Below are 144,179 nucleotides of genomic sequence, written 5' to 3' on the forward strand. Positions count from 1 at the left end.
CTTTGAAAGTTTCCAAAAAGGTTTGGAATAAGGTTTAATTTGTTCGACATCTCTTGCGAACTTTTCATTTCGCAGGAGAGTGAATCTGTGGTCAATAACCTTTTGCAAATCTTTTTGAATTCGCTTCAGAGCAGGATCACGAGAACGTTGATACTGTCTTCGGCGAACATTTTTCAGACGAATCAAAAGCTGAAGATCGTCATCAATAATGGGAGAATCAAATTTGACTTGGACTTTAGGAATAGCAATATTCCTAGCATCCAAAATTGCATTAGTTAAAGATTCCAAGGCTGAATCAATATCAGCTTTGGTTTCTAAAACAAAATCATGATTTAAATTGTTCTCAATATGATGCTGATACCTGTCCCAATTAGCTTTGTGGTAATTAAACACAGAACTATTGGGTCTGGTAACTGCTTCATGAGAAAGTGAAAAAGTTACTGGAAGATGATCAGAATCAAAATCAGCATGAGTCACTAAAGGACCACAATACTGACTTTGATTTGTCAAAACCAAATCAATTGTTGATGGATTTCTAACAGAAGAAAAGCAAGTTGGCCCATTCGGGTATAAAACCGAATAAAGACCAGAAGTGCAATCTCTGAATAGAATTTTACCATTGGAATTTACTTTTGAATTATTCCAAGATTGGTGTTTGGCATTAAAATCGCCTATGATCAAAAATCGAGATCTATGCCGAGTAAGTTTATTCAAATCCCCTTTGAAATAATTTTTATTTTCCCCAGTGCATTGGAAAGGCAAATATGCAGCTGCAATCATAATTTTCCCAAAAGAAGTTTCAAGTTCAATGCCCAAACTTTCAATAACTTTTAACTTAAAGTCACGTAACGTACTATAAGTCATACTACGGTGGATAACTATTGCAACTCCACCGCCATTTCGATTCATTCTGTTATTGGTTATAACTTTATAATTTGGATCACTTTTCAAATAAGTGCCAGTTTTTAAAAATGTTTCGGTTATAACAGCAACATGCACGTTATGAACTCGTAAAAAGTTGAAAAATTCATTTTCTTTCGCTTTTAAAGAGCGAGCATTAAAATTCATAATATTGATGGAATTACTTAGATCCATGATTAAACTTCAGGGTAAGAACAACATCATTCGCAAATTTTAATCCAATCTGGATAGCTTCCATCATGGATGTAGCATTACTCATTGTTTGAATCAAACCAAACAGTGAGTTTTGCAAAAAGTCATTTTTCAAACGTAACATCGCCGAGATCAGAAGATCCCAAAGCGTTGCCAGCAGAAAAATTTTCAAATGAAATTTGAGGTACCTGCCCAATTTCAGGAAGATTGGTAGAGGATTTAAAATTCGTGGATGAACCCGAACCCGAAACGACGTTGGCATAAGAAATACCATTAGTGTTACCTAACTTTTCCATGGTAGGGGTATTGTTCGAGTGAGACAGCACGAACGTTTGATTTAAAGATGCAGGTACAACCTGACTTTGAGAAAATTTCGGTTTGGATTTCGGCTGATGCTTAGCACGAGAATCCAAAACCTTTTTTCTGATGGGGCAATCCCAGAAATTTGATTTGTGATTTCCACCACAATTTGCACATTTAAATTGGGTGACTTCTTTCACGGGACAATTGTCCTTGTCGTGAGAAGAATCCCCGCAAACCATGCATTTTGGAACCATGGAGCAATGATCAGTACCGTGACCGAATGCCTGGCAACGCCGGCACTGGGTCAGATTCTGGCCATTACCGCCATGTTTCTTAAAATGCTCCCACTTTACCCGTACATGGAACAAAAACTGAACTTTGTCCAAAAGTTTCAAATTGTTGATTTCATTACTGTTGAAATGAATCAGATAAAATTGTGAAGTCAAACCAAAGCGAGAAATATTCCCGTTTGATTTTTTCTTCATTGGTATTACTTGGGATGGGGCAAAGCCAAGCAACACCTTAAGTTCGTTTTTGATCTCATCCACCGACAAGTCGTTGGAGAGACCTTTCAGGACCGCCTTGAATGGACGAGCATTCTTGGTCTCATACGTGTAGAAATTGTGTTTGTGGTTTTTCAAATAACCAACAAAAGTTTGGTGATCTTGTAAAGATTCCGTCAACAAGCGACATTCTCCTCTTCGACCAAGCTGGAACGAAACCTTCAAATTGCAAGTTTCCTTGCAATTCTTCAGTTGCGTTCGAAAGCTGGCCAAATCGGAGACGGAAGTCACTACAATTGGCGGAGCCTTTACTCGTTTCTCGACGGCAGAAGGCTCAGTACGAGGAGAAGGATCCTTGTCAACAGTTTCGGATAAAACACCGAAACTGTTTGCCAATGGGATTGGAGGATTAACCTCACTTTCAGAATCAGAATCAGACCTCGGATGAGGCTGTTTTCTTTTTCTGTTTCCGTTAGCCGATTTAGCGTTCAAACGCTTCACCGACGTAACGACCAAATCTTCAGAAGATTTGCGTTTACCTTTGTTTTGACGCATTTTGCAAGCAAAGTTCTCTTAAAAAGATGGCTTCGTTTGTAAAATTAAACAAAATTTCAGGTGGGGTTAGTCTTGAAAAGACTGTTTAGAATTTTGGAAAGTAACTCAGGTAGTCTTTAAAAAGACTGTGAATTTTGTTTGAAATAACTCTGAGCTTAGGTAGTAAAAAATACCGCAGCTCTAGTGTCCGTTCACCACGAAGGTTCGCAAGACACTGATTACTTTGAACATTGGAAAATAGGTTCTGAGACTGCACTGCTTTAAATTGAAAATGAAATTATGAAAATTTCGGGGTATTTCACGATTGGTAGTGAACGATATTATTTCTTACGGAGCGAACTGTCAAACTACCATTCGATTCGGTTACTCCATTGACGGCATCTAGGCAACTATTAATCCAATTTCCAATGTTTAAAAATGATATTTATCTCTGTGAAATGTTCCCATCTTTCTAATACAAATATTTTTCAATCAAAAAACCAAGCCTGACAATTCTTAATTTAGCAAAATTGGTTTTATTAGCTTGATGAGATTGGTGGTGCTTTGTGGAGCTTTGCTATAAATTCTGAAATATTCTTCAGAAAAGACAAATCTCATACAAGAAAACAAAAAATTGGTAAGAAGAATTTTTAAACCAACACAAAGACAAAATATCATATAAAATAAATCTAATCTAAAATAGTGTATTTTCTCCAACACAATTGAATTGCCCCCTTCCCTAGTGACAAAATCTCCAAGTTCTTATGCACTCTTTCCAGATGATCTCGTTACATGATTCACACGTCACGGGAGCGCACAAAAAAGTTTTAATTGCTCCAATCCATCGGCACGTACGTGTCACGTAAGAAGCGATTAATTCAATCCGAAACTCGCCGAGATGTTCGTTCGTTCTCGCTGACGTCACGATCGTATAAGACGAATTTGCTTATGCAGTAACTCGTACTCATACGTGTGTATGTTAGCTAATCAAACACTCATCAACTGTCGGCAGCCGATCGACGATTTTCATCAACCCCCTTTCTCGGCCACAGCCACTTCAACTCTTGAAGGGGGTGGGAAAATAGCGGTGTGTTGAAATGAAGAGTTTTTTTATTCTAAGATTTTTAAATTTTGACTGATTCAAAAATGTTAAAAAATCAAAAAATGCAAAAAAGTTAGATTTTTTTAAATTTTAATTCTACATTTTGCCCAACGTCTCATTTTCAAGGGGTAGTGAAAAATTACCCCCAACCGGCTTTCCGAATGCAACCGATCCAAACTCGCGTTGCAAGTCCGCACGATCGTGCTGCACTTGGATTGCTCAGTAGCTCGAAGTACTCGATCGTGATCGCGCGCGCGCCGTTTTCGTTCTCCAAGGCAAAACTCTTTTAGTGACTTGTTCTACTCGGAGACTTGCCCCAAGGCGACGAACCTGTTTACCGCGATGTCGACGTTGGTTCAGCTAGAGCTGGACGAGTCCGGCGAGGATCGACGGAAACTGCTCGATCACCAGATGGCACTGGAGTTCACCAATATCTGCTTCAAGGGGGAAAGGAAGGATGGGGATGGGAGGAAGACGATCCTGGAGAATGTCTCCGGGAGGTTCGCCCCGGGACGATTGACGGCGATCTTGGGACCGTCCGGGGCGGGCAAGTCTTCGCTGCTGAATATACTGTCGGGGTTCAAGTGAGTGTGATTGGTGATCGGGGGTAGAAGTTGATCTTGTTACGAAATGTGGTTTTCTCCGTTCGCAGGAAGCATGGCGTGATCGGTTCGGTGATGGTCAACGGAGAACCGCTCAGCGAGGAGTCGTTCCGGAACAAGTGCGTCTACATTGCGCAGGACTTTGACCTGTGCGATCACCTGACCGTGCTTGAAACTCTAGATTACGCGGCAGAACTTAAAATGACCGGATCATCCTCACCAATGGTCCGCAAGAAGAAGGTCAACGACATTCTGGACGTTCTCGGACTTCGGCACGCCATGGCAACCCTGGTCAATAATCTCTCCGGAGGTGAAAAGAAACGACTCTCGATCGGGATCGAGCTGGTCACGAACCCCCCAATAATCCTGCTCGACGAACCCACCAGCGGTCTCGACAGCGTTTCCGCGATGCAACTCGTCACCTACATCAAAACCCTGGCGGCCGAAGGCCGCACCATCGTCTCCGTAATCCACCAACCAGCCTCCAGCCTCTTCCGACTGTTCGACGACCTGTTCCTGCTCTCCGCCGGCAAGTGCATCTACAGTGGTCCCCTGGACGGGATGGTAGCCAGCTTTGGCGAGGCCGGCTTTCACTGTCCAAAGTACTACAACCGGGCGGATTTCGCACTGGAGATTGCCTCGATGCCAAGCTGTCCGGGAATTGAGCTGCTAACCCTGCGGTACAACAATTCGGCGTTTGTGCGGACTTCGATTGGGGATGATTACTGTGCGGCGAAGGATCAGAAAATGGGAATGGTGGGGGTGGCGGATGGGACGCCGTACAGGAATACCTGCCTGGTGGCGGCGACGACCGGAAGTAGGAGGCGGTATGCGATACCACAGTGGAAGCAGTTTAGTGTTTTGCTGAGGAGGTCGCTGAGGTCGACGGCGAGGGATTTTGTAAGTAACATAGAAACATGTAGTAACATGAGCTTAGGAGTTAAGATGATTTTGCATTGGATTTAAATGATTTTTTAATTCAATGCAGGCGGCAGGGTTGCTGAAATATCAAAATATCAGCTCTCAGCAACTACAATTATCCCATCTGAATATTCATGCCTCAAATACAACTGCTCTTCTCTCCTCACTGATACACTCAGCGCCGAACATAGCCGAACACGTTTTCGTGTTTACCCATTCGCGATTGACATTTTCCTTTTCTCTCTCATTCTCGCTTCCACGATCATCCTAGCGCAACAGCGTTTAACCACAAAAGCCGCCACAAAACCAATTTTGCAAACGCAGTTTAACGGGACGTTATGCGTGGTCGGCTTCTAATCGCCATCTCGCGTTCTCTCATTGCAGTTCTCGGAGAGATTGAGAGACTCAGCGGTGAGAGCGCATAGTCGATGAAAAAGGGAGGAGTGATAGAGAGAGAGAATGACATCGCTGGGAATCACGAGACACAAGAATAGATCTCACAAGCTATAGTGCCGGCCGCTATACTCTCGGATATTTTTGGTGCAGAGATAATCTATTGATAGCTTTTCTATCACTATTTTGCAACACTGGCAGGCGGAAATTTCTGATGAATTTTTTTTTAACAATGTCTGAACTGAAATAATTAATAAACATATATAACTTTTAGATTATGACCTATTTAAATATTATTCTTGTAAATACACTCAAAAAATGAGTTCGCGTAAACGTGAACAGAGTTCATGCCAACGGGAACCAGGAAGAAAACTGTTCACTTTCATGGTGCAATGCAATATAAACGTTGAACAGTTTTCTTCCTGGTTCCCGGTGGTATGAACTCTGTTCACGTTTACGCGAACTCATTTTTTTGAGTGTAAGATAAACGCAAAATAATAGTGAAAAATAAGAAAGTATTTTGTTTTGTTTAACGCTCTACAACTGAACCCCGCCTTTAGACAGGTTTCGATTAAAAAAATCGCCAAAAATCAATTTTCAACCAATTTTTGATTTTGAAAAAGCATTGGTAAGAAGAACTCTACAAAACTTTAGAAAATTTATGGGTTGGAAGTTTTACTTGTTTTATGTGACTTTTCAAATGTTTTTAAAAATGTAATTTTTTTAGGAGTCAACTTTAAATGTGTTTTTTTACTAACATTGCCTATATCATGTAAAAAGAAGTATGCAGTAATTTTTCTAGTGTCGCAGATTATGCCTCTATGCATTTTGTTACAAGTTTAATGATAATGGTGCCATTTTAAAGCAGAAAATGTGAAAAACAAGCAAAAAATTGGAAAAGTGACTGTAAAAACATGAAAAAAATAGAATGCAAATGATAGGAGGTGGAAGAAAAATAAAAATTCTCGAAAAAAAATTTGGCAGTAGAGGAATAATTAAGTAAATTTTCTTGATCATAAGGAATGTAAAATTGAGATCTTTTGTTTGAAAAAAAGTAAATGTTGTCTTTTGGGCTACTCGAGTGGTAAAGATAAAATACATTAAAATTTAAGACAAAAATTAAAAACAATGGAAAGAAAAGCATTAAAAAAGGCTGTGTACGATAGAACTTTTATAATTGTGTCTAAAACATGTCACAATTCTTCTTCCTAAAATTTCACGACATTTTCAATTTGTGATCTTAAATCCAAAATTTGTTAAATTGGGGCTTTAAAAAAATATTAAATTACGATTTGATTCAATAAACGAAAGGTCTCCGGTTCAATTCCCGTAGTCACCACCTTTTGTTTTTTTTTTTGTTTTGACGGATGAACTTTTTTGCAAATGAACCTCAAGGGAATAATTCTCTCGCCTATCTCGAGCTGTGTTTTTCATGTCCCTAAGTGGTTCCACTATTCTCTCGGCTCAAGGTCATTATTCTCTTGGACGAGCGCTACCCAGTTTTGGGTGCAGATGGATAAAATTACAATGGATGAATCTTCAAATTTATTTTATGTTTATTATGTGTATTAATTTATATAACATAAAAAACCATATTTTTAACATATTTTTTCATGAAAAATGAAATTAAATGGCACAGGAAGAAAATTAATTTCATTCTCTGATAAAACATAACAAATTAATTTTTTGTATTATGCATTATTCAAAAACATAAAAAAGGTAATGTAAAAGTCTAAATTCTAAAGATTAAATGTAAAATTGTAGTATCGACATTATTTTATGCGGCTGTTATTTCTATACCGATTTTTTCAAAAGAACTAGATCCTGAAAAAATTTAAAATAATTTGTAAGAGCTATAATTTAATTTACAAGCCCAGCTTTCAAAAATTAAAACAAAAACGTATCACAAAATTATTCAACATTATTGCAGTTATGCTTCTACCAAAATTTAGAAAATATCATTGAATCCATGAAAAAATATAATAGTCTTATGTCTTATTTATATATTTTATTCAAAAAAAAAAATTGTTTCCTCTGATTTTTTAAAAAATTATTGAAGGCTTGCTCCCCTCTAAAATAGGGAATAAAATTCAAATTGGCTTATCAATAAATTCAAGCTGAGTTTTTGAATCATGAAAACCATTTTTGTACTTTATTTGATTACAAGTTCTGCATTTAATTCATCTGCGTGTTAACAACAATTGAAATTTATCTTCTTAATGAATTGAAAAAATAGGAAAATAATTTGACGAAATACTTGCAAAGAAAATTCAAATTGAATCAAAACAAATTTGTTTCTAATCGAATCTAGATTTTTTTCTGAACGATATCATTCCCAATCGGCCATATGGCAGCCATGTAAATTTTAAAAAAACATTCAAATCTTGTTTCAGAATGTATCAATCAAAAATGATTTTCTTTATGTTACTTGCAGAGCCTTCTAAATTTTTACATTTTTACATTTTACTTTTTCTGGACCTTGAAATAAGCACCATCATTTCCCCAAAAGTGAAAGACACCTTCTACGACCTTAATTTCCTGAAAAATCATCAATTCAACTTACCAGTATCTCTAATTTCACACCTCTTTCCAACAGTTCTTCGCCCAGCTCCGTGTAATCGCCCACATCCTGGTGGCATTCCTGCTCGGCATGGTCTTTTACAACTGCGGTAAGGACGCCTCAACCGCCATGACAAACGCTGCCGCCATGTTCTTCTTCCACATGTTTATCTTTTTCGGCAACGCTATGCCCTGCACTATCACCTGTGAGTTCCTTCCCGGTTACTTTGATTGCTCCCCTTAGACATTGTTTTTTTTCCCCTTTTCAGTCCCCCTGGAAGCCAAAGTGTTCGTTCGCGAGCACCTCAACAACTGGTACTCGCTCGAAGCCTACTACGTTTCCAAGATCTTCGCCGACCTGCCCCTTCAGCTGCTCTGCCCCTCCGTCTTCGTCATCATCACCTACTTCCTAACCGGACAACCCATGGAACCATCCCGCTTCTTCATGTTCTGGGCCATCACCCTGCTGCTCGGAATCTTCGCCCAAACCGTGGGCCTTCTTTCCGGCGCCGCTTTCGGCATCCAAATGGCCACTTTCTTCGTTCCCTGCCTCACAATCCCCTCCCTGCTGTTTTCCGGCTTCTTCATCAAATCCTACGAACTGCTGGACTTCCTGCAACCCCTCCCCTACACGTCCTTCTTCCGGTACAGCATGCAGGGTTCGCTCCAGGCCATCTACGGCTACAACCGGACGGACTATCCCTGCTCGGAGGTGCTCTGCTACTACAACCGTCCCGGGAAGTTGCTCAAGTTTATGGACACGCCGGAAACGGGTTTCGAGTGGAACGTGCTTGCAATGGTTGGATTTATTGCGCTGTTCCAGGCGTTGCTGTACTTTTCCCTGCGCCGGCGGTTGAAGGCATTCCAGTGATTGTGATATAATTTATGGAAATAAAAGTAATTATCGTTGAAAAGTTGTTGCTGACTTTTGAATTATTGAGTGCAGAGTGATTGAGCTGGACGTGATGTGAGTGCGAATTTCAGATGCTGTTGTTTTCTGAGAAAACTAGTAAAATTAAGTAAAAAGATAAAACGATAATATTTTCAAATGTATCATGAAATATTTCAAATTACAAGCCTGATTTTCGAAGTTTCGATACATCACAAAATGATTTTTCCATCATTATATTTACGTTTGGTACCGAGCTGCGGTTCAAAAATATTGTTTTATAAAGATTTATTTCTTATTTAACATGCATAAATGAAGGGATATTTAAATGTTATTGATATCATTTTTTTAATCCTCATTTTCTGGGAAAATGTTGAAGGGCAAAAAGATTAAATGAAATTACAATGGCCTTATGGAAAAAAGCTTTGTTCAAAAATTACGATAAAAATCTGTTATAACAAAATGTGAAGTTGGAGTATGTGAGTCGAGATTTCTCGAAAAAATAAAAATAAATAAAAACTAAATTAAATATTTGTTCGACTGATATGTTTTCTAAAACAGTGACTAAACTAAGCTAATTGGGGAAATATTTCAAACAATTGAATCATAAACAGGAATCAAATGTTGCGTGCATTCTAACGACTATAATTATTGCATTGTTCTTGAAGGATGATTAACCCTCTACTGCCCAATTTTTTTTTCGAAAATATTTATTTTTCCCGTGTTCAGGAGGTCATTTTGAACAACTTTTGTTCTACGAAAAACTTTACTTCTCTTGTTTTATATTTTTCTTGTTTTATTTTTAGTATTTAAATTTGCATTTATCTTGTTTAGTTTTTATTTGTTTTTGATTTTATTTGGCCTATTCTACCACCTAAAAAAATTACATTTTGCCTTACTATTTTTTTTTCACATTTTTACAGTCACTTTTTCAATTTTTGCATGTTTTTCACATTTTCTGCTATAGCATGGCGCCATCATCTTTCAAATTGCAAAAAAATGCGTAGAGGCATAGTCTGGGACACTACAAAAATTACTGCATACTTCTTTTTACTGAAAATATTGGAAATGTTAGTAAAAAACACAGCCAAAGTGGACCCCTAAAAAATTACATTTTTAAAAACATTGGCAAAGTCATATAAAACAAGTTAAACTTCCAACCCTGAAATTTTCTAAAATTTTAAGAGTTCTTCTTTCCAATGCTTTTTCAAGATCAAAAATCGGTTTGAAAATTGAATTTTGGCGATTTTTTAGATCGAAGTCCGTCTAAAGGCGGGGTTAGGTTGTAGAGGGTTAAAAAGAATATTTACTCTTAAACATTATAAAAAAAAACAAAAAAAAAAGCTTATTTAAAATTTACAGGTGAAAGTTACCTTAAATTGTTTTTTGTTTGATGGTTAATTTTAATTAAACAAACGTTTATTTTAGTTTAAAAAAAAAGTGTTAATTTCTAAAAATCTATTTTTTAACAGCTGAGAAAATTCTTTCCAATTTCTTATTATTAAGAATTTGAAGTTCCAACTATACAAACAACAGTGAGTTAGAGCAACTCAACTAACGACATCTCCGCAATGGCAACTATTAGTCCAATTTTTGAATTTTTGGAATGGAATCTTTTAAAAACTTTCCAATATATAAAAATATTTTCGAGTTTCCGAGATCATGCCTAATGCTCCAAATGATCATAATTTGTGTTTTTAATAGTTGCAATTTACTTGATGAATCATTCTGAGAACGATAAATGGTTTGAATGTCCCAAGAAATGTTATACTTTAAATCAAAAATTTCAACTATCTGAAAGTGCAGGTCAATTTAATTTTCCTAAATGTCTTCAATGTTGTCATTTCATCGCTTCAATGCTAACGATTTGAATATTTTTGACAAAGATTGAAAACATCAAATCTACACTAATAAAAATCAAACGATTCTTCAAATATCCAAAAATTAGAAAGATGCAGAGAGAACACAAACTTTTTCTCTGTTGCAAGATTCTTACTCGAGACTAAGGCAGTAGAAAAAAGACAAAAAGTAAAACAGTCTGAAATCGGAATTGGCATACTCGATCTAAATCAAATTAGTTGTGTCCGTTCAATGCCTGGACATTGATCTGAAAAATAAATTTCAAATAAAAACAAATAAAAAGCTTGCAATTTCAGGTTTCCAGAACGCTCTCGTGATTTGTGAAATGCGCCGATTTGAGCTTAATTTTAGTTTTAGTAAAATGTGATATTTAAAAAAAAACTCGTGCGCCCTTTTTTATTTTTACTATAGAACACATTTATTCGTCTTGTTTATCTCATTTGAATCCCAATATATCATAGCATTAACAACTAGTTACCGTACTTTATAATTGTTCTAAGAATCGAGTTTACTTCATTCGATCCAACAACTGTTTGACTCTTGCGTTATTTTGTTTCATTAGAAAATCACACATTTTACAAGTACTCTAATTTGTTCCCTTCGCAACGATTGACTTTATTTTTTCTCTATTTCGGAGTTACTAATCAAGTGACAAAAACCATTTCAATCACAATTCGCGGCTATCATTCCGATTACGATACGATTATACTCTGATACTTCAGACGACACTAGGTCACTAAGGCTAAACACAATCGACTATTCACATGCATAAAGGTGATAACGGTAAGGAGTGGGGCCTATCTAACAGCTGTTCTGAACAGCTCATACGATGCTGATTACGATTACAATGCGGAAAACCAGGAATGTCCGACTTCGACTTTGATATCAATTATGCGTTTAATTCTTGTTCCTCAACCGGTACTGCATCACGTAGAACGCGGCCACACGGAACACGAAGAAGATCACCAACAGCGCAATCACAGCCTCGACAAAATCCGCCCGCACCATGTCGATCTCCTGCAGGAACTTCTTCGGCAGCACAAAGTGGCAGTACGTCTCGTCGCAGTCCAGCTTGGGCCGATCGTACCCGAAAATGGCCACCGTAGCTCCCTGCAGGGCATACTTCAAGAAGGACACGTGAAACAGCCAATGCATCCACGGGTGGGCGTCGTTCAGGTGGATGAAGAACCCGGAGAAGATCAGGAACGGACAAATGAAGAACGGTCCAAAGATGGCGCCATTCTACAATAAAGACATAAAATAAACTTCAACTTCCCAAAATTGAAATGAGTCCTCACCTTAACATTAAACAGTGACGCCACCAACAGGCCAAGTCCTTGCGCAACCCATGCGACCATCAGGCAGATCAGCGTGAAGAGGCCCATTCGGTAGGGTTCCGGCGGTTGGGCCGTCATGTAGTACGTGATGACGATGTAGGTCACGGTGCACAGGGCCTGGATCGGGATGTCCGCGACGGTCATGGCGATGTAGTACGCCCGCAGTGAGTACCACCGGTTGAAGTGTTCTCGGGTTATGATCGGGAGCTCAAGGGGGACTGAATTTGGAATAAAAAATTATTTTAGTAATAATAATGTTTTCATGTTTCTCAGAAATTTTTAATGTGATTAATTTGCAATTTTCATAGAGATATTTTATAAAATAATCCCATACTCATTTAATTATATAAAAAACTTTTTAATTAATTAAACATAAGTGTATTTTATTTGTTATTTGTTACGTTTCCGCAAATCGACTTTTCTGTGCTTTTTGACGTAGACTTACATCTTTGTCGAAGGTACTGGGGTGCCATTCCAAAAAACCCGGGCCGAAGGCCCTGGATAACTGCGTCATCCGTCAAACGCTTATATCTTCCTTCCCTCTAATCGAATCGACACGATTTATGTTCCATTCGATTCGAAAATTATTCAGCAATTTGCTATAAAACATTCATTGTTGGCAAAATAGTTTAACTATTGAAACAATTGAATGTTTTAAAATGTTTTCAAAATGCAGAGATTTTTCAAGCAAAATGAGCGCTTCCCACTCACGGACGGGAATGTCAAGTACCTATTTTGAGGGGAAAATCATCCGAGCAACGCGACCGAGTGTCGGTCGCGAAAAAGGAGGGGAAGTAGCGGGCCGAAATCATATATAAGAAAGTGCGCCAGTTTTCATTCCAACATTCACGTCTCAGACGTCGGACCGGCAGCAGCAGCAGCAGCAGCAGGAAAGCTCAGCTCAGAGCAGCAGCAGCAGGAGAGAGGGACCAGAACTGGAAAAGAAGTGCGCATCGCCTTCTCGTCGTCACCTTCAGCCAGTTGCCTCTCGATGGCCGGACCGTTTGGATCTTTCGTGGTTGTTGTGGTTCGGAGGTGCCCACCCGGGACGAGGCATCAACAAATGAAACGCGCGCCTGCTGCCTTCCGCCGAAAAGCCTCTCGTGGGTCAAGCCTTGGTTGTGAAACAATCAGGACATCCAACTAGCTCGTCGCATTCGCGGCGAGCGCTTCTGAAAGATTTACTTCTCATCCAATTCTAAAGCGTTGAAAGAGTTGCCCTCGTCCCACCCGGGACGAGGCAGCGAACTAATTTGAATTTAAATTTCAGGAACAAATTTTGGTCTTCGGGGGCGACGGAATGCACAGCTTTCTGAGGCTGCTCTCGCCCCCAACCCCTCTGCTCTCCCCCCATTCTTCTCTTAGCATTCTTGCAAAAATTCATCCAATAAACGCATTCAATTCCCAATTGTTAGTGCTTGTGCCCTCAGGGCATCTGCAACGCTGGAGTGCAAATCAAATTTTGCATCCGGCTTAAGAATACCGAGATGAAATTTGCCACCTTGAAAAAACTCCGTCATCGCCACCGCTAGGGTAGCAAATTTGCCACTGAAACAAGCCCACCGCGGGGGGCAAATATGGGTTTTATCATCTTTTGCTCTCGTTTTCCTTCAAAATCAATAATAATGTATTGATTCATGCCAAGAAATGCTAAAAATTTATTAATCTTTTTAATCCTATTGAAAATTTCTAAGAATTTCATTTTTTCGAAAGTGTCGAAAGTTAAACATTTTGCTACCCGATTTGATTCTCATCAAACGCACACATCTAAACTTTACGTAGTCTACGCCATTCCGGTTATGTCTGTGACATAACTACTTTGACTTTTTTTCATTTAAATGAAACTTTTTTAACATGAGTTTTTTCCATACAAGTTTCCATACAATTTTGAGGGCTGGTCAAACGAAAATCTGTACCTCGAGAAGGTTTTTAAGATCGATTTAGTGTCTTCGGAAAAGTTGTAATGCAAAGTTCTAATTACAAACAAATATATATACGGAAAAAATAACTTTTTTTTATTTGTGCATTTGCTTCACTGAAACATGAATACCCAAAATAAATATTTAGGAAAGGTCGGAAAAAATTTATATATTTTTTTAGAGGGTTGAAAAAGGCATATTTGCACTAAAATTAAGGACAGTGCAAAATCTTTTTTGTTTGTTATTTTGACAGTATTTGTTATTGAAATGGCATGCATTATGTTATTGCCGTCTGCCCGGGTAACAACTAATTTCACGAAAATTTTATGGAACATGAAAAATGTTACAATAGCAATAAGAATCTCATGCTAAAGCACAGATTGTATTTTCTATTCTGAATAAAAAAAATCAATGTAATTTTTAATATTTAAATAAACTAAATTTTCAATTTTAAATTCTTTTTTTCAATTGTTTTGTTGCTTTTTTTAGTCACGTAAGAATTAAAATTGTTTAATTACATGATTTGAAAAAAGGTAAAAACAAGTAAAGATCTAGATTGAATAAGTAAAAATTAATTTAGGCATTGAAAATCTAGTTATAATTGAATAAATAGGAGAATATTTCAGTAAAAACTTGAAAATGAATGTGCTCATACTCATGCTAATTTTTATTATATACTTTTAAAATTTTGCCTTACAAAACTATAAGGCTTCATATAAAAATGATCCTTATTCGTCTTTGTTTTTGCATTTTAAAATTTATTAAATTTAACATCATAACAATATTTTACACTCATGTCAAGTCAAGTTTTTCATTCTTATGAAATAGTTTGAATCCTTCCTAAAAACATCTTTGACTATTTTTTTTTTCATCAATTCATTGTTCATATGATATCATTTCCAGAAAAATAGCAGTTATGATATTTAAGGCCGGGACCGTGGTGTAGGGGTAAGCGTGATTGCCTCTCACCCAGTCGGCCTGGGTTTGATCCCAGACGGTCCCGGTGGCAAATTTTGAGACGAGATTTGTCTGATCACGCCTTCCGTCGGACGGGAAGTAAATGTTGGCCCCGGACTAACCTAAAAAGGTTAGGTCGTTAGCTCAGTCCAGGTGTAGGAGTCGTCTCCCTGGGTCCTACCTCGGTGGAGTCACTGGTAGGCAGTTGGACTAACAATCCAAAGGTCGTCAGTTCGAATCCCGGGGTGGATGGAAGCTAAGGTGTAAAAAGAGGTTTGCAATTGCCTCAACAATCAAACCTTCGGACACCTAGTTTCGAGTAGGAATCTCGCAATCGAGAACGCCAAGGCAATGCTGTAGAGCGAATAATTTGATTTGATTTTTTTGATTTTTTGATATTTAAAGCATTTTTTGACACTCTATAATTTTAATTTGCTAACTTTTAGAATTTGTTTTTTTTATTTTAGTTGCTGAACATAACATAACATAATTTTGGATACTGTAAAATGTAAGATTTCACGGGTTTCCACGTAAAGTGCCAAATTTCATGGGTTTCGAGCATTCCGCGAAATCGTTAAAAATCACTAGAATACCTCCTTTAATGACTGTGACAAACAAATAAAAAAAAACTGTCAAATAAGAAAAAGTGCGAATTTATTGTCATAGTTTAATACCTCCTTAAGAGTATTTTCACGATTTCATGGAACGGATTTTACAGTGATTTTTATAAAACGATCAGATTTCATAACTGTTGCCCAACTAACCCTCGTTTTTTTTACCACCACGCGACGGTTCGATTTCCATGTAAAAATAAAAAATTGTTAATTGTTTTGTCTTTCCAATGAAAATTATTTTGAAATTTGATAATCAAGAATAACTTTTTGAAATGGCTAGAAGCACAAATTTTTACATTTTGAAATGTTGAGCTAGATTTTAAAATTTTAAAATAATTTTTAATTGAATAGAGCTGAATATTTCTAAAAAATTTCACTTTTTAACATAAAAATCAGACCATTAGTTCTCGCGATATCGGTGATGAAAATACTGATAAAATCATATTTTTATATAATGGTTTAATAATTTTTTAAAATTTTGTGTGGCTATCGAGGTGGCTATTATATCTTATCTCATCTAATTTTCTTAGCATTTCATATTAAAATATTTCTTTCTAAAAAATGGGAAAACAAGGGCAGTATTTTTTTTAATTGAAAAACAGTGACTTAAAAAAATTGCTATAACATGGAAACTGTGCACTTTCTTAAATTTAACATTTAAACAGGCTATACTCTCGTATGTTTGGCAGGATTCGATTCTATTTTCATCCAATAAGCATTTTTTCACTATTTGAACAAATTATTTTGCAAAACTTCCCGCTTTCTAGAAGCTGTAATCGAATGCCAAAATCTCCCCTATTTTGATTGCAAATTGAATCCATAATTAATTTATGAATAAATTATGTTACAAATTTTTTTGGACTTTTCTAAGATTTTTCCTAAATCACTTTTTCTTAAAAAAAACATATCTTGGTCAAATACTGTATACCCGAGCAGACGGAAATAACTTGTGAATAACATTTTTTGATATTTGAAAAAAAAAAAACTAGACCAATTTCATTATATGTTTTTTATAATGACATGAATATTGTTAATATCTTCTACCCGGGTTGGAATTTTATGAACAGATGGCATTTTATGTCCCCTAAAAGATACCAAAAAAAAGTTTTTTAAAATCAAATTTTACAGTCACAAAAAGAAATTTAGGTACAAAAAGGTAAAGATTTTTCAATCATCACTTATCATTTTTGCATGGATATGGACAAACTGACGATGCAAAAAAACTTCTTTGGGTGAACGGAAGGCACCCAACAAGTTTGAGCCAGTTTATAAAATACAAACTTGATATTTGTGGAGAGGCTCATAGAGAATTTGCTCATTAGAAAAATAATTTCTTCACAATCTATTGATGCATGTTTTAGTTCACCAAGTAGTGCCATCAAGTTATTGCAAAATATTTGCATAGTTATAAGAAGGTTGCTATTTGTCATAAAGTGAGATAGTCCATTGTTAATTTTGACTTGAAAAGATTTGTAATGCGTCTCTAATCAAAAATAATATGTAGAAAACATATACCTTCAAAAAAAAATGATTTTCATCCAAGGATTTAGGAGTTTTCATCAGAATGATAAAAAAATATGAACATTTATTTTAGATTCTTTTGGATTATTTCATTCCACAAACTGCAGAAAATGAATTAAGAACAGGTTGTCAAGCCATGAGCTACTATGGTAATGATTATTTTTAAATGGGTCATTGTAATTTAAAATGTTTCAAACATATTAAAATATTCAGAATTTTGAGAATATGAATTAAATATATGATTTATTTAAAATCTAAACTAGAACACCCATCTTCTACTCACATGCCATCGTCATCGAGCTGAACGCCGTAAACATCAGAAACATGATCGAAAAGAACACGTAGTTAAAGTTGTTGAAAATGTGCGCCGCCTGATTGCCAATCCCAAAGTACAACATCCCAATCAGCGGCGCGATCGTACAATGGATGATAAACCTCATCGTCATCAGCGACCGATCCCTGCTCAGAATCAGGAACGTCCTCAGCAGCAGCAGATAAAACTGCCGACAGAAACTGGTCGTGTAGATCTCGTCCCGGCCGCACCACTTTTCCGGATTAAAGGACAGCTTTTTGGCGAGCTTCTTTGGTTTGTCCAGCGGGGAGGAGGAGGTGGTCGTCAGCAGACCTCCTCCGTTGGCGTCCTTGGTTTGGGCGGGTGGTGGCGATGGGAGATCGGGTGAAATTGGGGACTCCATGATCGGGAGTAGGAACGGGGTGAACGCTTCCCGGTTCCGGTAGGACGTGCTGCGACCGTTTTCTGTTTTTGCTACTAGGTGTTCACTTTGGGGGCCGTAGTCGTGGGTGGCAATTTCCAGAACTAGAATTGAAGGGAGGATCGTTACGAAATGGTCTTCTAATGGAAGATTTTAACTATTCTTACGGAAATCCGACGGACTGTAGTGCTCCGGACAGATAATGTCCACCTCGCGCAGGAATGGCACAATGTTGGCGGCGGTTCCAGTGAAAATGCACTGACCCTCGGCCACCGTAAACAGATGGTCGAACATGTTCAGCAGCAACGCCGACGGCTGGTGGATCGTACAGATGATCGTCCGACCCTCGCGGGCCAGCTGCTTCAGCAGTTCGACGCACTTTTTCGACGTGGAGTTGTCCAGGCCGCTGGTCGGTTCGTCGAAGAACATCACCGGCGGGTTGTTGACGATCTCCAGGGCGATCGCGAGGCGCTTCTTCTGCCCACCGGACAGCTTGGAGGTCCGCGTCTTTTTGTGCTCCTGCAGCCCAATTGCGCACAGGATTTCGTTCATCTGAAATGAATGAATATCAATTGTTAGTCACGACTTATCAACGCCACACGCCCAACGACCGAAGTTCCGAAGGTTGTTCCCACTGTTATCTACCTCCGCATATCACTAAACACAATTCGAAGGTCGAACAACATCGGAACTAAACACCGCTTTACCGCATAACTCACCCTAATCTTCTTGCTGGCGGGGCTCAGCTCGGCGCCGATTTTGAGATTGGCCGAAAAGTGCATGGCCTCCAGGACGGTCAGGTGCGGCTGCAGGTCGTGGTCCTGCATGATGTACGCGGACTGGCGCCGGAACCGCTTCAGCTCGCGCTGCTGCTTGTTGATCAGAATCTCGCCGGTGAACTCGCTATCGCTGGGGAAGGCGGAGGGAGAGGAAATTGTTTGTTAGAATTGTAAAATGTTCTCAGCCGGTTTCCGGTGTGAGAGATTGTGCAACTAGTGCTACAAAGTATAATGAATACGATTTGCGAATGAGGAACGATAAGAGTTTTATTAAGTCAAGTTATGATAATTACTACTCTGGCATGCTAGAATATCGCTCAACTCAATTATGGCTTATCTTTCAAGCTGTGCGTATAACTTTGATTTGAACTTTTCATTATGAGCTTATTTAAACATAGAGTCATCATCTAATTCTTACTTGATCATGCATTATTTTTGTGTTTTTTTTTATTTTAGAATATCTCACTACTAAAATGTGGCATTTTGAAAACAAAAATTAGCAAATATGTGTACCTAATTGGTAAATTCAGTATTGAATAATAACTTTAAAAAAAGGGGAATAATGTTGACATAACTCAAGGTCCGTTTGGAATAGGATAAAACACGTTGGACACAACTGAGCAATTCTCTGAGAATTTGGACAACAAAAAAAAATTAAATAGCATCGAAAATCTTTCAACGTAGATTTGTTCTTAGATAGTTTACTAACATTTTCCCAAAATATGGTGGATTTTGATGAACACTACCTTAAATTCCAATAGTTTGAAAATAGAACCAATCTCACCCCTTAAAGGGGGTGACATTGGGTCAAATGAAACTAAAATGATGCTCAAATACAAACATATGGTAAAAACAAGTCATCCAACAGTGTTGTTGTTGTTGGGAATCTTGTTCGAGGGAATCGTATTGACACGCTACAAAGTTTGAAGTGGAGATAAAAAAAATCACTTTGACCCAATCTCACCCCCCAAACCCAATGTCACCCCCACTGACGGTATCTTGAGAACGGATTTTCTGATCGATTTGGTGTTTTGGGCAAAGTCATAGGTATTATTTAGATTGAAGAGTTCTAAGCAATAACCATTTTTGAAATTTCTCATTATTGGATATGTTTGAATTGATAAAACATGTCAGTTTTTGAGCTATGGCCTAAAGGAGCGTTCTTTTATTACGTAACGCAAAAAAATCGTATTTTCGACCCCCTTCCCTTTTGTAACAAAATTTTCTTACAAAATTTTAAGCAATTGTATGGAGCGAAACACTGCCTTCGACCACCTTCCCCCCAACTGTGTTACGTAATAAAAGAACGCTCCCTAAGTTAGTCACAAATCTTTCGACAGTGCTAATAATTTATTTAAAAAAATATTGTTTTTTTAACACTTTGAAAAATGTCAAAAATGTCGAAAAGTACTTCATATAAATTTCGAATATAAATGTGTTGGACTTTCTCAAATGTTTAGGTTGATTAGGTAATTTTCAAAATATTTTTAATGGAGAGATCGGATAGTTTTACGTTACTCTAATTTCTGGACATTGAAAATCGGACGCATTTTTGTTAGAGTTTGAAGTTTGTTTGATGACGTAGAGAAAACTTCATTCCTGTGGAGATGGTCAAAAGTAGGTAAAAAAGCCATGGTTTCAACGAAAAATCAACTAAATATTTATTCAGATAATATTTTTCAACTTTTTCCAACATATAAAAAAATTGAAGTGATTTTTTTCTTAAAAATTTTGTGCGGTATCTACAAATTAGCCAAAGACATCAAATCGATCAGAATATCTAATCCTATACAAAAAAAAAGATTTTTGATATATTAATAGCTTTTTTTGTATGAACGGTAGTCAAATTTGTATGGATACTTGTATCAACGAACCAATGATGTAAATCAAATTCTTTAGTCATAGAAAAAGTTGTGTAATTTCATCAAATAGAAAATACAATAAATATATTTTCAAAAAAAATTTCTCAATCTTAAGAGAATTGCCGAACTGAACAATTTAAATTCTGTTGATTTTTAATTGTTTACGTTTGCGACAAAAACATAATATAAAAAAAGTAGAGATGCATTTAAATGAAATGATTTCAAAAATCATACTGCAATTAAACAAGCTGTGTTGACTCCAGGGTTATTTTTTTCTTTTTCTACTTTAGACGATTTTCATACTCTTTTAATTTAAAGAAAACATTTATTGAAGAATTTAACTATAAGTTGATTAACTGAAAAAAAATATTTTAGAGTCAAAACATTTGTCCTCCTAGTTCTCCTCAATACATACAATTTGGCAAAAATAACAAATCCTTCGATAGAAATCGTTCTGAAAAAAGATTTTTAAAAATTGGAGTGCAATGTGAGCAAATTTTAAACAAAATAGTTTGAATTTTTTTGTCAAACTCGATTATTACAAGGTCTAAGAAAAAATTCATTTCAAATAATCGAATCATGGAAAAATAATTTCCCTTTCTTTTTCTATTGTCGAGTTTTAGTGTGTTCCCTTAACTAATTGAAAAAAAAAATCCAAAATGGCGGTGAAGAAATATTGAGAAAATGCATTTGGTAATTTATAAGGCAATACACCAATCAATGACGTAAAACACAAATTTGAAAAAAAAAAAAGAAAAACATATTGATCCTTGCACTCTAACTCGGATTTGGCCCGCACTTTTTTCTTGCACTTTTGACAACAAAATTTCCGAAAACTAGGCAACCAGCAGTTGTTTATTTACATTTCCAGTCGCAGTTTCCACCAAACCGGACATTCGCACTTCAAAATTGCGATTGACAGGTGAGCAACATCGGCTCGCTTTGATAATTTTTTGAGAAAATTAAAATTTTCCAAGCCAGTTTGACAAGTCGCAATAGTGCGATCGATAGCAATAATTTAGTGCGAAGTCCAAGTTAGTGAGAATTGCGCAATATAAAAAATATTATTCATGATTCGAATATCGGATAATCGAGTCTGGACTTTATTCTGTCTGAAAATCACCTCTCTTTCTAAGGTAGCTTTACAAAAGGACGTAAGCTTGAGCGTTTTCTTGAAACCTTTTGTAAAGTTACCTTAGATATTATGATATGTCATTCCTGTAATAACTTTGATTCAGAAATAATAATGATTAATTTTATTAAACAAAATTGGATGCTTTACACTCAGAATTTGTGTATGCTTTTTAAATCTTTATCATTAAAACTTCACAAATTCCTGGTAAACAACTAATTATCTGCCTTCCAGTAAAGAGTCCGTCATCCAATCGAGGCTAATCCAGCGTTTCCCTCTTCAGCTTGAGCTCGTTCAAATAGAATTTGTACCTAAACCAACCGCATCATAACTGGTTCCCAGCTGCTCCCGGCTACTGCGATTCCCCGTTCACGTACACCTCATGACTCATCAACCCTCTCTATCTAGCATAGCCTACCACGATCGACCGCACCGCGCTTTGTTTATGTTTGCTCCGACCTGCACCCCCTTCTTCCTCACAGCCCGCAAAGCAGTTTGTATCGCTCTTTCTTCTCAGGTGCAACTGAGTGTCTCGAGCACTCAGCCCACGGTCACTCAAATGTACCGAAACAGCTGACTTGCTGCGATTGAGGAAAACCAGCATGACGAAGCACTGCACAGCTCGATGGTGTAAGTTACGAGGTGTCCGGCGAGCTGTAACAGTCGACGTTGAGTAACAACAAACAAACGAACTCAATTTCGGTGCACGGCTGGAGCGCTGGGTACAGCTGTACCGAAGAACTCTCGGTTTGTGAGTGCTCTAGGGTGGTTCTTCGTCTAAAAACTGAACAAAGACCATGCAATTCATCTTCTCCAAGAAAGCTATGAGATGGTGACGTTGACGGTCCTTTGTTCCTTGCTATGGTCAAGCGGTTCAAGCCAGAACCAGAAGTCATCGTCGTCAAGACCCTGACTCATAGTTGTCTGCTGCTGGATATTCATTACTGCTGTCACTGGAGGAGACCTTTGCAATCGTTGCCAGTTCATGATACAAAAGAGCATTCATTTCCATTTGTTCAATAAAAGTGCAAGTACGGAGACAGTCGACACCAAGGTAATTAGCAAACTCGTTACTCAGACATTCAACGAATTCTCCTCGGATATCAACGCCAAGTGTGTTTGACCTTTTCGATCAACACTTGTTCTGAATCGGCTTAGCAGTCTCAACTCAGCTCAACGGAACAAAGATCGTTTGTTGAGTGAAACGCACATCGATCGAAGCATGCTGGGGGTGGGTGGTGAGGCGAATCAGTCAGCAGGGCGGGGAAGCTGCACCACTGTGTTTACATTTAGCTTTGCGGACGGAGAACCCAATGAACTGAGCTGTGGTAGCAGTAGCAGGCCATGATGCGCGTGGAGGAGGTCTTGCGATCAGTGGTTTGAGTTGGTGGGTGGGATTCGGAGGGGAGCGGGAAGGGTGGGGAAGTGCTTTGAAGTTAATAGGGGAGAAAATCGTGACGTCAGAAATGAACTCAAATCACTCAAAGTTCATTTTGTGAGTGACTTTAACATTTTGGCCTAGTTTGACAGCTACCTCGTTCCCAGGTTTTCTGTGGGAGAGAAAAGGAGGCGAATACTTTATGAAACTCATACCTGTCAAAATTCCTAGCCTCAAAATTTTGTCGCGAGTTGCTTTTCTCCTCTATTACTTTGGTCAGTCTACTACGATTGGAATCCCAGAGAAAAGTTTTAAGGCAGTGAGAAGAAATGGAAACAATTGATTCTATCTGAAAGATAAAAATTCCAGGAAGAAGGATAAAACATTTAACTTTCATAATTACAGTCAAACCAGTTCAACAAACACAAAAAATAATAATTTTATAACGTGTTTGTCCATATTCAAACACTTTTTAGCACCAACATAACCTCACGTCAGTCATTGCGAGGTTTTTTGCAACCTTAACGTTCCTTACTCGCAAATCAGCACGTTCCAGAATTAACATTTCCCCAGAGCTCAACCAAAGCTCCACTAAATACTCACGTGTACCCAGCTAATATGTCCAGCAGCGTACTCTTCCCGGCCCCAGAAGGTCCCATGATGGCCGTCAGCTCGCCAGCTCGGAACTCGCCGTTGATATTCCGCAAGATGTCACGGCCTAGAAATAAAAACGAGAGAAGAAACAAATAAATAAAATAAAATAATTTGCTCTCACTCTTGGAGATAAGAGCAGCTGACCGGGGCTGATAACCGACATTTGCCAGATGTTTCCATAGAAAAGACTGTGTTCTTCTTGTTGATGAATATGTTTAATGACAAAGAAGACGACGACCCATTTTGCGCGAGCTCAAGGTCTTGATAACGACGTTCTGGCTGGAACACCTGTTTCCGAGCAGGTCGGCTTATCGTACCAAATGAGTAAAATTCAAAACTGGGAGTGTCAATCAAAAAACATCGCTGTCTTTGAGGTTGGGTTAATGACCTTAAACTGAATCGAAAAATAAAAAAAAATATAGATTTTGTAATCAGTGTGAGTTAATTTTTTATCTAAATTTTTTAATCATTAAACATAAGTCTAGAGACCGAAAAGTAAAGTTTTAAAATGGAAATCCAGTTTTGCAAAAGAACCAGCTTAAGTTCAAAAACACGAACCGGGGATAACCCCACAAGTCAAGTCGGAGGCCACGTGGTGCAACAATTAAGCAGAAATATAGCTACCCCATCGTAAACATTGCGCTGAAAGCGGTTAAAAAACGGTTGGTCAGTTTTGTTTACTCTTCTCCAGCAATTAAAATGAGGAAGTGGGTGCACTCTGGGCTAATAAAAAGAGCAAAGTTGCACGATCAGCAGGTCAGCTCATTTTTGCAACGGGATTTGTACTGCAATGTGCAATGTTGTAATAATATGTAAGAGATCATCACAATTATAATTGGAATTTTTCTAGAGCACAATTTTGTTGCATAATAAAAAACAATCAAGCCTAATTTTTTCTCACATCGGTTCTAGAACTCGCGTCTTGTTAAGCTCAATTTACAAACCCATGTAAAATTAACAGCACAGGTTAGATCACGGACATTCGGAATCTGGGAAAAATATATTTTAACATGCGATCGGTTCACAAATATTTCCTCGATTTTCCATGTCGAGGTTAAATTGGAAATAAGTGGAATTTGTTAACAATTGCGGTCAAAAGTAGAATGCAAATTAAGGAAAATATTAGTATGTAATTGAAAATTTGATTTAATTGTGCTTAAATTACGTTTTATTACTCTTGAAGCCATTTTTGACTGTTTAAATGAAATGAAAGTTGTTAACTATGAAAAACAAAATCAAAATCATTAAGTTGCAACTTATTAAATCTGAAAATCATACGAAAAACTAAAAAGAAAACTAAACAATATTAACTTTGTTTCTCGCTGAACAAAGTGGCTCAAAAAGATTTTGTATCAAAAAAGGAAAAATTATTATAAAAAGATGACTTGAATTATACTGGGCATTTGAAAGTATAGAATCATAATTAACACAACTTTTCTGAAAAAAATTTGGGAATTGTTATTTTTATAAATAAGGCACAACCGAAGACATTTTAACAGTTACATTAAAAAGGGGAAGACAGAAATAGCAAAAGTTACAAAAAGAAAGATGAAATCCTACTAAGATCAATTTTTGTAACAAAAAGAATTCTTTTTATCAAAATTTACAAATTTAAATTCATTAATTTGCAGTGAACTCTATTGTTAAATAAAAGAATTCAGCACCAAGCGGTTTTTGTGATCAATTGAAAAAAAAAATCTAAAAATTCCATATTCCAAAATCCGTAATTTTTAATTTTTTGATGTTTCAGATGATAAAAACCCGCAACTTTTCGGCCGCCTGGTTATGATTTTTTTTAAATATATTTTTTTTTTGAAAAATAAAACTCTTACTTATTTTTTTAAAACTTTTTTAAAACCAAATTTGCAATCGAAATAGTAGTTTATGCAACAAGTGGCAAAAAGACGATTTTTTCAGCACGAGACGTACATTTATCCAACGAGGTTCACCGAGTTGGATAAAAACGACGAGTGATGAAAAAAAAAACAAGTTTTGCAACGAATTGCATACAACATTTTTTGCAATTCCAAAAACACCCTTTGAACAGAATTCAAATTTACTTATATTTAGTCAATGAATCGTTTTAATCAAAAAAATGTTGAAAAGTATTACTTTTCCAAACGAGTGCTAAAAAGTTCATTTTTTCAGCATCCGTTTCAGTGCTGAAAAGTAGAACTTTTCAGCATTTGTTTTGAAAAGGGTTACTATTCGATTCTGTTATTTTTGGTAGAGAAAAGTAGGCTGTTTCATAATTCGAGAATGACAGGAAAACTAATTAGTTTCACGATGGAATTGCAAAAAGTACTTTACAAAATAGTAGTTTATGCAACAAGTTACAGAAAGAAGATTTTTTTATCCGACGAGGTTTACCGAGTTCGATAAATACGACGAGTTCTGAAAAAATCATGTTTTGCAACGATTTGCGTACAACATTTTTTGTAATACCGAAAAATACTATAAGAATTGAATTAAAAGTCAGTATTGAAAAGTAGAACATTTCAGCATTTATTTTGAAAAGTGTTTCTATTCGATTCTGTTAGTTTTGGCACAGATAAGTAGGCTTTTTCGTTGTTCGAGAATGGCAGGAAAAACAGGTAATTTCACGATGAAATTACTAAAAAAAACTTTAAAATTTACACTCCAAAACATTTGTGAAATACTCTGTTCTCTTCGAAAACAATATTTTGAAAATTTAGGAATCAAGACTAACGTTTCGTAATGGCTTAATCATGCATATTTGGCTCTTTATATGGCTAAATTTATGACACAAAATGGCTTCTTTGAGCAAAGGGAAGGCTTGTACAATGTTTGAGCCAAATGTTTTTTTTAATAATGTCTAGTTCGGGGTTTTGTGGAGCTAAATAATATATTTTTCAGTCGGCAAATTTTGAATTGTGGAATGAAATCATTATTTAAAAAATTATTTGTGAAGGAGAAGTCGAATTTAAATATAGAAAAAAAGAATTAGTCAAAAAATAAAAATAAAATCAAGTTATTTAACTAAAAAAAGATTAATGCACACTAGGGTGCCCAGACAAAATTACCCCCTGCTCTTTGGGTTATTTTAAGCCTCTTTGCAAATTTTGAGCAAAATTGGTAAAGATTAACCCATTGATACCCGAGCCTAAAGTTGGTGAAAAAAAGTTTTTCATGCAAAAATAACTTTTTTAAATCATTAATATCTTTTGAGAATCGAGTTATACAGCTTTGGTATGTTCTGCAAAGTTGTAAAAAAATATTTTTTTAATGAAAATCTCACTTTTGGGAATATTTGGATGTTAGTAGCGCCCCCTGGCACAATATTCAGCTTGTAGAGCGAGATTTTGAAAAAAAAAGTCACATATTCTTGGCACTCTAATACACACCAGTGTAAAGTCTCCTTAGGCTGGTACAAATATTTTTAAAAGATTTTGTCACATTCTCCCCCAAAATCGGCCCAAAAATCAGGGAGCAATAAAAATTTCAAAAAACCTCAAAATTTCTATGGAAATTTAAGTGCAATCAGCTGAAATCAAATTACAATGTACAGTCAAACCTCGCATAAGAGCGCCTCGCATATGCAACTGTGCATATACGAGTCATTCCACCTGATTCGGTTTTGTCGCAAGAGTTGCATATGCGAGGTACAGAGCTTATGGGATTTTGGCTATATGGGAGACATGGCCTATGTTTTTGTAAAAAATCATCTTAACTATACAAATTTATAGTGTTTTGGAATCGTTATGAAGTCAGCTACACAGCTACACCAAATTTACAAGGTTTACGATGTTCTAGGTCATCCGAAACTTCCTCAAGTTAAGGCCTATGTGTTCACCGCCGTCCAAGTATGAGGTAGGCGATTGTGACTTTGGTTTTTGACCTCAGATCATATCCAGATAGTCTCAGGGAGGTTCAAAGGCTAGTCTACCGATGTGTGGTGATATTCTGGGTATTCTGTAGAGTCCCGGGAGTTAAGGCCGATGGATCTACTGCCGTAACAAGATAGAGGTCAGTGGTTTTTGACCCCAGATCATATCCAGATAGCCTCAGGGAGGTTCAGGGACTAGTCTACCGATATGTGGTGATGTTCTAGGTTTTCTGTAGAGTCCCGGGAGTTAAGGCCGATGGATCTACTGCCGTAACAAGATAGAGGTCGGAGGTTTTTGACCCCAGATCATATCCGGATAGCCTCAGTGAGGTCCGGGGACTAGTCTACCAATGTGGTGATGTTCTAGGTCTTCTGTAGAGTCCCGGGAGTTACGACCGTTGGGTCTACCGCCGTAACAAAATAAAGGTCAGTGATTGTTGACCTCAGATCATATCCAGATAGCCTCAGGGAGGTTCAGGGACTAGTCTACCGATATGTGGTGGTGTTCTAGGTCTTCTGGAGAGTCCCGGGAGTTACGGCCGGTGGTGGTGTTCTAGGTCTTCTGTAGAGTCCCGGGAGTTACGGCCGGTGGGTCTAACGCCGTAACAAGATAGAGGTCGATGGTTTTTGACCTCAGATCATATCCAGATAGTCTCAGGGAGGTTCAGGGGCTAGTCTACCGATGCGTGATGATGTTCTGGGTATTCTGTAGAGTCCAGGGAGTTAAGGCCGATGGATCTACCGCCGTAACAAGATAGAGGTCGGAGGTTTTTGACCCCAGATCATATCCGGATAGCCTCAGCGAGGTCCGGGGACTAGTCTACCAATGTAGTGATGTTCTAGGTCTTCTGTAGAGTCCCGGGAGTTACGACCGATGGGTCTACCGCCGTAACAAGATAGAGGTCGATGGTTTTTGACCTCAGATCATATCCAATTAGTCTCAGGGAGGTTCAGGGGCTAGTCTACCGATGCGTGATGATGTTCTGGGTATTCTGTAGAGTCCAGGGAGTTAAGGCCGATGGATCTACCGCCGTAACAAGTGAGGTCGGAGGTTTTTGACCTCAGATCATATCCGGATAGCCTCAGTGAGGTTCGGGGACTAGTCTACCTGTAGAGTCCCGAGAGTAGGGTCCCAGGATCTCCCTGAGGCTATCCGGATATAATCCGAGGTCAAAATCACCGACCTTATTCTTGTTACGGTGGTAGACCCATCGGACGTATCTCCCGGGATCTTACAGAAGACCCAGAACATCACCACATATCGGTAAACTAGCCCCTGAGTCTATCTGGATATGATCTGAGGTCAAAAACCTCCGACCTCTATCTTGTTACGGCGGTAGACCCATCGGCCGTAACTCCCAGGACTCTACAGGAGACCCAGAACATCACCACACATCGGTAGACTAGTCCCTGAACCTCCCTGAAACTATCTGGATATGATCTGAGGTCAAAAACCATCGACCTCTATCTTGTTACGGCGGTAGACCCATCGGCCTTAACTTCCGGGACTCTACAGAAGACCTAGAACATCACCACATATCGGTAGGCTAGTCCCGGACCTCCCTGAGGCTATCCGGATATGATCTGAGGTCAAAAACCACTGACCTCCATCTTGTTACGGCAGTAGATCTACCAGCCGTAACTCCCAGGACTCTACAGAGGACCTAGAACATCACCACATATCGGTAGACTAGTCCCCGGACCTCCCTGAGGCTATCTGGATATGATCTAAGGTCAAAAACCACTGACGTCTATCTTGTTACGGCGGTAGACCCACCGGCCGTAACTCCCGGGACTCTACAGAAGACCTAGAACATCACCACATATCGGTAGACTAGTCCCTGAACCTCCCTGAGGCTATCTGGATATGATCTGGGGTCAAAAACCACTGACCTCTATCTTGTTACGGCAGTAGATCCATCGGCCTTAACTCCCGGGACTCTACAGAATACCCAGAATATCACCACACATCGGTAGACTAGCCTTTGAACCTCCCTGAGACTATCTGGATATGATCTGAGGTCAAAAACCAAAGTCACAATCGCCTACCTCATACTTGGACGGCGGTGAACACATAGGCCTTAACTTGAGGAAGTTTCGGATGACCTAGAACATCGTAAACCTTGTAAATTTGGTGTAGCTGTATAGCTGACTTCATAACGATTCCAAAACACTATAAATTGGTATAGTTAAGATGATTTTTTACAAAAATATAGGCCATGTCTCCCATATAGCCAAAATCCCATAAGCTCTGTACCTCGCATATGCGTGCTTCGCATAAGAAACCCCCATATGAGTTGCATATGCGAGGTTTAACTGTATTCCCCTGCGTTTAGAATTTTTTTAGGATGTTTGGGTTTATTCAAAAGTCTAGTGATTTTTTTTTTTCAATTTTCGCTGTAGTTTTTTTTTTGCTAGAATTTTTTGTTTTCGTTAAATCTTACATTTATTGAAAACTCATGATTGCAAAACAACAGAACAAGTGTAAAATGCATTTTAAAACACTTTTTTAAGTCAAATGTCGAAAATATGGCTTGTTATTCCAATTATAATATTTTTTTATTTATTTTTTTGCGGCATCATCTCTATGGTTAAAAAAGCTTTCTTCATTTATAAGGAATCTTGAAAAGGCAGCCAATAAAATAACAACGTGATAACAAATTTATTTTTAATACATTTTTGAAATTATGTTTTTCAATTTTGTTTTAAACAAAATCTATTGCCAAACATGTAGTTAAAACTACTGTTGTTCGTAATTTTAAACTCTTCAGAATTAATAATCATCTAAAATAACAAAAAATAGGTCACGGCAACCTACACACACTCACTCATCCACACAGCATGAGTTCATCTGCTTGCGATTATAAAACATAACTCTCGTTCGTTTGCACGCGCTCGTCCCGCGAATCAAAGTGGGCTGCGAGCGGTAAAACCACGAAAATGGTAAAAAGACGCGTTGAAAAGGCCACATCTCTTTTTTGTTCTGCCTCTCTGCCTGCTGACCGAAAGGAAGAGAAATTTCCAAGGCCAACTTTGCGTGGCCAGTCTTTTAGTTTTTTGCTGTTTAATTTTCGTGCACATGTTTGGACTGTTTTTTTTTTGTTTTACTCAAATTTTTTAGCGATTTGGGTATTGCATTCGGGCACGTTTGTTTGCGTTCAAATCAGCTGACACCTTGAAATTTGTTGACGCAAATGATTTTAAATTGTCGCTTTTTGTTGTGAATTTTTCTAATTTGAATGGATTTGTGAAATTTGGCGCTTTCACGCTAATTAATAAAATCTATTTAAGTTTGATTAGCACTAAAACTGGTTCAAAAATATCACAGATCAATAAGAAAAGCAATTTAGTTTAATGTTTCGATTTCAATTTCAAATGCCCAAAAGTAGCAAAGCTCGCATAAAAAGGCCATTCACCCTGTTGCTAAGTTGGCAAACCCGGCTCATTCGCGTTCTTTTTTTTTCTCTCTGTTTATTTTTTTGTGGCCAAACGCATGATCGTCAGTCGTCGTCGCCGGTCGTCGTCGGCTGTTTCATTCTGTGTGTGTGTTGGCTGGTTTGACACGGCGAGAAAAAAAAAGAAACAACAAACCTCGGAAGATTAGGCGCAGACAAAGTAGGCTGTCGTCTACACAGACACACAGATAATGTTTAAACGCAGCGACAGTGGAGAAATCCTACGCAGCTGACATGTGCGAATTTATGAATTTGCAAATTTAACTCGACGACCAAATAAAACAAGAAAAAGAGTTGGAACAAAGAAGAAGACTTGCTTGCCAGTTTGGTGGAGCTGGTTTGAGTGTAATTAATACGCGGGGTCGTGATGAGACAATCAGACGGTTGTTTGACGTTTCTGGATTGAGACATTTGGGTTGATTTGGTCAGGCAAATCGTACGATTTTTTGAAATTTAAATTATAAATTTAGTTTTTTACCAAATGTTGAACACAAACAATTTTTTTTATTTTTCAAGCATGTTTATGTTTATGCTTAAAATTAACAAATTTATTTAAATTTCCTGAATTGTTTAAAAAAATTGCACGCATGTCACATCCATTTCCTTTAAGTCACGTAAAGTCTCCATCAAAGTTTGCGCACACAACTTCAATGCAAACATGTCTCTGTCTCGCACTCATAGCGTGGTACTGTTTGCTGAACAAAGATTAAAGCTGTCGCACACCCATCCAAGTGCAGTTCAAATTTGCACTAAGTCGCCCCGTCAGCTCAGTGATAATGACTTTAGTAATGACGATCGATGGCACCCGTCAATTCGATCCGGCTTGGAAATTGATCTCATTAACGCGCTGCTCTCCTCTCACCTTAAGTAGGTCACTGTCACTTTATGAAGGAACCAGTTTTTTGCTGCTTAAGTCGATTGCAAACTTGCAGCACCAATACCAAGAAAGCCCGAGTGCAATTTGCATAAAGCTAATCGCGCTGCCCAGGCTGAAATCGATCATCACTCGACTTAGACCAAGACCACCAGCTTGATCAGTTCATTTATTCAACGATTCAATGAAGTTGGCAGTCACACTTACATTGAACGGTGGATTGTAGAAACCGGTTCCCCCCGTCTAATACTACAAGTTCCATCCGGCGAATCAACCATGGCCGTTTAACTGGCTGTCTCCATTCGTTGTTTAGATTTTGACAGAGGGGTCATGCTTAAATGACGTAACTTTATTCTTTGTATTTCTATCTGAAATTTGGTATTTTTCAAAACTATTTCAAACATTTTTTTTGAAACGTAATGATAAAAATATCGTTACGTCATTTGAGGACAAACCTCCAAACAAAAATCTGCAAACAACCAAACAGCACAACAAAAAAAGTTCGTTATGATTTGGTGGTTTTGTAGCGAAAACAAAACAAATCACCTCCCCACGATCATCAGGGGTGAGGATACCTGACGCCAGTATTCGCAAAACTTGAATTTTGCAAAGCAGTTGTTGGGAGCGGTTCATTCTTGCCCGGCCTCATGTTTGGCTTCCGGGCTGAGCCAAAAATGGTGAATTTCGCCTTTGTATTGTGAATTCAACCCGCGTCGGGTCTCCCAACAATCATTTGGGAGGATTGTTGGGGGAAGAATCACAAAGAATACTTGAGAATAATATTTTTGAGGAAAAAAATGGCATGTAATTCCGTCAAGCATCTTATGTTGGCATATCAGAGCTTTGACGTTCAATTACAGCTTTAAAAACTGAAAAAAGCAAGTTTATATCAAAAGTTTAGCCTAATAATTGTTTTGAATTGTGAAAAACAACAATTTTGATGCAAACAGATATATGACTTAATCGTTTTCCTGCCAAATAGATGAGAGTTCCCGCAAACTTTTGTTAAACTGGTTATGCTGTTTGTTATTTTAATATAATTCTTACTGTTTTTTGCTACGAATTTATGCAGTAGGTCAAAATTTTAAATGATATATCAGGATGTCAGGAAAACTGTTTCGTTACAGTAAAAGAATCCCAAAAATGGATTCCAACTCAAGCGATAAACTTGAAAAAAAGCACTTTTGGAGATTTTTTTTAAATGTGCGTCATAATCATATCAAAACCATTTAAATTTGATTGTCAGGTTCATCTCGTTATGATTAAATATCCCCTAATCAAGTTCTTGTTCAAATCTTGTCCATAAAGCCTTGAATTTGTGCAGGGCTTTTAGGTTAAAAAAATGTATTCTTGAGTGATTTTTTTTAAAACTCCGCAAAATTAGCAAGGTCTTTCAAGGCAATGAGAATTAATCTAACACAAACTTTACAACTCACATCAAAAATTTCTCAAATTAAAATTTCGAACAAAAATCTTGTTGCTTTCTTGTAATCAAAGTTACTTGAAAAAAAAGTGTTGTAAAAACACCAATTATAAAAGTGCTGACTTTTTTTAAATAATTTTGAAGAGGGCTGGAGGATACACAAAATGTTAAACAAATTTGTGTAATGGAATAAAAAGATTAAAACTTATTACGAAAATAATGCTACGTGCATAAAAACTTCATTTGTAACAAATTTATTGTGTTTTGTATAAAATCTCATATAATGCTGGAATAAAATGATTGAAATAATTTCAACAGATTAAAAAAAACAATTCAACAAACGTCATCCTGCTAATACTAATCATTTTTTTACTGTTCAACTTTCCCAAGATTCATATTTTTTCAGCAAATTTAATTTTTGTATTTTTGTATACTTTTCTTTTAACAAACGAAGACTTTTTGGATTTGTTATTTCCGAGCTTTTTTAGTCATATTAAAACTAAATAAACAAAAGCAATTTTTTTATTAGAAACTTACTCAATGTTAAATACATTGGATAAAGAATTGTGGTTAGTTTAAAATGCAAAGCACAACAAATGCACATAAAAATATCAATTTAAAAATATTCAAGATTATCTAAAATTCTAAAATTTAAAATATCAGCTGTCTTTGTATGAACTGTAGTCTAAATTGTCGCTTAAAAAAATTAACGAGTAATATACTCGGTTTATTAAATATGGTTTTTAATACCATTTCAAAAACATCCTGGATTTCCGAGAACTCCAAGGATTTCAAAAAAAGTTTATTTAATCTAAATTGAACGCCCTAAAAAACAACCAGAAAAATCTTTCTTGGATCATTTTTGGATATGTTTTCGATGACAAAAATGGTATTATTATTTAAGCACTTTTCGAAAATTGGAATCACTGCAAAATGAATTTTGACCAACTTGTGCTACATTCATTAAAAACATCAAAAAATTACAATTTTCTAAAATGGTTCATTTTGTGCAATTTTTTTTGTGTGAAAATCCATAAAAAATTGTTTATTTTTTTAAAGGGTTATTATTTTTCCGAAAAATATTATTTTAAATGAATGGAAAAAATGAAAAAAAAAATGGAAAACAAATTAATTTCCTTTAAGTTGTTTAAACGCACTGTATTTTAATAAAAAATATTGTTTGAACCTTGTTTATTTAAATGACAAAGGCTGAAAGTATCCTGCTAAAAATATAAGGTAACTAAAAGTCGATTTTACTAAACTATTTTTTTAGAAACATTTTATTGTGTTGTTTGAACGAGTTGAAGCTACAAGAATAATTCTGAAACATTCTGATATTTTTTTGAATTGTTTGATGAAAAGTGCTATGGAATATAATACTGTTTTTTTTAAGTGCAGAGAAAGAGGAAATAATACAGAGGAATATAATACTGATTTTTTTTAAGTGCAGAGAAAGCGAATCCAATATTGACGATTTTGATAATTTGTGTTGTTTTTGCAATCGATGACATTTTTCTCCAAAATTAGACACAATTTTGCAGGTTTTATATACATTTTTTTCGAAACCGAAGAAAAAATACATTGGAAACAACTCAATGTATACAAATTCGATAACAAAGATTTTACGGATTTGATTACTTGATTTTTATCTGTGTAGTATTAAAAAAAACATTTAAAAATTACAGTTGAAATGTGAAATAATTCCTTCAAGCAGTAAGTTGCCTATTTTAATTCAAAGTATATCTACAAACCCACTACCATTGACCAAATATTGTCATTCACTGTTCCTCAGTCCCGTAACGAATTCAAATGTATTTTAATCGAAAACGGTTCACAAAATGCCGCATTGACACGCGCCTTTGATCGGCGTTGACCACGACGCGTCGACGCGCGCTCGTCAAAGGAATGAAACATTCATCAACGTAGCAAGCGTTGCTGGTGCACGGTTAAAACAATCTGACATTCAAAACCATTCAATTTATTTAGCAAGTTTGATAAGATTAAAGTTAAAAAAATTTCAAATATTTTTAATTTTGTTTTTTTTTTACAGTGCAGCTTAATCCAACAATTCAATCCATCAGATTAGCTGTCAAGTCTAGTATGCACTTGTTCTGTTCTTCTTATCTTCTTTCAGACATCTGAAGCAGCAAAAACGGCTGCATTTTTCATATTTTTTTTCAGTTTTGCTTTGCTTTGTTTACATTAATTGCATTTGTGGCACAATTTTCCTCCTTACGTCACCGTTTTGTTTTTATTGCTCACATTTTTCTGCACATTTTTTTTTTCGTTTCAATTTCTTTTCGCTTTGAAACTAACCTTACTCAATCGCTTTCAGAGTGTGTGAGAGCGTGAGTGAGTGTTTACATCAAAGTGGGCCGGACTGCAATTTGGTGGTTCGCCTGCTTGGATCGCACCTGTTGCATACCTCACCACATGTCGATGATGGATTGTGATTCGCAGTTATGACGGTGGTGTTTTCGAATTTTAAAAAGCTGTTTAAATTGATTTTTTTTATTGTAGCTTGCACAAGATTTGATTTCAGAAGAAACAGAACAAATTAAGACTCAGAATCACGTCATCTGCTTCCTTCACCAGAGCTCAAGCTTATCACCATCAATTCTACAGGGTTGTATAAATTTGTTTATGTAACGTCACTCGGTTCGTCTTCAAGTGCAAATGCGTCGTTCCGAAGGGGAGGAAAATGCAAATAAAATCCGCCACTTTGCGGTCGCGGACTTGTGATTTATACAACCTGATAGTACGCCATATCTGACGCTGATATTTGTTTTCATCACCTCGCAGATTGCCTTCATTATGTCATTCAATCAAAGTTTCGCAGTAAAAGTCCCTAAATCGACCCCTCGACGGTGCACACCAAAGCTCTTATCAACGCTTCTCCAAACCAAAACATTCGCGGTCTTCGTCGTCCACACGAAAGGGCGATAAGAAGAATCGAGTTCAAGTACTCGAGCGCTGCCCACCGAATCACACCCGAGAGTGAGTGATAAGCTCAAGTCGATCCTCGTGCTGACTGGCTTTAAACAGCGGCTACAGGAAAAGTGTCCGATTGCAATCAGACCTAGTTTGATTGAATGCCAGTGGGCAAAAAAAAAACCGAGGTTCAATCACACAAATATGTGCTGACTTTGAGGCTGAGCTTCGGGGTTTTTCGTTCGAATTAACCCCGTTTTAAGTGAATAATAAAAAAAAAGGGAAAAGAGGAGGGGAAACTGCTTGTTCGACATTCACATTTTTGTTTGCAAACAACACGACATGAGCAGTTGTTTTTTGTATACATGTGCAATGTGCGTTGTAATCGCTTTCGGGAGTGAAACTGGTGCTGAAAATGTTCTTTCTGAGCAGCAATTTTGGCTGAATTTAGCTTTAAATTGAAATTAAAAAAAAAATGAGAGCCTAAAATAGTAATATTTCTAAAGTATGTTAAAATTTAATAAGTACCATTTGTCACTTATTGTAGGTTTCTCTAGTTTTATTTTGATTGCTCGTTTTATATGTTCAGCTAATAATTTATTGTAAACTGAAGCAATTTGCAAAAGCTTAAACTTTATGGAGGCCTTTCCTAAGACCAAAGAAGCAATTTTGCGTCATTGGTTCACCCATACAAGTCTTCATATAATTTTGGAAGTAAAAAAAATATTCAAAGAAAATATGTTTAGAAGGAATCTTTTGATCAATTTGGTGTATTCGGTAAAATTCTTGGCTATGACGAGGACTATTCGAAAAAAAATGAAAATAAACTTATTGGTGATTTTTTTTGCGATAATTAAATTTTTCAAAATCAGTATTCTTTCTAATTTTTGAATTAAATGTTTCAGGGGACAAAAACCTGTACTTTTTGATCCATGCTTCTCGGTCATAATTGATTGCTTGTAATGATTTTTTTTAAATGTGTTTTTTTTAAGTAGACATCTTTCAACAAAAATAAAAACATTTTTAATGTCGAATTCTCCGTTTAAATGTTCTTAATAGAATCTTTTAATAAGTGGATTGTTTTCGAGAGATGTCTACTGAAAGTTTGATTTTTACTATAATTTGCAGTTATAAGACTTTTTAAAAAAGTGCCCATAAGAAAACAATTCTAAAATAAAATTAAAATGATTTCCAATAAATGGGCCTGAGGCACAGCGAATAGTTTCTTGTAGCATCCCCACATTTTCAAAAGCCAATATCTCAGCAACTTATTTCCAACTCTTTTGAACTAAGATGAACCGATTTTTTTTATCGAGACAATTAATTCAAAAGGTATTTGAAGGTGATTTGATGTGCTCTGTTAACAATATAATAAATAGAAGAAAATAGAAGAAAAACAATAAACAAGAAATTTCTCGTAGGTCAATGGAAATTTTATTTCAAGTTGTTGTCTCCATTCACAATTTCTCCTCCCCAGAATATCATGAAGAAAATCGTGATTGCTAAAATAAAAATTACCTTTGAACAATGTATTTAAATCGATTGTTAACTAATTAAAATACATCCTTTAACATTTATTTCTGTATTTGATGGCTTCGTTTTCGAAGTTTTAAATATTTGAAACCCAGATCTTAAGGAAGTTTAACTTTAGGAAAAAAAATAAAGTCATAAATTCATTGAAATTTTATGCCCAAAAATTGAAATTTTAAATTTATTTTAGTTAGTTTGACCAAGAACAGAGCTGAGTGGCAAAACGTTTGTTTTTATTTGAATCTGCCAAATTACTCAAAATACACTCGAAAAAATAAAATGAAGTGAAAAAGCTTGGGCTGTAGAGAGTTATTGATCTCTTCTATAACTTCTGGAACATTTTGCTGCATGGGTTGCTTTATATTTTCCAAAAACTAAAAATAAAAAAAAATTGAAATTAAAATTCTTGAAGTTATCGAATGAAGGTCCACATAAAGTTGCAAAAGTTTACAACAAATTAGTAAACCTCCAAACTTTTGAAAAAAAAAATAAATCTTTTAAAAGCTTTAGGTTTCGTTGAAATCTGTTTTCAAAAAATGTCGTAATGGATTTTAATAACCAAGGTTTTTTTTAGAAATCTTAATAATTTTATAGCCTAAGTAATTCTAAGCATAGTATTAAAAAACAGATAACTCTAATACTTACTTAAGTTGAGTTATTACTAGAATTTTTTCTGGAATTTTGCTAAAAAATTTCCACAAAACATAAATATTATATGTGTTTTTTTACTCGAAGGTTTCCATGCAAAATTAGTCAATGTCATTTAATCAAATAAAAAAAACTGGCTACAAACATAATTAAAAAAAAAAACAAAAAATAACACTAATTAAAAAAAAATATCAATTCTGTAGTATCTACCCTTTTTTTGTTTTTTTTTTTATTTAATTTGCATTTAATGTTATGAAATAAACTTTTTCAATGAGTTAAAAATAAGCTTTTTTGCATCATTAATTTCTCCACTCAAGTCAACGTGGAAATGGTCATCCTACAAAATATTTGAAAATCAGAATCTTTAGAATGGTTTTTCTGGTCGATTCGGTTTAATCAGAAAAGTTGAAGATTATGATTAAAAAATAGGTACACGGAAAAAATCCCGATTTTTTATTTGACTTTTTATCACTTTACAAGCTCTTCCCGGCAAACTTCGTCCTGCCCTTTTTTGGTTTCCTGACGTTTCTTGCTTGTTTGCTAATTCAGCCTCCTGTGATCAAAATTTGATTTTACGTAACTTTTCCCATACAAACGGCATGTGTTCCGGAATCGGTCTCAGAGTGGCCAAAGTGTCAACTTATTAGCGTAAAAACCTTTCTCGGGCTTATACGAACCCAATGCAGCAAAGATCGCTCCGATCCGACGCTCCGTATTGAATTGATTCGCGTTCGAACAAAACCGTAGAAATTTTTTATATATATAGATGTTGATTTCCCAAAAACCCAATTTTTAAATTTTCAATATTTTTAATAACATTTTATGCTGCAGAGTTAACGATGGTGAAAAATATGATAGCGAAATATTGTAAATAAATGCAGTTTTGCGGAAAAAAATCTAAAATATTGTCAATTAAAATTTCAAAAACCATGTTCGGCTCAATTTTTAATATTTAAAAAATGTTGAAATTTTCCGCTCTTTCCATTATTTGTTTTTTTTTTGGCAATTTACAATATTAACAGTCTCCAAGGGAAGCGAAAATTTCTCAATGTTTTAGTCCAGAATAACTTTTTTGAAGGACTCATAACAATTATTTTCGACATTTTGGATTTTTGAAAAAATTAAATTGAAAATCGAAGCATTAGTTTCCGAAAATCTTTTTCGATAACAATAATCACTTTTAAATTTTTGGAAATCCCCCTACCAACAATCGACTTTTATAATTTATGAGAAAGACTAAGAGACCGAGTCAGGTAGTTCAGGTTCAGGTAGAGCGTCCAATTTCCCGTCCCGGGAAAAAATTCCCGGGAATTCCCGGGATTTCCCGTAAAAAAATATTTCCCGTTTCCCGGGAAATTTATAAATTTCCCGGGAATTCCCGAAACTCAAGCGGAAGAATACATTTTCTTAATATTTTTGTAGCCATTTTTTGAAAAATGCTCTAGAAAAAATGGAGAAACTCAATTTAATATCAAGATTTTTACATTTCAGGTAAGCTTTTTAAAGAATAATTGGATACAGAATAAAGAATACGAATAGTTTACGTTTTTGTTTACCATGATTAAATTAGATGAAAATTGAATTGATTTCATTAAATATTTCAAGTAGGTTTTTGCAAGAAGAATTTCTTCAATTCGTTCAAGAAATTTCAATTTAAAGTAAAAGATTTATGGAGCACTGGTGCAACAATGGGTGTTAAAAGGTTAACATGAAAAAAAAAACAAAGAGTGGTAGTGGGATAATGACAATTTATCGTATAATTAAAATCATGTTTTCGTTCTATAAAAATACGTTCAACAGAAGTCAATTATAAACCTGAAAACCAAAAGGAAAAAAAACATTAAAAAATCATCGTAAAACAACTTTGTATTGTTTAAGAGGTGCCCGAAAAATGCAAACATGGTTTAAAAACTTGCTCTGAATATTTAAAAACATTGAGTTGTTCGAAGTAAAACAAACACGAGAAGTTAGATTTTTAAGGAAAATCATATCTTGGTTTAGAGAAGTTATTTGTTAAGAAAAAAATAATTTCTTAATGATTTTATTCGTTACAACTTAATGTGTCAAACCATACTTTCTCAAACTGGTAACAGAGGCAAGTTTTAAAGAAATTTAAGATTGCGGAGTACGGATTCATTTCACTTTGATTAAAAAATAGTTTTCAACAAAAATACAAGAGAGTATTTTTTGATTTATTGTACGATTTGAGCTTCAAAAATTAGAAAATATACATTTTCTTGTAGTTGTATGAATTTATACATGCAGTCAAGCTATTAGTTGATCTTTACACTTTTTTTTAACCATTAAAGTGTCTGTCCCATTAAATTTTGGTGCAAAATATGATTCAGAACTAAGATTAGAGCAATCTTCAATAATTTTAAAATTTCCCGGGAATTCCCGGGATTTCCCGGGAAATTGGTTGAAAATTTTCCGTTTCCCGGGAAATTGGCAACCCCGGGAAATTGGACGCTCTAGGTTCAGGTTCAAATCCCAGGTCGGACTCGGACTCTGGTAATCGTTTCCTGTGTGGATTCCATTACTTAATTTAGGAACTTGGATTGCTTTACTTTACTCACTAACGTTATTTTATTTGATTTTGAAGGCATCTGTTCTCATAACACTAACCAAAAACGAAGTTGACTTTATAGCTGTCGGCCACCATTAGTGTCTTCCTTTTTATCTACAAGGACTTCGCCGCCCTGGGCTCCTAAGTGTACGAGAGTATGGCACGGAGCGACGGCGCCGAATACCCATATTTACACAAAGAATTTTAGAGCGCCCGCCGCGGGATTCGAACCAGCGACCTCTGGATTGTGAGTCCAGTGCGCGGTCCGATTGATCCACACGGGCGGGGCATAACACTAACGTATATTTAATAATCTAAAAAAATGCTCCCCAACTCACCTTTCCTGAAAATCCCCGTCCGCACCGAATACGACAGATTCTTAAATCCGATCGTGACCGGCTTGATCAATCTGGCCGCCGCCAGCGACGACGCCGTCGACGCTCCTCCCAAACTCGGACTATGTTCATACCCTGGCGGATACACCGGCATCTTCAGCGGTTCCAACCCAAGCGTATGTGGCCGCTTCTGCACCAACTTCCCTACTCCTTGCTGCTTCTGCGAAGCAGGTTCTTCTTCAAGCTGTTCGTGCATTTCTAACATGACACTACCTCCTCCACCTCCACCTCCGTTACTCATCTCGTACGATTCTGCCATTTTCGTCGACCGTCGTCGGACTTCGGACGACGAACTTTCACTTCTTGAAACAGAGACTGCTCTGTTTGGTTAGAATCCTCCTCCTCTGCGGATGAGCAATTTCTCAGCACCACATGTCACGGCCGTCGCCGTCTTGGCTTGGCGTGGCCGATACGCCGGTACAGGTTCTAAAAATACATCCACCTAGCAGAGAGCGCGGATTCCCTCGACACTTTCTCCTCCTCCTCCGTACACCTCTTTTGCACAGTTGCGTTGGTTGCACGGGGTTCTTCAACCTCTGCAGTCGGTGAATATCTTATCGTTTCTTTGCGCGTCTCATGTGACGGACTGGAACTTGATCCAAACTTGGATAAAAACCACCCGAAAAAAAAAATTCGGGACTCACTGCACCGCTGCACAGTCGTCAACCTTGCGGAACGAACTTTGTGCCCCTTTGGGACGTTACACAAATCACACACTTTCCACACTTTGCTTGATAAGACTCCCGTAATCTGGCCCGCGACGACGAGGTCATCAAACAGGTCTTCTCCGTCGGACTCTTGGAAACAAAAGAAAGTCGCGCACTTCTCTCTCGTTTGTGCAGTACACTTATTAATTATACTTTTATTCAATTGCACCGCACGCTCTTCATGCACTTTTAGTGTACCCTATACCAACACAATCCAAGTAGGCGTTCGATGGTTCAAACTTCCGCGCTCGTTCGCGCGCGCGCCACTGACCAAGGAACGAACCGCGCGCGGCCGACTCACGATGAATACTGAATGAGTGGTTGCTGGTCGCAGCTGGCCGTGGTTGCGCTGTGCGCTGCGCGCTAGGGTTGATTGAAGTGAGTGCCGATGCGTCGCGACGCCCCGTCGCGTTTGGTTGTGGTGGTGTGAATGGAACTCGCGCGGGAGGAAACACAAAGAAAAGAAGATGGCAAGTAGTGAGCACATGTGCAGTGCGGTGAGTGTAATGTGGAACGAAGGGTTTTGCACTCAGATGGATGGAACCTGTTGGGATGGGTGGGGAAATCTTAATTTTAAAGAACTAATTGATTTCAAATTCCATAATATAAAAAATAATCATTTGTAAACTGTAAGTTAACAGTTTTTATCAGGTCAAGAAAAACACATTAGGAAATTATACCGAGTTTTTGAATAACATATTAAAATAAGTATGCTACACAGTCCAGACTAGAAATTAAATTTTAAATGCAAGATGGTGACCAAAATAGAATTGTATGGAAAAGGCATTTGACAATGTAACTGGTAATCTACCATTCAAATTTAAGCATAAGCATAGGTGCCCACCCGCAGTTGCTACTCCGTTATTGACCTCCAGAAGTTACATCCACGAGCCGTGGAAGATGAGTGGGTGCTATCTTTCCTCGCTTCGCAACTTCTCAAAGGCCCCTATCATGCTGATCAATACCGGCGCCGGCCACGACCAGTGGTAGGGTCACGGGGAAGTGGATGGGAATGTTAGTCCGATACTTGAGTGATAGAGACGACCGCCCAATCGACTGCTTCTCCGACAAAGTATCACATGAGTAGGGCTAGTGATTTTTCACGGCAAAAAAAATGAAATTACGCGGCATGCCAGTTACAAAACATTGAAATTTCACGGCAATTTCACGGTACTCAAAAAACTGCTCAAAATAAACGTAAAAATGCATTCTTTTAAGGTGAAGCCGTTGATCATTTTCGAAGAAAATTGATCATCACTCTAAAATACTCTGTACTGAATTCAAATTAACGAATTTCTGCACCAAAATGAATCAGCATGTGCCGATTGTTGCCTTCTTGAAGCCGCTGAAGGAATTTTTGATATAAATCAAATGCGTCTCAAAATTTATATAATTTAGTCGTACAATCATTGACGTCCTAGTTGGCAATCATTGATTAATGACGATTTCCATAACTTTACAAGAAATGGGATAATCGTTACCAAAAAGTATCAGCATGCGTAGGACACTATTCTAAACAACTTGTAGAAGAAATTTTGCCAAAATATTGAAAGCAACGCAAAATTTATATCTTTGAACGAAAAATCATGGCAATGATGGAAGTCTTCACGTTAACAAAATTATAAAGTGTGAAAGGGATGCACTCAGCGTTAACATTTGTTTATAGGACCTAATAAAAAAAGGTAAGAATTTATGGTTCAGCTGTTTTAATTTTATTGAGATTTTATAAAATTAATTTTCTCAAATACCCCCAAAACGTAGCACGTCACGTTAAAATAAGTGCAAGAAAGGTTTTTTTTTGCTTTCCTTTATTTCAATAGAAAAATTTCAGTATTTTAATAAAGTTCAAGCAAAACTTCATTAAAAGCTGTTTTTACATTTATTGATAAATTCAATTTTTTTTAATACATTGCAAAATGGTTAACAAATACATGTATTATTTTACTTATAATTTTTTTTTAAAACACATAATTTATATTTTAATTTTAAAACGCAATTTGTTCATCGTTGTTTAATATCGTTGATTAATTAAAAAAAATATTTAAAAAAAAACTATTTTTTGCGTTTTCTTTCAGAGAAGTGCTAATTAATGTTCTTTTAAAATCTGTTTAGAATTTGGTGGAATATAGAAACTTTTTGCATTTTTTTGAATATTCTAATGAACAATATTTTCAAAAAATAGTTGTAGATCTGATATGAAACACTTTTTTATTTGTAAACTGCTTTTAAAATGCTTGTTATAAATCTTGTAAAATGCTTGAATTAAAAAAATTAAGGTTAAATGCACTGAGTAGCGATTCATCAAATGAATATGTGAAATTTCGCGGCATATCACGGTATTTCCCAAATTTCACGGCCAGGGTAAAATTTCACGGATTACGCGGCTTCCGTGAAATCGCGAAAAATCACTAGCCCTACACATGAGTTTTGAGGGGGTTAGTAGATGGGTGTGAGGTCAGGATTCACGAGTGGCAGTGATGTGACCATGAGCATTTTGTTTATCGGTTGAAATTTTTTAAATCTTAGGCAGCCGGCTGCGGAAAGATAGATAATTGATTATTTAAAATGGTTTATTTTTATCGTACGCGTGCCAGCTGAGCAGTAGTGCTATGGGCTGGACTTAACAGTATATTTTTACTGTTTTTACAATTTAGATAACGCGAGCAAATTCAAAAAATAGTAAATAAATGACGCTTTACTCTTCATAAAATCTATAGATTGATGAATTAATACTGAACTGAAAGTTGGAATAAATTTTTACGATCATTTACGACGAAAATTATCGCGAAAAAACAGGACTGCGCGTCCCCAAAAGCACTGCACTTATGAAGGCATTATTCAATAATTATGACCCCATGCAGACAAAAACTGGTAATCTACCATTCAAATTTGTCTATAATGGAATAGCACAATTCGAATTTCATTTTTGAAGAAAGAACATAAAAAAGCATGGCAAAGATTTTTTTCCTTGTATTTCGATTTTTTAATTTATCCACATAAAATTTAAATTGAAAATCAAATTTCAGTATTTGATTGCCTGTTATATAACTAAATTTATTTTCTAAATATTTCATTGACGCCTAACGGCCACAAACATATTGGTTCATTGCAAATATTTAAAAAAGTTTTTGTCCCTCGGCCCTAGCCGAGGTCAAGGGGGCGCAAAAAAATAAAAAAATATAAAAATTTAAATAACAAGCCATAGTCTTCACATTTAAATGAAAAAAGTGTTTTAAAATGCATTTTACACTAGTTCAGTTGTTTTGCAATCATTAGTTTTCAAAAAATCTAAGATCTGACAAAAACAAAAATTGTATCGAAAAAAAAGATTTTGCATCGAAAATTTTCAAAAAATCTCAAGATTTTTTAATAAACCCAAACATGTTAAAAATGATTTTAAACGCAGGAGAATGTATTTTGATTTGATTTCAGCTGGTTGCACTTGAATTTTCATTGAAATTTTGAAGTTTATTGTAAAAATATTTTTTTTGCCCCCTGATTTTTCGGGCCAATTTTGAAGGGGGGGGCTGACAAAAACTTTTAAAAATATTTGTACCAGCCTTATAAACTCTCCATTAAAGCAATTTTTATTTAATTGTTTTTGCCTTAATCAGCTTACTGAGGAAAGGCTATAAAATCACTCGAAAAATGAACTTTTTAATTAGACATCCTAGACCTACCTTCATTTGTACATATCGGCTCAGAATCACCAGCTGAGCAAATGTCTGTGTGTTTGGCTGTATGTAGACATGTGTACCAAATCAATATCACTGGAATATCTCGTCACTGGTTTAACCGATTTTGACCGTATTGGCCTCATTCGATTCGTCTTGGGGTCGCATAAGTCCCTATTGAAATTCATGAGATTTAGTTAAGCACATCAAAAGTTATGCTTAGAAAACTGCTGCATATAAATTTAACAATTTGCAAAAAAGGTGGTTTTTGCATGAAAACCTACAATATTATATATTTTTAGAAAGGTTCTGAAATTACCTTTCTTGTGGATTAAGCATTTTCAAGATCTGACATACCTTTCAAAAGTTACAAGCAGTTTAAAAACTGGTCTTAATTTACATAACCTCAACCGTTTTACCATTAAAAATATGATAACAATCCACAATTTTAACATTTCAATGAAAAAACCATTGTAAAATGCATTGAACACCCGCAAAATTGATATGCAAGTTTTAAACGCAGGGGAAAGCAATTAAATTTCAATTGAAAAATTGAAATATTTTTTGCCCCTGATTTTTCGGGCCGTTTTGAATTTTACCAGCCTAATTTTTTTTTTTTTTTTGATTAACCACTTTTTCCAAGGACTTCTAATAATCGTGTGTAGGTTGTATTCCAAAATCTGTTTGTGGGAAATTTTATACTGAAAAAAAAACTGGAAATCACTTGAAAAATTGAAAAGTTTGAAGAATAATTTTGGAGATCAGAATCAATTTTGCAATCAGTAGGTATCCTAATTTTTAAAAATAAAATCCATCATTTACAAGAAATAGCCATGGGTAACAGAGTTGTTCTCTAGATTTTTGCTAATTATTTCACGATTTTGAAATTTGTATTTTTTGATTTTGTAAAACTTTGTTTGTTGTCCTTTGAAGCAAATTTTCATCATTAGTTTTTCCATAGAAGTCTCCATGCAATTTTGAGCACTGGCATATTTTCAGATTTTTTTTTGCACCGTTTTGAAGTTATAGTCACTTTCAGGTTGAATTTTTGGAATTGTTTACATCTTTCGTTTGTTTTTAATACTTCATGAAAAACTGACAATTAGTTTCTAAGAAACAATCTTACAAAGAATTCGGATCGATGGAAATTAGTTATTCTGATTGTCACCTAATTAGCCTGCAATTGCCAACTGACGATACCTGGGTGATAATTGATTCAATTTTCAATATTGAAAAATGAATCTATTGTGAAATTTTCAGATTTACAATAACAATAATTTAAAAAATTTATAATTTGGTCTTAAATATGAAATGAGGAAAATTAAACATTTTTATTCCTTTTACAAAGTTATGCTAAAAATGCGAAATTGCTTCTTTTGATGTAGGGAATGAACAAAAAAAGCTTCATCAAAATAAAAAAAATACAAAGAAATATCAAAACCTTATAGAACTACTCATTACATCAGTAGTTTTTTTTTTTGAAATAGTGTCCAGGTATGTCTGTTTCTGGCTAGGGGCCATCCATAAACCACGTGAACCCTTAGAGGAAGGGGGTGGGGGGAGGCTGACGATTGTCCACGCTTCTTTCATTTTTTTTTGTATGGACACCACCGTCCCTGAGAGAAGGGGAGGTGGTTGAGGGTACACAAATTGAAATGATAAACCACAATGGCACGGAAAATGCATTATACAACAGTACAATCGATTTGCAATCACTTGTTTTAAAGATTTTTTTTCTTTGCGGAAATAAATCTATAGCAAATAATCACAAAAACTCAAATTATGTTTGAATCAACTAAAACATGTTTATTATTACAAAACGCCGGGGAATGCATTTTATTTTTTTTTTGTTAGTCAATTGCACTTAAAATTAAATGGCAAAAAATTGCCCCCTTGATTTTTCGAACCGGTTTCGAGACAAAAACTTTGAAACATTTTCCAACAGCCTAAGGTGCATTAAAACTATTGAAGTTCTTATCAATTGCAATTTTGATTATGCTTTTTATAACTTTCAAATGGAGTTAACTTTCTATAAATTGAATATAAAGAAGTTTTTTGAAAATTATAAATTACAAATATTTTTTTAATGGCATGAACTTAGCTGCTGATCCCTAAATATTTTTTTAATGATTTTAATCAACCAAAATTTGCGTGACAAAACTATACTATTCGGTTCACTAAATGCTCCCAGATTTCTCTACTAGATTCCGTTCGTCACTAATTCACTAATAGCAAACGAACCCACGTCACGCAGGACCATTTAAGTCTCACCAAATAGAGAGCAGCAGACCATCGTTGTCTGGAAAACAAAAATCCGTTCCAAGGTTAACGAACGACCTTCTCGACGCCGCCAAAAGTCAAACATTGCCGGTTCCGATTGCATGCTGCTTATCAACCGCCACACGCTGATGAACGTCAAACCAGTAAACCAAAACCACAATATTTTTAGTTAATTTGTACCGGTTTTTAGGTCCTCCTGCCGGTCACGAGACGCGCATTTGCGTGCACAAAATGACGCCCAGTAATAAGAGGGTGATGCGATTTTTCGATAGGTTTCATAATTGAAGGGTATTTTTTGAAAGAATATCATAACCACGAGGTTCTAGTGTGGTGTGATCTTTCGTCGAAAATTCCGAGCAAATTACAGGGTTCATTGGTCGGTTCTTCTTGGTACAACAACAGTGCCTGAGGCTAATAAGGTAGACTTATGATGGAACACCTTAAAGGTTCGTTGCTTCCTTGATTCAGGTTTAGTTCGTGTAGACAATACCAGCGAATCGGAAGTGTAAACACGTGCCACCAAACTACCAATCACTGAAACGCAAATCTTCCCAGAAATGCCGTGTTGAACAAGTCCCAATATCATCATCGAAGGAGGCGCGCGTAATCACTTCCATGTTTACACTCCTCAATCGCGTCATCAAAACGACGATCATCGCAGCCACCACAGAGACTTCAGGAGAGGCCATTATCAACGCCTCGGTGGACCGCAGCCTGCTCCGTCTGTCGACCCAAACTGGAGCGCCGAAGTTGGACTTTGGATTCCCCCAAGTTTCCGTACCATTCCAGCGGTCAAGTCTGTTAAAGTCCATAACGGTCCGCGGCTAAAACCCCGACTAAAACTGTTCTTTTTTTTCTTGTTTCGTTTTGGATTTAAACAAGACGTCGAAAGGTGAACAAAGTGTCTCTCTGGGTTGGGGATGGTTGACTTATGATTAATATTTGTTTCGTTTCTTTGTCCGGCTCCGGCAGACACAGTCGGTTGGTTTAAGTGCAGCAGCGAGCTTTGTTGTGTGGAGGAGTGATTAAACTGGAATACGAGCGAGCTTAGTGAATCGAACTGGACACTTGAGCGGAAGGGGAGACAAACTGCCGAGTGCAGTATCAGCTGATGCATGCGATCATGGTTTCTGGTTTCTTATTGGTTCTGCGTGAAATCAGAGCTGTTCACAAGATTGGGTTAGAGTTGTGGAACTCACTGTCACATTAGTATATACCATGGATTTAAAAAATGTGTCTAAAGACGGCCAAAATTGACTCCAGAAATAAACATGTTTTTTTTTTTCGAAACATTGACTAAGTCGCAAGTGGAGTTTGATGACTCTACTAAAAGAGACCAAGATTACAAGAAAAAATAAGAGTTTTACTTTCTAATGTTTTCATGGAGATTTGGTTTAAAAAGAATCTTTAGAGCCCCTCTAAAACAAAAGGGAGATTTCTCGCTTGGTCCAGACCAAAATCCAGCATAAAGCTTTCAGACCAAAAGAGGTGTGGCTGCAAGTCCTCCTGTCAGACCAAAAAGTTAAAGATAAACAAACCCAAGATACTGATAAAAGTGAAAACTGAAAACTAATTAGGCAAAAAAAAATTTGCAGCAAATATAATTTTCAAAATAAAATACTGTTAAAAACGCTATTTAATCCACCATTAGGTGGTTGGTGCCTTCCTCGAATTCATAAAGTGAATACACTACACAGTCTCAAAAAAATGTATAAATAACACTTGAGCAATTCTCTATCAAAACCGGAAATGGATTTTATTTGTATTTTTTTATTTGGCTCAAACTTTGTGGGAGCCTTCCCTATGACCAAAGAAGCTGTTTTGTGTCATTGGTTCACCCATACAAGTCTCCATACAATTTTGGCTGCTGTCCATACAAAAATGGTACGTAAATATTCGAACAGCTGTAACTTTTGAGTGAATTTTCTGATCAATTTGGTGTCTTCAGCAAAGTTGTAATCTGCAATGTCTCTTAGACAATTTTTGAGCAAATTTTCAAAAAAAAATATTTTTAGAAATGGTCACTCATGGTCACTATTTTTAAAAATCAAAAAACTGCAAATATTTCGCTAAAATCAAACTTTCGGTGGCTATATCTTGAAAACAGAGCCCTTTATCAAAAAATCTGTACAGTACTTTTCTATTGGAAAATCAATTTTACATTAAAATTTTTTGTCAAATTTGTTTTTGCCTGAAGTTTTGATTTTTTCCAAAAATCACTATTTTTTCTAAAAATTATAAGTCGGCGGCAGATTTTTTGACCATGTTTCTCTATGGCTCAAAAGTGGCGGGGTTTTATCCCCATAAACATATAAAAAATCTCGAAAATCAAAAAATACGTATTTTGGGATATTAAATTTTTGTGAAAAAAAAGTTGATTAAAAAATCTGCATTTTTTTCCGTGTACCTATTTTTTTGTCAATAGTCCTCAACAATTCCTACAACTTTGCCGAAGACACAAAATTGATCAAAAAATTGAGCATGAGCATTAGCATGGTTGACTGCCAATGAGCTGCTACTCCGTTATTGACAGATCAGCTGAAGTTAAACAATGAATCAAAAATGATCAGTGGGAGCCAACCATCCGTTCACTGTTTAACCTCTGAAGATCTCTACTTTATTAGTCAATACCGGCGCCCTCCCAAGAAGCCTGCAGTTCAACAAAAGGGAGGAATGTTAGTCCGATAGTTGAAGTTGCAGACTCATCAAGCACATAGTATTAACTCGACGATCCAAATTGTCAGTGCGTCTTTCGATCATTATATAGAAATGGCTTTTTCACCGCAAACAAATAAATTTAAACACAATCCACCCGACGCCGTGCCTTCCGATCAACGAAATCACAAAACAATAAATTAAGACACACACACAATTCACGACAAAAGGCACACACAAAAAAATCACTTTTCACTCCGAATATTTTTTAGACCACCTTTACAAATTATGCACTCACCCCATACGAACAGCACACAAAAAAATTAACCTGAATAATCACGACTTCGCGTCCCCACTTCCAGCGCACCAATCAAACAAAATTGATCAGAAAATTCACTCAAAAGTTACAGATTTTAGAATTTTCATAAATCATTTTTGTATGGACAGCTGCCAAAATTGTATGGAGACTTGCATGGGTAAACCAATGACACAAACCAGCTTCTTTGGTCATAGGGAAGGCTCCCACAAAGTTTGAGCTAAATCAAAAAAATACAAAAAATAAAAATGGTCGAAATCGGCCGATTTCGTAGAGAGTTGCTCACTTATTTTTATCAAAATATCTGAGATCCGGCCTAAAAAAGTGTTTAAAGAACACTTAGGTGTTCATAACTTTTGATGGGGTTGTCAGATCTTCAATCTTTTGAACGCTTAGGATATATTTTTTTCAAATTCTGACCAAAGCAAGCCATCTGCCAATGTTTACTGATTTTATTCAGCATTGGAATGTGTTATATTTAATAGAAAATGGCAATTATTAAAATTTCATAATATATTACAAAGCAATATCAAAACTAGTTATTTCTTGTTGCAAAAACATATTTCACAAATACCAGATTGTGTTATCAGAAACTTTCTGTAATTGGATTTTCTTGTATTATTTTATTAATGTTCCAAAAACAAATCCTAACCTCCTGACAATAACAGAACATGAACTATGTATTTCTCGGGAAAAAATTCGCTTCGATTTTTTTTGTTTTCGTGTGCCAAAGCAGCCAAGTTATTTTTTTATTTGCGTGGCGGGGGTTTTTATTTCAGGCATGTTATCAATTTTAGAAAAATAATTATTTTTCAAAAGTTGTAATTCTAAAATTAAAATGAATTTGGAATTGCAACTCTCTAGAACTTCGCAATGCTTTCGAGTTTTTTTTTTTTTTATTTCGATGAAACTTTTTGTGCGTTTAAGGAATTTCAAAAGAAACCATTTTGCATAATACGGACACGTGAATATTCGAAAATCTGTATCTTGAGAAACCATTTCCTAATCGATTTGGTGTTTTCGGTAGAGTTGTAAGTTATGGTTAGGGCTCGCAGAAAAATTAGGAATACGAAAAAAATTACCTTATTTTTAATTGATCTTTAAGTATTAAAAGTTGGTTTCCTAAAACAAGTATTTTTTTTATATTCGAATTTTGTGGTATGTTTTAGGAGAAAAGAAAAAAGAAATCTAATGCGATAGTCACATAGTAGTTTTTTTTTTAAATAGAAGAATATATTGCCAAACTAAATTTTAAAAATCATTTCCATATGCACCCAACAGTTTGATCAATAATGTAAGAAGCAACGAAATATTGTAACAAAATCGGAAAAAAAAATATTTTTTCGAAAAAAAGTGCTCAAAATGCATATAGCTTGCAAATGGTGCACACTATCACAAATACTTAAAAGATTTGATTTTGCATCTGAAAATGATTTTTGAAGTTTTACTTGACAAAAAAATTTTTTTTTCCAAAATTCACTCAATTTCAAATTAACCTCTTCGGTTCCTGATTTTGCACCATCCGAAAAGATTCCTTTTTTAGTCTTTTTTAGTCCCCTTAAACATGTCATAAAATTCCGAAAATAAAAAATACATATTGCAGAAAATCTACTTTAAGTGATAAAAAGACCAATTAAAAAGTGCTACCTGATAAGCTCTCATTTTTCAATCGACGTTATCTTTGAAACCATTGACTCAATTTCCAATGTTAAAAGAGGAATATTTATGGATATTTTGATTATTTCAAAATCACGACAAAGATTTCAAAAGAGCAAAACAATGTAGAATCAACGATCCCAGATTTTCAAAAACTTCTAATTTTTATTTTTAAAGCAATTTTCCGCATTAAACAACAATACTATTGCTGTTTTGAAATTGACATAAGATTTAATTTGATTGTAGATTGAACAATATTTTCACATTTGTTCAACTACATTAAATTTAGCATTGAAATAGCTTTAAATTTTAATGATTTCTTCGAGAATAGAATTGTTAAAAAAATTGATTAGTGAATGCTTAGAATGATTGGAGATAAAAAAAATCATAAAACATACGATTTTTTTTACAAAAAGTGTTGAAATTATACAGAATAAATCGCGGAAATATACTACATTAAAAATTAATCGGCAATCATTAAGCAGTTACAATTTATTCTTTTTGTCGCAAGGCCAAATCTTATCACAAAATTTTAATGCCCATCCCACAAAAAAAATACATTTCAAACAGCTGGCACCGAACTTTGCTCCCGCACATTCTTTCGTCAAAAATCGCAAAATCACCAGTTCTTCCACACATTGTCACAATCCTTACCCTCGTGCTTCGGTTATTGTACTCGAAAGTGTCTCATTATTAAGCCTCGTCGACTTAGCACCAGCAGGAGCAGATAATCATAATCACTTTTGGCCGCGCGCACTCAATCACCCATTTTGATAGCCTCCGGACTCAACACTCTCAACCCGACCCGACTTAGTTGTTCAGGGGCTGCTGCTGCCAATCCAGGTGCAATCGGCCATAAAGCAAGTTTATTCTTGATGATTGCGGACACACACGCACACGCACAAAAAGTGATAACGCAGGGTCAAATTAAAGGACTTTTCTTTCGTGGAATTGAAAGTGATGATTAGAAGGGGAGTTTGGTTACGGAAAAACGTGATTTATGTAAATTTGGAAGGCTTGGCGCCTTCGTTTTGGTCTTGAACTACTATTGCTAGAAATATATTTTATAAAATATAAAAGTAGGGGTAAGAATCCTCCTCACACAGCTTGGTTGGTTGATTGGTAACTATTAATACGATTTCCTTTGTCTCATTCTTTTGATGAGAAGGACCACAGTTTAAGAGCTATTTTAACTTCCTTAATCACAGACATTGTACATGCGTTTTGTTGTCACTGATATGATATTTGCTTTTTATTTGTTCGATTTAGATTCCGAAAGAGATTTCCGTTGTGCAGTTTTCTCGTTTCCCACGTGAATTGATAATGAAAAAATAAGTAGTACGATTATTCCTCTTCTGGGTTCATTGCACTTTAAACTCTCTCTCCCTCTCTAATATCATGGCAAGATGAACGACCAAATAAGTTGGTGGCTTAGCCTTAAGTCGATTCGCCAACCTTCAGCTGATTAGATTAGTCAACTTGCCAACTTTGTCGTTCCAGACGACACCAAAAACTAAACTAACTTAGTTTGAGCAAAAGCCTAACCTTAACCTCCTATCCAAATCCACCCTTACCGCTTGTTCAGCTTGTACCACAGCACAAACACCGTCCCAATGTACATCGTAATGATAATCGACCCGATCAGCACCAGATTCTGCTCCATATCCACGTGCTCAATGTCCATGTCCTTCTGGAACAGCACCGGGTTCTTAAAGTGACAGTAAATGGTCGTCTCCGGACAGTTCAGATCCTCGCGGTTCATTCCGTACGCGGAGTTCAGGATGCCGTGGAACGCCGCCCGGAAGTAGCTGATGTGCCACATCCACTTGAAGATGGGCGTTATGTCCGAGTAGCGAGTGCAGAAGCCAAAAACGGAGAACAGTACCGCCAGGATGGGACCGACGAAGACGGCGAGCTGAAATGGGGGAAAATGCATTCGTTAAACAAATTTAAGTTACCAACAATTGACGATTTACCCTTCAAAACTTGAACCTAATCATGCAAACTTGCATGCAACAAACACATGTTGACAACTCAATACAAATTTTAATCCTTGATTAAACCTTTTAAATTTTAGCACAAATTGGTTTTTGGTCTTTGTCAACATTTAATATATAAAATTTGAGGACATTAAATGCCATCTTTTAAGAAAATTCCAGATAGGGCACAAAATCTTTTACTCAGTCATAATTTAAAAAAAATCGAATCTAAACGGATTCTAGAAAGAGCCTTGAACATCTTTGATTAAATTTTTATGTAAAATTTTATTTGCGTTCAACATTATTTCAGTGAAATTTTGATAATGCGTCCCGTTTTCAAGTTATAGCTCACATTTTTGAAAAAATACGAAGTTTTTCCAATTTTTTAAAATTGTATCCATGTTTTCCCATTTGGGTCCTAAAATGAAACCTAAATTTGTGATATTATTGTTCACAACGATAAAGCTTATTTGTCTGAGTACAATGACCCTTTGTACGACCGCAAAGAATTTAAAATTGATTTTTAAATCAATTTAAAAAAATCCTCGTTCCAAGCGGGCCATAGTTGATCCATCAAAAAAAAATATGTCTTCTAAATTTATTTTTTGCATTAAAATGAAAAAAAAAGTGATCAGAAAACGTGTTTTTTACCGTTGTACATAAAAATTCACCCTATTTAAAAAATAATAAATTCAAGAGTGTGAGAAAATTACTTCTTGCTATCCTAAACATTGTTAATAAGACCTTGGCATCCTGAGATATGGACATGCAAAGATTTAAAAAAAATAGGAAATATTAGATTATCAAAGTGTTGCTCAACTAGCCCTCATTTTTTACTCATCAATACCATGGTCCGATTTTCTATACTAAAAATAAAAATTTTACACGAAAAAGTCTTTTCATTTTTTTTTTCAATTACGTGAAACAGTTTAAAACAAAGATGTGATACCTAAAATAGAAAATATTTCAGTTGATTTCTAATCTCCAGTTTATCAACTTTTTTAAATTGTTGCTCACTTTTTCAGAAGCGAAGGACAAAGTTTTTGATATTTTTTTTAATATCAGATAATTATCTGTAAAAACATTTAATACTCTTAACAATAAATGTCGAACCAACACTCATAAAATCAGTTTAAAAAAAATAAAATGAATCTTTTCGAAGTCGGAAGAAAATCGTAATCTTCAAAAATAATTAACAGCAGTGCAATTTCAAGTTTAATGCAAAAAATATCACAAAAATGCTTCATATATAACCGTTAAAGTTTTCCATTAATGAATTTCCAAAAAAATATTCCATATAAATTCTAACTATCCATTGATGATAAAAATATATCTTCACTATTGAGGAATCATGTGTAACTTTTTTTCATTTATAAGAAAAAAAAGGCTTCATAGGCTAATAAAACAAGAATTTTGGGACTATGGTTTGGCAAAGACGATTTTTTTTAAAGGATAGAGAGTATTTTAAAAATCCTTCGATTTTTTGCCAATTGTTATCAGCAACTATTGAAATATATGAAGAATTTTGTGATAATTTTTGCTTCGAACTTTTGAAAATTAGACTTGATTTATTTTCTTCCTTGTCTAATAGCTTATAGTTTTTCAATTATATTTAATTGATTTTTTTTAACTAAAGCCGTTGCAAATATTTTTTGAAGTTTATGTACCTCGACTCTGACCAAAGTCGAGGGGGAGCAAAAAAATAAAAAAGTATAAAAATTTAAATTACGAGCCATGGCTTCAACATTTTAATGAAAAAAGTGTTTTAAAATGCATTATTCACCTGTCCAGTTGTTTTGACATCATTAGTTTCCAAAATATCAAAGTATTGACAAAAAATTTATTTTTTGCAAAAATATTTTTTTGCGGTGCTGTACTTTGGAATTTCATAAAAATTCAAAACATTTTTAAACAAGCCCAAACATGCTAAATATGATTATCAATGCAGAAAAATGCATTTTTGATTGTTTTCAGTTGATTAGACTTCTATTTTCATGGAAATTTTGAAGTTTTTTGGAAAAATATTTTTTTTGCCCCCTGATTTTTCAGACCAATTTTGAAGGGGGGGGGCGACATAAACTTTGAAAAATATTTGCAACGGCCTAACGATATAAAAATAAATTTAATTGTTCAATACCTTTTCTGATTATTTTTTGTCTCCTGATTTAAAAAAAAAAATAAGGATGAATCATTTTTTTTATTGGCCTGACAAACATTTATGAAAGCCAAATTAGAAGCTGGTTCTTATTTTTTACATTAAGCTAAGAAAAAATAAATAAATGAATAAAGTTATTCATTCTGTATTGAGGTCTGTCGGCCTTAAAAGGTTATTGCGAGTCAGTGAAACAATTTTAAGCACTTTTTTTTCGATAAAATCTGATTTACCTTTTTTTTTATCAATTTTGAGTTCCTCAAACATTTTTTCCCAGCCATCTATCATGGAAAGACAAACACTTCGTTAACAAGTTCGTTAGTAACTGAAGTTTAATTTCTACCAAGTTTGTTTTTTTTTCTTCAAATTTACATAACTATCATTTCTGTTCATCAAAAGAGAATCCAAAAAATGTTCGGGTGGATTTTACTTTTTGTTTAATGCTCTGGAAAAACTTTGCAATGTTAGTGTACGAAAAGTTATCAATTTCAAAAGGTTGTAATTCTTATCTTGAAAAGCTTGTTGGATTATTTCAAGTATTTTTTTTAACATTAAAGACAAAGTCTCGTATTTTTTACATATCTGGAGATTTTTTTAAGGTCCAATAAACAAAATTTTATGTTTTTTACTTGTTGGGTGTTCTTGAAACCGCCTTGTGTCAAGCATATTCAAAAGCACCAAAAGCACGTAGAGCGAAGTGTCGGTACCGTAAACTGGGGTGACATTGATAGCCCGGGCAAACATTGATTGAAATTTGATTTGGCCATTAATTTTAATACATCGAATATAACAGTCACATTTTTGCATATATGTTCGATAATAAGTTATTCCTCAATGCTTGCATACTCAAAATTCTCAAAAATGTTGAGATATTAGATTGACGGGCATTTTAGAAACCTATCAAAGTCATCCCAGTTTACGGTACATATCTCTTGATTTTAATTTTATAGAATTGAAAGTCGGAAGGTTTCTCCTCAATTTCTGTTGAATAAGTTTTCAGATTTTCAGAAGTACACATTTGTTCTCTTACATAATCTGTCAACATTTCTACAAGAAAAACTACCATGACTTTTTAACTGCAATTAGACTAATTAGACTGGTTAATTTTACGGATGAAAATGGCATTTACCAAAAAAATGTATTGCTATGTTGAAATTATTTTCTAATATTTGTATAGCTTTGAACAAAATAAAATGTTACAAACATAAAAAAGACTACTAAATGTTATTTTAACGATTTCAATTTGTCTGCTCTTGTAATGAAACAATTGGAATTTATTTCAGTTTATTAACTAAAAATTTATAAATTACAAGCTCTTCCCGGCAAACTTCGTCCTGCCCTTTTTTGATTTTCTGACGTATCTTGTTTGTTTGCTTATTCAGCCTCCTGTGATCAAAATTTGATTTTATGCAGCTATCCCCATACAATCTGCAGATTTTCCGGAATCGGTTCCAGAGTGGCCAAAGTTGTAACTTTTTGGCGTAAGAACCTTCCTTGGACTTATACGATCCCAACGCAACAAAGAGCACCTCGATCCGACGTTCCGTGTTGAATTGATTCGCGTTCGAACAAAACCGTCGAAATTTTTTATATATATAGAGATTCCGAAATAAAAAGAATGAACGATTTTCAGGTTTGCTGTAAATGATTCAAAACAAATAAATAGAATTCATACATTTATTTTTGTTAAGACAATCAGCCACCCTTTCCAATCGATACGATTTCCATCCAACGCCTACTAAACTCGCTTCCAAGCTCTCGCTCGCAATCAAAGCTTTCGCGTCTTGCACGCAAGTTCAAAGCTTCCATTCGTCTCCTAACAAAGGAGACGCACGATACTTTATCCAATCCCATACAGTACAACCCCTCTATTCCGTTTCGAGCTTTGTCTCACTCACCTTAACGGACAGCGTTGCCCCGACGAAGAAGCCCCACGCTTGGGCCGAAATCGAACCCGCAAGGCAGAACAGGGCAAACAGCAGGAACCGCTCCATCGTGTGGTAGTTCCCGGTCAGGTGGTAACTGATCACGACGTAGATCAGCGAGCAGGCAATCTGTGGACAAACAAGTTAATTATGCCGGGCTTTTATGGAATAATTTTCTCTTTTTTGAATGTTTGTTTTGTTGTTGTTGACACACCAGACAGATTTTATGCAAATTTTATGGTTTTGTTGATGCACGTTGCCATGGTTACTGACCTGGACGGGGATTTCGATGACCAGCACGGAAAGAAAGTAGGGGCCCAGCTTGTACCACCGGTTGAAGTGTTCCCGCGTTAGCGATTCCATTTCAAGTTGGACTAAAAGAAGAAAATTGTTCAATAAAAATCAATCAAATTTCATAAATTGAGGCTAACTCACATGACAGTACGACGGCCATTTTCCCGGTGTAGACCATCATCAGCATTGAACCGTACAGGTAAACGTAGTTGGCCAGGACCTGGTTCGCGTTGGGGCCAACCCCCTGGTAGATGTAACCGAACAGGGTTGCCACCGAAGCGTGGGCAAATAGGCGAACAAATAGCAGGAACTTGAGGGAGAAGAGAGAGAAAAAAACATTGGTTAAATTATTAGGTTAAGTTGCCAATTTGTGACGGTTGGTTGGTTAGGTGGGTAAGTTGCGAAAAGTACCTTAATTACGCTAATTTAAGACAATTTGAAGAAATTGCAATTCGTTTGCGATTTTTTTCAAATTGTAACAAAATACGATTGTATAATATAAGCTTTGCTTTCCTGAACCTGAATTTTTACAGCAAAAAAAAAAAACAAATCAAACTTAGACATCGTAAATTGTACTCTGACTCACGTTTCGCTCTTCAAAATCCATCAAACTACATCGTAAATTCATCCAAAGATGCAACAAAAAACAAACAAGTTTGAACAATCGCGCTCATTGCATCATGACCATTAATTTGCATGACGATGTCATTAACACCTGATATCAAATCAGTGCTGTGTTTTTCGAGAAGAGAACTCAAATGAGAAAATAAAATTATACCTTAAGACCACCAATTTTTTATTGAATTGTGATTAACTATTGGATTGTAATTCAAAGCAGAAATCATTACAAAACTCGACATTTTTTAAGGTGACGTCAATACAAAAAGTACATGTAAATAAAGTTAACATTTGAAATATTTGAAATTTGATGGTTGAATATTATTGGTTATAATTATAAGGTTTTATTATAAGTTTATTTGTGGAATGTTTTCTCTCAATTTATGTGAAACATCGTAAACCGGGGTGACATTGATAAGTTGAAGATTTAGTTTTGCAAAATGAAAATACGAATAAAATACAAACATAAAGGCATAGAATCAAACTGAGCTTAATAGAGAAATGTTCAAAATACCTTAAGAAGTAGCTTTGGAGTTTTGAAAATTTTCAATAGTTAGTTTGATTAATTGATAAATAGGATTATTAAAATACTCTCAAAGTGTCATGTTTTGCTTATTTGAAATGAATTCGAATCGGAGAACGGATTGAATTCTTTGATTCTTTGAACAAATTTACAGAACAGCTTACATTTGGTTACACTTTTTTGGTGTTGTTGCAACAGAAATCAAACATATTTTCAGATTCATTAGAATCATTTTCAAGGTAAATTGGGAAAAAATGTGAATCGTACTACAAAATTATTTGGTGGCAACAAAAGTTATACCTTCATAAAAAAAAACAATTTCTGATGAGTTTTGATCAATCTGGAATCTTTTTATCTATTTTTAAGCTCAAGTTTTTATAAATTTTATTAACTTGGCAAAACAAAAAAAAATGATTTTTTTTTTTCAAATAAAACAACAAATCAAACCTTACAAATGGTCAACGTTATAAAAAAAATTTACTCACTTTGAGGCTAAACATTGTAAGAATATTATCTCAAAATCACCCCGGTTTTACAAACAACAATTTTTAATAAAACTATTTTTAAAAACAAAATTGAAAAACTTTGTTTGAAAAAGCGTACATAGGAATTATGTGACCAAGCCCAGTACATCCCGAGCAGACAAAAAAACGTGGGAATAACATTTTTTGATGTTTTAAAATAACATTTTATGTTTTTTGTAATAAGTTTTGTTATTCGCCGTGAGTCTTACATAAAGGGTGACGATTCTCGAGATTTTCAATTTCCCGGGAATCGAAAGTTGAATTTGGTAATTTTTCGGGAATTCCCGGGACCCGGGAGTTTTTTTTTAACTCTGCCAATAGTGCCAATAATGTAAAAAGGAAAGTAATAAATGTGTTTCTATTCAATGAATTCAGTTACCATTAAATCATACTTATACAATGAAACATTAATTAGTAGCCTCATTATTTTTGGGAGCTATGATCTACCTTTTAATTTTTTTTGTCTGAATCTGCAAATACATGATCGTTTATTGAGCTTTTTAAGACGCAAAATGTTAATTTAAATTTTTTTACGAATCTTAATTCGCACTGAGTGTGATTTTTGTGAAGTAAAAAAATAGCTTTTATATAGTTTTTCAATATCGGGATTTTTGCAATATGATAAATAAAGACTCGAAACATCAATTTTAAGTGATTTTTTTTCCTTTTTAAAGTCCAATGTAAACATTCATTGTAGAAATAGTTATTAAAAAAAACTCAGGGTTTTTTTCTTCCAAAATATAAATTAATTTGAGGTTGATGCGAAACACAAAATGACTTATTGACATTAAAAAAGGAAATTACCTTGATACAGCGAAATTAACTTATTTAGAATTAAAAAAAAAAAGATTATGATGATTGCTATGCTTGAGAGAAGATATGGAAATTATACTTATCTTTAGAAATAATAAATAGAAATAACATTGAAAACATTAGATTTCCTATTTGTCGTGTAACTCCTAAGTATGCTTTTTGGAGTCCACATTATTTAGGGTTCTCACCATTATAGTTATTAGAATTTTTTATAAGATAAAATTCACATTTTCTGAATAAGAAGATTAAAGAAGCATTGGTTTATGCAAACTTGAACATCTTACATTGAACATCCAATGTTCTAAACAATTTCGATTTTTTTCATATGTTTTTTTTCTGATTAATTTATATAATTTATCTTCGACATTTATAAAATAAAATTTCCCAAGAGTCTCGACCAAATTTCCCGGGAATCGAGAGGTCCAAAAATGGTCAATTTCTCGGGAATTCCCGCTCGTCACTTTCTAGTCTTACTTGTTAAATAAATAAATTAGCTTGCTGACAGCCGGGGCCTCCTGCTGGAACCACCTTCCCTTAGACATTAAGCTAAAACCGACTTTCTCGATTTTCAAAAGTGCACTCAAAAGGCACATTCAAGAGTGAACTTTGTTCGACTTAGAGCTAGTGTTTTGAAATTTGTTAGTTTACTTTGGATCAAATGTAAATTTCCGGATAGTTGCTTCCTTGACTTGATATATAGTTCACACTGACAAGTTGCCGTATCCAATAAAACAACAAATTACAAATTAAAATCTGATGTCATCCTGTTTCAGTAAAATGTTTCACATTTTAAGCACACTAATTTTATCTATTTATCTTTTAATTTTTAAACTTTGACTACAACCTCAAAATAAATTTGAAATGAAAGCTAGGCCGTTGCAAATATTTTTTGAAGATTATGTCCTTCGGCCCTGACCAGAATCGAGGAGGCGGCAAAAAAAATTACAAGCCTAGGTTTCAACTTTTGGATGAAAAAAGTGTTTTAAAATGCATTTTACAAGCGTCCAGTTTCTTTTCAATCATTAGTTTTCAAAATATCAATGTATTGACGGACATTTTTTTTTCGCGAAAAAAAACTTATCGTGGAACTGTACACTGGTATTTCATGAAAATTTAAAATGTTTTCAAAGGAGTTCTATCATGCTATATATGATTACAAACGCAGGAAAATGCATTTTAACTTGTTTTTGGGTGATTAAACTTTAATTGTTAATAATTTTTTTGAGCTTTTAGATTTTTTTTGCTTCCTGATTATTCAGGCTGACTTTGAAGGGGGGCTGTTTTGACCATAAACTTTGATAAATATTTGCAACGGCTTTACTGATTAAGGAATTCGTCATTCTTAATTTTTGGATAACTTTTGGCAGAGTTGAGAAGTAAAAACTTTCTAAGCTGACAATTGTAATGCAATCATCTAATGTAATGCAATCATCTAAAAAAAATATATTATTTTTTACTAACAAAAATGAACATTGTTTCATAAATTACACTGTCTTTATCTGTCACGAAATCTCAAAAAAAAAAGATTGTTCCGCAACCGCACACCCCTCAATTACCGCATCTAATTACTCCGCTGTTGACACCGGATAATCTTTCGCTAAACAACAAGTTGACACTTCATCATCATCATCGCGCTTCGACGACGTTCCCACGATCGCGGGATTGTGATCTCAATTACGCACGCCCCTTTTTCCGTCCCTTGACCACTAATTTTCGCTAATCCCTATCATTTGATCATCATCATTGTCATACTTTGCGACAACAATGCGGCAAGAAATTCGAAGACAATTTAATTTCTCAATCACCTCCACTAATTCGCTTAATTAAAACCGTAAAAGGGTAGTGATTAAGTTAGTTCAGATTCCACCACGTGAAAGAAAAAACACACAATTGGAATGTCTTGAGTTATTAGTTAGTCACTTGCGTTTGCATTGCGAAAGGGGTTATCTCTCCTGCTGCCGGTAGCTGAGGCACGTGCACTCCACCACGACACGTTATGCAAACAATCGGAACTGACCAACCGGTGCCGCTCGACTCGAAATAAGTTTGTTCCATTTATTTGCAATTTATACAACTAATTAGAATTGGCTTCCCAACAGTCGTGCTTCGGTCGGGATTATTCTGATTTTTTTTTATTATTGTTAACAAAGTCTCAGCTAAACAATTCTAGCTTTGTTGAGGAAAAGAACGTTTTTTATTGGTTCAGAGAAACGGGTTTAAATGTTATTGCCCAAGTTGTTCTAATGAATAATTGCAACAATCAATAGTATTCACAGTACTGACGCAGTGACCAGTAACAAATGAGGAGGGCATTACAGTGTGACTTCTAGATCTATGTCCGACGAATCATTAATCTTTTTTTTTTTCTGCCAGTTGAGTGAATGCAGCAGCGATTATCTATCTGCTTAGAAGATTAATTTATTGTGCTAATGATCTCTCGCGGACCAGTCCAGTCCGGTTTGGAATATATTTTGCAGCTCAATTGAAGAGGAGGAAATGAATTATTCAAACCGAAATTGGGGGGGATTCCTAGGCGGTTATTATGGAATCTCCAATCACGTGTGTTTTATTTGTTTAAGGGGGAAATGTTATTCATATTAATGTTTTATTAAACTATCCATTAAAATAAACAAAATGTAAAAAAATGGATAGCTTCATTTTCAATAGCAACATCAACGTAATTATCTGATTCACGTTTGCCAATTTGTGAATATTTCAAATGTTCGAAAAAAACAAATGTTTGAAACCACTAATTTGGGACCACTAGAATGGAAGAGTTGGTTTTGAGCAAGTTTTGAGTTTAATTTTCAATCATAAGCCGTGTTTCTCAAAAAATCCGCAAATAATGTGAAAAATTACATTTGGTTCAGATCTGGCATCCAATTTTGTGTGTGTGTGTGTGTGTGTGCAACCAACCAAACGGGACCACGCGGTCGCTTCTTACAAATTGAGTTGTTTCCATGTATTTTTAGATCTTCATTCTATACATGCAAATAACTCGCATAGGCATTTGGAAGCAGACATGCATCGGCACTATGAGCTCTTTTTAACGGCACTCAGCTTTTTCTAGATGGCATTTTCGTTTAAAGCAATGTTATGCTTGTTGCCAGGTAAAAATCTCTTGTTTTTGGCTTGAATAATGTGTAGAAAACATTGGTTCATTGGAAAAACAGATTTTAGCTATATTTTCATGTAAATGTTCTCTTAAGCTCTCAAGAAGAACTTCTTAAAAGCTCTTTGAGTGCAATTAAGAGTTCTTAACCTATATCTCAGTTGGGTTTCAAAATAATCTCTCAGGGTCTTCGGGAGCCTTAAAGACAAGCGTAATTAGCGTATTCTAATCACTGGCACAACATGCTGGGTATCATCTACGTGAAATGCCAAACGAGTTCTTCTAAAAGAGGAGTTAGAGCGGATGCATGTCTGTTTGGAAGGTGTTAGCTCTGCCGAGCTTTGGTGACCCATTTCTACGCTGGCTAGCCGAGCGCGAGGTACTTCAGCTTTATCGACAAGCCCCGCCCTGAAGAACGTTTGCACCAATCGGGTTCAAACGTTATTCAGAACTTCCGAACCCTTGTCAAATGGACAAGGACCCAGCGCGTATATAGTTGATAGTAACAGTATTCCTGATTCCAGTCATCGCTCACCAAGCTGTGATGGCGTAGTGGTTAGCATTTTTGCTTGCCAATCCAAAGGACGGGGGATCGAACCCCGACTCGGGCGACTTTGATTTTTCGTTCATGTTCAGAGTTCCAAGATTAATATTTCCTATACTTTCTCGCAGTGGTCCCCGCACACCGCGTTCAAACGCGTTCTGTGTTTTCTGTACTCGATCAAACACCAGCACCGCGTGTGCACGCGTACAAGCAAACCTAAACTCGGTCGTGTACAGGCTGTACCCGCACACGAACCTTAAGTTTAAACCGAACCTTGCACCTCAGGTACAAACCCCGTGCAGGCCGACGACGCAGAAAAGAGACAAAAATAATTCCCTCACGCTCCCTCTGCTGTAAAGTGGTGTTTCATTCTCCGCTGCAGTCACACTACAGTGTTTGCCGCAGAGAGAGTGAGAAGCAGTCATTTTTTCGTCTCCTTATACGCTCTTCGCTTGCACGGCGTTGTACCCGAAGTGTGCACCCCGTGTTTACACCGCGTGTAAACTTGAGTGCGCCGTGCGGGGAGAACTCGAACATGGTAGCCTGGTGTGTTTGAGGTTCATCTGCACTGAAAACTTGTACGGCGTGTACGGCGTGCGTGCGTTTCGGGAAGACTGCTTTCTCGTTAGGAGCAGATGGGAATCGAACCCAGGACCATTCGCTTAGAAAGCGAACACCGTAACCAGTCAGACACGGCCGCTCCTTGGTTCAGATGTGGCATCCAATTATATCCTAAATTTTTATTTTATATGTGTAAAGCAAAGTACCATGATCCAATTCACTAAATATTCAATATGTCGAGGGCCAATATTTGAGCTAAATTTTTTACCAACTCATGAGTTGTATCTTTTTGATCTTGTTTGATATTTAATCAATAATATTTTTTCTGACTTTCAGTTTTCAATCAAAGGAGGCGTAAGTCCAAAGCCCTAAATTTCGGTGTAATTAGAGGAGAATTGACGATAACGTACAACAAAATGGCCTTTTTCAAATAAAATTATTAAATATTTTCTAGGGTTATTTTCAAAATTTGGCATTTTTGTCTAATTTTTTTTTCAGAAATGGTTATTTTTCACAGTATTTTAAGGAAAGTAAAATATAAATGAATACTTTTAACTGTAAATTTTTCCTCCATGATCCAAAACGGTTTTTTTCATCATATTTTAAACCAAAAAAATATCAAAATTTCTTTTTTTCAATATGATTAAAAAAACATATTTGAAAAAAATCAATCAATTATTGTTCAAATGTGCAACTAGGGGAGCTGGGGATAAGACGGCCAGGCGGGGTAAGACGGCTACCCCACTTTTTTACTAAGTATACTAATGAATATTACTAAAATGTTTATCAATACTGTTCCTCATGCTAAATAATGCTTTCTTTAAATATTTTTTCATTTTAAATTGAAGTTTTCCCAGGATTACGCCCCTCGAAAAAGTTTTAAAAATGCGAAGAGCTATTTACAAAAAATGTTTGTTTTATAAAATAAGTAATTTGGGGGCAAGACGGCCACCTCCCCGGGGGGTAAGACAGCCACCCGTAATTTGTAAATTTGATTTGATAAAGGTTACATTTTTGAAGGATTTTTGACTGTTAAGACATATTTGACATATTTTCGATAAAACTATCAATTTTTAATCAAAATGCTGTTAACTCCCGGTTCGTCAATATTCCTTACTGTGATACTTAAAATTCATTGAATAGTATGAAATCCCTTCAAACTTTTCATAAAAGTCGCTTATTTAATATTGTTTACATGCTTTTGATTTACTAATTCTAATCGAAATACTCAAACCAGTTAATTTGCATTAAATTGGGTATATTTTCGTGTAAAAAATCATAGCTTTTCATTAAATGTGGTCGCAATTATATGAAATTCACATAGCCAAAATATAAAACTAGTTGAACAGCATTTTTCTTCACATTTGAAACTTGTTTTTTCAATCAAAATTGTTATGATGTTAAGAGAAGTCTGTTCAACCAATCATGTAGGTATTTGGGTGAATTTAGCAAAGTTACCAAGTTAATTTATAGCACTGACCGTCTTACATGGGTGGCCGTCTTACCCCGCGTATTTCATATATATTTGATTTCAATTATTTTTTCAAATTGCTGAAAAGTATTGAAAATTGGTTTTTAAACCAACTTATTTATGTCATTTCTATAATGGACTATAAGTAGAACAATATGTACCTGTAGTGTTAATTTTATGAGACTTCTCCCTTAAGGTGGCCGTCTTACCCCATCTCCCCTAGTGCTTAAAAAAACTATTTTTTGCAACTTGTTTCCTAAACTAATATTACATCGCATTGCAAAGAATAAAATTTGAAAAAAAAAATTCCTAATGTTCTCCAATCAGGTAGTCTTTTTTTTCCAACTGACGATAATTCGACTACATTCGGTCCGATTTTCAATGTTAAGAAATAAACTTCTGTAAAATTATCCAACCTCGAAAAAAATTCGAGATTTCAAAATCTAGCCTAAAATTTTTAAAGATCAAACATTTATATTTTAGCTAATTATAATGTCAAGCTTGAAAATATATTTTTCGAAAGCTTGAAAAATTTCATTGAACATTCGGCCGTTAGTAAATTACCACAATTTTGATTCTTTGCAATGCTCTATCTCTCCAATTTTTTGCCGTTTTTCAAATCAAATTGGTCTAATTGGTTAAAGTCTCAAAAAAATGTAGAGAAATGTATTCTCAGCCTTCTGAAAAAATATTTTAAAAAAATGAACACACACACTAAGATGTATATCACCGAATATGGAAGTTGCAAAAATTTATTAAGTTTAGATCGGTAAACTATCTGTCAAAATGAACAACTTTATACGGGACCATCCACAAACCACGTGGACACTTTTTTTGAAATCCCAACCCCCATCGTGGACAATTTCCATACAAATAAAATCTTTTTGTATGGAGCGTGGACAATCGCTCAAACCCCCTATAGTGTCCACGTGGTTTTGGATGGTCCCTACCGAATATCGGTTGTGAGATGAACAATAAAAAAACTTTATTACCGCAATTCGGTAATATTTTACCAAATTCGATGGATTTCAGTTTACCGAACTTTTCATTAGTTGAAAATTCGGTAAAGTTTACCGGAATCGGTAAAAATCTAAGTGTGTACAAATTTAATAAATCAAAGAATATACTGTTTTATATCTAAAATTAAAACAAAACTGGTAATGTCATCAGTTGAAAACGATACGATTTGTCAAATAAGTTTAAATCTGGAGCAACACGAGAAAAGGGCGGATAAGCATTCTGACAGTTTGAACTATTTTGCTATTTCTCAAGCTTCAGGTAACTTTTTCTCAAAATTCAATGTTTGAAACAAGAGCTGGCCTTCCCAGCTACCGTTTAACAGAATAGGTTTTGTAAAATAGTTGCCTATTGCCTGAGAAATTGCAAAATAGTTGCAGCTGTCAAAATGCTTATGCGCCCTTTTCAAATGTTGCTCCAGAAATATCTTTTCAATTGCATATTTTATTTTGCTTTGAAACATATTTTTAGAAAATGTTCTTGAACGCATTCTTATTTAAAAAAAAAATCATTAATTTTCAATGAAAAATACATCTCAGTGAAAAAATAAGAGTTTTTTTAGAGTAATTTTTATTTCTAAATTGTCCACATCTTAAACCAAAATGTTGTTGAAGACACAAATTGATCTTAAAATCCGTTTCCAAGTCAATGATTTTTGAATATTTACGTACCATTTTTATATGAAAAGCTGTCAAGATTTTAAGAAGACGTGTAAGGACGAACCAGGAAGGTTTTTACCTTCTTGGTCAAAACAAAAACAAATAAAATGTCATTAAATCGGCCAGTTTTGTACATCATTGCTCAAAGCAAAACCAAATACGAATGAAACGCTCAACAAAATATACCAGGAATCCGAAAAAAACATCAAGGTTATGACTTTCAATATCAGCTATTCAAACTAGTTTGTCTTTCTTCTTTGATTGAAATTCCATAGCTCCGTAACAGAGCAATGATACAGTATAAATAATATGATACAAGTTGTTCTTGTTCGTTTTTTATTGATCTCCGTTGATATCCAAATCATAAAAAAATAGTTAATTAGTTAGTTTAGTTTTCAACCCTCTATCGAATTGCAAGAGATTTTAATGATAAATGCATAGAAAAATTATGATAAAAATATGAATCACAATCAAGATTGCAAAAAGCACCTGATGTATCAAAATTTCACTTATTATTTTTTCTCTAGAAAACTTCATTCAAACAAAAGAACTTACACAACTGCAAAATGTTAACCAATTCTAACTGTTATTCGCCCGCTTCCCGACAACTTTCGCACGCCGTCGATCTTAATCGCTCCAATTAGCCCCATTCCACCCAGAGCAGTTCAGTTGAGCGGAGACTTACATAATTCCTCCGCAGCTGCAGCAAGCTCCGGTACAGCAACAGCAGGAACTGCATCACGAGCGACGCCGGCCGGGTCGTGTCGTGGATCTCCGGACAGAGGGCATCGCCGGCCTTGCCTACGCCGTCTAGATCCAAGTTCAGCTTGTCTCCGCCGGGGGTGTCCTTGAGCTGGAGCAGTTCCAGCTCCTTGGCGGAGGCCTTTTCCGCGTTGTATTCCGTGATTTTCACTGATGAGAGAAGAGAAACAGGTTTTGGAATTAGATACATGGTTAGAATTGGATTTTATTTCGAAGCAACCTTGGTTCTAATTATGACCAATCTGCTAGAATGATTTGCGATTTCGAAGTTTCTAACGAGTTGAACACGATTACTGCAATGAGAAGCTTCTAGAAGTCTTCACCTTGAGAACCATGACCAACTTCAACCTAATAAGCCAATAACTTTCCTCGCATGCAAGGCAAAACGTAGCAGCAAAAAAAACTGCATAAAAATGCATGCAAAAGTGCAAAACCGAAACATGGCATGCGAAAAAAAAGAAGTCTAGATTCACACTGAACTTGAACTTGAATCGAGCTTCGGCGCAGACAGTCGTGAATGCACACGTGCCGGCATTTGCCACGTTCATTCGAATAAAAAGCAAATAAAGCAACAACAACAACACAAAAAAGAGAGAGGAAAAACTGGAGGCTGGTGGTTGAAAGAATTCACACCATTGAAAGTACCCGGCAAAAACTCGTTGCCTCCACGCACTACTACATGAATGGGAGACAATGAAAAAGTGCAAATTAAAAATTTGCCGGATGGTAAAAAAAAAACTGGCAAAACATTGTTCTTATTTTAGACCAATTTTGCATTAAGGCGAAAATAGGTACAAAAAGAATCAAAAATGAATCCAAACCAATCTACTCCACAAATCGCAGCAATCATCGCGACAACAAATTGAAATTTATTATTGTTTACCTCAAAGAGCGCGTGGCTGCAACAAGTCGAAAATCTCATAAAACCTACCGCGCCGATCGCAGGTTTAGGCGCGAAACGTGACCCAACTTTAGATTTCGACGCTGTCGTGCTAACTTGTCGTACGTTGCTTTTTGACGTTCCGAGAAAACGCGTTTTAATGTTTGTTATTCAAAAACCGAGAGCGCACAATGTAAACAATAACACACACGTTTTGTTTGGTTGACCATTCTGTGCATTGTCCTGAAGTTTGGTTGAATTTGGTTACTGGAGTCCCGAGTTATAATTACAAATGTTTGCGGTATCACTTACATCAATTTTCAGGGTGTGTCAAGATGGTACGACACAGCTTCCATATGAAAAGCGACAAAAATGAACGGAGTTTTGGGGTTCTGTGAAGGTCAAGAGGTGAGGCATTGTGAGCTGCACAAAATCGCGCTCTTAACTCAATTTGGCCCAAAATGCACGCGCGACAAGTTAGCACGACAGCGACGATGTAAACAAACCGAGCAAGCGGTTGTTTTTTTTTTTATTTGTGGAACAAATTTTTATGCATCACCGGTTACCCGCGCCGGTGGTCACAAAAAATAATAGTAGGCCATTATCATTTTTGACGACACCGGCGGCGAAGTTGAATGACATGACTGTCGTGAGCGCGAGTGCAGGTCGTTTGGCACGTGGATTGTGAAGGGTTGCTTGGATTGATTGGTTTGCATTTGAATTTTGTGATCTTTAAAAATCGACAGTTATTTTTTTCCGGACGAAAAAGATAGTTTACAAATTTAAAACTGATAAAAAAAATGACAAATAATCATGAATAATAGACATTGTTTCAAGAATAAACTTTTGAGAAGCTCAGAAACTTCTTCATTGGTTCAGAACCAGTTAAATCTAGGCCGAATTTTATATTTTTTTATGGATGTAGAATCTTTTACTTGAAACAGAAAGCTATATTCTTTACTGATAAAGTAAAAATTATAGTATTTGAAAATGACAAGAGAAAACATATATTGTGATTAGACACCCAAAAATATTTTGTCCCAATGAATGTATAAAGAATATAAAATCTGAATTGATAAATAAAATCGATTGAGATAAAATGTTGTACAAACAAATTTATTATCTGTTAATTTATTCCGAGTAGAACATTTCTAATATTATTAATTACCATCCTAATAAGTTTCACTTTAAATTAAATGCATAAAAATGACATATAAATTTCATAAAATGCATAAAAATGACATATAAATTTCATTTTAAATATTTGTATTAATTAGATATTAGGCCGTTGCAAATACTTTTCAAAATTCAATTAATTTTTCGCAAAAAATAAAATTTTCGTCAATACTTAGATATATTGGAAACCAATGATGACAAAACAACTGGACAGGTGTATAATGCATTTTAAAACACTTTTTCATTTAAATGTTGAAACTTTGGCTCGTAATTTCAATTTTTATACTTTTTTTTATTTTTTTGCCCCCCCTCGACTTTGGTCAGAGTCGAGGGACATAAACTTCAAAAAATATTTGCCACGGCCTTACAATATTTGTTTGACCAAGAAATACTGATTTTAGCATCCTTGTTTTCTTCAATAACTTTGAAACAGTTTATGTGAAAGTAAACAGTAATCCCAATAAATTAATTAGTGTCACAATACCGAAAAAAATTCAAAACATTTGACAAAGTCGACTTTGTTTACTTCGTGACTTGAAGTGTTTTTTTTTACGAAAAGTCAATACGATGTAGGGAAAAAGCACACATTTCAGTAGAAATAATACTTATTTCTCTTTCGATTCAATTTGATATTTTTGTTACTGTCAGACAAAAATATTATTAGGCTCTTCCTATTAAATTATTTATAGCCAAATTTCAGTTTTTAATAAATTCAATGAAAAAAAGTTTTGTTTTAGTAAAAAAAATTCTGCTATTTTGTTAATTTCCTGCAAATAAATTATCATCAACAACATTGAATTAAATTGAATATAACGCCGGTATGAATTTAATGTAAGCTTTCGTGTCTCCCAGCCTTGAAACGTTTCCTAAAATCAGATGGCAAAAAAATAAATCATTATTTTAACCATAGAAATTTCTATTGTTAAAAAAACATGGATATGATTGTTAACATTGAGGAATATATTTGAAATGATATTTTTTGCCTTTTTAAACAATCTTGACACGTTTCAGCCTTTTTCTAATTTGCAAAGCTGTTAAGAAATTGGGAACACGAAATAACAATACGCATTTTTTGTTTAACTTTTTGAATTCCCAAAAATACACACTTTATATTTACGAAATTTTTTATATGTTTTCGGGAAAAAGGTTGAAAAAGGCATCTTATTTGCCACAGTTAAGGATGGTTAAAAATGTAAATAAATGTAATAAAGAAACGATTTTTTGAAAAATGTATGAGTTTCTGAAAAAAAATAAGTCTTCTGAAATTTTGGAAATGAGTTTTGATTGCGAAATCAAAGTGAACCGTTTTCAACTTATAGGCATCTTATTACTGAAATTTAGAAAAAAAAATCATTTTTTTGCCATTCAAAAATATTCCAATTCAAAAATACTACAATTTTCTTTTTAAGACAAAGTTTATTCGACTGCTGGTTGCTGAGAAGTATAGTTCATTAATGTATAAAATTTGTAAAAAAAATCACAGTGTCACTAAAAAAACTATTAACAAATTTTCAATCGATATGTGTTTTACCGATATTGACAAGATTACAATTTCAAAACGGTCAATTATTCAATATTACGCCCTTTTGAAATGTTTCAAAATTAAAAAAAATATTTTTTCGAGGAGATTAGAAAATTTCACTCATGTATTTTTTTTAACATTGAAAAAAGGACAGTTGGTTTCTGAGATATAAAAACTAAAAACTGGATTTTTTCAGATAAAATTAAACTTTAAGTGGTCTTGAAAATGGTGCACGCTTTCAAAAACTCTTAAGAGTGCTTTTCGATTGCTCATTTTACAATAAAAACTGAATTGAATAAAAATTTTCGTGTAAGTTTCGATAAAAAACCCCTTTAAAAATAATCCCTGGCGAATGTGGCAATTTTTTCCATGCTTTTATATGGCTCAAAACTTGTGTTTTTTCCCTTAAACCGACCAAAAAATTAAAAATATAGGGATTTTGAGAAACTGATTTTTTTGGAAAATAATAAATAATAATAAAAACAATCAGCAATTTGTTTTCCGTGTTCCATTTCTTTCTAAATAATCTTCATCAATACCTACAACTTTGTGAAATTATTGAGAATTACTCAAATGTATTTAAATTGAAATTGAGTTAGCCTGTGCCAGGACCAAAATAGATTTGATTAAATATTGTTTCATATTGAGGATGATTTTTGACCATTTATTTTAACCTTAAATTATTTATCTAATGAATGACATTTTTTGTGCAACAGTACCCAATAAATATTACCACAATATTGGCCGGCATGTTGGATAACAAATTTCACCTTTGAACCATTTTTTGAACCCAACGACCCAAAATAGGTTTACAAAAATACTTTCACACGATGACAGTTGAATTCAAGTTTCGCTGTAATTTTTAGTTGAAGTAAAATCATGCACTAGTGCAATAATTTAAAAGGAAATTTATTTTTAACGTGGCAACTATATTCAATATAATGAAGAAATAAACAAGAAGATTAAGCATAAACTGAAAAAATTTAATGCCGTTTCGCATAACTCGCTTCAGGAAATGTTCATTCTTTTATCGTCATTCAAAATTCTATTCAAGTTCCATCACAGTAAATTCTCCGCTTTACGTTCCATCATTCGCTTCCTGCATCTCACCAACTGATGGACACACCTTTATAGTGGGTGAAATAAAACCACCAAAACACCATTTCTTTGTGCGTCGATCGTTGCTCCTCTCGGTTGGATGCTTAAGATTGCGTCAATAAAACCTTGCATTTGATATCTCAAGCCAAGCCAGTGTCAGTGCGCATGTCACGCTCTTGTAGCTACAAAAAAAGTAGTCACGACTTCGACAGCTATTTAAAGCAAAAAGGGCTCGACCAAGTTGCACCACCTTAAGCTACCTTAGAGTAAGGCCAGGCAAGGTTCAACGCATTCACCGAAGGACCTTCAACAAGCCAAGAAACGGAACCCTTCAACGGTAATTTATCCGATTGGCCAACTCGAGCTCTTCAAAGACTATCATCATAATTGATTCCAAACCGCCATTAGACCGCGACCTAGCCAATTGCACTAATTATGGTCGCCGAGGATTAGCGCTTAGATAGAAACCACATTCTATCACAGTTGATTAAACTGCATTTCGTGCTGCAGCTACGGCGGCGGCGATCATGAAGTTGTTGATCTTGGGCGCCGATCCGGTTCACCGTGAAGTGCCGGAACGTTCATTCTCCGATCGTGCGAATCATATCTAGCAGTGGTTCTAACCCGTACGAACATATATAAGCAGTTATTGCGAAAAAAAAGCTTAAACTTACCATTATCGTCAAAGATGGGATCCAGCTTGATGCATTCGCTGCTCATTTCGTAGTACTTCTTGAGGGCCGCCTTGATCACCTTGCCGACGTCGGCGCCGTACTCACCGACTGCGATCTCCATCACTAGAAGGAAGGGATAAATCATGTTGTGCAAGTTAGAAGTTTGTTGTATGTTTTGTAATAAGATAGTGATTCGTCATAAGTTTGTGTTCTAAATAATGTCGTAACTCCTTTTATATTTGAACTATTTTGCTTAACAAGTATTAAATAGATATGAAGATTGAATTGTCAAGAACAAATGAAATTAATCATTTAATTAACATAAATGGACAAAGAATCAATCCAAAATTGTAACTTTGTTACACAAAATATTCACACTCGAAAACAATCTAAAAAATTTACCAGTGTTTTGATATTGGACTTTTCACACAAAGAATCGAAATGTGCAAAAAACTAGTTTTGAAAATTCTCATTTTTCTCATGATTTTGATGACCAAAATGACATCTTTTGAGCTAGGCACAAATTTGTTTAGAATTCAATGTCAATATTTAAAATGTATTTTGCAATCGAAAAGTACTTTAAATAAATTTCGGTGTCATCCGCTTTCGAGTTATATCCGCTAAAAATTGATTTTAAGTTGATATTGTAACTGTTTTACCTGTAAAAGTAATGAAAAAGCTTGACTAACTATAAAATAGTAGTTTATACAACAAGTTGCAAAAAGAAGATTTTTTCTAGAAGAAACAAACTAGTTTTGTAACGAGTTCCATACATTTTTTTTTGCAATTCTGAAAAAACCTATAAGACAAATGTTCTTGTTTTCTGTCAATTAACCATTTGAATAAAACAATGTTGAAAAGTATAACTTTTCGAAACAAGTCCTGAAAAGTTCAACTTTTCGGCATCCATTTCAGTGCTGAAAAGTAGAACTTTTCCGCATTTATTTTGAAAAGTGTTACTATTCGATTCTGTTATTTTTGGTACAGAAAAGTAGACTTTGTCGTCGTTCAAGAATGACAGGAAAAGTAAGTAGTTTCACTACGGAATTTCAAAAATATTTTTTCGAAAAAAAAATCCTTTTAATTTGCTTCAAAGATATTAAAGATTATACCAATGAATGCTGAGATAAAACCTTTGAAAAAAAATTTGAAAAGAGGGTTTCTCAACATCACTAAAATAGCGTTCAATTTTTAATAGACGATAACTCTGCAAATATGCGTCTGATTTTCATATCAAAAACTGAATGTATCGTAAAATTTGCCAAACTTTTGAATAAAAATATTCTCCAAATTTTCACAACCTATCATTTGATATGATCAAAAATAAATTTTGTCAGCCTTTTCAAATAATAGGGTCAATTTAAAAGTATTTTAATTCGAGAGATTGCAAAATTTCATCATTCTTTAATATTTTGACATTGATTTTTTAATATTTTTAATCTTCTACTAAAAATGTATCATTATGTAGGATATAACATAATTTAAAAAAAAAATAAGGGTATATATTTTTATAAAAATAAATCCCTAGCAATACTTACAACTTTTCCAAATACACCATATCGATCAGAAAATCCGTTTTCTGCTGTCAAATTGTATGAAAAGTTGTATGGGCGAACTAATGATGCACAATAACATCTTTGGTCATAGAAAAAGTACAACAAAGATTCACCCAAATAAATAAATAAAAAATTGCTCATTCTTGAAAGAATTGCTGATCAGCAGTGTAGTGCATCCAGACTGAATCCTTTTCAATTAATTAAAAATATTGCTGTGTGAGCAATTTTATATATTGATTCTCATAAAAAAATTATCTTCACTTCTTAATAAATTGTTGATTATCATACTGGTAAAATTCTCAGTCAATTATTCTACATAGTTTTGTTTACTTGTTCAATCTCTCTTAAAAAAATATCAAAACATTGTATCATCTCTTTACTTTTATATTTCCACCCTATGTATAAACAATCAAAAAATTATTCATATTTCAGCTGCGTTTATAATATAACGCAACAAGGCCAATTAAAAAAAAATTATGAATTATTACACTAATACACCAATCAATCATAAATCAGAGCATTTGGTATGTCCACACATCCTTTCTCTCCTGTAGATTATGTGAACTGTGGTCCGAACTCAGAATACTCTATGCGGTCAATTTTACAAGATTGTTTACTCTAGGACAGTAAAACAATATTTTTGAAGTTTTTATCCTTACGCTCTAGTCGAGGTGGAGGGGATGAAAAAAAATTTTTTTTTCAATGCAAATAAAAAAGAATAGTTTTTTATGATACTCCTCATTTTTAAACTAAATCATCATATTTGTTTTTAAATTTATAAAGGCGGGCATAATCTTCAAATAGTTTGATAAAATATATCAAAAAAAATCAAATTATTCGCTCTACAGCATTACCTTGGCGTTCTCGATTGCGAGATTCCTACTCGAAACTTAGTGTCCGAAGGCTTGATTGTTGAGGCAATTGCAAACCTCTTTTTACACCTAAGCTTCCATCCACCCCGGGGTTCGAACTGACGACCTTTGGATTATTAGTCCAACTGTCTACCAGCGACTCCACCGAGACAGGACCCAGGGAGACGACTCCTACACCTGGACTGAGCTAACGACCTAACACCTCTAGGTTAGACCGGGGCCAACATTTACTTCCCTTCCGACGGAAGGCGTGATCAGACAAATCTCGTCTCGAAAAATGCCACCGGACCGTCTGGGATCGAACCCAGGCCGACTGGGTGAGAGGCAATCACGCTTACCCCTACACCACGGTCCCGGCATAATTTTCTATGATAATAAGCTAAATTGCTCCCCATATATTCAGTCAAAAGCTACTCCGACAAAAAAAAACAAGATAAAATAACTGTGTAACAAATACTCACTGAAATCCGCGGGATTGTGATAGCTGGGACAATTGTACCCCAAACTGCCCAAAAACGGCACCAACTCCCGCACCGGCCCCTGGTAGAAGCAGTGCCCCGACGTGATCGTATACAACCGATCAAACATCTCGAACAACAGCGCCGACGGCGTGTGAATCGTACAAACGATCGTCCTTCCCTCCTGGGCCAGCCGCTTCAGCAACGAAATACACTGCGTACACGAAGAACTATCCAAACCCGTAGTCGGCTCATCCAGAAACAGAATCGGCGGGTTCGAGATCATCTCCAGGGCGATCGAGAGGCGCTTCTTCTGGCCACCGGACAGTCCCCCCGTCGGGGTGTTGCCCTTTTGCTCCAGTCCCAGCATAAACAGGATTTTCTGGATGAGTTTTTGCTTCTCCTCGCGCGTGATGCTGAAGCCCAGCTTGAGGTGGGTTGCACAACTCATCGCTTCGTTTACCGTTAGGAAGGGACGCAGGGCGTCGTGCTGCTGGATGTAGCAGGACAACTTCTTGAAGCTTTGCGAATTTTGACCCCGGCTCTTGCCGTTCACCTGGACCAGACCGGTTACGCCGGCGGAGCTGGGGAAGAGAAGGAGAAGAATTGATGGGGTAAATTAATTTAATTTACTGGTAACATTAGTAAAATTACACTGAACTATGTCATGTATATAAGTTCTACAGCACGCACCAACTAAATGCTTTATTTATTACTTCAAACAACTAATCAACAGCCCACACGAGAACGTTTTTCAACAGTTTTTTTTTCTTCACTTGGTGTTATTTATTTGAGACTCTATTCGAAATGGCACGAGCAATGCACAGGCTAAATATGATAAGATTAAGCTAATGTTTTAATTAAGCTTATGCACCGGGGGCAGCTGGTTAACCTTGAAATTGAATAAAAGCAATGAATTTATTTGTGGGTTGAATTGCCAGTAGGACGTAGGGTAAATTCTCGTATGTTTGGCAGGTTAAGCACTCGCTCCTAACTCCATCCAATTTGCTGATTTTCACTTTTTAAACAATTAATTTTGCTAAACTTTTGATAGAAACTTGCTTGCTCACTTCTTATTGAGCTATTTATCACTCGATTTCAGTTGAAAACGCTTTTGATTGGCTTTAATTGAATGTCAAAGTTCTGACCTGCCAACATTAGAGGCACGCTGGAATTAGATGCTGTTCCCCTACTGAAAGTATTATTTAGAAATATAGTTAGGAACCCAGTTTGACAATTGCAATCCACTTTCCATTCAACTAAAAATTTCACCGAGTTTTGTTTGATTGTAAAACAATATTTCTTGATTTTTTTTTCAGGTACAAGTACAAGGAAAGGAGTTTTATTTGATATCAACCAATTCAAATGAAATAAGCTTGAAATTCATGAATCAGTTAATATTTCGACCTAATAATCAAGTATTGTTTAAAGTAAGAATTATTAAAATAAAATAAAATTAACAAAATAAAATACCCTGAAATTTAATCACAGCAAATATTTTTGCCAAAAGTATTTCTGCACAATTTTGCGTACTTCTTACCGAACAACTAGCTTGAACCAACAGCTTTGATTTTTTTTACAGATTCTGAGTTTTGAACCAAAAGAATGCAAGGGAACGATTCGTCAGTTTTGTATCATTTAATCCTGTTAAAGCTGTAAAAATTTAAAAATCTGTATTTTTTGATTCAATTTTCTAATTGATTTTGTGGCAAAGTTGTAAGTATAAAAATAGAACACTGAGTTTTTATGTCGATTTTTATTTATTTAAAAAAAAATCATAAAACAGAATATTTTTCCCCTTAGAAATGTTAGTCTTGATTGAAAAATTAAAAAAAAAAGAAATTTTGGAAAAAAACGGAAAATGATATGACAGTTTTATTTTTAGCATTGGAAATTGGACCAAAGGTTGCTGAAATATTTGCATTAGAAAATGGGGGCTTTTTGGGTTAGACTTTGAAATCATCACTTTTCTTGTTTGTTTTTCCTATGGTCAAAGTTTTTTTAGACGAAATTTCAGGTACTTTTTGAATTTTTGGATTTTTTTCCTTCAAATGATCAAACATAGGCACTATTTTAAAACCCGGATCTCGAAAACGTTAAAAAAAAAGTTTTAGGTAAAATTTCTATTTTTCACATTTTTTTGAAAAACTTGCAGGTTTTTGTTCCTTAAAACAAATAAAAAATAAAAAATACAAAATTTCAGGAATTGCTATTTTGTGAAAAAATTAGTTGAAAATCGAAAAACATTTTTTGAAATTTTTGAGTAGTCCTCATCAATACCTACTATTTTGTCGAAGACACCAAATCGAACAGAAAATTGCTTCTAAAGAAATAGATTTTTGAATATTTGCGGACGATTTTGTTGTAAAATTGTATAGAGACTTGTATGGGTGACCCAGTAGGACAAATTGGCTTCTTTGGTCTTGGTACCCATTAAAAATTTTGAGCCAAAACAAAAACAAATAAAATGCAGTCCCGGAATTCCAGGAGAATTACTCAAATTATTTTTTTAAGTTTAAGTATTTTTTTTAGTATTTTAAGTATTTTAAGTATTTTAAGTATTTTAAGTATTTTAAGTAATTTAAGTATTATAAGTATTATAAGTATTATAAGTATTATAAGTATTTTAAGTATTTTAAGTATTTTAAGTATTTTAAGTATTTTAAGTTCGGCTGCCGATCCCGATGATGCTATGAGACGCGGGATCGATTCCCGCCTTATCCACTGAGCTTCTATCGGATGGTGAAGTAAAACGTCGGTCCCGGTTTCTCCTGTCTCGTCAGAGGCGCTGGAGCAGAAATCCCACGTTAGAGGAAGGCCATGCCCCGGGGGGCGTAGTGCCAATAGTTTCGTTTTTTTAAGTATTTTAAGTATTTTAAGTATTTTAAGTATTTTAAGTATTTTAAGTATTTTAAGTATTTTAAGTATTTTAAGTATTTTAAGTATTTTAAGTATTTTAAGTATTTTAAGTATTTTAAGTATTTTAAGTATTTTAAGTATTTTAAGTATTTTAAGTATTTTAAGTATTTTAAGTATTTTAAGTATTTTAAGTATTTTAAGTATTTTAAGTATTTTTAGTATTTTTAGTATTTTAAGTATTTTAAGTATTTTAAGTATTATAAGTATTTTAAGTATTTTAAGTATTTTTAGTATTTTAAGTATTTTAAGTATTTTAAGTATTTTAAGTATTTGAAGTATTTGAAGTATTTTAAGTATTTTAAGTATTTTAAGTATTTTAAGTATTTTAAGTATTTTAAGTATTTTAAGTATTTTAAGTATTTTAAGTATTTTAAGTATTTTAAGTATTTTAAGTATTTTAAGTATTTTAAGTATTTTAAGTATTTTAAGTATTTTAAGTATTTTAAGTATTTTAAGTATTTTAAGTATTTTAAGTATTTTAAGTATTTTAAGTATTTTAAGTATTTTAAGTATTTTAAGTATTTTAAGTATTTTAAGTATTTTAAGTATTTTATCTAATCTAATCTAATCAAACCCTAGCGCAGCCAATCTTTCGAAGGGATCCTGGAGAGTGCCTTAGGTTAGATGACGCCTAGCCTCTTCTTGTCATTTATTAACATTTGTAGTGTACCATTGCAATAGAATGCATTGAAACATCACAAAACGTTAAACCGGCCAGGCCTACTGCGTAAAGTTTACCGCAGAGATGATTCGTTGAATTAGATTGAGTTTGAGCACGGGCTGTGTGTTCAAACCACAATACAGTTCTGAATCTACAGGGGAGGAAGAAGCGTGGGGACACACCACCATACGCTCCGAGTTTTGGTTTTAGGTTATTATTCGTTGGGAGCACCATGCTAAGAAGTTTTGGTGCTCCGGGACCCTCAAGGATGGGACATTGTATTTCCACAAATGCCCAGGACACTATTTGCCGTGGTTATAGCGCCACAACTCGCTCTAAGTATTTTAAGTATTTTAAGTATTTTAAGTATTTTAAGTATTTTAAGTATTTTAAGTATTTTAAGTATTTTAAGTATTTTAAGTATTTGAAGTATTTGAAGTATTTGAAGTATTTGAAGTATTTGAAGTATTTGAAGTATTTTAAGTATTTTAAGTATCTTAAGTATTTTAAGTATTTTAAGTATTTTAAGTATTTTCAAGGGGAAAGTAAAAGTCTTGGTGAAAAGACTAGCCAATTAACTAGAAAAACTCTCAAAAATACCATAAAATTGAGCTTTAGTAGCCAAAAGACTAACTGAAAACAAGCAGCTTTTAAAACTGACAGCTAGATTTCCTAGTTTGAAGAACTGGTTCGACTGACCAAATTCACGACTTTAAAAGAATGTTATGCTTTAAAAAATTGTTGTTTCATTTGAAGAATTTTAAATAATTTTCAAAGTAAATCTATTTTTTTTAGAAGAATGTCAAATATACATTTCGAAGGTATTTTCTATTTTTTTAGGCCCATAGGTACTTCTTCAAAATAAATTATAACATATTAACATCACACCAGAAGGAATGTTGTTTTTTTTAAATCACTCTAAATTCAAGAACAATATCGGTTGAAGATCATAATCATTCTAAATAATTCTTTTTACACAAAAGAATTTCATAAATATTTTAAGTATTTTAAGTATTTTAAGTATTTTAAGTATTTTAAGTATTTTAAGTATTTTAAGTATTTTAAGTATTTTAAGTATTTTAAGTATTTTAAGTATTTTAAGTATTTTAAGTATTTTAAGTATTTTAAGTATTTTAAGTATTTTAAGTATTTTAAGTATTTTAAGTATTTTAAGTATTTTAAGTATTTTAAGTATTTTAAGTATTTGAAGTATTTGAAGTATTTGAAGTATTTTAAGTATTTTAAGTATTTGAAGTATTTTAAGTATTTTAAGTATTTTAAGTATTTTAAGTATTTTAAGTATTTTAAGTATTTTAAGTATTTTAAGTATTTTAAGTATTTTAAGTATTTTAAGTATTTTAAGTATTTTAAGTATTTTCAAGGGGAAAGTAAAAGTCTTGGTGAAAAGACTAGCCAATTAACTAGAAAAACTCTCAAAAATACCATAAAATTGAGCTTTAGTAGCCAAAAGACTAACTGAAAACAAGCAGCTTTTAAAACTGACAGTATTTATTCAGTTGATAATTTAATAACATCTACTAACTTTCTAGCTAGATTTCCTAGTTTGAAGAACTGGTTCGACTAACCAAATTCACGACTTTAAAAGAATGTTATGCTTTAAAAAATTGTTGTTTCATTTGAAGAATTTTAAATAATTTTCAAAGTAAATCTATTTTTTTTAGAAGAATGTCAAATATACATTTCGAAGGTATTTTCTATTTTTTTAGGCCCATAGGTACTTCTTCAAAATAAATTATAACATATTAACATCACACCAGAAGGAATGTTGTTTTTTTTAAATCACTCTAAATTCAAGAACAATATCGGTTGAAGATCATAATCATTCTAAATAATTCTTTTTACACAAAAGAATTTCATAAATATTCATAAAGGGCTCTAATCAGGAAATAACCATAAACCTTAAGAAACGAAGCCTGTGAATTCCACTGGATTATCTCCACAACTCGCTCTAGAATAAATTTCAATAATTTGTCTTCAAAAGCCCTAAAATTTGAAGGCCACAGATTCGTTGATCCCTTCGGACCATAAAAAAGGGGTGCCATCGAAGAGGAAGTCCGACTGTCGTCAAGCCCAGTCCAACTCAACCTCGCGTGCCAAAACCTGTCCTGCCCTCGATTAGATCTAGTCGTCCTTGGGTGTGTGGGATGGCCGCGTACTGCTGCTGCCGCTACTAAACCAGTAAAATCGGCCAATGCCAAGCAGCCGTTCAGTGCCAAGTGTGCGAAACCAGCTTCTCGACGCCGCCTGCTTCGATTGCCGCGCCAAAAGGCTCGAGAGAAACAAGTTCTCTCTCGATCGTGAGTCAGCTGCTTCATAGGTTACTTGGACTTGGACTTGAAGCTGAGTTGAGCGGAGCTGACTGCGATTAGCCTGGTGATTATGATGATGATGATGATCTTTGATCATGATGTGTGACGTGGAGTAGCGTAGCGTGCTGCAGTACTGCTGATAAATTATGAACGGGTACTTACACGTAATCGGCCAGAATGTTGAGCAATGTGCTTTTTCCCGAGCCCGACGGGCCCATGATTGCTGTCAGCTCGCCCGAATTGAAGGAACCGTTGAGGCCGTGGAGAATTTCTTTGCTTTCTGAAAGAGAAAACGAAACATAAAAGATAATTAGTATTGGTTTGCTATTTAAAATAAACAAATAAAATATCTAATATCAATCAATGTAATAGTGCCAAACCCCACGTTGACCATGGCAAATCGTCTACGCATCTAAACCTTCAAATACACTCCGACAGCCCAGGTACTGTGCACCGGTACGAAGTTATTGGAAGAGAAGGGTAAGAAGGTTGGTGGCCTCCGACAAAACTTTATTTATTACCGGCTAATCGTCGGTATAGTAAAATGAGGCGCGATCGTAATCGATCGGCGTTCTACGCCCCCTGACCACGATCGACAATACATTTTGCGGTTGATCAGCGATACTTAGTAGGCTATTGTTGTTTAATTTCCTGTAAAATCAAGTTAAGCTTCAAGCCTCACAAGTCCACTTGTCTGTGGTGAATCGGTTGATTAATTCAAACAGTAGCCGCGGGAGATGATTGTTTAATAGCTAACTAATAATAAAAGTCTGTGTGATGATCGGATCTCAGGGATGTCAACGATCGCAAAGGTCGCGCAAATTAAATTATTTTGCGTAAAGCCGATCCCGGAAAGAAGAAAAAAGCAGGCGTTGATGTTTAATAAACACACGTGAATTCCTCACGCCTCACGAGGGGCGGTGCATCATCTCAGTGTAAACCAGTCAGTTCGATTCTAATGCTGGGAGTAGAGTTTGTAGTTTTTCAAGAACGCCTGCCTGCCTGCCGGATATCTGTGTCAACTACCTTGCGGTTACCGTTGGCAAGTCGTCGCAATGTTGTTGCACTTGAGGGAACGTTTTCGGTTGCGTCACGACTCGCGTGATTCGATGAGTTGAATCTCGCAAATTGTTTAAAGAAGAAATTCTACAAAGAATAAACTTAAATGTATTCGCAACAAAGAATTTAACAGGAAGAACAAAATACTTATCTAAAGTCGGAAAATCGCAACCTTCGGCTATCCATGTGGATAAGAAAAAACATGTTATTGTACAGGAATAGAACTTCAAACAAGCCGCTGCTGACGGAAAAAGATCCAATGAGATTTTCCCTGCTCTGTATCAATATTTCGATGCAGATTTTCTCTCTTGTACTATCTTAAATGGGATTTCTATATAAGTCGGTACATGATAGAACAAGCACAAATTCATCATTGATTTCCATTTGTGTGTGTGTGTGTGTGTGTGTGTGTGTGTGTGTGTGCAACCAACCAAACGGGACCACGCGGCCGCTTCTTACAAATTGAGTTGTTTCCATGTATTTTTAGATCTTCATTCTATACATGCAAATAACTCGTATAGGCATTTGGAAGGTGTTAGCTCTGCCGAGCTTCGGTGACCCATTTCTACGCTGGCTAGCCGAGCGCGAGGTACTTTCAGCTTTATCGACAAGCCCCGCCCTGAAGAACGTTTGCACCAATCGGGTTCAAACGTTATTTAGAACTTCCGAACCCTTGTCAAATGGACAAGGACCCAGCGCGTATATAGTTGATAGTAACAGTATTCCTAATTCCATTCATAGCTCACCAAGTCGTGATGGCCTAGTGGTTAGCATTTTTGCTTACCAATCCAAAGGACGGGGGATCGAACCCCGACTCGAGCGAGTTTGATTTTTCGTTCATGTTCAGAGTACAAATTCATCATTGATTTCCATTTGAGTAATTATCTACATTTTTTTGATTCGACTACTCTGTTTTTTTTATTATTTGAATAAAACTTTGTAGATGCATTCCTTATGAGTAGGACTAGTGATTTTTCACGGAATATTGATTACAGTTATAAAACATCGGAATTTCACGGCATTTGATCTGTATGATCAATTTGATGTCTTCGGCATAGTTGGCGGTAATAATTTCAACTTTCAAAAAAAAATGTTACGCCATCATTTTATTTAAATCGACTTTTCACACACAATAATCAATTTTAAAAATTCTCATGTTGGGATGAGAAGTCTGTGACTTCAGCACAGAATGAATTTTATGTTATTTCATTTAATTTATTTCGTTATTTAAGCATTACTTGTGTGATGTTCCTATCTTTAGCTGAGATGTGGACAACCATTTAAGAGCTGATTAATTCAAAGTATGCTCTGTCTTGAAACTACCTCCACTTATTTTTGATTATGGATAATTCCCGAATTAGAAGTGTCTCTGCAAACATTCCCCGTATTGTTTTAAATGCTATTTTGAATCAAGATCATCTAAACATTTGCCACATTAACGTTCAAAGCATTTGTGCTAGGAATTTCTCAAAATTTTATGAACTTAAATCGGTCTTATTAAACAGTAAACTCGATATTATATGTATGACTGAATCATGGCTGAGTGATAAGATTACTGATCAAATGATTGCAATTGAGGGTTATAAAATTATAAGAAATGATCGAAACAGACATGGTGGTGGCATTTGTGTTTACTATCGTGACACTTTGTCCTGTCGTATTGTAAATAAATCCATCTACGATGCTGATTATGGCTGACAAATTGCAGAATTTCTCCTACTTGATTTTGCTAATGAAAACTTTTTGCTTGCGGTATATTATAATCCCCCTAATCTTAACTGTGCAGATATTTTAAAAAACCATTTTGAAAATTTTAGCGTTAAATACAATTCTACGTATTTTATAGGTGATTTCAATACCAACCTATTATATAATTCATATCGTTTGCAACACCTTCGAGAAGTTGTATCTAATTTTTGTTATTCTTTCATCAACTCCGAGCCAACTTATTTCTACAGTTCAGGTTGTTCTTTACTTGATCTTTTTATCACTGATTCCCCTCACATGGTTCTTAAAAATGATCACATCTCTGTACCTGGAGTTTCTCATCATGATATGATCATTTTTTCTTTAAATTACTCTTTATCTAAAACCTCTGACAGTACCGTACATTTTCGAAATTACGAAAGAATTAATTTTGCTGAACTCCAAAATGCGTTTTATGACTTTGCCTGGGGTGACTTTGGCGCAGCGTGGGTCTCGTGGCGCAGGGGTAGCGGCTTCGGCTGCCGATCCCGATGATGCTATGAGACGCGGGTTCGATTCCCGCCTTATCCACTGAGCTTCTATCGGATGGTGAAGTAAAACGTCGGTCCCGGTTTCTCCTGTCTCGTCAGAGGCGCTGGAGCAGAAATCCCACGTTAGAGGAAGGCCATGCCCCGGGGGGCGTAGTGCCAATAGTTTCGTTTTTTTTTTTTTTTTTTTTGGGTGACTTTTATAGTATTGATAATCCTAATGTTCTTTTAGATTTTTTTATGAGAAACATAACATATCTTCATGATCGGTTTGTTCCATTAAAGTCAATGCGTATAAAACACGAAAATTGTTGGTTCAATTCTGATATTGAAAGAGCCATGTTGAACAGAGATCTTGCCTATCGAACTTGGAAATCCTCTAAACTTGATAGTGATAAAGTGAATCATAAAATTCTTAGAAATCGTACCAATTTTTTGATAAGAAAAGCAAAATCAACTCATGATAGAAAGAAATTCAACACAAATCTTCCAAGCAAACAACTATGGAATAACGTTAAAAAACTAGGACTCAAAGATGATAATCGTTTTAGTAATAGTATTGATATCTCTAGTGAGCAAATTAATGACTATTTCGTTTCTAATTTTACCATGGATGATTCAACGATACCCACTTTTGCAGCCTGTCCAAATGGTTTTACCTTCAAACCTTTTCTTGATTATGAAATTATTAATTTGATTTTTTTCAATAAAATCCAACGCTTTTGGCCTAGACGGTGTTCCGATCAAATTTATACAAATTATGCTTCCACTAATTTTACCGCTGATTAAACACTTCTTTCATCATTAAGACCTCTATCTATCCCCAGGGCTGGAAAACCGTTAAAGTGATACCTATTAAGAAAAATGGTAATTCCTCTGCAATTGCTAACCTTCGACCAATTAGTATATTGAGTGCACTCTCAAAAGTTTTTGAGAAACTTATTAACACTCAAATTTCTTCATTCATCAACGATTTGAACCTACTGCATCCGTATCAATATGGTTTTCGTAAAAATCATAGCACAGAAACAGCCTTGCTGAAAGCCCATGACGATATCGCTTTAACTTTAGATAAAAAAGGAATTGCAATTCTGTTATCAATAGACTTTGCTAAGGCGTTCGATCGGGTATCACATCGAAAACTTGTAAATTAATTTCGTTCTGATTTTCTCTTTTCTGAGTCAGCTGCAAAACTTATTCAATCTTACCTTATACATCGCAGTCAAGCTGTCTTTTGTAATGGGATATTATCAACTTTTCAAAATATTGGATCTGGTGTTCCTCAAGGTTCCATTTTAGGACCGTTACTTTTTTCTCTTTTTATCAATAATTTACCCTTAGTTTTAGAACATTGCTCAATTCATTTGTTTGCTGATGATGTTCAGATTTATTTTTGTTCTGATTCCGTTTTTGATTTGTCTGTTATAAGAAATAAAATAAACAAAGATCTCTTAAATATTTACAAGTGGTCACAACACAACCTTTTGCTAATTAATCAGTCCAAAACTAAAGCAATAATTTTTAGCAAATTGCGATCTTCTATTGTTTGTCCTGCTTTACTTTTTGGAAACTAACAGGTCGAATTTGTAAATAGAGTTAACAATTTAGGTGTTATCTTTACATCTGATTTAGATTGGGATGCCCACATAAACAGTCAATGTGGTAAAATCTTTGGAGTGCTAAAACGCCTTAACTTAGTTACTAGACATTTTGACTCTGCCACGAAAACAAGGCTTTTTAAGTCCTTAATATTTCCTCATTTCATTTATGGAGATTTTGTATATAATAATGCTTCGGCCGCAGCTATCAACAAACTTCGTATCGCACTTAATGCATGCATCAGATATGTCTACACTCAAAAAAATGAGTTCGCGTAAACGTGAACAGCCTTCATGCCAACGGGAACCAGGAAGAAAACTGTTCAACTTTTATAGTGCATTGCACCATGGAAGTGAACAGTTTTCTTCCTGGTTCCCGTTGGCATGAAGGCTGTTCACGTTTACGCGAACTCATTTTTTTGAGTGTACAATTTGTCTCGTTACTCCAGGGTTACCCACTTGCAAAAATCACTAATTGGTTGTCCTTTTGCCCAGTTCTATCGATTCAGATCATGTTGTACAATACAGAAAATATTATTCACAAAAAAACCTAATTATTTGTTCTCTAAATTAAGACATTTTCGACAAAAGCGCACATTAAACTACTTGTTACCTCATTTTAATTCTTCTTATTATAGTCAGTCAATGTTTGCAAGAGGGATTGTCTTCTGGAATTCATTACCAGTATCTACCAAATCGTGTACCACTATTGGGAGTTTTAGGCAGAGTTTATTAGAAGAACTCAATCGTTTAGACTAATTAGTTAGGGAATGAGAGCAACACAAAATTCAAGAAGCTTAAACAAAAACCACCTCACTCAGTTTGAAACATTGTAACATTTTAAAAGACATGAAGTCTTACGTTACTTAATTGAATAAATAAATAAATAAATAAATAAATAAATAATTCAAAGTTGGAAACAGAGTTTGCGGGTGCTTAAAGAATCGAGTAAATCTTCAAAAGAAACAAAGTTACAAAATAACCTTCAAAATAACAGCTCATGAACTTTTATTTAGTGTCAGCAAATCTTTATTAAGTGTCAGCAATTTTTTTTAGCAATCGAGGAGAATTTGGGTGAACTTTGTTTTATTGCTAAGCAAAATGGTTCAAATCTTAAAGTTCCACTAATTCATCGAGCTTATTTTTAAGTTCAACTGTAATTAAATATTTAAGTTGATGACAAACATTTAAAAATTATTTTTTTAAAATGTTTCAGTATGTTTTACATTTGCAATTCTGAAAGACGAAGGACTTTTCTACTGACAGTAATATTGAATTATTTTTTACAATTTATGTAGAGGCAAATAGTCTAGGTTTTTGATCAACAAAGGTATTTCGCTCAGAAAAATTTCAAGTAACAAAAATGAAAAAAAAAAACAATTTTAAGCTACTTATGTTTTCTGTTAAAGTTCAAATTCGGCCCGCAGATTTTGATCTTTGGGCACTCCTGGTTTATATAGTGTTGTAATGATACCCTCCAACTTACCTCCCGAGATTTAAAAGATTCCTAGTGCCCCTCCAAATTATTCAAAAATTGTTTAAGAAAAATCCACTCGTTTTTCCTCTTTATTTCCATGTATTTTTCAGTAACAACACTTCTAGAGTTTTTTTAATAGGTCCTATAAACATATGAATGACAATAGCAAGAAGACCTTGAAAAAAACTCTTGAATTAGTTGTTGGTTTTTATCGAAATCAATTATTGTTAAATTTTCATTTTTAAGGATTTTTCAGTTGACAGGCCGGCACTAGTTGTTCAAAGTTCATTTAAATTTTAAAATTTAAAAGACACGTGATACATGCTAAAAAAAAATCTAAAATCTTTAATTTATTTTGACAAACCTTTAAAATCAGTTGTAAACTTTTCAGAATCCATTAAACAACGTTTTGTTGTAATTTTAATAAAATAGAGCATTTATAAGATTTTAACAAATTTGAAATTTTGGGAACTTCTTCAAAAAATAACGCAACACATTGAAAATAAATATATTTTTATGAATTTAATCAACATTTAAACATTTTGGACGGCAACATGACTTTTACAATGTGTTTATAATTTTGTGATACTGATATCACTAGAAATTAAATTGCCAAAGTATATTTTTAATCTTCGAATTTTTATATGTTTTAGGGGACTTAAAATTACATCTTTTGTTCCAGAGTTTAGAATGGTGTCCACGTGGACTATGGATGGTCCCGTTAGAGTAAAAATTTCTGTCAATTTTCTTAATTCATGATTTTGAAAATATATTTATATAACCATAACTGTTAAATCCGTTAGGTTTCAAAGAAATTGAACGCTTAGTTAACCCTATGAACTGTCATTTTCCTAACGACAAAAATCAAAAATTACAACTACCAAGGTAAACGAGCCGGAAAATCTCCTTCCATTCTATTCCATAGAACATCAACCGCAGACCAATCATCGTTCATTTGTGCTAGCAGCATCAGCTAGAAGCCGCTCTGAACGTTCTCGCACATCAGTTTACACGCTGAAAAATCTGTGCCACAGAAGCAATTTCGCTGATTCCTCAAGAACGCACATCAATACCTATGACTATGGGCTGTATGCTGATATACCCTAGCCAGTCGCTGCTTTAGCTGGCCGCAACATGTGAAATTGAACCGTGTTCTAAATAGAACCGGTGCTCAGTTTATTATCATCTACTGGTCGGTACAAGTAGTGGCTGTAGAACGGACTGATCGGTGCTCTGTTGAGGCGGGGGGCAATTGGGGTGAAACGGGGTTTTATTGCTATTTAATGTGGAGAAGTAGCTGAAATAACGCAAGTTTAATCGTTTCAAGTTGTAAACATTTACCTCAACAGTGGGAAGACCCGAAGTTGACCTTTGATTTTCCAGCTCATGAAAAAGTTCTGTGTGTTACCACGTGAAGTTCGCCGGCAGAACGCCCATTAGAACAAACCGGAGTCAAACGAGGTTAACCGCCTGGCCGGGCTCCGCGGTATTGTGGTTTGCACCTTAATTCGCAAACATGAACAGAGACCGGGTTGCTGCGATCGTCACTTTCGATCAATAGAACGTATTATTTGCCTCTCTCAAATATGCGATCGCGGTAATGATCGCGGCGAGTTCTTCTCGCAGGTCATCAAGGTGAGTCGTGATACCGAAGGCAAATAGAGCAATCACTGCCCGTCAGTCAATCGGCGGCGGCTCAGCTGATTTCTGTTTGAGTGAATCTTCGAGAACTTCAACCGAGTTAAAGAGAGGAAGGTCAACTCTCCGGACACGGGATGGTACATAACTTGGTGGACAACAAAAACACCAACAAAAAGTCGAAGTAGCATGCGAAGAGGCAGCAACACTGCTAGGAATTCAAACCCAATAATTGTCGATAGAGTGTGAACACGTGCGAAGGACGTCGCGATGCCAGAATGAAGCGTGGTGTGCTTAGTTTAATAGCGATTCGATTCGCGAATCGAACTTAATTGGTAGGTAACAATAAATAATAATAAAAAAAAGTCTGCTACTGAAGGTGGACAGACAACAACCTTCCTAAAATACAAAACTTGCGTGGAGCAAAGTGACCGGTATTGGGGGCTGAGCGGATGACCTACCTAAACATGAGAGAGAAGGAGTTTGCCAAAAATTAAGAGCTTTGAAATTGGGCACTTTTTGGCACACAACACGCAAAAATCACGATGGCTGAAGGTAGCCGATTTAAGTGGCATTCAATATTGAGAACGGCTGACTGCTGAAAGTTTTGGTTTTCCCATGTAAACTTCAGGAGAGTTGGAGATGGAAAACTGATGATTTGGAGATTAAATAACTTGTGAAGTAACGTGTGAAGTATTGGGTTGAAAAACAATGCTTTGTCGAACGCTTTTTTTGGCCACTCATGTTAGAATTACTTCAAATAAGTAACTAACAACTGTTCCGTATTTTGCCTTTTTGAATTTTTCTGAATGCTCTAAAAGCTCACTTGTCGAAGTACATGTACTAGCAGTACATGCAATAAATTTGTGTGAGGAAATTATTTTAAAACAGTTAAAAGTGATCATTTTATGAAAAAAATCCATCAATGAGTTTTTCTTCAGAAAATCAGACAATAACGAAACAAAAAAATATTCTTTCAAAATGGTTGATGGTTAAACAAATAATTATGTAGTCAAATTGAGAAAAAAAACGATAAGTCAGCAACTAAGCAAGGGCATTCCAAAGCTAAATTATTGGAAAATTTTCAGATTTGTCGACAGAAAATATATTTCAACTATATCCACTTCAAAATCAACATACAGAAATTTTTCGAAAAGTGTATGATCCGGGTTTTAAAATTTCTAATTAATAATTAAAAAAATTAAAAAAATCTTAGAAAGTTTTGTGTTGATCCAACTAGCAACCCGAGCAGACGGTAATAACAAAATTCATGACATTTCAATGACAAATACTGTTAAAATAACAGAAAGTGTTATGGAATCTTCTTGAAAAATCAATTTTCGCATAAGGGTTTAATAACAGTTAATGTTATCATAACAAAATTTGTTTTTGGTCTGATATTGATTGAAAGCCAAAACAACTTTGGAATAACATTTTTTGTTATGGAAGAATGCCTCCAACTGTTATTGGGATGATCGGATTAGTTGTTAAAAAAAAACAAAAAACTAAAAATGTTATTAGACTGTTATTACAAAAACAATCCAATACCAAAAAAGTCATAACATCGAATAACAAATCTTGTTATAAATAACATGAAATGTTATTGGACTAGTATTTTAAAATATCATAAAATTGTTATTCCTAAGTTATTTCCGTCTGCTCGGGAACGCTATCAGTTTTTTTTTGTGAAATTCTAGAAAGCTGCTCTGTTTCAAAAATTCTTTCTTTGTTTAAAGCAATATTTATTAGAGCGTCCAATTTCCCGGGATTACAAAATTCCCGGGAAACGAGAAATTTTTAACAAATTTCGCGGGAAATCTAGGGAATTCAAGGGAAATTTTAAATGTATCAAAAATTATTCTGATCCTGCTTCTGATTTATATTTTGCAGCAAAATTGTATAGAACAGCAACTTTAATGTTCAAAACGAGTGTGAGGATCAATGCCAAACATTCAATATTACACCCTTTTAAATTTTTTTGAAAATGTTGTTTTCGAAGAGATCGGAAAATTTCACGAATGTTTTATATTTTAACATTGTAAATCGAACCATTATTTATCTACTTTAGAAAATGGTGGGTTGTTTGGGTGAGACTTAGAAAACATCAATTTTCCTGTTATAAACCTTTGCATGGCAATATCTCAGAAACTAAGGGTCGTATCAACAAAGTTCGAAAAAGCAAAATATAGAGATATTTCTCAGCTTTTCAAAAATATTTTTTTCAAAAGTGGGCAAACATGTGCATGCACTTATTTAAAAAAAATAAAAACTGCAACTGCAATTAAAAACTATAACTATTAAAATAGTTTTTTTTTTGCAGATCAAGTTTAAGTGACAAAAAGTTATATAAAAATCACCAATTGTTTTCCGAGGTCCATTTTTCGATATCTCGTGACGGTGGGGCAGTACGACCCCTTTCATTTTTCTGGTTTTTTTTACTAAGACACGTTTTTCAGTGATTTGTAGCTCGCAACCGTGATGAGATAGAAATTTGGTGTCAAAGGGACTTTTGTGTAAAATTAGACGCCCGATTTGATGGCGTACTAAAAATTCCGAAAAAACGTATTTTTTTATCAAAAAAAGTTAAAAAATAGTTTTAAAATCGCTGCCATTTCTCGTTACTCAACTGTCAAAAATCGTGAGACATGTCATTTTATGAGAAATTTATGTACTTTTCGAATCTTAAATAACCTAGAACCTACGTGTTTTTTCTAACTTTGCGGGGTTACATTTTAAAGTGTAACAATGTTCTACAAAGTTGTAGAGCAGACATAAACAAAAATTTTGATATATAGACATATGGGGTTTGCATGTATTCTTCACGAGTTATCAGAATTTTACAAAAATAGTTTTTTTGAAAAAGTTATGATTTTGACCATTTTTGACCAGTTTTTCGAATTTTTAACCCCAAAAACTCAATCGTGTGCTTTTGAAAGTATTTTTTTTTCATTTAGAACAAAAAAAATTATTTTAAAATTACGTGTTTTTTTTCTAGCTTTGACATGTCTCACGATTTTTAACAGTTGAGTAACGGGAAATAGCAGCGATTTTAAAACTATTTTTTAACTTTTTTTGATGAAAAATACATTTTTTCGGAATTTTGAGTGCGCCATCAAATCGGGAGTCTAATTTTACACAAAAGTCCTTTTGACACGAAATTTCTATCTCTTCACGGTTGCGAGCTACAAAACACTGAAAAACGTGTCTTAGTAAAAAACCAGAATAATGAAAGGGGTCGCACCGCCCCACCGTCACGAAATATCGAAAAATGGACCTCGCATTCGTGATCAGGAACCAAAATTACCCCTTAAAGCAAAGTTTCACGCAAATCGGAGAGGGTTCGGAGCAACTGCTGTGTGAGTTGGCGGAGAATGACCCAAATATAAAAAGTAAAATTAAATAAAAATCTTGTAAAAATCGATTTAGTAGGGAATTGCTCATGTACAAACAACCCCTGAAAATTTCAGGCAGATTGGTGAGGTCCAAACGACGCCCCATACAAAGAGGTATGCCACAGAGTAAGACAGAGTCCCCACTGCCTCTTGATTTTTGGTTCAACTTGGAGGTACATATCGATATCAATATTGCTCCAGCTGTCAATAAATTTTTCAGTCCCTTCAAATAGATTGCTTTGATTTTTTATTCTATCATTTGATAACTCTCGCTCTCGACGGTCCCTTCAATATTGACAACGAGAGAGTCCACTGTACTAAACAACCGTCCTAAATTTTATACGAAAACTAGCTCATTAAAAGTTTACTCACAATTTGAGTACATCATGAGTGCACTACGCTATCAAACCCTGCCATCTGACGTACCGACTGATCGCGCGCTCAATCAAAGCATGCCAATCAACGAAAATTACGCTCAAATCTCCTGACCACGTCATCCAACTACAACCAGCTGCCTACTACGATTACTACTATGATGAAGCTTAAAACTCAACTAATCTTCCCAGTCTACGGGCGGCGGTACTTCACCGGGTGCAGAGAAAGTTGTGCGCCCTGATAAGAAGCTTGAAGGGCTTCTCCGAGTACACTTCAATGCTGAAAGTGCGCATCAGTTCCGGCTTGAGCTTGGTTCAGAAAATTCAATTGCTTCCTGCTACGGTTTCATGAGCAGCGAACAAGGTTCAGGGAGCACTGAATCTTCTCACGGTTGGAAGATTGTTTTAAACAGCCTTGGGAACGTTCTCTATAGAAGTGAATTGGAGCGAGTTGTGTAAAGTCGTTCACTCTTGGGAAGGAATTTCAATTCATAAACAAATTGCGAACTTAAATCTGTCTGAACTTGTGCAAAATTGTACTGTTATGTCAAGGACTAATAGAAGGTCATCAAATTAAAACTAAATAAAACCACTTTAAAAACTCACCAAACTTCGCCTTGGCCAGGTTGAACCGCTTCACCGTGTACCGAACATCCCGGAACGCAATGTCCACCGGGGGTCGCTTTGGGAAGTGGTAGTCCTGCGTCGCCTCCAGGTACCCGTTGTGGTACATGGTATTATTGTTCCCCTGGCTGTCACTCATCTCGATCGAATCCTCCCCAATCGACGAACTTTCTCCGTTTCCGGGACAACAGCTAAACGCCGAAGCTGTGGATCCCCCGCCTCCGGAAGCTGCTGTTGGCACGACAACGGTTGCCGAAGCACTGGTCAGCGGCGATCCGACGAGCTGGCTCATCGTGCGGCCTGCTGTGATTGTTCTGTTTTGTGTTCCGTCACGCACACACTTTCACAGCCTACTACTGCCTTAGCAGTGCGTCAGTTTTGATTGACTTCTGAACTCTCATAACCTTAATTGGCACTGATCACACAGCATTGTTCTTCCGGAAAGGCGGCGTTCTCTCGCTCGTGATGTCTGAAAATTTAGACAATAAGTGAGGAAAATGGTTATTATTGTCTGGCGAAAAACACAACACAAATTTAATCAGTTTTACACGCATTCTAGTGATTGAAATTGAAGATTAAGGTGGCGATAAGTTAGAGTAGTTTTGTGACGCTAAAATAAATAATTTCATCTACCACCACCAACAAATTGAATATAATACAAAAATCCCACCCAACGCGGGGTTCCAGACTTCCAGCGCTTAACATTAACGGAACCCATCACGCAAGCTTTAATTATAGGTTAGTAGATAAGTAGTACACTTGACAGGGGATTGATGTGCTTATTTCAATGAGATTGCGGCTATTACAATAGGTACTAATTAAGAATATATGTTTTATTTTTTTCTGGATCACGTGTAAACTATTTTGAATGACTCAGTCTTCATTACATTGTTACATTACCAAATTAACGGTTACAATATTTAACCACCGCCATATTAACCGCAATAATACCAGATTGATGAACATTTTTGGGAACTTTTTTTAGCAGAATGACCAAAAAAAAAGACAACGAAAATGTTTGATATGTTTAAGGGGACAAAACCCCGCAACTTTTGAATCATAGAAGAACGGGCAAAAATTGTCAAGCAGAGTCGGGATTACAAAAAAAGATTTATTTTTCGGAAAAAATAGAAATCTTACTCAAAGTACTTTACAGAAATTTTAATAAAGTTTTTCTGTTTTTCAATTTTTTTAACCCTTTACAACCCTTTAGACGGGCTTCGATTTAAAAAATCGTCAAAAATCTATTTTTCAACCAATTTTTGATCTTTAAAAAGCAAAGAAGAACTCTTAAAATTTGAGAAAATTTCTGGGTTGGAAGTTTTACTTGTTTTATGTGACTTTGCCAATGTTTTAAAAAAAATCTTTTTTTAGGGGTCAACTTTGGCTGTGTTTTTTACTAATATTTCCTGTATTTTGAGTAAAAAGAAGTATGCAGTAATTTTTCTAGTGCCCCAGACTATGCCTCTACGCGTTTTTTTTTACAATTTAAATGATAATGATGCCATTCTATAGCAAAAGTGTGAAAAACAAGCAAAAAATTTAAAAAAGAGCCTGTAAAATATGAAAAAATAAGATAGGCAAAATGTAATGATAGGAGGTGATAGAATAGGTTAAATACTACCAAAAACAAACATAAACTAAACAAGATAAATTCAAATTAAAATACTGAAAATGATACAAGAAAAACATAACACAAGAGAAGTTAAGTTTTTCGTTGTACAAAAGTTGCTCAAAATGACATCCTTAACACGGGAAAAATATTTTTTTTCGAAAAACAAATTTGGGCAGTAGAGGGTTAAAAAGTGCTCATGCATGAAAATTTCAGGAATTTAATTTTCTATGTTGGAACTAAGATTTAAATTTAAAAATGAAAAAATGCCCTTTTGAAATTTTGGTCTTTATTCCTTAAGTGCTCTATAAATGTTTTACTCGAAATCAAAATTTATCGAATTTTCTAAACCAATTTCTTTCCAATAACTTTCCTCCATCAATTAGCTTTTTCGAAAGTTATTTTGTGACTTGTTTCCTTTAGGTGATTGATTCGTAGTAATCTGTTTTTACCACTTTGAATTAATCAACCCATATCTCAGCTTAGGACAATAACTGCACATTTCACATAATATATTTCTTCTTTGTAAAGCTCACAAAATTGTAATAGTTTATTAACATTCAACATTCTGATCTTAAATATATCTTAAATAAGCCAAGAGATGAAATTTTTAGAATAGCAAGGTAGTTTGAGTTTATTCATGTAATTTTTGTTTGATGCATTAAAAAGACAATGCTGCCAATTTTTTTTTTTTTTTAATAATCATGCATTCAATTGAAATTCGGGAATTTCCGGGGAATTTGTTAAATTCCTCAGGACGGAAAATGCTCTATACTGGTTTAAATTTTTGTTGGAAGACTACAGTTTTTATGCTCAAAAGAACGTTCTTTTTTGGTTTAGGAAGGATCGATATAGTCACGAAAATCATAATGAATTTCCTTTCCAACTTGAATTTAAAGTAAAACAATGCATTATGATTATATTGGAATTTTCATTTGCATATAGTTACATGCATAGTTTTACAAAACGGTGCATGCAATCTATATATATAAAAAAAAAATCGATGGTTTTGTTCAAACGCGCATCAGTTAAACACGGAAGTTCGGATCCGAGCGCTCTTTGCTGCGTTGGGTTCGTATAAGTCCAAGGAAGGTTTTTACGCTAATTTGTTGACACTTTGGCCACTCTGGAACCGATTCCAGAAAATCTGCAGGTTGTATGGGAAAAGCTGCGTAAAATCAAATTTTGATCACAGGAGGCTGAATAAGCAAACAAACTAAAAACGTCAGGAAACCAAAAAAGGGCAGGACGAAGTTTGCCGGGAAAAGCTTGTTTTATAAAAATCAGTTGTATCAATAATCTCATCGCACATTTTCATGTCTATAGCTATCCAGCATTAATTAAAATACTAGCTGTAATTTTATAATTCAGAAAGTAATAAATAATATGTAGAAACAATTCAGATTCTAGGCAAAGAAATACGACAAATCATTGCAAAAAACGTTTAATATTGTATAATTTTGACAAAACAACACATCAGAAAACCTAAAAATAAAATTTAATTGAAATTGTGAACGGATTATCATTTTTGATCCTCAAAAAGAGTATCATTTTTGAAAATTGGAAAAGATTATCATAGCATTTTTTTAAACCATGAATCATTTGAGTGATTTTCATTCCATCCCAATTCCTTACTAAGAGAGAACTTCTTTTTGGTTGAGAAACAATTTTCCAAAACTTTTTATTTTTCTGAACCACTATTCTCCGAAAATAAATGTTCTCTAAAATTTCTCCCTGTTGAAAAATATTCCTGAAAATTTTAATTTCTTTAAAAAATCCTTATTTTCCACCAAGTTAAAAATTTCCCCTTTCCCTTTTTAGAAACTTTTTCAAAGGCACTTAAGCTAAAAAATACTGCACCATTTTTCAAAAGAAAAAAAAAGTTTAACCATTTCCATTGTTTCCATTGCACACATGATAAAATAAATTAATAGGTTTCAACAAAATATACAGTTAATAAAAAAGCAAATACCCAATCACAGGCCGGTGATTACTAATTTAATTTTTTAATATTGTTGTTTTTGCCTTAAAAAATGAATAATCTTGACTTATCTAAAGAATGAATTTTCTGATTTTTTTTTATTTTTCGATCAAGGCCCGTCTTACTGCTTTCGAATTTTCAATTACATTATTTACAAAAAATAGTTCAAAAACACCTGTTTAATTATTTTATTGTTAAAAACAGAACTGAATCAGCATGATATGCTGACAAAATTTGGTTATTTAAACCTTTCGGCGATAGTGTATTTATTGGGCCATGAAAGGAAGGCTTTAAAACGATATTTCTGAATAGTTTACCATCTGTAAAGATTAAGTTGACGAAAAAATATATTTCAGATCAGAGAAAAATAAAATTATTAAATTTTGTGATTCCTAATGTAAAATATTTGTTGAAGATTGCTTTCAACCGCTATAAACAAAGAATCACTTGAAATTAAACCAAATCAAGATCAAACACGGAAACTGAAAAAGGGAATGAGTCAATACTGCATTTCGAAAACAACTCTCGACATTCTAGAGCTTGAAATGTTTCCAAGCCAGTCGGCCAGCTGATAGCACTATCACTCTCAGGCTCAAATTTCACCCAGAAAACCACATGTTGTGAGCACGTGTTTGATCAAAGCAAGCATTTTCTTTCCGATTTGGGTATGTTTTAAAATTTAAATTAATTTCAAACTTGTTGAAAGTAAGATACTTCCAAGGTTACTATTTTTTCTGATTTTTTGTTCTGTAAAAATAATAAATTTTCCGTCATGTTGGTAAACTTCCTTAATGTGCTTGAAACTGAAAGTTCATCCCCCGGCATTTCTATCAACAGCCCTTATCAGCAGCGTTTGACCACGTTGAGGGCCAGCACACGCGGAATTGCATCCAGTCTCATGATCGTGACCGAACTCAAGGAGAATTTCAGCAGTACTAAGCTGAGAAATTGACCGCTTCTTATTTGTTTTCCAATTTACAGCTCGTGTCAACATTAATCAACAGATTTTTCTTTAAATATTATCGTCCGATCAAAGTTCCAGTAGTCGTGAATTGCTCAGTTTTCAAATAAATCAACCATGATTTATGTATTCAGGTTAAGATTTTAATCACTCAAGTACCCCCCCGAGTAGACGGAAATAACTTGGGAATAACATTTTTTGCTATTTGAAAATACTAGGCCAATAACATTTTATGTTATTTATAACAAGATTTGTTATTCGTCGTTGTGATTTTTTTGTTATAGGGTAATTCTCCGCCAACTCACACAGTAGTTGCCCCGACCCCTCTTCGATTTGCGTGAAACTTTGTCCTAAGGGGTAACTTTTGTCCCTGATCACGAATCCGAGGTCCGTTTTTTGATATCTCGTGACGGAGGGGCGGTACGACCCCTTCCATTTTTGAACATGCGAAAAAAGAGGTGTTTTTCAATAATTTGCAGCCTGAAACGGTGATGAGATAGAAATTTGGTGTCAAAGGGACTTTTATGTAAAATTAGACGCCCGATTTGATGGCGTACTCAGAATTCCGTATTTTCTTCGAAAAAACACTAAAAAGTTTTAAAAATTCTCCCATTTTCCGTTACTCGACTGTAAAATTTTTGGAACATGTCATTTTATGAGAAATTTAATGTACTTTTCGAATCTACATTGACCCAGAAGGGTCATTTTTCATTAGAACAAAATTTTTCATTTTAAAATTTCGTGTTTTTTCTAACTTTGCAGGGTTATTTTTTAGAGTGTAACAATGTTCTACAAAGTTGTAGAGCAGACAATTACAAAAATTTTGATATATAGACATAAAGGGTTTGATTATAAACATCACGAGTTATCGCGATTTTACGAAAAAAAGTTTTGAAAAAGTTACTTTTTGCGTTTCTCTTTGTTTCGTCGTCCGTGTCTGTCGCGGGTGACCATGAACGGCCATGATCGATGACGACCAACTTTTTCAAAACTTTTTTTCGTAAAATCGCGATAACTCGTGATGATTATAAGCAAACTCATAACATAACATAATATAGACATAACATCAAAATTTTTGTAATTGTCTGCTCTACAACTTTGTAGAACATTGTTACACTCTAAAAAATAACCCTGCAAAGTTAGAAAAAAACACGAAATTTTAAAATGAAAAATTTTGTTCTAAATGAAAAAATGACCCTTCTGGGTCAATGTAGATTCGAAAAGTACATTAAATTTCCCATAAAATGACATGTTCCAAAAATTTTTACAGTCGAGTAACGGAAAATGGGAGAATTTTTAAAACTTTTTTAGTGTTTTTTTCGATGAAAAATTTGTTTTTTCGGAATTCTGAGTACGCTATCAAATCGGGCGTCTAATTTTACATAAAAGTCCCTTTGACACAAAATTTCTATCTCATCACCGTTTCAGGCTGCAAATTATTGAAAAACACCTCTTTTTTCGCATGTTCAAAAATGGAAGGGGTCGTACCGCCCCTCCGTCACGAGATATCAAAAAACGGACCTCGGATTCGTGATCAGGGACAAAAGTTACCCCTTAGGACAAAGTTTCACGCAAATCGAAGAGAGGTCGGGGCAACTTTTCCCGATTTCGTGTGTGTTGGTAGAGAATTACCCTATAGGATTTTATTATAATAACAGACTAATAACATTCTTAGTAATTCTTCGAACTTTGTTATTATTTTTTGTTATTTTAACAACTAATCCGATTATCTCAATAACAGTTGGAGGTATTCTTCCATAACAAAAAATGTTATTACAAAATTGTTATGGCTTTCAATCAATATCAGACCAATAACAAATTTTGTTATGATAACATAAACTGTTATTAAACTCTTCTGCAAAAATGGATTTTTCAAAAAGATTCCATAACACTTTCTATTATTTTAACAGTACTTGTTTTTGAAATGGCATGAATTTTGTTATTACCGTCTGTTCGGGTAAGAAGAAAAAAACTAACTTCAAACGTTTTCAAACCTCCCTCCCCAAATGAGGCATTACTCAGTAGATCACACACTAGAGACAGATGCTTCTGGCCATAGTGCATCATCTATCATGTGCGACGTGACGATGTGACAGTTTCGTGAGCAATCGTTTCCGAGAAGAATATCGCGGTACTTGCTGTGTGCCTAGAATGAGCAAATGATAACTTCAGCAACAGTGACTGCGCTGATTTTATCGGGCGCGATTTTCTCGCTGCCGCAAGATTCACGCAACAGAATAATAAGTATCGTTTCCGTTTTGGGATTTTTTCGCTGCATGCAATGGAATGCTTTTTTGTTCTGGGAATAATTGCATCTTAGATATTTGAAATAACAAAAAAGGTGAGGAGTGACTTTTATTTAATATTAGATTCTTCCAAGAAGTGTCACCTGCTGAAAGTTATGATCACTTAAAATTGTGAATTTGAAAAAAAAAACAACATTGTATGCAAAAATTCTCACTGCAAACACATGTTCCAACCTGCGCCCTAGTTAAACTTCCCCGGTCAATGAAGTCAAACCGGCCGGCGACGATGACATTTTTTTAATTCGATGATGTCTTTATTTATTGTCACACCACCTCAACAACTCAAAACTGGCCGTTGTTTGCAGTGTCGTCATTGCACGCCACCAGGTATTGCTCCGGAATATGCAAATTGTGTAACACTTCAACGAGGTTCTGGACTTTGCGCATTTCACCGCCCCGATGTCGTCGTCAGTTGTATCGTTCGATTTGTGTTTTTTTTTTTTTTAAGTCGGTATTTAAGCCCCTCCGTCTGGTCGGTCAGTTGCTCTGTTTGTCGAGTATTACTTCGCTGAACTGAGCATTGTTGACTTAACAAGTTTGTCTGCCGTACACACACAAACAAGACGTCGACGAACCAGAAGAAGCTATAAGATGTACAAATTTGTTCAAATAATTCGAGGATTGACTCGTGGCAGGTCCGGTTTCCGGGTGGCAAAATGTTGCCAAAGTTTACCAAAGTTAGAACGCAAAAAAGTAAGGTTCCACTCTAAGGTCGTTGGCACTGGACAGTGCTGGAATTCGGAACCCATGTCGAAGCCAACTAATGAAATCACAACCATATCGTCTCTCGCCGGGAGATTCGCGTAAAAAAGATCTTAAAGTAAATTTGCCAAAATTAAATTAATTCGCAAGTCATGGCACTATCTGTTTCACCATTTTAATGAACTCTCGAGGGTTTGAAGGAGAGAAGAGGATCCTGCCCACGAATAACTGGTACCGTAATCTGGGGTGGATCGGGACTACAGTCTGAATAGGGACAGCAGTTTTTAGAGCACTTAAAGCTTTTAAATTTGGAAATGGATGTACACATTTTGTTGGCCTGAGTCTGTTCTAACCGAAACCATCCAGAAAAATCAAAATATTGTGCTCCAACATGGTTAAAACTGCTGTCCCAATTCGCCCCAAGTGTCCCGATTGACCCCAGTTTACGGTACCTTCCTCCAGAAATCAATTCAGCATGACGGGATGATTTTGCGAATATTTTCGGTTTTCTTGCACAGTAAAAACCAACCCAATAAAATGTCAAAAATAAAAATTAAGTCGTTCAAGGTCAAAATTTCAATTTATTTTTGTACAAAACCTTCTTCAGTTAATCAACTTATTTTATAAAAACACATTTTTATTTAAATTACACATTTTTCTGTATGCAAATACCAACCAAATTCGAATAAAAAAAGCAAATCACAACTTCGGCCGGTTTCCGAGGCATTCGACCATGTTGTTATTACTTTGAAGGAGCGAATAAGGAGCTCGTCAGGTAGTCTGTTAAAATTGGTGGTGATGCCAAATGAGCAAACTCCACTCACCTCGCTCGCTGTCCGATGATGGCGATTGGTCATTGTTTGAGCAGTGTGATTTTTTTTTCTTCATGTTCCATTTTTCTTCTTCCTTGCCGGCTCAAGATGTTTGGCCAGACTGACGGAACTATGACAACTGTGTTTGATGTGGGAGGGCACACGTCATGGGAACAAGTGGCGATCATAGAAAAAGTGATCATCAATTTATGTTTACTTCACAAATTGTTTTTAAAGATAAATCCTGAACAAACTGGATTTTTTTTAAATTAAAACGCAGTGCATTTATTTATTTATTCTGTGGAAACAAAAATTCCTAAAATCTATGCAAATTTAAATACACAACATTTCAGCTAAAACCAAAAAAATATTTTCACCTTAATTACTGAGATACATTCCAAAATATTTAAATTTAATAAATTTCGAAAGAGTTGTGTTTAAAAACCTGATGTTCTCAAAAATAATTACAGCTCAAGTGTCTTAAATCCTTCTTGTTCTGTATGGGAAAGTTTTAAATGAATGGAGTGAAATTAGTAAAGCTTTTCGAAGTGGGATTTAACATTTTTAACACACTAGAATGGTAAATTTTATTTTTTTTTATAGATTTAGTATCTTTGGCCAAATTTATCAGTATAACCAGGACCATTCAGAATAATAATTTATTAATCTCTTTTTAAATTATAACATCTTTTAATACACTTGAAGTACCTAAATTTATTATTATTTTTTTTCTTTTTGCTATGATGAAATCGTTTTGTTTGTTAATATTTGGAAATCTCTTCTGTTGAAGTGACTTTCTTTTAGGCAAAGTTCTAGGAATTGATGAGGACTATTCAGAATAATAAGTACATGGTATAAAATCTCAATTTAGAATCGAAAAAGGAATTACACAAATTTTGATAAAGTGCACCGATTTCGAGATATGGCATCTTAGGGTTTGCCGTTTTTTAAGAAATTTTGAAATAGTGCCCATGAGTGACTATTTCTAAAAATATTTTGTTTGGAAAGGTTAAAAAAAATCCTAAAATTTCGTATAAGATGCATTGAAGATTTGATCTCTGCTTGCTGAGATATAGCAGATAAAAGAAAAAGAAATGAGAAAATTGAAGTGTCATAATGTCAATATCTCAGCAACAAAATTTTAGTTGTTAACCAATGAAAAAATTGTTAAATTTTATAACAGTTTCGAAAAAAAATTTGTTTAAAAAAAAGTTGGTTGAATAATCGTCAAAAAAAATCCGTTTGCCTTTTTTCCTTTCTCTTTGTCGGATTTTTTTTTGTATACAGTCCAGACTCGATTATCCGGCCTCAGAAAAATTTCACTTCGGATAATCGAATCACGAAAAAACATTATTTTTCGCTGTCTCATTTTTGATTGTCGCATAGGTATGACCCCTAAACTACACAGAAAAAAAAATGATGGTAATATTCATCAGGAAATGGTGACAGATTTTGTGGCAAAATAAATGATAAATTTTACCCCAGAAAATGATGAATTTTCATCAGTGTTTGATGAGTATTCATCAGGTTCACATTTTTACACATTTTTTATGTAATATTACTCAAAAAAAGAGGTAATATTCAACCTACCAAATTTTCAACATTCCAAAATTCAACTTTTTTTTTCTGTGTACGCTAAAATGATTTAGAATTTTTAAATCCAAGATGGGGTCGTAGAACTCAAATTTTATGTACGAAAAATTTTACGAAAATACGATTTTATTTGTTCGTGATTCGATTATCCGAAGTATCATCCAAACCTTCGGATAATTGAACTTAGGATAATCGAAACTTCGGATAATCGAGTATGGACTGTAATACGGAATTTCGCTGTGGCCAATGCTTTTCTAATCAAACATTTTTATTCTGCTGTAAGTTTGATTTTAAAAGGATAATTTGGGTAGTTCCAACATTACCATTTATCATTCTGTTTAAATTTCTTACAAAACAGATTTATTAAAATATATATCCAAGAGCTGAGCTGTCAAAAGCTTGTTAAAACCTATGATAATCTGAATTAACAAATTTTCACTCCGAGCGATATTACTCGGTAAAGCAAACTTGAAAATTCGTTAACAGTTGGAAAAAAAACATAAATATTCAGTGGTTTATTTTTTTCCAGTTTATTTTTAAAATGTTTTCAAAATGTGCAAGCCACAAGCTTCAATTTCATTAATTTTAAACTGTGGAAATCATTAAATTTTATCTTTTATGACCCAAATTCCATTTTTTTCTAAAAATTTTTTTTACAATTTGTTATGGTATGATGGTTTGTTGGTAGCCTTATCCATATCAATACCTACAACTTTGCCAAAGATACCAAATTGATCGAAAAATTCCTTCAAAAGATATAGATTTTTGAATATCTACACGGCGTCTTTTTCAGGGGGGTAGTATTTTTTGAGAAATAGCAAGAAAACTGTCATATACATATGAAAGTGTGGAACATCCCCGATCATTTGCGGGGCGAACGAAAATCTTTGGTCGGGAAAAATCAAAGTTATCCTCATTTGAAGTTTTTGAACTTTTTTCCTATGGGGCAAAATTTCGTCTATTTTAATTTAGTGTTGTTATAAATCTACATGGGCATGATTTATAAAAAGTAAATCTTTCCCAGTTCCTGAGGGGAACACCCTTGAAGAGTATCGGGGCCGGCATTTACAAAGCGGATTCAGTGGCAGTTTCATTCTCAACTTAATGTTAACATGTTAAGGTTTTATGTTAACATTCCATAGGTCGCCTCCCTAAGGTGTCGTGATAAGGTCCAGTTTGTGACGATACACTACCTTCCCTTTACTAAGCAATCGATTCCAGAAGGGAAAAGATCACCAGTTGTGTTGGTCCGAGCCGGGATTTGAACCCCGATCTACCGCTTACGAGGCGGAAGCGTTACCACTGGGCTACGTGGCTCGGTCGGGGCATGATTTATGGTTCAGATCATATAATTTCTTATGGGAAATGATGCAAGGAACATTTTTCCTGAAGCACGCAAAGTGATTGAAAATAAGGGAAAAAAGTTATTAAGGTTTTATTGAAAATTTGGGAGATTTTCTGATAAAATTGCACACCCCTTTCCCAAAAAAAAACCGCAATGTTTTTGATATTCAGATCATTATTTTGATGAATTCTTTTTTGAGAAATGTTTCTGGGCCCATTGAGTATATAAATCACTACAGAAAAGTGTAATTGGTTGGGTTTATGCTCAACTGTGAGTCACATTTATGAATTTTGGATTTCAATCGAATCAACATATTTTTGTGTGTTTTGGTTATAAAATGTACCGTTTACATTAAATTTTCACTTTTTTTGTGATATTTTTTTTTATTCTATTGAGACATGCAGTGTAAATATAATCAGAGGGTTTCTATTTCTATGTCTTTTGTTAATTTGTATTTCCATTTGGGCTATATTATTTGTATTGAAACTCAGAGTTGAACTTGTAATTATTGGTAATGACATAAATATTGCGTAAAAATCCTTAAAAAGTTTAAATGTATGTAAATCTATTAATTTAATCTCAAATAATTGAGCTTAACATCCAAATTTGAAACAACGAACAATACAACAATTAAATTGTTTTGCTAAAAAACACACAAAAAATTGATATTTTTATTTACAGTTGCAGTGCGTGGCCGAATGGTTACGCTGTCCGCTTTGTAAGCGGATGATTCTGGGTTCGATTCCCATCTGCTCCAACCTTCCATCGGATGAGGAAGTAAAATGTCGGTCCCGGCCTTGGTTGTTAGGCCGTTAAGTCATTCCAGGTGTAGGAGTCGTCTCCATGCCATAAGTACAAACAACACACCAAACCAAGCCTACTCCGGTGGAATCGCTGGCGGCGGTTGGACTCGCAATCCAAAGGTCGTCAGTTCAAACACTGGGGTAGAAGGTTCCTTGGAGTAGAAAGAGGTTTGGGTGCTCTCCCCATTCAAGCCTTCGGACTCCTAGGTTTCGAGCAGAAACTTGCAATAGAGACCACAAAAGACCCGGGGGTCGTTAATGTGGATGGTTTGATTTGATTTTGATTTACAATATTATCACCTGACCTCAAAATAAGTACGAGATCTCTTGTGAGTTTCAATAAGACTGATACAAATGTGAAAATCCAATGAAAACGGTACATTTTATAACAAAAACACACAAAAATATGTTGATTCGTTTGAAATTCAAAATTCATAAATGTGACTTACAGTTGAGCATAAACCCAACCAATTACACTTTTCTGTAGTGATTCATATACTCAATGGGCCCAGAAACATTTCTTAAAAAAGAATTCATCAAAATAATGATCTGAATATCAAAAACATTGCGGTTTTTGGGAAAGGGGTGTGCAATTTTATCAGAAAATCTCCCAAATTTTCAATAAAACCTTAATAACTTTTTTCCCTTATTTTCAATCACTTTGCGTGCTTCAGGAAAAATGTTCCTTGCATCATTTCCCATAAGAAATTATATGATCTAAACCATAAATCATGCCCATGTAGATTTATAACAACACTAAATTAAAATAGACGAAATTTCGCCCCATAGGAAAAAAGTTCAAACACTTCAAATGAGGATAACTTTGATTTTTCCCGACCAAAGATTTTCGTTCGCCCCGCAAATGAACGGGGATGTTCCACACTTTCATATGTATATGACAGTTTTCTTGCTATTTCTCAAAAAATACTACCCCCCTGAAAAAGACGCCGTGTCTACGTACCATTTTTGTAGCGACAGTAGGGTGACAAGAAAAAAGTAAAAATTAAGCTTATGTGTTAAAATTGTATAGAGAAAGGTAAAATTTGCTATTTTGGATGGAAATTTGGTGAAGATTGAGAATCTTATGTTAAATTTTACGGTATACAATTTTGTTGTGTAATGCAAAGCGATCCGAGTTGATACTCAAAATTTATTAGCAATTAAAGAAGACGTTTTTGTATGCAACGATTTCTTATCATCAACTTAAACGATCTACAGTAATCGGTAAAATTATTTGTCAATTGTTTGATGTTTATGGAAAATACATTGTTTGTGAAGAAAATCACGACAAACATTCTAAATAAAAGATAAAAATATGTAAATCCCAAAATATTATGACATAAAATTTAAAATAAATGTTCTTTACTGCAATTTAGTATTTCTTTTAATATTTGCAAATTTTTTAATGTTTTGTCATTATTTACTTCATAAACAATGTATTTGCCATAAATACCAATCAATTTGCCTGTGAATTTACCGTTTATCACCACGTTTCAATTCGATTCCGTGTAAAAACTATAATTAAATTGATAAAAAAAAACCGTCAAATTCAAATTGAGATTTATCTAAAACCAGACACCGAAAGACACAGAGATATTTTCAGGAAATGTAGTTGAAAATACTTTCAGGTGCTTTGTTTTGGTTTGCGGGTTTACGCTAAATTGCACCATTTTAAAAAAAAAATATATAGAAACTTTAAAATAGGCTCAAAATCAATAAAAATAGTTATAACTCCTCAATAAAGGCACACACATTTTGTTGTCTTCGACCATAGTGTGTGATTTTATGCTCTTCAATACTTTTCAGAACATAGTTTTCAACTCTACAACTTTGCCGATGACACCAAAGCCCTAAATCGTCATCTGACAAAATTAGATTTAGGTTGACACCCTGGAAGTTAGTCACCATGTATGTCAATAACTTCTAAAGATATCGCTTATCAAGTACAACAACTCTTCGATTAGCTAGGACGTCAAATAAAGAAGTTAGCCAATTTGAAGAATATTTTAAAAGATGCAAAAAAAAATTGTAGAGAATTGCCTAGCATTAAAGGTATAGTTTTCAACACCTTTGTGATTTAAGTGTTATTTTTTAAAATGTTATCCATTTTTTTGCTTATTTATGTTTTCTTGATTTATTAAAATTGCAAGTGAATTTAAGCAACAATGTGAAACTTACAATTCAAAAATAACTGTTTTGGAAAATTCTATTCTGAGCTCATATCAACACTTAGAAATTTGATCGATTTTCGTGTATGTAACATCTTAATTGTCTAGAACTTCTTCGGTGGCTAATTTGATATCAATCAAAGATTCTCCCGGTTTTTTTCCTCTCCCTCTCAACAGGCAACAAACATTCCCATTCCCGATTGCAACTGCGTGCGTGCCATTAGTATTGATAGCGCTAGTCAGTTAGTTTAGTATGCATGTGCAGAAAAAAAGTGCAACCTAAGCGCACACACACGCATGATGCAACACAAATGTGTAGAAGTATTACTTACAACTTTCCTCCTCCGGATAAATAGGGTTGTGACGTTTTGTGGTGTGTGCCGAATAGGTTAGTTTTCCTCCCCACACACAACCTTTCTAGGCCCGTAGTCAAAGTGCGTGTATCGCAATACTTCTCTGTCACTTTGGCAAATTGGTATGCTTAGGCTTAGTACAACACCTTTATGTACTCGACACTCTCTAAAGTAGCAGACACTGAAATCGATATTCGTTCTCTGTCCCCGGAAGGAATATTGTGTGGTGGTTTTGGTTTGGACAGTCTATAATAGGGGGAAGGTATCACTAACACTTGTGGTCCGCTTGTCTGCTCAACCGTTTAGGTTTCACGTTTCTATCCTTTGTCAGTTTTTTTTTTTTGTTTTTCTTCCTTTTTTCCAACTTTTAACAGTATATTTTAGCACTTTTGACGGGTTACCTGAGAATACAAAGTTAAGCTAGTTAATAACTATTAGTCTTAATCAATTTAACCTCATTTCTCCCCAACAACACTTCCCACATTCACACTAAACCAAACACTCGCGTGTAATTGTACACCTGGGTGCATTCTGCTGCACCTCGTGCAATCTACTGTTATCTATATCTTGGTCAGCACCACCATCGTGCAACCTCCCCCTTCTGGATAATATTGTGATGCAATTTTTCTAACCAGGCAAAGGTGTTTATGAACGAACAGCATACACAGGAATAAAAACACACATTTTTTTTTTCTAAAAATCATAAATTTATATCATAGTCTGTATATTTTACACTAAATTTTTTTTTATTAGAAGATTAGAAAATGGCAACACATAAAAATAACTACTTTTAAACAGTACACTTGACCTTGGAACTGTGAAACGCCCCCATTTGCCAATATTGATCACTTTGGTATCAAACGGTACGCTGAAGAGTGGTTTTCTACTTTAGATGTAGAGTACGATGGTGTGAAAAGATTATTTGTTGCATGTGATTACAATCAATAAGCATGCGTTTTTTGAGGAGTGCTTACAAAATATTCGCAACTGATCCAATATTTTGGTCTGAATATCACGGCTAAAGTGTCGATGCAAATATATTTCACAAATAGAAGATCAACTAAGCTTGGCGCCAACAATATTTGCAGAAACAATCCATGGATGTTTTTAAAGCTAATCAGATTTTATTGCAATAATTTCCAAAATATTTCACTATTTTTTGATAAACTATCATTATAATTCTTGAAGACGATGCTTTCAAATTTTAATAATACAGATAAATATTGAATGGTTTTAAGAAATAAATGTAAAATTCATCCTAATTACTTTCAATAATTCAATACAATTTGAAAATGTTACTGAAAAACCAAAAAAACTAACTAAGTTTAAATATAAAAAAACAATATTTAATCCTTATGACAATCCCTATCGAAAAGTAGTTAACAGAAATTTTGATAAGGTACTTTTCCGTAATAAATATTTTTTGTTTTTAATGCGAGAAGCTACAAAAGTAGACTGTAGGTTTAACAAAAACGTTTGAAAATTGGTCTATGGTTGCTGATCATATATTAGTTCATTTACGAAGCAAGAATAAGAAAAAAATACTTATCTCAATGGTTAAAACCAATGTAAGAAATTTTCAAAAATGCATAAAAAACCCCGAGGTAACAGTACGATTCGAAAAAAAGTTGCCCGATCGGACTCAAAATTAGAGTGAGTGTTCCTTGGCCGAAATAACTATGCCGTTTTAGAGTGGTCCAAAATATGATTTTTTTTGGCGATTTTTGCAAAAACTTTTTTTTTAAAACATCATAACTCCGCGCAATTTCAACCGAATTCATTTTCTTGGACGCTAAGGAAAGGTGATTGATTGAACTTTTAGAGAAGCATAGTTTGGAGTTTCAAATTTCCAGCCTTATATTGGAAAAGGTCGTATGACAACGAGAGTATGACGCGAAAATTATCAATCAATCAATAACCTTTAATTTGCGTCTAAGAGAGCAAAATTGGGTGTAAGAGGCGCGGGATCATGATTTTTTTTAAATATTGTTTTTTTTTGCGAAAAGCGGCCAAAAATGACAATTTTTTCGACCCCCCTAACACGACGTAGGTCACCCTAATGGCGAAACAAAAAAATACGGATCAAATTATTTCTGCAAAGGAATCGCCACTCCAATTTTTTTTGAATCATGCTGTATCTGCATTTTTAGGGATTTTTTTTTTGATGGGTGCACTCAATTTTTTTTTTCGCTTTCTGGATGTTTTGATTCTCATGATATTAATTAATATAAAATTCGTTCATTGGACCATTAAAAAAACCAGATATTGTAAAGTTCTTTTTATTAACTTGTAGTACACACCCTAGGTGTACGTAAAAATTAAAGTTTGATTTAATTATTAAAATTCCAAAAAGATTTTTTTAAGTATCATGCAACAATCAAAGAGAAGCCAATTTTTAATTATTTAGAATATTTTGTATAACAATACTTTTTTGAAATTTGAATCAAGGAGGGGGGGGGGGGTTTAAGGGTTTTTTCCAAAATTGTTTTTTTTTGCCGCAGATCGAAAAAGACATAAAACATTAGGCATTTTTCATGAATTTATTAATATTAAGCAATTTTTCATAAAACTTTTTGCTGAAAAAAACTTTAAAAATGCGGTATAAAATCTAAAAAAAAACCTTAACTTTAATTTTTTAAAAGCCTTATTTATTTTCAAAATTCAAGATAAAATAAACTTTTTCCTCAAATTTTAAGCTAAATTTCCAAAATATTGAACCAAAAGTATCACAAAAAATCGAGTATTTGTTGTGCCAAAAGCTTGCAAAATATCAAAGAAAAGATAAGAAAGTGTTTATTTAAAATAAGACCCGACTTGAATATGATTGGAAAAATACATGGCAAAATAAATTTTAAATAAGCATAATTTTTCAGCAAAATTTCATGTTTAATTACAGTTTACAGCCGCCTACTAAAATGTTGTAAACAAATTTACTTTTTTCAAAGCATGTTTATTTTATGATGGGTAATAAGGAAACAATGAAAAAATTAAGAAAAAGAAAATTAAATTATAAAATATCGTTATCTGGGGCAAATCGGGACTCACGAGGCAAATTAGAACAGCTGTTTAAGCCTTGTTAATGCACAATTTATTCAGATTGTAGTCCCAATTCACCCCAGTTGATTGTACATCTTATTTCTACTATTTTTTTTCATTCCACATAAATTAACAATTTAGTATTATTATGATTTTTTTAATGAAATTATGACTTACGAATATTGATTCATTTAATCATTTAACTTTATTTTTGAACTTGATTTCAAAATTGCTTTTTACTTATTTTATGCGATTTACTTCATACAGCCTTCAGCAATGTTTTGAAAACGACTGTCAACTAAACAAACATTTTCAATCGGATGAAAGAAAGCAATCATGGAAATTGCAATCATTGCGGTAAATATTTTCATCGATTATATAATCTTGTACTTTTGATTTTTTTTCCATTGTTCTACAATCCTAATATACAAATGTATCTACAAAATATACAAAATCGATCATATGATTTGAATTTGCATCGTTCACCATTTAATGTTATAAGGTGTGTTTTCCTTTAAAACATTCTGCACAATTTGATCGAAGGTCAGCAAGTAAATGAATGCCACATGGTGTTTCTTTTTTTCTGTGCGTCCACTACAACGTCGCAAAACGAAGCACCAATCAAAAACTACTCCACAACTTCCTCGTGAAAGCGTATCGAATCTTCCGAACCATTCACCAATTCCCCACAGCACACTGCGATCACCGAAAAAAACAAAACTAAAACACACCAGAGTCAAAAAGTCACAATTACACGCGACTGTCCGTCCCGAACCGATGCAGCTCGAATCAACCCGCAAATAAGTCAAAGAGCAACAGAAAGAAAACAATTTGCTACCTTAAGCAAACGAACTATCCCAGACACAAACTCACACTATAGTAGGCACGCTTGGAATGGCTACAAAATCAAAACAAAAGAGCTTCTTCTCACTTCTAACAAAACCGCCACTAAACGTGCACCGTGACAAAAACAACAACAACGACAAAAAAAAAAGTTCCGACGAGATTCGGAATCGGTTCCGCTCGCGCGCGCCTCTGTCCAACTTTTTTGCTCCTCAACCGGCCACGGTAAAAACGCTACTGAGCGAAATCGCCGCGGACGATCCTCAGTTAAGGCGAACCCAACCCGACCCGACGACGATGTAGAACACACGACTGAGCACACCACTGAGCTACACGACAACATCGAGGTTGAGCTACTCACAGCAAACATCGCGGCTTCGGAAGTTGGCGGTGCAGCGATAGTACAAGAGGAGAGAAAGGGTTGATTTGCGGAAGTTTGACCAAAAGTGAGCACATTTCAAATTTGTTGAAGAAGACGTCACATAACCTCAAATTACAATCAAAGGTCAAAATTACAACCTTCTACCCTAACAGAACCGCAGAAGTTCGGCACGGCAAGCTACACAGCAATCAATCCAAGCATGCATGCACGCCGACAAGTATTCTGAGAAAGAGCTCAAACTGACCAACGAACGATGACGAAGTGCTGAATCGTGTTGTCTTCATCGAAGCAAGCCGGCTCCGGAACAACAGCTGCATGCAGATGTTGCCGAGAGAAGAGCAAGAGAGTACTCGCGTTCAGCTCACGGCTTGCTCTGTTGAATCGGTTGGGCCAACACAACAAGTGGTTGTGTTGGAAGTGGTCAGTCGGAAAATGGGTTGCTGAGATTAAAATTGTGTCAAATTTGTTTTTGAAAATGACGCAACTAAATCAAATTTGTTGCAAACTTGTTGACAAACAAATGCTCACCGTAAACATCCTGAAACAGATCCAGGTGTTCTCCAACTTCCATGTTCTTCGCGGATCATGGAACGTTGACCGCGAATATTCCAACCAGATCAAACTAGCGATGGTGAGAGGCGGTGTCTAGACTCTAAGCTCAACCGAGTCAACAACATAACTGGTTATTCGTGATCGGTGACGCAGTTGAACGATTTGAAGAAAAAAAAGTATCAAAAACATATGATGAAAACATACAGCGGCAAGTGTAAGAGACTTACCCTTGCACCAAAGAGAGGATAAATAAGTATGCTTCAACGTACTCGACTTTTGGAATATTCTAGACGTTCGAAGCATAAATATAATTGAAGGGCATGGTTGCAGCAGAGGTGGCCAGCAGACACGGCGTGGAAGTTCATGGAATGTTCGGAGAATGATTTTTCAATAGACAGGTTTGATCGACTGTTGAATTAGAGGTTAATTGATGGACAGTTGATTTAGATGAAATTATTATTAGTTTTTAGTTTTTAGTTTTTAGTTTTTAGTTTTTAGTTTTTAGTTTTTAGTTTTTAGTTTTTAGTTTTTAGTTTTTAGTTTTTAGTTTTTAGTTTTTAGTTTTTAGTTTTTAGTTTTTAGTTTTTAGTTTTTAGTTTTTAGTTTTTAGTTTTTAGTTTTTAGTTTTTAGTTTTTAGTTTTTAGTTTTTAGTTTTTAGTTTTTAGTTTTAGTTTTAGTTTTTAGTTTTTAGTTTTTAGTTTTTAGTTTTTAGTTTTTAGTTTTTAGTTTTTAGTTTTTAGTTTTAGTTTTTAGTTTTTAGTTTTTAGTTTTTAGTTTTTAGTTTTAGTTTTTAGTTTTTAGTTTTTAGTTTTTAGTTTTAGTTTTTAGTTTTTAGTTTTTAGTTTTTAGTTTTAGTTTTAGTTTTTAGTTTTTAGTTTTAGTTTTTAGTTTTTAGTTTTAGTTTTTAGTTTTTAGTTTTTAGTTTTTAGTTTTTAGTTTTTAGTTTTAGTTTTTAGTTTTTAGTTTTTAGTTTTTAGTTTTTAGTTTTTAGTTTTTAGTTTTTAGTTTTTAGTTTTTAGTTTTTAGTTTTTAGTTTTTAGTTTTTAGTTTTAGTTTTAGTTTTTAGTTTTAGTTTTTAGTTTTTAGTTTTTAGTTTTAGTTTTTAGTTTTAGTTTTTAGTTTTTAGTTTTTAGTTTTTAGTTTTTAGTTTTTAGTTTTAGTTTTAGTTTTTAGTTTTAGTTTTTAGTTTTAGTTTTTAGTTTTTAGTTTTTAGTTTTTAGTTTTTAGTTTTTAGTTTTTAGTTTTAGTTTTTAGTTTTAGTTTTTAGTTTTTAGTTTTTAGTTTTAGTTTTTAGTTTTTAGTTTTAGTTTTTAGTTTTTAGTTTTTAGTTTTTAGTTTTTAGTTTTAGTTTTTAGTTTTTAGTTTTTAGTTTTTAGTTTTAGTTTTTAGTTTTTAGTTTTAGTTTTTAGTTTTTAGTTTTTAGTTTTTAGTTTTAGTTTTTAGTTTTTAGTTTTTAGTTTTAGTTTTTAGTTTTTAGTTTTTAGTTTTAGTTTTTAGTTTTTAGTTTTTAGTTTTTAGTTTTTAGTTTTTAGTTTTTAGTTTTTAGTTTTTAGTTTTTAGTTTTTAGTTTTAGTTTTTAGTTTTAGTTTTTAGTTTTTAGTTTTTAGTTTTTAGTTTTTAGTTTTTAGTTTTTAGTTTTTAGTTTTTAGTTTTTAGTTTTAGTTTTAGTTTTAGTTTTTAGTTTTTAGTTTTTAGTTTTTAGTTTTTAGTTTTTAGTTTTTAGTTTTTAGTTTTAGTTTTTAGTTTTTAGTTTTTAGTTTTTAGTTTTAGTTTTTAGTTTTTAGTTTTTAGTTTTTAGTTTTTAGTTTTTAGTTTTTAGTTTTAGTTTTAGTTTTTAGTTTTTAGTTTTTTAGTTTTTAGTTTTTAGTTTTAGTTTTTAGTTTTTAGTTTTTAGTTTTAGTTTTTAGTTTTTAGTTTTAGTTTTTAGTTTTTAGTTTTTAGTTTTTAGTTTTTAGTTTTAGTTTTTAGTTTTTAGTTTTTAGTTTTTAGTTTTTAGTTTTTAGTTTTTAGTTTTAGTTTTAGTTTTTAGTTTTTAGTTTTTAGTTTTAGTTTTTAGTTTTTAGTTTTTAGTTTTTAGTTTTTAGTTTTTAGTTTTAGTTTTTAGTTTTTAGTTTTTAGTTTTTAGTTTTTAGTTTTTAGTTTTTAGTTTTAGTTTTTAGTTTTAGTTTTTAGTTTTTAGTTTTTAGTTTTTAGTTTTAGTTTTAGTTTTTAGTTTTTAGTTTTAGTTTTAGTTTTTAGTTTTAGTTTTTAGTTTTTAGTTTTTAGTTTTTAGTTTTAGTTTTAGTTTTTAGTTTTTAGTTTTTAGTTTTTAGTTTTTAGTTTTAGTTTTAGTTTTTAGTTTTTAGTTTTTAGTTTTTAGTTTTAGTTTTTAGTTTTTAGTTTTAGTTTTAGTTTTAGTTTTTAGTTTTTAGTTTTTAGTTTTAGTTTTTAGTTTTAGTTTTAGTTTTAGTTTTTAGTTTTTAGTTTTTAGTTTTAGTTTTTAGTTTTTAGTTTTTAGTTTTTAGTTTTTAGTTTTAGTTTTTAGTTTTTAGTTTTAGTTTTTAGTTTTTAGTTTTTAGTTTTTAGTTTTAGTTTTTAGTTTTAGTTTTTAGTTTTTAGTTTTTAGTTTTTAGTTTTTAGTTTTTAGTTTTTAGTTTTAGTTTTTAGTTTTTAGTTTTTAGTTTTTAGTTTTTAGTTTTAGTTTTTAGTTTTAGTTTTTAGTTTTTAGTTTTTAGTTTTTAGTTTTTAGTTTTTAGTTTTTAGTTTTTAGTTTTTAGTTTTTAGTTTTAGTTTTAGTTTTAGTTTTTAGTTTTTAGTTTTTAGTTTTTAGTTTTTAGTTTTTAGTTTTTAGTTTTTAGTTTTTAGTTTTTAGTTTTTAGTTTTTAGTTTTTAGTTTTTAGTTTTAGTTTTTAGTTTTAGTTTTTAGTTTTAGTTTTAGTTTTTAGTTTTTAGTTTTAGTTTTTAGTTTTTAGTTTTTAGTTTTTAGTTTTTAGTTTTTAGTTTTTAGTTTTAGTTTTTAGTTTTTAGTTTTTAGTTTTTTTTAGTTTTTAGTTTTTAGTTTTTAGTTTTTAGTTTTTAGTTTTTAGTTTTAGTTTTTAGTTTTTAGTTTTTAGTTTTTAGTTTTTAGTTTTAGTTTTTAGTTTTTAGTTTTTAGTTTTTAGTTTTTAGTTTTTAGTTTTTAGTTTTTAGTTTTTAGTTTTTAGTTTTTAGTTTTTAGTTTTTAGTTTTTAGTTTTTAGTTTTTAGTTTTTAGTTTTTAGTTTTTAGTTTTTAGTTTTTAGTTTTTAGTTTTTAGTTTTTAGTTTTTAGTTTTTAGTTTTTAGTTTTTAGTTTTTAGTTTTTAGTTTTAGTTTTTAGTTTTTAGTTTTTAGTTTTTAGTTTTTAGTTTTTAGTTTTTAGTTTTTAGTTTTTAGTTTTTAGTTTTTAGTTTTTAGTTTTTAGTTTTTAGTTTTTAGTTTTTAGTTTTAGTTTTTAGTTTTTAGTTTTTAGTTTTTAGTTTTAGTTTTTAGTTTTTAGTTTTTAGTTTTTAGTTTTTAGTTTTTTAGTTTTTAGTTTTTAGTTTTAGTTTTTAGTTTTTAGTTTAGTTTTTAGTTTTTAGTTTTTAGTTTTTAGTTTTTAGTTTTTAGTTTTTAGTTTTTAGTTTTTTTTTAGTTTTTAGTTTTTAGTTTTTAGTTTTTAGTTTTAGTTTTTAGTTTTTTTTTAGTTTTAGTTTTAGTTTTTAGTTTTTAGTTTTTAGTTTTTAGTTTTTTAGTTTTTAGTTTTTAGTTTTTAGTTTTTAGTTTTTAGTTTTTAGTTTTTAGTTTTTAGTTTTTAGTTTTTAGTTTTTAGTTTTTAGTTTTTAGTTTTTAGTTTTTAGTTTTTAGTTTTTAGTTTTTAGTTTTTAGTTTTTAGTAGAGCGTCCAATTTCCCGGGGTTACAAATTTCCCGGGAAACGGGAAATTTTCAGGCAATTTCCCGGGAAATCCCGGGAATTCCCGGGAAATTTTTAATTTAGGACATCAACTATAATGGTTTAAATAAGTGTGAAGATCAATTAACAGCTTGACTGCATGTGAAAAATCATTCAACTACAAGAAAATTTATTTTGGAATTTTTTGATGAGATATTTAAACTTTCCTCTGTAACCAGTTTATTGAAATGAAAAAAAAAAAAAACATGCAGAAATTATGTTTTTTATGACGAATTCTGGTTTCAGCTCTTGAACAAATGGTAAAGCTTTTTAGTGTGGCTTTTACTCTAAACAACCCAATGTTTTCAAATATTTGAAGCAAGCTTTGAATATATTTTTGCATTTTATGAGAACAAACAATAGAAAGTAATTTTTCAATGATTTTTTTGTTTTATTATGCAACATGATTTAAATTATACGATAAATTAACATCATTCCACAAAAAGTGTTCTATTTTTTCACATTTAACCCTCTAACACCTGTAGTTGCACCAGTGCTCCATATTTTTTTACTTCAAATTGTAATTTCTTTAGTACTTATGATTCAACCAATTGAATTAATTCTTTTAGCACAAATTCGATTTTCATCACATTTGATCATGGTAAACAAAAACGTAAAAAAAATCTCAATTTTAATTTGGAGGTAAGGAGTTAATATTGTTATTGTTTGAAGAATTTGTAATTTCTGATAATCTGATTGATTATATATAAACCAAACAATACATTTAATTGAACAAAATCATGTTGAGTTTGTGCATTTATTATTTTTTCAGAGCAATTTAAAAAAAATAGTTCCAAAAACTTAAGAATATGTATACTTTTGCTTGAATTTCGGGAATTCCCGGGAAATTTACAAATTTCCCGGGAAACGGGAAATATTTTGTTTCGGGAAATCCCGGGAATTCCCGGGAATTTTTTTCCCGGGACGGGAAATTGGACGCTCTAGTTTTTAGTTTTTAGTTTTTAGTTTTTAGTTTTTAGTTTTTAGTTTTTAGTTTTTAGTTTTTAGTTTTTAGTTTTTAGTTTTTAGTTTTTAGTTTTTAGTTTTTAGTTTTTAGTTTTTAACTTGAAATCATAACTGATGAAAGACACAAACTGTATTCTTTTCAAATGACTTGTATGAGCTGTTTGACAATTCAGTATTAAATTGTTTACCACATGTTCCAGACACCCAAATAGCTCATTAAAGTTCAAACTATAATGACCTCAGTACACACAGAAATCTCAAAACATACAAAAAAGAACAAAAATGTTTTGCCGGTACAAAAAGACATTAAGCAAAGGCAAACGATCACAAGCTCCAAAGCTTGCTTCCTTGTGTATCAAATCACTTACCACCACGACAATCATCATCGTAAAATATTTGCCCAGTTTATCTTTGTGCAGCCTATTTCAACATTATGTGTCATTAAAGTCTTCAGATACTTGCTTAGAACAACCAAGTTCTAACAACAGTCAAGTGAATCTCAAATAAATGTGTTAAGTTCCTAGAAAAGACAGTTTAACTACCACAATGACAATTCAAACAGAAAGTATTAATTACATGTTGCCATAAAACGTCCCTTGTAAGTGACAGCTAAAACCAATCAATTAGAAACGGCCATTACTCACCCTCCCTCAACCTCATCCATAGAAGCTACAAATCGTTAAATTTGCAACGTTTTTCAATAAAACCCTACAACTTGATCATCTTACCGATCACGAGTGTCACTAATTAATAAAACACGGTTATTATTTTGCACTACATCATCATCACTAGAGGGTGACGATTCTCGAGATTTTCAATTTCCCGGGAATCGAGAGTTGAGTTTTGCAATTTCCCGGGAATTCCCGGGACCCGGGATTTTTTTTGAATAGCAAAAAGTGACAATAACTTAAAAAGGAAAGTAAAAAAAACGTGTCTTTTTAATTAATTCAGATAAAATTAATTCATATTAATCCAATGAAACGTAAATTTAAGTAACCTCATTATTTTGAGGAACTATTTCTACATTTTGATTTTTCCCTCAATCTACAAATACAAAATCGTTTCTTAAGCCTTTTGGGACTCAAAATTACAGTTTAAAATGTTTACGATTCTTCATTCTCACTGAGTGATTTTTCAAAAGTTGCACAAACTTGTTGTTAAACTTCACAGCAAAAAAAAGTGTAAATTTAGAAGGTGTAATTTTAGAAGTTTGAATATTACCTTTTTTATTATGTATTTTTTTCAATTTAGACTGAAAATGCGACATTACACCAGAATAGTGGTAAAATTACGCATTTTCAGAGGTAAAATTACTTTTTTTTTTTTTGACATTGAAGATGTAACCTTTCCAGATGTAATATTACCATGATTTTTTTCCTGTATTGTTATTAGATGTTTTGAAAGTAAAAAATAACTTATATATAATTTTCCATTTTTTGCAATATGATAAATAACGACTCAAAACAAAAACTTTAAGTTGATTTTTTCCTTCTTAAGGTCAACTGTAAATGTTCACAATTAGAGGACACTAACTTTACAAATAATGCCTGATTTTTATTCTCAAAATATAATTCAATATGCAAAATATAAAATGACTTATTGACATAAAAAAAAAGAAATTACATCGATACAGCGAAATTGACTTACTTAGAATTAAAAAAACAAGATTCTGAGTTTTGTTATGCTCGAGTGAGGATATGAAAATTAAACTTATCTTGAAAAGGCTTTTCCCTCTTAGAAATAATAAATATTTCATTTCTGGTGTGTAAGTGCTTAGAATGCTTCAAGGTTAATTTTGGGGTCCAAATTCACTCTCAATTATAGTTATTGGAATTTTTGAAAAGTTAAACTTTTAGAATAAGAAGATTAGAGAAGCATTGGTTTATTCAAGCTTGAAAATCGAACATTGAACATCCAATGTTCTGAAGAATTTCGAATTTTTGAAATGTTTTTCTGATTAGTTTATTAATTTTGGTTCGATATTTATAAGTATAAAATTTCCCGGGAGTCTCGACCAAATTTCCCGGGAATCGAGAGGTCCAAAAATGGCAAATTTCCCGGGAAATTTTTCCCGGGAATTCCCGCTCGTCACCCTCTAATCATCACCATCACCATCGCCAGCTGTCGAGAGTCGATAGATAGTAAACCGAGGTTGTGGGGGAAAAATTACCCTCCTAAATGGTCGTACCCTTAACCTCGATGAGGTTTGTGTTTTTTTTTTCTCTTCACCTGGGTACAGTAGAATCACCCGACGGCGTGGGGTGTTTATGACTTTAACGGCTCAATCAACCTGTAATCTTAGTCGATGAAGTCGATGCCGCCACTACTGAGAGGTTCTAATGTTCTCAGTTCTGAGATTTGCCAGGGGGTGACCGGAAGTTACTGCGGGTCAACAAGTCAGAGAGGTTTAAGATTGGTGATAAAGTTGATACATTGTTTGTGGGTATAGCTGATCGTTGATCAATTAGCACCAAGCATAGGAAACTATTGTTGATTACTAGCTATGAACTCCCTCGATGACTGAAGGCTTTTTGGGCGGATACCAATCAAACTAGACTCTGATTAAAGTCCAAAGAAGGGGGGGGGGGGGGGAGAGTTGGGGACAAAAAATCAAAATTACAATCGATGGTTTTAACATTTCAATCAAAATGGTGTCTTAAAAGTCCAGTCAAGATGTTTATTTCCATTAATATTTTGAAGGATTTTGATATTAACAATCTTCTCGATTTTTCCAGCCGATTTCGAAACATAGACATAAACTTTGAAAAATATATGCAATGGCCTAATTGTGCAGCTAATAAAATTATCATTTAAGAAATACCTCCCAAAAAACAATTAACAACACAACAACAAAACATTTAGAAAGAAAACATAACTCAGTGTAACTTCAAAAGCTTGCTGTTTCAACCCCTTGCTTGAAAGCTATATCGCATCATCTGCCTTACCGACCAAACCGAAAGTTATTCATGGAAGCTTTTTTGCTAAGCAAGCTTTTCAACCCTCTGATCGTAAGAGTAGCTTTTAACAGTGTGATGCAAAAGTATTTATTCCACTGCGGAGCATTTCTTCCATAAATGAACATTTTTTTCCACATTATTTTTTTTTGTTTTTTAAAGTAGTCAGAAAGTTTCAGAACTAGCAAACTACAACCTAGAGCTGGTTTATTTATTTATTTATTTGCACCGTCTTCGACTGAGGTCGCACAGACTGAATAACTTAAAACTAACATAAAAATAAACATGTTCTAACACAGGAATACATAAAATACGTCACAGTTGAAGGGTACGAATTCTACATTTAAAACGTTCTCTAGCCATTCCAGGTTCAAACTCGTTCGAAACACTGTTGAAGATGCGACAGCAACGGTCGATGGGTCGGTTGTAACCATAGAGCGTACGGTGGAAGGGAATCCTTAGTAGGGGCTGGTTCCTCAGCACTCGTACTGGCCTGTGCACGTTGATTTCTTCTCGCAGCTGGGAGCAATCGATGCGGCCCGTCAGAAGATCGAAAACAAACATCCGTTGATGGAAAGTTCGTCGCTGTTCGAGAGACTCCATGCCGAGCAGAGCACACCTGTCACTGTAGCTTGTTTGCCATACACCGTTCCTCCAGGGTAGACGGCGCAGGGCGTACAGAGTAAAGCGACGCTGAACTTTCTCAATCCGGTCCCGTTGATTAGCATGGTGAGGTGCCCATACCTGCACTGCATACTCCAGGGTGCTTCTGACCAAACTGACGAAGAGAATTTTGAGGGCGTGGATATTCTCGAAGTCAGCAGTGTTGCGTCGAAGAAACCCCAGCATCGCAAATGCTTTGGCTGTAGTAGCGGCGACGTGTTCCGAGAAGTTTAGTTTCCGGTCAATCAGCAGGCCGAGGTCCCTGATTGAAGAAACCCTGTCAAGGTCAATGGAGCTGAATGAATACGCGTACACGGTTGGGACAGCTGATCTGGTGAAACTTATGCATTTGCATTTGGCGGGGTTCACTTTCATCCCGTTGAGGTCGCACCATTCGCGGATGGCTTCGATGTCCTGTTGGAGGGCGACGCAGTCGATGACGGAATTGATCTCACGAAAAACCTTCAAATCATCCGCATATAACAGCTTCTGGGACTGGAGACGTTGACAGATGTCGTTAACAAACAGGATAAATATTAGCGGCCCTAGATGGCTCCCTTGCGGCACACCGGATGTGATGGAGAACCTCCTGGAGACAACAGCACCGAGACGCACGTAACCTTGTCTTCCACATAAATACGACGAGAGCCACACAGTCAGCCAGCTAGGAAAACCCAAACGATTAAGTTTTGTTACAGCTAACACATGAGGAACGGTGTCGAACGCCTTGGAAAAATCAAAGTAGATCGTGTCGGTCTGCTTTCGCTTTTCCAGGTTAGCATTCAGCGCGCTGACGTACGCCATCAGGTTCGTAACCGTTGACCGTTTTTTTACGAAACCATGCTGGAAAGTAGACACAATTTCTTGGGCGGCCGAGTACATCCCCTTGTGTATTAGCACTTCGAAGACCTTGGGCAGGCAGGACAGGATGGAGATTGGCCTATAATTCTCCGCATTCAGTGTACTGCCTGATTTATGAATGGGAGTTATTGCTGCCAGCTTCCATTCATCGGGGAAAACGCCTTCGGACAGGGAGCGGTTGAAGATAGTGCTGATAGGTCTGGCGAATGAACTGGAGAGCTCCTTGATGAACGCAGGCGGAAGTCGATCGGGCCCGGCACCCTTCGCAGGATCGATGGCGTTCAAAGCCGTTTCTACCTCAGCTTGAGTGAAATCTGGCCGAGGGAGGTCGATGTCAAACGTCCGGAGGGTGTCTAGGTAAGTGGCACTAGCAGTAGGCGTCACGGTATCATAAACACTGCTGAAGAAGTCGGCGAAGAAGTTTGCTGCGTCAACTGGATTATCCGCAGAACGGCCGTTGTGCGAGATCTTCGTGGGATGTACACTGGAACGTTTCCTTCCTTTTATGTAGCTCCAGAAAGATGATGGATTGTCCTCAACGTCTGCTTCAACCCGGCTCAGATACTCTCGGTACCGCAAATCTTGCAGTGCTTCGTACTCGGCTTCCAATGTTTCCACAATTGCGTTATTTTCGGGCGTACTGGCTCGAAATAACCTTTTCCGAGCTTTCCGCAGTATGTTCCGACTGTGTCGAAGGTCGGCAGTCCACCAAGGAAGCTTTCCAGTGCGAGTACAAGAAATTCGCCTCATTGGTACAAATTGCTGTATGAGGTTGTAAACAACATCGTAAAATGTCGCAGTCGAACCGTTTGTGTCTTGATCGCGTAGAAGAGTATCCCAGTCGATGGAGTTGAGCGCTTCAGACACTCGTACGTAGTCGCAGTTACTAAAGTCTGGTTCGAAACCGGGCAGCGGACTTGACTCACTGGCGCCAGCATAGAAGACGGCCTTCAAAACGAACGCTTTGTGGTGTCGGTCAGTTTTCAGAATAGGAGTAGGAGGTTCGATGAGCTCAACGGAGTTCACGTCGTTGACAAAGGCCAGGTCAAGAGTCCTTCCGTTAACATTCGTGAGCGAGCAGACTTGTTGGAGTCCGGTTGAGATGACATTTTCAGTCAGCGCTAACTCTTGCTCAGATGACGCGTTCAGTGGGATCAGGCAGTTCAAGTCGTCGTCAAAGTACCACGAAAGATGAGGCAGGTTGTAGTCACCGGTGACGATGACTGAGTCATCATGCGTAGAAAGGTCCAATAGTTCCTGAACAGCGGCTCCGTGCGAGACATATATGTCAGGGTCACTGTTTGGTCTGATATAGATACAGCAGACGAGGATGTGATGGTTATGGACCTTGAAGCGAACCGCGACTTGTTCCAAGTGTTCGTATCCTTCCGAGACCACACGTGTACACGCGTGTACAGGTGAGTTCCTAACGGCGATAAGTACGCCACCTCCTCTTCTACGGTCGCTAGTCCGAGCACTACGATCTTGCCGGAAGATGGTGTAGTTCGGTGATAGCTCAGCATCCACTATGTCGTCACTCAGCCACGTTTCCGTTAACGCGATCACATCGTAGTCACTGCTGGCAAGGGCTAGGAAAAACTGCTTGCTTTTTGAACGCATTCCGCCAGCATTCTGGTAGTAGACAGTGGCGAAACTGGACGATCTGGTACGATTGCCAACCGAGACGTTTTGCTGCAATTGATTGAGATTCAGTGCGGGGCCACATGAACTAGCACTAGAGTACTCGCCTGAGAGTTGAGGTCGGAAGTCCCCGCTACCGTGTCCGTTCACAGGGCCGGGACGTCTCTGTTGGCTCGTTCTTAAACCGATGCTGGAACAGTTGGGTGGCTCGACTGTGTACGGCGGGCGGGGACATTCCTCATTACTTTGCAGCGTGCGTCCCGGCGTCATCGTGTGCGGCATTCTGGAACCGGATGGATTGTCGCGAAGATTTGCTGGGTCTTGATGAAAATGTGGGGGCGTACGTCTCGAGGTCTCGGCGCCGTCAGCTCGATGTGACGACATGGTTTCGTGGATGAGGTTGGTAGCTGAACTGTAGGATGGTTCGAGCTCTGCGTTGGCCGCCGTTAGCGTCAAAATTCTGGAAACCGGGAGATTATCAGGAGGAGAGACGGTTCTTGACGAGATTGTGTACTTGCCTGGTTGAGAGGCCTGGAAGATGGTTGTGTAAAAATTGGCATTTCTGGAAGCTAATAACTTTGCGAGAAAAAATCCTAAGAATATAAGCCGTAATGTTTTGGTAGATCCGCGGTAAATTTTCTGGAAATATTCCGTTGCGGTCGAATTTTGTGTGATCAATGTGATAGATAATTCGGTATTTTTTTACAGTTCGATGCCTATTCCGCCGATGCAAATATTTTTTATAGTTTGTGTCCCTCAGCTCTGGCAAAGAAATTAAAAAATATAAAAATTGAAATAACAAGCCATAGTCTCAATATTTGAATGCAAAAAGTTTTTTAAAATGCATTTTACACTAGTTCAGTCGTTATTCAATCATTAGTTTTCAAAAAAAGATTTGACGAAAACATAAATAGGTAAAAAAACTTTTTGCGATACTATAAACATCGAAAATTTTCAAAAATTCAAAAGACATTTAAATCAACCCAAACATGCTAAAAGTGATTTTAAAGTAAAGTAAAATAAAATGTTCAACACTCTATATTTTTGTTTAAAAAAATGTGATGAAGAAAAAACGGAAACACTAATTTTTGGGATGTTTACATGTTGCTGTTCAGACTCGATTTTTCAAAGCCAGATTATCCGAAGTTAGATTTTTTTAATGTATTGTATGGGACTTTGGAAAATCGAATCATGATCCAACAATAGTTTTTTTTTAATCTTCTCATTTTTTACATTAAATTCAGCCATATTTTAGTCGAATTTTGATGGCTGGCTGCCAATCTAACTACCAAATGTAATACATCAACGCTATTTTATCCACCATCTTGAATTCGATCTAAAAAATCGCAAAAAAAACATTTTCAACGAATTTTTGATGTTTAAAAAGCAATAGCATTAGTTCTTCTCATGAAATTTAAGGGTTAGAAGTTTCACTTGTTTTATGTGACTTTGCCAATTCATTTACAATGTCATTTTTTCTGGGATCAGCTTTGGCGGTGTTTTTCACTAAAATTTCCTATATATTTTGTAAAAACAAGTATGCAGTAATTTTTGTATTGTCCCAGACTATGCCTCTACGCATTTTTCTACTATTCAAATGGAAATGGTATCGTTATATAGAAGAAAATGTGAAAACCAGAAAAAAAATTAAAAAGTGACTGTAAAACATGAAAAAACTAAATGCTTAAATTGAAACAAGTGATGTAAATTTTTTGTAGTTCAAAAGTTGCTCAAAATGTCCTCCTGCACAAGGAAAAAAAATTGGGCAGTAGAGGGTTAGGTTTGACAATTAACATTAAAAAAAACCTGGTTTCCGGAGTCCCGAGTTATAATCAATAATGTAAACATTAGACTGCATTCTTGACCACTGACTAGAAATGGGGTGCGGTGTGGATATGTGTGTCAAGGTAGCACGATCTGATAGGAACTACTTTACAATTTTATTATAATATGACTGGTGACAACATTACATGGGATTTTTATGGTTTTGCTGAAAATCTCAGAATTTAAATGGAATCTTGGGGATCTGTGAAAGTCAAAAATATGCATTAAACACTGAAATACACACAAATTAAGGAATTTAAAAGCATTTATTTCATAAAATAAAGATATCTTCACTCTAGTGTTACATGGTAATATCCGGAATGGAACACGTCGTCGTTCAATTTGCTTACACGAATAAATATCATTAGTAAAAATATCCTACTAAACGCTAGGATGGATAACAATCGGTTTAATGGTATTTACACAATACACGTGAATCACTTTGTTTGGTCACTTTCGTTTCACTTTCCTCTTCTTCCTCTTTGTTGGTCACGCATTTTGGCACAAAATAAACCTATCACTATCACGCGCACGCTTTTCTATCCCTACAGAATGTGTCTTTTTTCCTAGTTTGTGCAACAATTTCACTAGAATTGGAATGATCTACCGCACCGCAATCACCTTCCACCGGAGCGCCAGGTAGCACAGAATCCGCACAAGCACGAACGTGATCGAGAGCGCGTACACGTCCTTCCAGAACTGATCGCCCTCCATCGAGATCTCCGACAGGAACTTGGCCGGGTACCTAAAGGATCAATTTGGAGGTTAGAAAACGATCGTGAGTTGGATTTTCCGCGATCCTCACCGATAGTGGCAGTACGGCTTCAGCTCGCAGTCCATCGTGGCCCGGTTCTCGCCGTAGATCGCGTTCACGAAGCCCTCGAGCCCGTACCGGAGGTACGAGATGTGCGAGCCCCACTTGAGGTAGCTCGGCAGATCGCGGAGCGTCACGCCAAAGCCGGCAAACATCATCATCGGGATAGACAGCACGGGACCGAGGAAGGTTCCATTCTGCAAATGGAGGCGGAAAATTTCGATGACGCATGAGAAAGTGGGAAGTAATGGCGATAAGATGAGATTTTGATTAGCGGCCGTTACCAACTACAAATGATCGATGATCAGTTTGACGATCGTGATAGACAGTGCTTGTCAAACTATAAAGAGTTGTAATAGTAAACCGCCCCCCTGGGGTCAACGGCTGCTGAACCTCGTGCGTTGTGACGTGAGCGACTTACCACAACGTTGAACCAGGCTCCGATCGTGAGTCCGATGCTTTGCGCGATCAGCACAATTAGGAAACTAATTGTGAAGAACATTCCGAACCGGAACAGCTCCATCGGTTGGCCGCTCATGAAGTAGATGATGCACGTGAACAGGAGGCAGCAGAATAACTAGAAATAGGATGATCCTCGATTAGATTGGGTTTGTACGCGATCGCGCAGCGTAACTTACCGAAAGAGGTAGATCGATCAGGTTGACGGAGATGTAGTAACTTTTCAGCGAGTACCATCGGTTAAAGTGTTCCTTCAGGAGGACGCCCATTTCGGTGGGGACTGAAAAAAAGAGAACTCTCGATCAGTGATCTTCAGGTGATCCCAAAGCCGCGATCACTTACAGGTCAGCACCGTCAGCATCATCGTGGCCATCATGTGGTGCATCAGGATCGAGAACAGCAGATTGTAGTTGTCCAGCACACGCGATCCCTCGTTACCGGCATCAATAAACAGAAAGCCCAGCATGGCCGCGATCGAGATGTTGACGCCGATCCGCAAATGTGTCAACGTGGCGTCCCGTTTCCCCTTGATGATGCCCCGCTTGATCAGCACCTCGAGCTGGTGCCACTGCGAGGTCGCGTGCAGGTTGTCGTTCTGCTCGATGATCTTCTTCAGCGGGTACTTTTTGCGCAGCTGCTCCAGCTTGAGCACCTTCCGCTTGTCGCCGAACCAGTCCGTACTCTCGCCGTTGCCCATCTCCATCACCATGGTTTGGATCTTCTCCATGCCGTGCTCGCCGCAGGCCAGCTCGATCACTGGAAAGAACACGTCGTTATTACTTTGGATTTTTTGTCTTTTTTGTCTTTTTTGTCTTTTTTGTCTTTTTTGTCTTTTTTGTCTTTTTTGTCTTTTTTGTCTTTTTTGTCTTTTTTGTCTTTTTTGTCTTTTTTGTCTTTTTTGTCTTTTTTGTCTTTTTGTCTTTTTGTCTTTTTGTCTTTTTGTCTTTTTGTCTTTTTGTATTTTTGTCTTTTTGTCTTTTTGTCTTTTTGTCTTTTTGTCTTTTTGTCTTTTTGTCTTTTTGTCTTTTTCGTCTTTTTGTCTTTTTGTCTTTTTTGTTTTTTTGTCTTTTTTTGTCTTTTTGTCTTTTTGTCTTTTTGTCTTTTTGTCTTTTTTTGTCTTTTTGTTTTTCTTTTTGTCTTTTTGTCTTTTTGTCTTTTTTTTTTTTTTTCTTTTTTGTCTTTTTGTCTTTTTGTCTTTTTGTCTTTTTGTCTTTTTGTCTTTTTGTCTTTTTGTCTTTTTGTCTTTTTGTCTTTTTGTCTTTTTGTCTTTTTGTCTTTTTGTCTTTTTGTCTTTTTGTCTTTTTGTCTTTTTGTCTTTTTGTCTTTTTGTCTTTTTTGTCTTTTTTGTCTTTTTTGTCTTTTTTGTCTTTTTTGTCTTTTTTGTCTTTTTTATCTTTTTTATCTTTTTTGTCTTTTTTGTGTTTTTTATCTTTTTTGTCTTTTTATCTTTTTTGTCTTTTTTGTCTTTTTTGTCTTTTTTGTCTTTTTTGTCTTTTAACTCACCGTAATCTGCCGGATTGTGGTACACCGGGCAGGGCATGTCGACGGACTGCAGGAACGGCACCAAGCTGTTCGTACATCCCTGGTACATGCACTCCCCACTTGACAGTACGTACACCTGGTCAAACTCCTGGAACAGCTTCGCCGACGGTTGGTGGATCGTGGCGATGATCGTGCGACCCTGTTTGGCTAGCTGCTTGAGCAGGTCAACCACCTGGTTGCAGGAGTAGCTGTCCAGACCGCTGTAACGAGACAAAATTGAAATCAGTGATCGTTTCAAGTTTTAGATCCGCGATCACTTACGTGGTAGGTTCGTCCAGGAACATGATCGTGGGGTTGTTGATCAGCTCGAGCGCGATCGACAACCGCTTCTTCTGACCCCCAGACAGTCGACTAGTGATCGTATACTGGTGCTCGTACAGTCCCAACACCGTCAGGATGTCCTCAATGATGGACTCCTTCTCGTGCTTGGAGATCTCCGCGCCAAGCTTCAAGTCCGCCGCGATCCTCATGTTCTCCAGCACCGTCAGCAGCGTCTGCAGCTGATCCTGCTGCGTAATGTAGCAGGTCATCCGCCGGAAGCTGTTCAGGTTGCGAATGCGTCCGTTCACGTACACCGCACCCTCGACGCCGGTCCTCCGATAGCCGGACAGCACGTCCAGCAGGGTACTCTTGCCCGCCCCCGAAGGACCCATGATCGCGATCAACTGTGATCCCGGAAATTTCCCGTTCACTTTGTGAAGAATCTCCTTCTGACCTGTGGTTCCGGGGTGGCAAAGAGTTAAAGTCCACTATTAGCTATCAACCCGTGATGTAATGACGCCGCGATCGAGGTGAGACAAACAAATAGTTTACAAATTCTGATTAGATTGGTAAACAGATGTGCGACGCTGGCAAACCCGGAACCGACGAACTTTGGACATCGTGTCGTCCAACAGTTGATAGTGAGAAACTCAAGTGCTAATAATAATCCAAAGGGGGTTGGGCCTGATTAGTTTCGAAGTTGTTTTGATTCGTCAAGTCGAAAACATCAGGAAATCGTAGTTGGGTTCAAAATTCCACCAATTTAAGTCGCGAAACCTTGAATTAACATTGGAAATACCCAAACCTCGAAACACAATTGATGTGACGCATTATCCATCCCGAAAACCAATCACGTAAGGGGGAGCAACTTTGCCAAATCGACGTCTTATCAAACCTAACTAAGATAAGAGACCAAGCTGTGAATTATGTTATCGCCACTTGGTAGCGACATCGATGTGGTTCGACAAGAGCGATGACGCGATGCTAAAGGTCGCTCGCAATTCTTGAGATTTCTTATCGTTTAGTCGCGTTCGATAAGCTCAGCTGACTTAAGTTATCTTAATCCAGTTAAAGTTTCCTGAAAGGTTCACATCTGGCATTGAGTTTCAATTATAAATTTCTCCCTTACAAACGTAATTATTAAATGCAATCACGCTCAAATAATTAACACCTCGAGCTCGACGACACCAGTGCATCGTCAATCATCTATAGCGAGTTGAACTATAAAATTGAATGGTTGATTTGCTGCACTCTTCATTAATTCCAACGACGCGTGGAAAATGAAGTGCGATATGATTGAGTCCAGGGCTGGGGAGTCGTGAAGAACAACAATGTGTTTACAATCAAAGTGCATGGGTTTAATTGATTGAAATGGGTGTCTCGCTTTGCTGCTTGTCTTTATCGGAAAGATTAGCAGTTCATTGCAGAATAATTGCGATGAGAAATGATTTATAATATTGTTACTTTAGTTACTCCATATGGTTTCATTTCAACACAATTTAAAAGTATATATTTCATTCATAAAGCTATGAACAGACGTGCTTGAAATTGGGGAAAAATACAATGAAATCTTTTTGGTTTCTGCTTCAATAATGATGATTATTTTCATTAGAGCGAGTTGTGGCGCTATAACCACGGCAAATAGAGTCCAGGGCATTCGTGGAAATACAATGTCCCATCCCAGAGGGTCCCGGAGTACCAAACCTTCTTAGCATGGTGCTCCCAACGAATACAACCAAAAAATCACGGAGCGTATGGTGGTGTGTCCCCACGCTTCTTCCTCCCCTGTCGATTCAGAATTGTGTTGTTGTTCGAACACTCAGTGCTCAAACTCAACCCAATTAAGAGTCATCTCTGCGATACGGCTTTACGCAGTAGGCCTGGCCGCTTTAACGCTTGTGATGTTTCAATGCATTTCAATGCAATGGCGCACTACAAATGTTAATAAATGACAAGAAGAGTGCTAGGCGTCATCTAACCTAAGGCACTCTCCAGGATCCCTTCGAAAGATTGGCTGCGCTAGGGTCTGATTAGATTAGATTAGATTAGATAATGATGATTATTTTCATTCAAAATTTATTAGAAAATCTAAATTTATTTTCCTTTGTCAGACTTAACTTCAGCAACTAAATATCAGATTTTCAAAGATCGCCTTTTCAGGGTGGTCCCAAAAATTATAATGTTCGTCGATTTCCGCAAACACCGCATTTAAAAAAAAAATCATAGCTTTGCGCCATTATAACCGATTTTAGCTCTCTTGGAAAAATAGTTTGGAGTTTAGGAAGAGTCAGATGAAATTTTAAAAAGTCGTATCGATGGTTTCTGGACTAAAAAGCCTTTGTCTGAAAATGTTTTTATCAGGAAATTTTACTTAAAATTATCAAAAAATGGGACAAGTTCTTCAACAAGATGCCGAAATACAGTCCAGACTCGATTATGCGAAGCCTCGATTATCCGAAGTTTCGATTATTCGAAGTTCGATGATCCGAAGGTTTGTATGGGACTTCGGTTAATTGAATCATGAACAAAAAAAATTTTTGGTATTTTTTTCTTGTTCTTACTTTTTACATCAAATTCGAATTTTGCGACCACATTATTAAAAATAAAAAAATATAAAAATTTAAATAACAAGCCAAAGTCTCAACATTTGAATGCAAAAAGTGTTTTAAAATGCATTTTACACTAGTTCAGTTGTTTTGTAATCATTAGTTTTCAAAAAAGTAAGATTTGACAAAACCAAACAAAATTAGCGAAAAAAAACTTTTTGCGATATTTGCGATTTTTTTTAAATTCAAAAGATGTTTGAATCAATCCAATCATGCTAAACATGATTTTAAACGCAGGGGAATTGCACTTAAATTTCCATTGCAATTTTGAAGTTTTTTGAAAAAATATTTTTTCCCCCCTGATTTTACGGGCCAACTTTGAAGGAAGGGTGATAAAAACTTTAAATCAAATTTATACCAGCCTTATCAGAAGTTTCTATTATCCTAAGTGAAATTTTTCCGAGGCCTTCGGATTTTTTTTTAATAAATACACGGAAAAATGACGAAAACGGAAAAAAACCTTTTTCTCTAAAACGGCGATAATTATATATTTTGTTAAAAATGTTTTTTTTTGCGTTTTTAAATGGTTAAAATGTTAGAGTCTAATTATTTGAGTCACAGTACCCCCAGTAGCGTGGTTCAGGGCCCCTTGGAAATGCAAAAATGTCAGCAAACCCGCTGCATTGTTGATAAAATCATTGTTTGTTGTCCACAGAAGCTCCCCTGAAATTTTCAGCAAATTTGGTTCAGGTTTCGTCACAGCTCTTTAGCATTTAAGTTTGCATGGGAATTGCATGGGAATCTGCAATTTTATCATTTTCTAACAGCAAAAATCTTCTATTGAACCAAAATCCTGAAACCTCACATATATATCAAAAATAATATGGGGAACAATTTTCTAGAACACCCCAGGTTGATCTAAGCCGAACTGACTTAGTTATAAGTGGATTAAGTGAAGGTGTCGAAGTTGTATTTTCCAAAGGGCCTCTTTCGCTAAATTTTCACCAGAAGGCTCACTTTGATCGATGGCAAATCGTTTGACAACTTGTTTGTTGTTAATGTCAGAAGAAAAAAGCTGGAATGGCGGTTTCAACTTCGGTGGAACAATTGAATAATTTTTCTTCCGTCTTTTCAGGTTTAATTTGAAGATGAGCTTTTGTCCAGCGCTGTGCATGATTTGGACTCGATCTGGAATCAAGGATTTTCTCCAGCAAATTGCTTAAGGCTTCTGTTTAGTGTGGGAGTTGATGGATTTCGTGGTGGTTAAAAGCTCAACCGACGTTCGCACTCCGGCAATGTACGTGCCGCCAGAGGAGCTCCGACTACACTCTGCCGCTTCCACCTTCTGGGAGGGGGGGGAAAGCTAGGGGAGATTGATTTGTGGCTTTTAGTTGCACCTGCAATCTTCGTCACCGGTACAGCGTTTTAGTGCCGAATATTCTTGAGGGACGGCCAACAGGCGTTACATCTTCTTTTAAACCGGGCATGCCTAGAAGGGGGGCCTGCTTAGCGATGAAGGCCAGCAGACTGAGGGTTGTCGTCCTTTACGGTTATGGCGCGGGGGGAGGTCATTATCAGACGTAATCAGATGCCGCACAGGACTTATACTGACTGAGCTGACCAATCCAGATGCACGCACCCTTACGGAATCACCTTTCATCGGTAACGGGCGTGAACTGTCCACTCGAACCCCTGGATAACATAGATTGACTAGATTTAGGATACTTTTGTGGGTAATCGATATTCCCCAGATCAGCTCTTTTATTCACCGTGTACGGGAGTAGCCCTTCGACACCCTCAGGACTAAAACCCTACCACTGCTTCGCGTGGCTTCACTCTGGTCAAACTCTGGCGGTCAGCTTGTTCACCATTGGAACAGTAGGCAACCTTGAGCACGGATGACCGTAGGAAGGACGTTTGGATTGTGGATCCAACTGCCGACCAGCGACGCTACCGAGGCAGATTTGTTTCCCAAGGACTCCTACACCTGGACTGATCTTACGACCAAGATGCTGGATTAGGCCAGGACTGACATTCAATTTCCCTTCCAACGGAAGGTGTGATCAGACAAATTCTGTCTCGCAAAATGTCACCGGGGTGAATCCAGACCAACAGGGATGAGACCAGATCCGGCACACGGCGATTACCCACAAAAGTATCCTAAATCTAGTCAATCTATGTTATCCAGGGGTTCGAGTGGACAGTTCACGCCCGTTACCGATGAAAGGTGATTCCGTAAGGGTGCGTGCATCTGGATTGGTCAGCTCAGTCAGTATAAGTCCTGTGCGGCATCTGATTACGTCTGATAATGACCTCCCCCGCGCCATAACCGTAAAGGACGACAACCCTCAGTCTGCTGGCCTTCATCGCTAAGCAGGCCCCCCTTCTAGGCATGCCCGGTTTAAAAGAAGATGTAACGCCTGTTGGCCGTCCCTCAAGAATATTCGGCACTAAAACGCTGTACCGGTGACGAAGATTGCAGGTGCAACTAAAAGCCACAAATCAATCTCCCCTAGCTTTCCCCCTCCCAGAAGGTGGAAGCGGCAGAGTGTAGTCGGAGCTCCTCTGGCGGCACGTACATTGCCGGAGTGCGAACGTCGGTTGAGCTTTTAACCACCACGAAATCCATCAACTCCCACACTAAACAGAAGCCTTAAGCAATTTGCTGGAGAAAATCCTTGATTCCAGATCGAGTCCAAATCATGCACAGCGCTGGACAAAAGCTCATCTTCAAATTAAACCTGAAAAGACGGAAGAAAAATTATTCAATTGTTCCACCGAAGTTGAAACCGCCATTCCAGCTTTTTCTTCTGACATTAACAACAAACAAGTTGTCAAACGATTTGCCATCGATCAAAGTGAGCCTTCTGGTGAAAATTTAGCGAAAGAGGCCCTTTGGAAAATACAACTTCGACACCTTCACTTAATCCACTTATAACTAAGTCAGTTCGGCTTAGATCAACCTGGGGTGTTCTAGAAAATTGTTCCCCATATTATTTTTGATATATATGTGAGGTTTCAGGATTTTTGGTTCAATAGAAGATTTTTTGCTGTTGGAAAATGATAAAATTGCAGATTCCCCATGCAATTCCCATGCAAACTTAAATGCTAAAGAGCTGTGACGAAACCTGAACCAAATTTGCTGAAAATTTCAGGGGAGCTTCTGTGGACAACAAACAATGATTTTATAAACAATGCAGCGGGTTTGCTGACATTTTTGCATTTCCAAGGGGCCCTGAACCACGCTAACCCCCAGTCCAACTTTGAGCCAAATCGAAGCACTTTTTATTATTCAGTTTCAAATACACAGTTTTTCAATGAGTCTTTTCTATAGATAAAATGTTGTTATGTTTCAAAACTATATGAAACAAATTACAGTCGACTCTCTGGCTGTCGATCTTCTCGATATCAATATCAATCAATGGTCCATTCGTCAATTTGATTTTCAGTCCTTTCAAAGTATGCTAGCTTTGATTTTTTTTCTCGACGGTCCCTTCAATATCGACAGCCAGAAAGTCGTCTGTAAAAAAAATGTTTTTGGGAACACAAAAAAAAAACACAAAATAAATCAAGCCAATATTATGTGTTTTATTTCTAAATTCGTAATGTTTTATTAACTGTAATTTCAACTTTGCTGAAGACACAAAAAAATCAGAAATCTTTTCTCAAAATACTGGTTTTGAATATGTATTTACGTACCATTTTTATGGAACTAAGCTCTTGTCAAAGAAACATAAAAAAACGAAAAAACGTGAAAATAGAGTTTTTTTTTATGTTATTTACCAAATTCTACTAAATTTTCAATGCAATGCAATGCATTTCCAATGTAAAAAAAAAAACGAAGCTGGTGTAAAATTTTCTGATCTTTCAATCATCAAATTTGAAATTCAAAAATAACGTTTGAAGATAATCACAATCTTGGACTATTTTGGACCTCTACAAAAAATACTGTCCAAACTAGATTATCCAAAGCCTCAATCATTCGAATTTTCAGTTTTCTAAAGTTAAACTATCCAAATTTCGATTATCTGAAGTCTGATTAGGCCGATGCAAATATTTTTCAAAGTTTTTGTCCCTTGGCTCTGGCCAGGGTCGAGGGGGGGGGGGGCAAAAAACTTTAAAAAAATATTAATAATGAAATAGTTTCAGTATTTGCATGAAAAAAGTGTTATAAAATGCATATTACACTAGTTCAGTTGTTTTGCAATCATTAGTTTTCAAAAAAATTTAAGATTTGACGAAAACAAAAATTTCAGCAAAAAAAAACTTTTTGCGAAAATGAACATTGACAATTTTCAAAAATTAAAAAGATTTTCAAATCAGACCAAACATGTTAAAAATTATTCTAAACGCAGGGGAATGCACTTTAAATTGATTTCAGGAGATTGCACTTAAATTTCCATTGAAATTTTTAAGTTTTTTGATTTTTTTTTTGCCCCCTCATTTTTCGGGCCAATTTTAAAGGGGAGACAACAACTTTAAATAAAATTTGTACCAGCCTTATCCGAAGTTCAATTATCCGAAGGAATTCAAGTTAAGTTAATCAAATTCGAGTTGCTGATTTTCAAACGAATTTTCTCATTGGATTATATGTTTCCAAATCACTTTATCATGAAATTCCAAGCTAAAATCAGAGCACATAGGTGATATTTTTACACAAAAAATATATCTTTTTATTCTTTTAAAAATATATTTTAATACGGTTTTATGATTTTAATCTCAGAATAAATCCCACATGTTCAAAAATTCGGTTATAACTTCTTGTCTTATTTCGCCCATTTTGATGAGTAAATGACACAATAAACACATCATTTGACAAGTAACCAATAAATGATGAAGGATTTTAAAACAAAAAAAAACTTAACATGTAAATTTCTCGATGAAACATTTTGCACTATAAGACGTATTTAAAAGTAGCGATTACTATTTCTTCACCTTAAGGTTGCCCAGAAAACACGCCGTTTCGTGTCTGGTTTAGTTATTAAGTGAATTTAAAGCAGAAATCAGGCCCTCAACTTAAACAATGGCTCAAAAATCAGGGGGCAAAATGTCGATGGAAATAGAGCTGCAATCAACCGAAAACTATTTAAAATGTATTTTCGTGCAATTTTAAAATATTTAGATTCGTTTTTAAATCACGATGTGCAATAGTGCTAAAAGAATTAATTTTTTTAACTTATAGATTATTTTTGAGATGAGCCTGCGCAGAAATTTTGTTAGTCGGTGTTATAAGTCAACTGTTCGGAAGTATAACACATTTTAAAACAGTTTTTCATTGTAATTTTGAAACTCAACATTTGTTTTTTTTTTTTTTCGTTTACTCAACTTTGGCTAGAGTCGAGGAACATAAACTTAAAAAAATGTTTTTTAAAAATTTTTTTTATCTAAATGGCTTTTGATATTCAATCATAATTTTGAAATATGAGTTTTTGAGCAGTCGATTGAGTTAACTTTATGCATATGATCTGACTTTTCAAAAGAAGGATGTTGTGAGTGATCGATCCAACTTCCCCAGGATGATTTCGAAAAGCTGCACTAAAGTTAAAGATTAGAATAGATATTTTGAAAATAGTTTTTAGTTCTATCTTGCACACAAGTGGCTATAAAAACTAAAACTATAGGAATCATGTTATGTCCGATATGTTATTATTGCGTTTTATTTTTTACGACAAAAAAAAGAAGCAATAACCAACAATAAGTGATATGTAAAATTGCTGGGTCAGCTTTTCAACCAATAAAAAAGTTAAAGTTATTCCCTTACACAAATCAACCTAGAACCCGCCGCAAATCGGAAGTCTAGAATTTCGCTGAATTCAGCGCGCGCCCTGTTTTCTGTCACGGTTTTCCACACCAGCACACCAGCTAAACCAGCCCAGCCTGTTCGTCTGTTGTCGATCATTCGCTAAGTCGACTGCGCGCCGACTGCACCAAGGCAGAACACTTCCTTTTTTCTGCTGATTCCGTCCAACGCGTGCCATTCACCCCATTCACTCCACTTGCGGACCTGAAACAACTCGGTCGAGCGAGCATGAGACGAACACTTCTTCGACTCTGTCGTGTCGAAGCTCTGACTAATTTGTTCGACTCGTGATAATGAGGATCTTTGTTCGAAATCCAGACACTCTCAGACAGAACAACAACACAAAGAAAGTGCGGTTGAAACATGACACAGCCTTGTGGAATTCGTGATTTGTGCGGTTCAAAGTCGAAACAAACAAAAATTATTAATACATACGGAACGGTCGCTGTCCGGAAGTTGATCGTGCCTGATTGGCGCGCCGTGGTCATGCGCTTCAAGGTGCGCTTGAACCTCGCAGCATCACAACAACCAGAACTGCTGAGCTGAAGCTGTGTTGATCTCAATGTAAACCGGTCAAACGGAACTCCCCAGCACGGTGTGACGTTCTTTACAGTTCAACAGTTCGTTTGTCTGTACAGATACCGGTTATATAATTAATTCGTGCGGAATGACACGAGTTTTGCTATGCGAGACGAAAGGGCACGAGAATCGTGGATAGTTCTTAGGAAAATCGCAATTTTTCAGATTTAATTTTTTTTTTTTTATTTTTTTATTTTGTTAATTTGAATTAAGTATTTGAAAAATCTTTTGTATTTTTTTTTTAAATTAAGAAATAAGAGTTCAAAATTTCAAAGAATTGTAAACGACCTCATCATCATCACCTGGGAGCGTGTCGCCATAAATGAAGATTTACAGCCGATCGTGGGGATCGTGTTACAGGTCTGATCGGTTCCGCCGGTAGACTAGAAGATGATTTCATTACCTTTTAAAGTCTTCTCGCTCGTAATCGAGCACTGATCGACTGCTCGACTGACTGACTGAGCTTAATCGACGATCCACCAACGCCAACTAGGGAAGGTGTGAATTATAACAGTTCTTAACCGGTTATGGGAAAAGTTGTTGCCAGCATTAAGTTTATAGGGCAAGGTGGTGGAGACGCAGGGTAACTTGTTGACATTGCGGCGATCGAAGTTGTTCCATCGATCAAATCCAAAGTCCACGCAAACCGGCGCATGAAATTCTAAATTTATTCCCCTCAATTACCATACTTGGTACCCAAAGCATTCAGACGAAAACAATCCTAGAAAACGATTCAATTTGCACAACTGGTCTGGTCTCAACTGCCGGCCGGTCGATCGGTTTGTCGCGAAGAAAGAGAATGTAAACAAAGGAGGCGCTGGTCTGACTAAAGCCGGTTCTCGCATGGGTGGTAGCGAAGGAAACAAAACAAAACTAATTCGATTCATAAAATGACTACTTAAACATGCGACACGATCGGCATTGCTAATGGGTTGAGAGTGTGCGATATGCGGAAACTGGTGCGAGACGAGTTGACTAAATTGCTTGATTAGTGAAGTATTATCGATGATGGATTTCAGATTATCGGAAATTTAGTTATTTGTTTAGAAGTCTATTTTTGTAATTATATAAAACAACCTAGAAAAAGATTCTTAAAAATTGTAAAAGCAAAACAAAATTCAAAATGTAATCAAATTTTAATTTATTGTTCAGTTTAACACTTCGAAAGTCATTGTTAATAAATGTTAATTTTGCACAATGCGTCGGATCATTTAATTTTTTAAAATTCAAGTTGAGTTGAATTCACCAACCATTGCACAGTGGTCGAGTTTCCATTAAGTTGGAAATGGATTTTCCAAAAAAATTGTGATGTTTTAGAGTGGATGAAAATTAGTTTCGTTCTCGATTAGCCTGATTTTGAAGATTTAACTTTTCAGGAATATTTTTTGATTTTTTTTTGTCCTCTATAAAATTGTTGGGTTTGCCAATCCAAGCAACTTTGTCGAAGACATCACAATTCTATCTCGTAATTTACGCCTCCTACAACCAAATTTAGATAAAGCATCTAATAAACCTTCAAAAATAAGTTTTTGAACGTAGCATTTCTGGGTTAAGAGCTCTAAACAACAAACATATCTAGAGTTTTATTTTAAAAGGTCATAGAAACAAATGAAACACAAGAGCTTATAGGACCTATTAAGTTATATTCATTTTTTAACAAGTCAATTTGGAAAAAGCGCAAGCCAAATTTTAAGTACTATTTCGCATTCAAAAGAGGAGATGTAGCACTACAAACGCTAAAAAATCTCAGAGACTTTTTTCATTCAACTCGAGATATCTTAATTTTTTTTCTATTATGGGTTTCAGATTATCGGAAATTTAGTTATTTGTTTAGAAGTCTATTTTTTTAAATTTTATAAAACAACCCTAAATATAATCTATTTTTAGCTAATTTTGTAGAAAAACATTATTGAAAGTTGTAAAAGTAAAACAAAATGTAGAATATAATTTTGTGGTGAAACCTCGAATCAAATTTAAATTGATCCACAGTTCGACATTTTGAAAATTATTGTAATTAAATGTAAATTTTTCGTTATGCAATGTGTCATTTATTGAAATTATTAAATTTGAGTTGGTCTAGATCGCAAAATTAAGTGGAAATGGATTTCCCGAAAAATGGTGATGTTTAAGAGCATTGGTGTCTTCAGACCACCAGTTCAGTTGTTGCAAATAGAAAGGAGTACATTTTGGATTGGTTGAAAATTAGGATGGTTCACGCTTAGCGTGATTTTCAAAATCTAAATTTTCAGGAATATTGTTGGATTATTCTTTGTCTTCTAGAAAGTTGTTGGGTTTTCCAATCCAAGCAACTTTGTCGAATACACCCAAATTTTATCTCGTAATCTACGCTTTCTACGACCAAATTTAGAAAACGCAGCTAAGCAAACCTTCAAAAATCAGTTTGTTGAACGTAGCATTTCAGAGTAAAGTTTAAGAGAAGAGCAACGTTAGGGGAACTTTTACCGCTCTAAAAAAACAAACATTTTCATTTTTTGACAAGTCAATTTTTACTTAAGGTTAAAAAGCTACAGCCATTTTAAGGCAAAAAAGATGCAAATCAATCAAATTTTGAGCGCCAGAATGCATTCGAAAGAGGAGATTTAGCACTACAAACGCTGAAAAAATCTCAGAGACGTTTTTTTTAAACTCAAGATACCTTCATTTGAAAATATCTAATTTTCACGAGACAAGGGTGTGGGACCACCCTAACGAAGCTGGAAAATTGTGTTTTATTTATTTGTTTTTCCATGTTATTTTGCCCGCTGAATCTGAATCTGCCCTAATAATTGAACCAAAGTGACAAAATATCGATTAATAAAAAAATTAAAAGAAAAATTAATTTAAAATTTATTTAAAGCTAACTTATAGGACATTTTCTGATCCTTTCGAAAAAAAAACATATTTTTAAAAATGGCTTCGTCCTATTTTATAATGGTAAAAAATGTCAAGTTATCAACAAAAAAACTAATTTTAGAGGATTTAAATCAAAAAAGGTGCAAGATATCAAAATATATGTAAAGTATTTTTCAATTGGAAATATTCTAATACTCAAAATATTTGTATTTTTTTTTTCGATTTATTTAAGAAAATATATTTTATTTTCAGAATTATAATTTTTTAAATGGCAGCACTGCTTGATAAGTTTTGAACGACTTTTGACTACAATATTACTAAAGACACCAAATCGGAAATCAAAAATCCATCCTCAAATAACAGATTTTGAAATATTTAAATTCCCTTTTTGTTCAGACAAGCTGCCATAATTGTATGAAAACTTGTATGGACGAACTAGTTGTGCAACATGACTTCTTTGGTCATAGAAAAAGTATACACACAATGTCATTCAAAACAAATTTAGTTCCATCCCATTTTTGGCAACATGGGGTTATTTTTATGTAACCAAGACACCGATGTTGAAAAAATTGGGTAATCATTTAAATTGTATTCTAAGAAGTAAACTCTCTAGAATGATGGGAAGGGTATAAGGGATCATCCATAAATACAGTTTTCTCAAATATCAAACCTCAAATATCACACTGTGATTTCCGGTTATAATTTATTATTGTTTTACGATATAGCTGTTTCGAATTCAAAAAAATTTCAAATTTTCTTAGAAAAAGTATTTTTTAAAGTGTTACGTCATTAGTGAATGGCCCTAAGATAGTTTATCATTCAAATTCATTAGTTTTAAATTAACATTAATCAATATTATCCTCTGAAAGCTTTAGGATATCAAGAATATCAAAATTATTTGAATGTTGCCAAAATCAGGATTTTGTTTGCCAAAATCGGGT

At 35.0% G+C, this 144,179-nt stretch overlaps 3 protein-coding genes across 3 annotated transcripts in view; 1 reads left to right on the plus strand and 2 right to left on the minus strand.

Annotated features, from left to right (window-relative positions):
- Positions 1 to 3,784: 3,784 nt before the first annotated feature.
- LOC6046116 (ATP-binding cassette sub-family G member 4) lies at positions 3,785 to 8,948 on the plus strand. Its single transcript, XM_038251451.1, has 4 exons — positions 3,785 to 4,139; positions 4,208 to 5,057; positions 8,068 to 8,236; positions 8,300 to 8,948. Exons 1-4 carry the CDS (start codon positions 3,898 to 3,900, stop codon positions 8,899 to 8,901), a joined length of 1,863 nt encoding a protein of 620 aa, XP_038107379.1. The 5' UTR covers positions 3,785 to 3,897; the 3' UTR covers positions 8,902 to 8,948.
- Positions 8,949 to 11,177: 2,229 nt separating this feature from the next.
- On the minus strand, positions 11,178 to 111,135 carry LOC6046114 (ABC transporter G family member 39). Its single transcript, XM_038251088.1, has 18 exons — positions 110,714 to 111,135; positions 96,081 to 96,567; positions 83,865 to 83,982; positions 77,796 to 78,376; positions 74,907 to 75,029; positions 69,480 to 69,706; positions 59,094 to 59,262; positions 58,932 to 59,032; positions 58,632 to 58,787; positions 54,175 to 54,517; positions 41,959 to 42,004; positions 41,258 to 41,634; positions 23,595 to 23,709; positions 18,560 to 18,749; positions 18,008 to 18,392; positions 17,411 to 17,944; positions 12,078 to 12,334; positions 11,178 to 12,021 (listed from the first exon to the last, which is right to left on the minus strand). The coding sequence occupies exons 2-18, from the start codon at positions 96,388 to 96,390 to the stop codon at positions 11,677 to 11,679; spliced, it is 4,377 nt and encodes a 1,458-aa protein (XP_038107016.1). The 5' UTR covers positions 96,391 to 96,567; positions 110,714 to 111,135; the 3' UTR covers positions 11,178 to 11,676.
- Positions 111,136 to 128,865: 17,730 nt separating this feature from the next.
- Positions 128,866 to 144,179, minus strand: part of LOC6053250 (ATP-binding cassette sub-family G member 4) — a 16,769-nt gene continuing 1,455 nt past the window's right edge. The window contains exons 2-8 of the mRNA XM_038255048.1: positions 131,461 to 131,914; positions 131,161 to 131,399; positions 130,000 to 130,413; positions 129,837 to 129,937; positions 129,620 to 129,775; positions 129,190 to 129,395; positions 128,866 to 129,129 (exon numbers count right to left, since the gene is read on the minus strand). Coding sequence (XP_038110976.1) covers positions 128,988 to 129,129; positions 129,190 to 129,395; positions 129,620 to 129,775; positions 129,837 to 129,937; positions 130,000 to 130,413; positions 131,161 to 131,399; positions 131,461 to 131,914 — 1,712 coding nt within the window. The 3' untranslated portion in view covers positions 128,866 to 128,987. The remainder of the gene's footprint in view (positions 129,130 to 129,189; positions 129,396 to 129,619; positions 129,776 to 129,836; positions 129,938 to 129,999; positions 130,414 to 131,160; positions 131,400 to 131,460; positions 131,915 to 144,179) is intronic.

Source organism: Culex quinquefasciatus, chromosome 2 (assembly GCF_015732765.1).
Source record: "Culex quinquefasciatus strain JHB chromosome 2, VPISU_Cqui_1.0_pri_paternal, whole genome shotgun sequence".
Classification (NCBI taxonomy): domain Eukaryota; kingdom Metazoa; phylum Arthropoda; class Insecta; order Diptera; family Culicidae; genus Culex; species Culex quinquefasciatus.

Bases quoted from the DNA above. Each gene is read 5' to 3' on its own strand.
- LOC6046114 (XM_038251088.1), bottom strand. From the start codon at position 96,390: ATGAGCCAGCTCGTCGGATCGCCGCTGACCAGTGCTTCGGCAACCGTT. The intron at 83,983-96,080 runs GTGAGTTTTTAA...TTTCTCTTTCAG, and splicing joins CCTGGCCAAGGCGAAGTTTG to AAAGCAAAGAAATTCTCCAC. The intron at 18,393-18,559 runs GTGAGTTATGCG...CATTCATTTCAG, and splicing joins CCGCCAGCAAGAAGATTAGG to ATGAACGAAATCCTGTGCGC.
- LOC6046116 (XM_038251451.1), top strand. From the start codon at position 3,898: ATGTCGACGTTGGTTCAGCTAGAGCTGGACGAGTCCGGCGAGGATCGA. The intron at 4,140-4,207 runs GTGAGTGTGATT...CTCCGTTCGCAG, and splicing joins AATATACTGTCGGGGTTCAA to GAAGCATGGCGTGATCGGTT. The intron at 5,058-8,067 runs GTAAGTAACATA...TCTTTCCAACAG, and splicing joins GGTCGACGGCGAGGGATTTT to TTCTTCGCCCAGCTCCGTGT.